Genomic DNA, 142,296 nt, shown 5'->3' with positions numbered 1-142,296 from the left:
GAGAAAAGTTAAAAAAAAAAAAAAAACAAAAAACCAAACAACTTAGGGAGAGGAAGGCTGCCGCATTTTCTAACAAACCGACCCCAGACCTTCCAGGTTCTGCTGCTTGCAGAGGGTGAGTATAAAAGAAAACACAAACCCGAACTCGTGCTACTCGAATCTTATCAGCGCTTCAGCTGAAGGCACGGAATGCTCGTTCGGGCTGCCGGGGCCAGAAGTGGGGGTGGCACCGTGTCCCGTGTCCCCTGTCCCCGCGGCAGATCCCCCGCTCGCCGTGCCCCGCTCCGCTCGGCGCTCCCACCGCGAACGGGCTCAGCGCTGCGCAGCGGGGAAACCGCACCGGGGCCGCGGCGGGGCTCCCGTGCTCTGTTCGGGAAGGGGAACCCGCTCCGGCTCGGTAGCGGCGAAGCCCCGGTTTGCAGCATCTCTCGGGTCTGCCCGCCTCCCTCCCGGCTTCCCTGCACCGGGGCCGGGCAGTGTCCGGGGCTGTTCTGCCCCCGTGTGCAGAAAGCGAGAGCCCCTTCCCCGCCGCAGCAGGCCGGGGCAGAGACACGGCGCCGTGAGCCCCCTCCGCTGCTAATTCCCTTCCCGAATCCCCTACCCCGGCGAGCGGCTGCGGGACCGGCCCGGGAGCGGCTCCGCCGGCTCCTTCTGTCCCGCCTTGTCCGGCTTTGTCCGTCCGCTGCCCGGCCCCGGGAGCGGCTCCGCCGGCTCCTTCTGTCCCGCCTTGTCCGGGTTTGTCCGTCCGCTGCCCGGCCCCGGGAGCGGCGGCGGGCGGGGCGCGGCCTCTCCCGGGGGCACCGGCGGACCGGGCCGCTCCCCGGGGCCGTGCCGGGCTTCCCGCTCCTTCTCCCGAAAGGGCTCTCGGCGCTCCTCTGCTCTCTGCCCGTCCCCGTTATTGCATCGCCCTCGCTGCGGCTTTTCTGTGGGTGCCGATAAGCCCTCGGCTCTCCGCTTAACCGCAGCTACAGCGTTCAGCTGTCAGGGGCGTGTTCCTGCGTTTTCAGGTAGTTGTTTCATGTCCCAAAAAGGGCTTAATTAAGAGAGGGGAGAGGGGAGAGCCCGACAGCCCCTGCCTGCCCTTGTGTCAAGCGTTGAAGTAGCCGCACACGGGGCTGCGCGCTCACCTTTGCTGCTCGGCCCGACCGCCGCTCCCAGCGCTGGGCTGAGCTTCTGCCCTGGTGTTCATCCGAAATCCCCCTTGATGGAGCTGTCAAAAAAAAAAAAACCCCAAACAAGACCCTCGGATGTCAAATGTCCTTTGCGAGCGAGCGAGCGAGCCCTGCCAAGGAGCTGCGCGCCCGGCTCAGGAGCGAGAAGGGAGGAATGTGCCATTTGGCGGAGGTGATGACACACGCGGCCGTGCTGCTACACCTGCACCGGCCCTGGCCGCGGAAATGCCTGCGAGGGGGAGCGCCGGGAGCAGCCTGGGTGGGCGGCAGAGAGGAGCTCCCCCGGCCCTGGGGAGCCCGGCAGCCCCGGCCCCGACGGCGGGCACAGCTGGCTCCGGCTGCTGCGTCGCCCTGAGCGGAGCGAGCCGCCGGGAGCTGCCCGGCGAGGGGAACCCTGGAGAGGGTCTCTCCTGCGGGCCTCATCCCTTCGCCGGTTCGTTTGTGGGAGTTAGGAGAGAACACGGGGTCGGCGTGAGCTGCTCCGCGCCTGGGTGCGGAAATAGACGGGCCTCCCTTCTGGGACCGAAATCACACTGCCCGGGTTTTGGGCCATACGTTCTCCCGCCGACGGGAGATAAAGAATTGGTTATATGGCTCTAGGCGAAGATGCAGAAACGTGTTCTAACTGAGACATATAGAAATACATAATTATATATATCTATATACATATATATGCATGTATATAAATCTAATAGTTCTTCGAAGAGCTAATTTATATCTCGGTTAAAATAGGTTTCTACATCTTCGACTGCCTTTACCCGCGATTAGTCTGTCCCGGGTAGGGGAGAAGTGGCCGTGGCCGGGCAGAGGAACAAGAAATCCGCTCATGGGCCACCGAAGCCCTGGGCGCCCCGACGGGAGAGGCCGGTTGTCCCGGGCACGGACGTTCGGGAGCTGCCACCCCCCCCGCCCCGGGCTCACGTTTGGTTACGAAAATTGATGTCGCACTTAAAATCATCGGGACGGGGCACATCGTGAGAGGCGGTTCGCGTGCAAGGAAGGCAGGAGCGAGTCTGAGGGCCGTGAGCTGCCTGCGGGCAGAGCTGCGGGCTCCGAGCTGAGCGTGCAGCTGCTGCCAGGGCCGCTTTGGGCAGCGCGAGTTTTGTTTGAGCACGGGCGGAGAGGCCGGGTCCGGCGGAGCCGCGCCGGCAGCGCCGCGGGGCCGAGCGAGGCCGCGGCCGGCGAGCGCCGGTGGTGCCGGCCCCGCGGAGCCCGGCCCGGCTCTTGCGGCTGCCGGCCGTGCCTTGTGTGCTGGAAAGGCTCGGGAACCGAACGGGGTCCGCCCCGCTCCCGGGACAGGACTGCAGAGCCCGTTAGGAACCAGTGTGAAATGCCCGCTGCTGTGCCCCGGGGCGCTGGTTTGTCACAGCGCGACATCTCTTGTGCTCGGGCCAGCTGACTCTGCCTGTCGGCTGCTCGGGGAGGCTCTGCCTGAAGGCAGGAAAGGGGAAGGAGAGGGGAATGTGGGTGCCACATACGCTACTTCAGGAACCGTGTGAAATAAGCCGAAGCCCTCCAGGGGAAGGAGCAGGAAAGCTGCCCAGTGTGTCATCCCCCGTCTCGCCACCCTGCCCCGGCCCTCGAGGCGCCTGTCAGCCCCGCAGCCGCGCTGGGGCTCTGCGTGTACTCTGCGGGGAGGGAGAAGGGGCGACCCGACACCTTTTGCTTTCTGCCTCCTGCAAATAAGAGCTGCAAGAATCGACTTGCAGGGAGCGGCAACAGCCTCCTTGCGCTCCCCGGGCGCGATCGGTTGGCGGGGCCCGCGGCCAAGACATATAAACGCGACCGCGTGTGCGGCTGGAAGTGTGACAAGCCGCCGTGGCAGGGCGAGCGCCGCGGGCACACCCCCTCGCACCCACCGCCTCCAGCGCGACCCCGCGGCGGGCGGGAGGGGAGCGCAGCGCCGCGGGCCCCGGCGGGCTCCGGGGTGGGCGGCGGAGGCTCCCCCAGCGCCCCCCGGACGCCGCCCCCCGCCTCCCCCCGCCCCCGGCGGCTCCGCGCCGCTCCGCGGGGCCACGTCGGGCCGCGTGTGCGCGGGGCTGAGCGCGGCGCCGTGACTGCGGGGTGAACTCGGCCGTGCCCAGCGGCTCGGCGGCGATAGGGGAGCGGGCTCCTGACGAAAGCGGAACTCGGCCGGGCCCATACAAATCAGAAAAGAGCCCGGCCGCCGCGGCAGAGGGGAGCGGAGCCCGCGGGGGCAGGGACGCCGCCGCCGCCGCCGCCGCGCTGCACGGACCAGCGGCGCCGCGAGAGGCGCCTCCCGATCTCCGGCCGGGTCCCGGCTTCGACTTCGGCTTCGGCCCCGTCGCGGCGAGCGCGGAGCGGGACGGCCGCCGGCAGCGGGCTCCGTGCAGCGGGCAGCGCTCCGCACCGCTGGGCGCCCCGGGCGGCGGGCGCGGGGCACCATGATGAGCAACTACCCGGACGGCGAGGAGGACACGGTGGCGCTGCTGGCTCATGACACCGGCGGCAGCAAGGAGCCGGATCGGGGCAAGGAGGAGCTGAGCGCGGACAAGGGCCCCGAGAAGCCGGACCCCTCGCAGAAGCCCCCCTATTCCTACGTGGCCCTGATCGCCATGGCCATTCGGGAGAGCGCGGAGAAGAGGCTTACGCTGTCTGGGATCTACCAGTACATCATCAGCAAGTTCCCTTTCTACGAGAAGAACAAGAAAGGCTGGCAGAACAGCATCCGCCACAACCTCAGCCTCAACGAGTGCTTCATCAAGGTGCCCCGGGAGGGCGGCGGCGAGCGCAAGGGCAACTACTGGACCCTGGACCCCGCCTGCGAGGACATGTTCGAGAAGGGCAACTACCGCAGAAGACGAAGGATGAAACGGCCTTTCCGGCCGCCTCCGACCCACTTCCAGCCGGGCAAGACCCTCTTCAGCCCCGACAGCTACGGCTACCTGTCCCCGCCCAAGTACTTGCAGTCCACCTTCATGAACAACTCGTGGCCGCTGGCGCAGCCCCCCGCGCCCATGCCCTACACGTCCTGCCAGATGTCTGGTGGGAACGTCAGCCCCGTCAATGTGAAAGGACTCTCGGGCCCGGCGTCCTACAGCCCCTACTCGCGGGTGCAGAGCATGGCGCTGCCCAGCATGGTGAACTCCTACAACGGCGTGGGCCACCACCACCACCACCACCCGCACGCCCACCACCCCCAGCAGCTCAGCCCGGCCAGCCCCGCGCCGCCCTCGGCCCCGGCGGCAAACGGAGCCGGCCTCCAGTTTGCCTGCGCCCGCCAGCCCGCCGAGCTGTCCATGATGCACTGTTCTTACTGGGAGCACGACAGCAAACACAGCGCCCTGCACTCCCGCATAGACATCTAGGGAGGCTCCGGCCAGCGCCGTCACAGCAATGCACCGGCCCCGCTGCCCCTCTGCTACCCCGCCGCGTTCCCCCGCGCTCCGCGTCTCTCCTCCTGGTCTCTAGTCACGGACTTCCCTCTCTCTGTGCCCAAACTCTCGCGGTGGGGAAATAGCGGCTTTGCCCCGCGCGTAGTGTCAGTGTAGGAGCGTCCCTCCATGCGAAGAAAGCCGTGTAAGTGTGGGGGTTCCCCGCGGGGCTGCGCCGGGCAGCGGCGGCCGCGCGCCTCTCCGGGCGAGCGGGGATTCACCGGGAGTTTCTCTGCTCCGTGTTGTGTTTGTGAGTTGTTGGGTTCGGTGGTTTTTTTTTTCTTTTGATTTGGGTTTGTTTGCTTTGGTTTTGTTTTGTTTTGTTTTGTCGGGGTTTGTTGTTTTTTGGGGTTTTTTCTGGGAGGTGGGGGGAACGGGGGGAGCATCTAATTAAAAATTGGTTGTTCAGCCCTCAAAATTATGCTCCTTTGTAATTCGGCCGTAAATCTTTTCGGGCTCAGCCACGGGGAGAGTAGAACGGAGTTTGTAAATAGCGGAGGCATTTTCACGCGTGCGGTGCGGGGCTGGCGGGGCCTAGACACTATGGTGTGCCCGCGGTGCTCGTCCTCTTCTTCATCCCCTCTGTCTTCTTCCTCGCTCTGCAAAGCACTGCGCTTCTTCCGAGCTGTGGCTTTTCGTTAAAATAGTACTTAACGTGGGGACTGCTGTGACAGCAGATGTGCGATATTGCTGGTGAATAGAAACCAACAAACAAAACGCGCCAGGGTCACTCGTGAAACGTTTCGGCAGCGGCAAATATATTTTTTAAAGGAGACAATGTCCTCTGAGGTCTTAAAAGTAATTTTATACAGGTCTAAAAAAATATTTTGATGTTATTAAAAAAAAAAAAGAGAGACGCTTTCCTGTAAATTGGGATATTTTTTCCGTGTGCCTATTATTATTAATAATGAAAGTTTAAACTGTCTTCAGTTTTTTTGCCCCCAAACCTGGCCCAAAATGGATTTCCCGGTAGGTTCTGCTTTTGAATGCTTACTGTTTTTCTTAAAAGGTTTTGATCCTTCAATTTTACATAGATTAATGTGGACAAAAAATAGCGATTTTAAAGCAGGGGCCAGTTCATAGCGATTTTGTAAATGTTTGTGTAAACCGATAGATGCTGTGGCATAGTACCATTTTGGGACCAACTTTTCTAGAATGAACTAGCACTTTCATTGTACTTTCTAGCATTGTAAAGTCTCCAATAAAATGCCTTTCCTTCTTTCCATATCGTTTTATTTCACTCGCTCCTCCGCGCTCGGGATCGGGAAGCGGCAGCGGGGAGCGGGGCGGGCGCTGCGTGCCGGGGCCGCTCCGGGCGGCGGGCACCGCTCCGCGCACGGGGCTCGGCTGCGGGACCCATGCTGGGCGCTCCATCATCTCCGCCAGTCCCCGGGGCTGTCTCGGCGGCGGCCGACAAGGTGCGGGCAGCGTTGCGTTGGTTCCGCGGCGTGCGGCGCCTCCGCTCCGGGCCGCGGGCAGCCGCCGGCACCTCGCCCGTGTGCCCGGCCCGGGGCGGCGGAGGCCTCGGGCTTGTGCCCGGGGCTGTGCCGGACCCTGCTTCGCTTTCATTTCTTCCTCGCGTGCTCGGGGCCGTGGTCCTGGAAGGAAAAGAACGGTCCCGTGCCGCCCCAAGCCCGGCCCGGCCGCGCTGCGACGGGGCCCGAGCCCCATGCGGCAGCCGCAGGCGGGTCTCCCTTTCCTCGCCGGGCCCGTGGCTGTGGCGGCGGCCTGGGCCTCGCTTCTAACCCTGCCCGTCCCCGCAGGCAGGGCCCTTGCCGGGCCCGGGGCTCAGCACAGGATGGGGCCGGCGGGGAGGCCCCGCTCTGTGCGGGCCCGGCTGGCAGCGGGTCCCGGTCAGCCCCGGCCTGGCCAGGCCCGCGGTGCCGCGGCAGCAGCGGGGCTGCGCTGTTCGCCTCACGGGCCGCGCTGTTCGCCTCACGGCCCGCGCTGTTCGCCTCACGGCCCGCGCGGGCAGCTCGCTGCCCCGGCCAGCGCTGCCGGGGTGAACGCGGTAACAGGGCCGAGCGCTCCGCTCCGCAGCCAGGGGCCTGGCACTCGCCCTTGCCCGGCTGCCTGACGCTCTCCCTTGCTGCAGGGCCTGCAGCCATCTCGCAGAAGGCAGTGCGAGACGCGGGGACTGGCGGCTTCTCTGCCGCTCGGCGGGCACGGCCAGGGCAGAGGGGCTCTGAGGCACCCGCCCGGCCATCCCGGAGCCCTGCGGTGCCCCCTGGCCCCGCTCCCCAGGCGGGGAGGTCGCTGCGAGCGTTGATGCGGTCCGAGGGGCTCCGCTCCGGGCGGACAGAGAGGCACAAGGGCTGCGGAAAGCGGGGTCACGGCGAGAGGGCCGTGTGGTACCGGGCGGCAGGGACAGAGCCCGGCCTCCGCACGAACACCGCTGGAACGCGAGGCCCAAGGCCGAAACGGGGATGCCGGCGCACACGGGACGCGGCCGGGACTCACGCCTTTGCCAGCGCACCGGGGATCGCGGCTTTGCCCCGGAGGGCTCAGGGCCTTGCCTGCTTGTTCCTTACTAGATAGATACTCCCAATACCGCTACTTTCCTCAGGGGTATGTTGAGGCCAAAAGGGAAACCCTCGCCACCGGAGGTGGGCACGGGGCGAAGGGAGGGTGGGAGCGCCTCCCCGGACCCCCGCACAGGCCCACCGGCGCTCCCTGGGCTCCGTCCTGGGCTGTGCCGTCGTTCGGCCTGAGGCAAAGTATGAAGCACCGCTTGCACACCCCCGGGAACGGCTGGGGCTCGCCAGCTTTGAGTGAAGCGACACCTGACCGTGCCAGGTGCAGGGAGAGGAAGCGGCAGGCCGGGACCGAGCAGGGACGTGCGGCCCCTGGGGCTATTCCAGTTCCTGGAATAGGTGGTGTCCACCCAGGTCGTGCTGTGCTTGACCAGCGGCCGATTGAGCCCATAGAGAGAGGCAGGGAGCCGCGCGTTTGGGAGAGAAGCGGCCTGGCAGGGCCGTGCGGCCGCTCTCTTGCCAGGCCAGGGGCTTGTCCGTCTGCCGGGCTCCCTGTGCACAGCCGGGGCTCGGTTCTCCTTCGGCCCGGGCTCCCTATGCCCGGCCGGGGCTCTGCTCTCCTTCGGCCCGGGCTCCCTGTGCCCGGCCGGGGCTCTGCTCTCGTTCTCCCCGCGCCGCTCCCGGGCGGCAGTGGCCGTCGCGCCTGTAGGATGTTTTTACGATGGTTTTCTGTATTTTACAGGGACTGCATTGAATGTAAACTCGCAGAGAAACTGCGGGGAGAGCCCGGCCGCCGTGGCTGGCTGCGCTCGCCGGGCGCTGTCGGGCGGCGTCCCGAGGCAGGGCTGGTCCTGCCGGCAGCAGCCCGGCCTCTGCCGCTGCCGGGGACTGCCGAGCCTCCCGTGCGGTGCCGCCGGGCTGAGGAGGGGGTGCCCATCATCTCCCCGCGTGCTGGTGCTTGCCTCGGCAGCGGGCACGGCCCCTGGGGAGCCGCCGCGCTACCGAGCAGCCAGGCACGCAGGGACCGAGTGTCCCGGAGGAGCTGTGCCTCCCCGCGGGCCCGCTGCGCAACCCGGGTGATGTGCAGGGACCGAGTGTCCCGGAGGAGCTGTGCCTCCCCGCGGGCCCGCTCCGCAGCCCGGGTGATGTGCAGGGACCGAGTGTCCCGGAGGAGCTGTGCCTCCCCGCGGGCCCGCTCCGCAGCCCGGGTGATGTGCAGGGACCGAGTGTCCCGGAGGAGCTGTGCCTCCCCGCGGGCCCGCTCCGCAGCCCGGGTGATGTGCAGGGACCGAGTGTCCCGGAGGAGCTGTGCCTCCCCGCGGGCCCGCTCCGCAGCCCGGGTGATGTGCAGGACCGGGCCGCGCCCCGGACAGCGGCGCTTGGGACGGCAGGGGCTGAGCGGGAGCAGGAGCGGTGCAGGCCCCTCCGCAGCCAGCTCCGTGGGCACCAACACCGGCACAGGACCGAGGGGTGCCCGCGGTGGCTCAGCGCTCCCTCGCCCCGGGCCGTCACCTCCTCCCGCAGCTCCCACCTGCCCCAGCCCCGCGGGTCCCTCACAAAATCGAGCGGCCGAGCACCGCACTCTTGGCCAGCGCGGTCTTTGCGCGTTGTGTAAGGTCTTTCCCCGTTATATAAATGATGGCAGGAGGAATGCTCACGGAGAGGGACGCGCTCCCCGGGACAGCACCTTGGCTCGGAGCCTCCTCCGGGCCCGGGGCTGCTGCGGGGGCCAGAGCCAGGGAAGGGGGGCTCAGGGCTGCTGAGCCGCCGCTGCCCTTTCGGAGCGGCCCCGGCTTTATGCAACGCTGGCGAGAGATGAAAGCAGAAGAGCGAGGGGTGTTTTCTCCCTGCCCGGAGCGGACGTGGAAGCAGCCTGCCTCAGTCGGGGAAGGACAGAGTTTGATCCCCGAGGCTGAGCGGACACCCAGCGCCCTTCTGCTGCTGCAGCCCCCGGGGCAGTGCCAGCGCCGGGGGATGTTTTGCCACCGCAGCTTTCTCGTCCTCTCCGGTCCTTTGCGCAGGCCGCAAAGGTCCTTTTGAAGCCCTGGCCGGGCTCGGAGAGTGGCAGAGCTCCGGGAGCCGGGAGCGCTCCCCGGCGGCACGGCACGGCACGGCACGGCACGGCACGGCACGGCACGGCACGGCACGGCACGGCACGGCACGGCACGGCACGGCACGGCACGGCTGCCCTCTGCCTGCTGGCCGGAGGGAGAGCGGGGACAGCGGCCCGGCAGCGGGATGCTGAACGAGGGACCCGTGGGCTCTGTCCCGGCTCCTCCTGTCGTACCGGACCGCGACCGAGCAGGGGGCGGTGGCTGCGGGCAGGGCAGAGCAGGCTCCGTGAGGAGACACACACACAGCTCTTACCTTGCGCCCTCCCTCCCGCCCCGGCCGGAGCGGCTGTTTAGTACCGCCTGATTCCTGGTATTCTTGTCAGTGTTTTAAGTGGTGAAAAAGTCATTTCCAGTCCCATGGTCTGCGTTTCACCCTGAACTCATTGAAAAGAGAGTGCGGGGTCAGGACTGTTTATTATACAACCAATTAAAACAGGAAAATATGCACAGGCTTCATTCAGCGAGATCCGGCTATTGTTAAGCCGAAAACGATATTTTTGCTTCAAAAATAAAAAAGTACATTTGTTACTTAAAAAATCTCCGCTCTGCGTGTGTGACGGTCGGGAGCGCGGTGAGGTCCGGCGGCCCCGGCCCGGCCCGTGCGGCCGGAGGGCGGCTCGAAGGGGCGGGCGGGCACCGGGAACCCCCGTTCCCCGCCCGGCGGGGTCCGCTCCTGCCCGCTCACAGGAGGGGCCGGCCAGCCTCAAACACGGGGAATCAGCTCCGTGCAGGCGGGCACGGGCAGCCGGCGTGGTGCTTTGGTCAGCCCCAGACGGCGAAAAAATTATTACGAGTGCTAAAAAGCTCTCGTAGACGCTGTAGCGGGCTCGGGGAAGGCCGGCATAGCCAGGCTGCAGAGCCCAGTGTTGAGCCCCGGAGCGGTGCCGGCAGCCCTGGGCACACCGCGGCCGCAGGGACGGGCGCAGGGAGAAGGGGCTCAGACGGAGCTCCCGGCTCTGCGGTTCCCCTGAGGCTTCTCCATCCACCAGAAGCCCATGCCTGGGTCTGCGGAGCATCTCCGCCCTGGCAGGCTCTGCTCTGGGGCACTGTAACATCTGGCCCGCAGCTCAGGACAGGGCGAGGGTGGGCAGGGGGCTCCTCCCGGCCCCGCTCCTCCGGCCGGGGCCGCCGCGGCACCGCCGCCCGCCCCAGGTAGCCCCGGGGGATGTGCTCAGCAGCGGGCCTGGGAAGCGTTCACCAAAACAATCGCTCGGGCTGGCCTAATCCGATGAGTTTATTTTGGTCCTCGAGCTGTATTGAAAACATTCGCTCTGCTTCTTGTGGTTGTTTACAGTATGTCGGTCTCAACATCACAGCCGCCCTTCTGGAAAAGTCTTACAGGATTCAGGCAGAGGGAAACCAACACAGAAGTGACTCGGAAAGCATGATGGCAAATGATTAATCAAATCAGAGACAGGAAGGCGGAGGTAATCAATGAGTTTTTACTTAGAGTTTACTTGGATTAACATCTTTTTCCTTCTTCTTTCCGTGAGTTTAGAAACCACACGGGGTTTTATTGCCCAAACAAGCAGCTGCAGGATTTGGTGGGCTGGTGGGAATTCGTTCAGAATCAGCTGCATGTTTCCTGAAGAAGAATTCGGCTTTCGACAAAACCTCGTGCTTGTTCCCGCCCCAGGCACAGGGCACCAGGCAGGGCTGCGCCCCGCGGGACCTGTCCCGGAGAGAGGCGGGCGAGCACCGCAGATCAGCAGCGCATGGGCCGGGACAGAGAGCCCTGCTCTCCCTCAAGTCGCACAGTGAGCAAAAAGCCTGAGAAATCTCATCAGGTGCGATTTGAAAGTGAAACACCGGCTGTCCCTGCTCTGCCTTTGAGACAGGGTTTGCGAGCTGTGTAAGATCTTTTCCCGTTATAAAATGACGGCAGGAGGAGCGGCACCCTGCCCTGCCCTGCCCTGCCCTGCCCTGCCCTGCCCTGCCCTGCCCTGCCTTGCCGGAGGTGCCAAACTCGGTTTTCCCTGAGGGCACATGAGGGTGCGGGCACACGGGTGGCTCCTCACACCGGCGAAAGCTCCTGTCTTCCCAGCTGGTCCCTGCAAACCCGACGGTTTTGCTGGCAGATAAATTGTTCGCCTATTTTCGTTTAATTTCTTTCTCTTTCCAAAAGTAACTTCTCTCCCCCCCCACCCTACATGGATAACAAATTGGGAGCGATCACGAAATAACGGGACGGAATTTCACTTTTGTCGTTCACAGTGACCATTTTCGATGACGTGAGGCAGCACGGGGTGAATGCGGGCACGGAGCGGCCCTCGAGGGACAGGTCACTGACAACTGATGGGCATCGGGCGTTTGCCTGGGGCAGGGGAAGGAAAACCGCGGGGCTTCAATAAATGGGGCTGGGAGAGGAGAAAGTTCGTGGTTTGTGGGATGTCGGGGTAGCCTCCACTTCTTCGAGCAAGAAGTGCTGGCCAAGGTGCGGGTTTGGAGGCACGCTGCCGGCCCCGCCGCACACAGGAGTTACTGACCCGTTGTTTAAGATATGTCGCCCGTTTCCCCGTTTTCTGCCCAGCGATAACTGATTCTTTTCGTTACTATCGTTGTGTTCCTCGAAAACCCAAACAATCAATAAAGTGCAGGGCGAAGCTGGGCACAACACGAGGCGTAATGTTCTCCGTTATCAAAACGGGGAGGAAACAAAAAAGAGTCACAAAAAAGAGTCACTCGCTACTCTGATATCTCTGATATCTTTTTTTTTTTTTTCCAGGTGTGGCTTTTAACAAGATGTTCAGAGAAAAATTATATCAGGCACATGTTGACCTGCGCTTCCTCTGCTCCTGACTTTGGAGGCGATATCGCTTGGTGCTTATCAGCCACAACGTCTGAGGCATCTGGTACGTGGCTCCTGACTGCTCCCCGCGCTGGGGTACGAGGGGTTCTTGCGGCACGAAGGTTGCCCCCTGTAGAGTCCCGCATCCAACCCCGCATTCAGCCCCGCATCCAGCCCCCATCCAGCCCCGCATCCAACCTCTCATCCAGCCCCGCATCCAGGCCTGCATCCATCCCCGCATCCAGCCCCCATCCAGCCCCCATCCAGCCCCCATCCATCTCCGCATCCAACCCCGCATCCAACCCCTCATCCAGCCTCCATCCTGCCCTGCATCCAGCCCCGCATCCAGCCCCGCATCCAGCCTCCATCCAGCCCTGCATCCAGCCCCGCATCCAGCCCCCATCCAGCCCCCATCCATCTCCGCATCCAACCCCGCATCCAACCCCACATCCAGCCCCCATCCAGCCCCGCATCCATCCCCGCATCCAGCCCCGCATCCAGCCCCGCATCAAGCCCCCATCCAGCCCCCATCCAGCCCCCATCCAGCCCCCATCCATCTCCGCATCCAACCCCGCATCCAACCCTGCATCCATCCCCGCATCCAGCCCCGCATCCAGCCCCTATCCAGCCCCCATCCGGCCCCCATCCAGCCCCGCCGAGGAGCTGCTGGCAGCCGCAGCAGAGTCAGCAGCGGCCCCGGTAACGGCTCACAGAGCCCAAACAACGAAATGCCGAGAAATGTTCGCCGCCGCTGGCTGCCGGGCTACTAAAACTCCCCCTCAGGCCGGGAGGGTTTTGGGGGATGCAGGTTGCAGGAGCCCGAGGTTTGGGCGGCCGCAGTTCTGCCTTATGCGCTCTCCCCGAGGTTTTGGGGCCGTGCCCGCCGGCAGCGCGGAGCTGCTGCCAGCCCCTCCTGCCTTCAGAGCAGCCCCAGAGGGCAGCAGGGACCGGAACGGCCCCGGCATCCCCGCTCCTACCAGCGGGACAGGGACTCCCGAGGCGCTTCAGTCCCTGTCCCCGTGAGATCCTGCCGTGGATCTGATGTTCCCTGCCGGGCAGCCAGGGCAGAGGCAAGGGCAGGGGCAGGGACATGGGAAGGGGCGGCCTCTCTGTCCCCAGCCTTACAAATCGCTTTTCTGCTTCCTATGAAGCCTCCGAGATACAGGGACGTTGTCAGAAAAAAAAAAAAAAGAAAAAGAAAAGAAAAAAATCCCCCAAACCCCACAAACAAAAAGAAAAACAAACAAACAAACAAAAATAAAACCAACGAGGAGATGTTAAAAGTTAGCTGTATGGCTTTTTAAAATACCCATCAATGATGATATCTCCTGTAAGGCAGCCTCCTGCCCGGCCTGTTGTAGTTCCAGTCTCAGGGAACAGTCCTCTCAACCTAGTCTTTTCCCCAAATCAACGAGTTTGCTTTGGAAGTCTCTTGGCTCGCCTTGTCTGATAAACCACAGTTCAGTTCAGCTCGGAGCAGCCAGTGGTGTCTGGGAGAGTCACCAGTTGCCTTGGAACAGAAATGGGAACCACTTGTTTAAACATCTTAATGTCCTAAAATCTCTAAGAGCCATCACAGAAGGGTTTGGGTTTGTTGTTCCCTTCCCGAAGCGAGAAGGGAGCGAGGGGATTACAGGGAAGAATGTCTGCTCCGGCTGCTGCAAGCACCAGAAGATTTTGGTTTGCCTTTCCCCCCCTCCTCCCCATCAGTTTTTCCATTCCTTGAGGAAAATTTTTCAGTATCTGAATCAAAGCGCATGATTCCAACTTTTTTTTTTTTCCTGTTGTTTTGTTTTATCTCGGCCCTTTTTCATGTTTTCATTTAAAAAGTGACAGATTTGGTAGAACTCTCAAGTGTTTCCCATTAGACGCGGGGAGTTCACCAGTGCGCCTTTCTGATGTTGCACATGACACGTTTGGGGCTTTGAGGCAGGAGCACGCCCTGAGCATTGCGGCTGGTGCGGGGCAGGGCCGAGCCCGGCCCGGAGCTGTGGCTGTGACCGAGCCCCGGTCCGGAGCTGTGGCTGTGACCGAACCCCGGTCCGGAGCTGTGACCGAGGCCGGTCTGGAGCTGTGGTTGTGGCCGAGCCCGTCCCGGAGCTGTGGATGTGACCGAGCCCGGTTCGGAGCTGTGGCTGCGGCCGAGCCCGGTCCCGGCGCTGTGGCTGTGGCCGAGCCCGGTCCAGAGCTGTGGTTGTGACCGAGCCCCGGTCCGGAGCTGTGACCGAGGCCGGTCTGGAGCTGTGGCTGTGACCGAGCCCTGCCCGGTGCTGTGGCTGTGACCGAGCCCGGTCCCGGCGCTGTGACCGAACCCTCCCCGGTGCGGTGGCTGTGACCGAGCCCGTCCCGGCTCTGTGGCTGTGGCCGAGCCCGTCCCGGAGCTGTGGCTGTGACCGAGCCCTGCCCGGAGCTGTGACCGAGCCCTGCCCGGAGCTGTGGCTGTGGCCGAGCCCCGGTCCGGAGCTGTGACCGAGCCCTGTCCGGAGCTGTGGCTGTGACCGAGCCCTGCCCGGCGCTGTGGCTGTGACCGAGCCCGGTCCCGGCTCTGTGACTGTGACCGAGCCCTGCCCGGCGCTGCCCTCTGCCGGCCCCGCTCCGCCGGGAGCAGCTCCGTGTCCCCGTCCCGGGGCTCCGCGCGTCCCAGCGCCGCGGCCGAGCACGCCCAGCCCAGCCGGGGCCGGGAGGTGTTTCCCGGCCCGCGGGGCGTTCGTTCTCCGTGCGGTCTCGCAGCGCGGGGAATTCCTGCTCTAGAAACTCGCGGTTGCACATTTCTGCTTTCGCAGGCTCCTTTCCCCTCCCGGATTCTCCTTGGCTGCTGCTCGCCCTCTCTCGCTGTTCCCTCTCTCGCCCTCGTTCCTGACAGCAGGCTTTTACCATTGCTCTGGTGTTCCATGTTTTTAACCGCCGATCTCTCCTTGAAGGAAAATTTCCTTCATGTAACAAATCGTTCTGAGTTCTTGTGTTTTGGAGCGTGGCCCCGTACAAATTTTAATAAAGTGTTGTGGAAAGCAGCACTTGGTTAGCAGAACTAGAAGGTGTCAAGTGATCTTCATAGCCAAATTTTCCTGTAAATACATGCAGGATACAATTCTTTTTTGGCAACTGAGACTTTGCAAATACAGAAAATGTGTGTGTACACACTTACTGACGTTTTTGGTAGTAAACCTTCATTTTATATTACTGAGATCCAAAAAAGTCACTGTGTAGTCCATTGATCTTGAGCAAAGGGACATTTGTAATTGCAAAATGTGAAGTGAGAAAAAAAAGAACAGGGTATGGGCTAAGGAAATATCCCTTTCCATACATTACTCACATCTGTTAATGCACGGACACAGGATTGTTGCTAGCTTATAGCAGTGGTTTGTAAATCATGCAACAAAACCACCAAGTTCTGTAGTTCCCAGCATCACGAGTTTAAGGTGTTCACAATTTATCAGATCCTACATCAATTCTAAAATTCTTTATATGATCAGCTATTGCCCTTCATTTGAAAATGAACTATTTATAAAGTATTAAGAGAAGCAGGGTTTGCTGCAGGAGCTCAAGCGTGGTGGATGCTGGAGGATGTAAGGAGCAGTGAGCTGATGCTGCAGTTGGAAGGAAGCCTTGGATTCCCCGTGCTGCTGTGAGCTCCCCGGCTGGAGCTGGCAGCGGCCCTGCCCTGTTTCAGTTCTGCACGGGGCTGGGCAGGGATTGTGCGGGACTGCCAGGGGCTCCCCACGGCCCCGGGGCTGAGATGAACACTCCTGTCCTTGTGTCTCAGCAGCCAGGCACGGGAGGATGAGCTGTGACATCCCCTGCCAGCACAGGAACACGGACTGCAAGTGAATTCCCCTCTGGATTCATCAATCTCTGCCCAGCCTGGCCGTGGTGGAGCCACAGCCCCGCTCAGTGCTGCAGGGGCAATGTGCCAGCTCTGATGGTGGCAGGATGAGAGTTTGAGTGGTAAGGACTGAGCTGGGGCAGCTCTCCTCAGTGAGCAAACCTATCTGCCTTGATTTCCAGGGGCGTTTTTCTCAAATCTTTTCATTTCTGAGCTGACAAAGACTGAATTTTGGACTCACTGTGCACTCACAGCTTGAGCCAGTGCAGTGGGAAGATGAGGAGCTGGCTATTTCTGGGAGGAAGGTGCTCACCTTGCGTTGGGAATTCCAGGAGTGGGAAATTTTTTTTGTGGTTTATCTTTGCAGCTATGGTTATATTTGTTTACTGTTCAAGCAAGACTGAGGTGTTTCTGCAATACCACAGCACACGGAGCAGCCCCAGCTCCTGAGAGCCCCCAGACAAAATACTCCTGTGATGTTTGCAGACTGTTGCCATCCAGACTGAAGGGCGCCCTGCTCCCAGGAACTTGCCAGGGCTGATGCTGCCCCAGTGCAAACCAGTAGAGCAGAAATGAACCCAGTGCACCCTCATGGTGCTAGGATGGATTTCTATTGACATGGGCAGTTTACAGCACTTTTCCCTTTGTCCTGTGCCTCACATCACTGTAGCACAGAACACCTGTCATGATTTAACTTTTGTGCATTTTTCAGAGAACTGACTGAGATGGTCTGGTGGTCACTCAGTATTTTCTGGCTGGCAGTCAGAGATAAAACTCATGCACATAAAGAGCCCAGGTGCTGCAGGAGCAGGGTGGAAAAGGCAAACCCCTGAGCATGGCTGTGCTCTCAGGCTCCTTGAGGGAGGGTGCCTGTGGATCTGGCACCAGTGGATTTGACACAGTGTGAGAACTGTTTTCCTGTATCACTCACATTATAGCTGAAATGTGAAATGAGCTCCATGTGGCAGCAGCCAAAGGAAAGAAAAAGGGAAAGAAAAAAAAAAAAAAAAGGAAGCACTCTCCAAAAGTTTCAGTTATCCCTTGAAGCTATATTACAACATCTACTGCTCTAATTGAATCAGTGTGAGAACTTTTCCCCTCCATTTAGATCATTCCTAGTCTCTGTCCACTCTCCCCTGGAGATGCACACATTTGATACAAAGATGTACCAGGGACACCTACACCTAGGGTAGGATTTAATGTACAGTTTACTGAGTTAGATGCTAAGAAGGAAATGTCAATTCTCACATGCCTTTGCCAGAATCCATTATGATGTTCTCCCTCTTCTCTGCCCTTCTTTATAGACTCAGCACTCAGCAGGTGGGGCACAGGAGTTTTGGGTGAGTAAAGGCCACTGGGTGTGCTCTGAGGATGCAATAGGTGAATTGTTGGGATGAATCAGAAAAGCCTCAAAGCAGTGGTGGCACCTGTGACAGTGTTAGCGAGGCTGATGGTGATGAAGAGGCACCGTGGTCTCAAAGCCTCTCACCCTGCTAGCCCTGAGCAGGAGCTGCATGGGAGGGCTCCTTTTTCACCCCTGAAAGCACAGCCCAGTCACCACTGGGAGCTCTCATTTGTTACATTTAAAGAGCATTTTTAGCAGCGTGGAGAAAATCTCTGCATGTTTCAAAGTATCAATGCTGTTACATAACCCAAAATGACTTGACAGCTGAGAAAGCAAAAGCCCTGGGTACCCAAATCCAGGTCTGCTCCCTAAGTGTTCACATGTGCCAATCAATAGGTGAGCCACAGAAACATATGGCTCTTGTATCAAATACATGGAATCAACTTGAATTATGAAGACTTTGAAAAGGTCCTCAGTTTAAATGTACACGGCTCTCTGAAATGTCCAGCTAGGTTTAATGCAACAATTAAAACCAGATAGATTGTCAGGATTCATAGAGCAGGGGTAGAATTAATTCAGTATGAAAGAAATGAATGACTGGGAAGAAGACAGAAGAGCAGAAGCAGCAGGAAAAGAACAAGAACGAGTGCAGGGATGAAATGCTAATATGGGGGGAGTAGGGAGAGTGAGGAATGGAAGGGGGGAAGAAAGAAGAGGAATTAAAGATAAAGAAAAAAAATGAAGAGGGATATGAGACAGGAAAGAGAAGGAGAGCATCAAGAAAAAGAATGACACTTTATTGTGTAATCTGTCAGCTTTGACTTTAGAAAAACTAAGCCTGCAGCATAAAGGTTGCTACTTAGATACTGAAAGTGTGTGGGAGGGGTTTGGGATTTTTTTATGGTGTTATATATATGTATTTATATATATATGTGTGTGTGTCCATGTAATTATATACATAAAATGACACAGAAATCTCAGTCTTCCTGGGGATCCCCACCTCTTCCCCACACTATCAGTTTTCCCACCCTGCCACATGTCCAGCAGCAGTAATGCCCTTTTCCATGCCATGCTGTGAGCCAGGGCTTTCTGTTTCAGTTTGCTGTTTGTTTCTGTGCTGCCCTCCAAGAGCTGGAAATGGGGGTTCTGGCAGCACCTAACTTCAGGGCTGTCCCCTGGGTTGGTTGTAATTGCTGTTTCCCCCTGTTGATATTGTCATTTTGCATTGACTGATCTGAAATATATAAAATGTTTCATTGTTGAATTGGCTATTAATTGAATTAGTGATTGGTTTTGCCTTGTCTGTTCCTGTGCATTCAAGCTGCTGGTAAAATAGCACAGCTTTTCATGGTTTTTAGGGTTAAAAGAGTCATTGAGTGATATTTAAACTATTTGATGTTCTCCCCAAGGTATGAGGAAGGTCAGACTCCTTTAGCTTTCTTCCACACTCTGGAGAGTTTCCTCTTCTCCACAGGTATCCTCAGGTCCTCCCATGAGTGTTTTTACCCCTCATCCCTCCAGGGCTCCCCTTTTTGAGGAGTCCAAGGATTTTGTAGTTCAGTGATGGATACTTTATTTGCTGGTGCTGTTGGAAGTGGCATTTCAGCACTTTGTCAGTGACCTGTGTGCTTCATTCCCATGCCCTGTCACAGCTGGCACTGTTCACCTTTTCCAGGGTACAAGGTGTTCTAGCTCAGGCATGGATCACAGGTTCATTAACAGCACATGGTTAATCTGTAATTTTGCTAAAACCAAAAAGGCCTCTGGCCAATGCTGGACCAATTCTGGATGTTTTTTCTTCTGTTTTGTATAAAAAATCTGAGCTAAATTTTGCTATTCTCCCTTATCATTCCCCTGCTTCATTTCTCGTAATTCTAATAATCCTGTTCTGAAGACAAGAAACAGAAACATGGATGTTTAACACTTAACAATGTCTTATTGTCTTACTGCTTTTGGAAAAGGGAATGGAAGAGGAAAAACCTCACATAGGGCTATAAACAAAACAGAAGGAAGTGAGTTCACTGTCCACGGGAAAGCACAGCTCTCCTGTGAAGGAGATTTTTGTTTCAGTCCAGGGGAAATGCACCACTGGTCTGGTACTGAGCAGTTCTTTTCAGCAATGCTGAAAAGAACTTGTCAGGAAACCCCACAAATGTGGACCTTGGGAGTGTTTCTGGAGAAAATAAGGCCTCTGGAGTCTGAGGCAGAATCAGAGCTGCATTGGAGAACTGGGGATGAAATAGTTAAAAGCTCCTTAAAAATTCCACAAATTTAGTGACCTTTGTAAGAACAGCAAAACTCCAGATTACTGAACGTCTGAAGTTTGAAAAAGCACAGATATAACTGAGCACCCTCCTTTTATTCCCTCCCTCCAGAAGATGGCAAAAGTTAGCTGGGCTTAGCACAGGCAGAGGGAGGGAAATGTTGCAGGGCTGTGTGCCCCAGCTCCAGCTCAGCAGTGACATCTCCATGGAGATCACAGCCAGAAATGCAGCTGTGAGAAGGTTAAATTTTACACACCAAGTGTGGAGACACAAATTGCAGTGTTTGTTAGTGCCCATGGTATGACAGAGCTTCTGCTGAAGGAAAATCCCTTCAGATTCACTCCTTAAGTACCAAAGGGATTAGTTCCCACTAATACAGCAGATATTTTGGCTAGGACACTGTGGAGAATTTGCATTTACATAGGAACTGTGACTGAAAAAAAAGGAAAGAATATATAACAAGTGTTTTGAAAGAAACATCAGATTAAATACAGATTTGGCAATTAGGTAACACAATTTGGCAACTAGGATTTGTTTCTTTCCATCTCAGCAAGATACTCTAGAAAAAGGAAAGAAATATTACTTACAAAATCAAAAGAGGCACAAAATAAGCTTTTATTTCTCCTGCAGTTAGTTTTGTTCCTATATTTATAATTTCAATATTAGGAAAATATGAGTGTATTTGGGTAAAGTAATACACTGAAGTCAGGAGGCTTCCTGCCAGCAGAAAAGGAGAACTGGGGACTGCTTGTTTAAAGGATGCTCCTGAGGTGGCTCAGTTTAACCTGATGCTTCTCCCTTAGTGAAGTTCTAATTTGATTCCAAGCAAATTTGTCCTCCCAACTCTTTGGCCTCAGGGTTTGACAGCTGCTGTAGCTGCTGGATCGATGCTCAGAGAGAATTTGTGCCCATGGCCTCGGGAGGGAAGGGAGCAATGGCCAGTTTGGAGGATGTTTGACAGAAGGCAGCACACCAGCCAGCTGTGCTAACAATTCCTCTCCTAAATTCTCCCTGAGAGGAGGCAGGCTGTGTCCCCAACTCACAGAAAGCTCCAACTCTCTTCTTGGAAGGACCAGAGGTGGGGAAGGACATGGAGCTCTCACCTGTGCTTCCTTCACAGGGAGCTTTGGGTGTGGACAAGATGCTCCCATTTGAACACACATTTTCTCCTTTGGACAGTGTTCAACAGCCCAGCTTGATCCATAGGAAAGTAGTGGTTGTGTCTTCTGTTAAGGGAAAATGTTCATGTCACAGTTCATTTCTACAAGGTCATATCCTTATTTTTCAATCTGACTGGGAAATTTAAATGAAGTGATTCCCTGGCCCTCTGCTCCCTGTGAAAATGCAAATATATCAGAACAAAACCTTGATTTTTATTTATTTTTTTCAGTTTGAAGTCTCTTAATATGTCAAAATATTCAGTTTCCTATCCAGAAGCAGGGTAAAATCATGTTATCTCAACATTTTTGGCTGAGCTGAGTTTTCTGGGTAAATTCAAATGTGCAGAAGGAATATTGCCAACTGTCTGTTTTTAGCAGCATGAGAAACAATACCAACCACGGAGAAGAGACTGTGTCACTCCCAATGGAATGACTCAGCGATGCTCCTGTCAGGAGCCGGCTCTGATGGGGCAGGAGAGCCCCGCAGTGTTGGGCTGTGAGCTCCATCCCTGGGCTGTGAGCTCCATCTCTGGGCTGTGAGCTCCATCTCTGGGCTGTGAGCCCCATCTATGGGGTGTGAGCTCCATCCCCGGCCTGTGAGCTCCATCCCCGGGCTGTGAGCTCCATCCCCGGGCTGTGAGCTCCATCTCCGGGCTGTGAGCTCCATCCATGGGGTGTGAGCTCCATCCCCGGCCTGTGAGCTCCATCCCTGGGCTGTGAGCTCCATCCCCGGGCTGTGAGCTCCATCTCCGGGCTGTGAGCTCCATCCCCGGCCTGTGAGCTCCATCCCTGGGCTGTGAGCTCCATCCCCGGGCTGTGAGCTCCATCTCCGGGCTGTGAGCTCCATCCCCGGGCTGTGAGCTCCATCTCCGGGCTGTGAGCTCCATCCATGGGGTGTGAGCTCCATCCCTGGGCTGTGAGCTCCATCCCTGGGCTGTGAGCTCCATCCCCGGGGTGGCTGTGAGCTCCATCCCCGGGCTGTGTGTGAGCTCCATCCCCGGGGTTGGTGTGAGCTCCATCCCCGGGCTGTGTGTGAGCTCCATCCCCGGGCTGTGTGTGAGCTCCATCCCCGGGGTTGGTGTGAGCTCCATCCCCGGGCTGTGAGCTCCATTCCCGGGCTGTGTGTGAGCTCCATCCCCGGGCTGTGAGCTCCATCCCCAGGGTGTGAGCTCCATCCCCAGGATGTGAGCTCTGTCCCCGGCCTGTGAGCTCCATCCCCGGGCTGTGAGCTCCATCCCCGGGGTTGATGTGAGCCCCATCCCTGGGCTGTGAGCTTCATCTCCGGGCTGTGAGCCCCATCCCCGGGCTGTGTGTGAGCTCCATCCCCGGGCTGTGTGTGAGCTCCATCCCCGGGTATGAGCTCCACCCCTGGGGGGTGAGCTCCATCTCTGGGCTGTGAGCTCCATCCCCGGGCTGTGAGCTCCATCTCCGGGCTGTGAGCTCCATCCCCGGGCTGTGTGTGAGCTCCATCCCCGGGCCGTGAGCTCCATCCCCGGGCCGTGAGCTCCATCCCCGGGGTTGGTGTGAGCTCCATCCCCGGGGTTGGTGTGAGCTCCATCCCCGGGCCGTGAGCTCCATCCCCGGGGTTGGTGTGAGCTCCATCCCCGGGGTTGGTGTGAGCTCCATCCCCGGGGTTGGTGTGAGCTCCATCCCCGGGCTGTGTGTGAGCTCCATCCCCGGGCTGGATGTGAGCTCCATCCCTGGGCTGTGAGCTCCATCCCCGGGCTGTGAGCTCCATCCCCGGGGTGGCCGTGAGCTCCATCCCGGCTGCGTCAGCGCTGCTGGCCCTGCCTGTGCAGCAGAGGAAGCAGGCACACAATAGCTACAGCGGTAGGAAGCTTTCCAGCCTCCCCCCGGCTTCCTCCCCCAGCAGGGGCATTACCTGCCTGCCCACCCCTCTCTGCTGGGGTCACCTTCCTGTCATCCCCCCGCTCCCGCAGCTCCCCCTGGGACAGAGCGAGCCCTGCTCCAAGCCCCGCAGCAGCGGGGCCGTTCCCTTGTGCTCTGCTGCAAGCTCTGAAGGAGCTGCTGCAGCGCTAATGGCTCTGCTGCTGCCAGATGAAAGGAGGGCAGTACTCAGATCTAATAAATCAACAGATGTTAAAGCGATTTCTGCCTTCTCTCTTACAGTGCACATCAACAGGAACGTGCTAAAGTGCTTTTTTGTACCGTTTAGCATCTGACATTTCAGCACATCTTGTGAGTGTGCATTAGGAGAATGGAATGTTACTATATTTGTACTTGCAGATTTGGAATGAGAAGAAAATCTGGAGAGATGCAATGTGCACATGGGATGTTTTCCAGAGGGGTTGAGGCTGAGAAAACCCAGCACAGTGAAGCTTGAGCTGTCTTGAGACTTCAGGCTGCAAATGCACAGAGTCAGAGTTTTGAAATGGAACTGAAAACAGGAGAAACTTGTAGCTGCTTCTCCAAACCCTGCTTGATTGTGGGATCCCAGATGCCATTGTAAAGTACTGAAACAGCGTGTTTGATCTTTGCAGTTACTCTGAAATATCTTGTTCCTTCCTTGCCTCCTCAGCTGTGGGTGATGTCCCTCTGGCTGGTGCCTTCAGAAGGGCTATTTTTAGGAAAACCAGGAGGCTTTTACTGCTGACACCTGGCAGGGCTCTGAGACAGCCACTGCACATCAGCACAATCTCTCCCCTTGCTCTTTCAGCAGTTTGCTCTTGGATCCCTCCTTGCCCATGCAGTGAGGTCCCTGGAGCCCCTCAAGCCTTCAGGCAGTGCAGGTGTGTGTCTGTGTGTCAGGGCCTGAGGGCACCAAGAGGCTCCAACCAGCCCAAACAGCCTCCCCTGGGCCCTCCAGCCACCTCTGTCCATGGCCCAGGAGCCTCTTTCTGCTCACCTGGAGCCCTCAGTGCAGACCTGAGCTCCAGGACAGCTCCAGCCATGCTCAAGCTGTGCCCCAGACTGACACTGGGGCTGCCCTGTCACTGTGGGTCTGCCTGGGACACCTGGAGGGCACTGGCCGGAGCAGGGAGGAACCAGGAGCCTCAACTGCATTTTGACATGGAAGGTGGGTCCTGGGAGATGGGCCCAACGCTTAACTCACCCCAAGAGAAATTGAGCTCTGTCCAGAGGTGGAGACACCTCCACAAAAGGTGTAGAAGTGCCTTCCTTGTAGATTTGTGCCCTAAAAAGCAGAGACAAAATTGCAGAGGCAAAACTGGTGAAATCCTTCTTTCCCTCCTCTCCTGTATTTCTCCTCAATTGACTTGTTTGGATGCTACCTTTCCTTTCTAGGTTCATTTCTCTTCTCCTGCCCAGGCTCTGCTTTGTCTTTTTTAAGCTAACATCAGTGTTCAGGTGTCCTTTGCCCGCTCAGCCACTGTGCTGTGCTGGCAGGGCTGTTTCCAGCCTTTGCAGTTAGCAGGGTTCTGAGGCTGAACTGCTCTTCTCCTTCCACAGGGCCCTTCCACTTTTGAATCGGTGAAGCTAAAACGAGCACCTTAAATAAGCCCACAGCTTCCAGGGGTTTTCCACTGCAATTCAGCCACTTCTCAGGCCAAGGTACAGGAGGATGTGTCCCCTCCTGAGGTCCACTCCCATCCCAATGCCCCTGTCCCTGAGACACAGAGACAAACTGGGACAATGCTGCCCAGGGGCTGTAGCCAGTCCGGTCTCCCCACGTGAGCGTTGGCTTTAAGGCAGCGGGAAGAACGGAGCCCCGCGTCCCCAGCGCGGTGTGACCGAGCCCGGCGCACTGTGTCCGAGCTGTCCTCGGCCCGGTGTGAGTGAACTGTCCCCACCCCGGTGTGCCCGAGCTGTCCCCACCGGTGTGACTGAACTGTCCCCACCCCGGTGTGCCCGAGCTGTCCCCACCGGTGTGACTGAACTGTCCCCACCCCGGTGTGCCCGAGCTGTCCCATCCTGGTGTGACTGAACTGTCCCCACCCCGGTGTGCCCGAGCTGTCCCATCCTGGTGTGACTGAGCTGTCCCCATCCCGGTGTTTCCGAGCTGTCCCATCCCGATGTGCCCGAGCTGTCCCATCCCGGTGTGACTGAGCTGTCCCCATCCCGGTGTTTCCGAGCTGTCCCATCCTGGTGTGACTGAACTGTCCCATCCCGATGTGTCCGAGCTGTCCCATCCCGGTGTTTCCGAGCTGTCCCATCCCGGTGTGCCCGAGCTGTCCCATCCCGTGTGCCCGAGCTGTCCCATCCCGGTGTGACTGAACTGTCCCCATCCCGGTGTACCCGAGCCCATCCCGGTGTTTCCGAGCTGTCCCATCCCGTGTGCCCGAGCCGGCAGTCCCGGCCGCCGCCGCCAGGTGTCGCCGCGGGGCAGGAGGGGGGTCCCTGCAGGCGGTGCCGGCGCTGGGCCGGGACCGGGGCCGGGGCCGGGGCCGGGGCCGGGGCCGGGGCCGGGGCCGGGGCCGGGGCCGGGGCCGGAGAGGCCCGGGGGAGCCCCGAGGGGCCCGGGGGAGCCCCGAGGAGCTCGGAGATGCTCCGAGGAGCCCGGTCCAAGCGCACGGGCTGCACCGTGTGCCGGCCCGATGCCTCCGTGGCCGTCCCTCCCCGCCGCAGCCGGTGGAGCGGTGGCTTTGGCGGCACGGAAATCACAAACGGCGTGGTCGGGATTTGGGTCCCAGCAGATCTGTGTTTGTCAAGTGTCGGCTCTGCAGGGGCCCCGACTCTGCTGGAGCGGCTGAGCGACAAAAACACCGCGAATCCGAACACTCGGTGAGCTCGGCAGGTGGGAGGAAACCTCAGCAATAATGTACAGGGGTGCGGTCAGTGGGCACTGCAGGTGCGCGGTCACTGGGCATTGCCTGTGCACGCCCACTGTCACTGTCACTGTCACCTGTGCACGCCCACTGTCACTGTCACCTGTGCACACCCACTGTCACTGTCACCTGTGCACACCCACTGCAGGTGTGTGGTCACTGTGTTATTTATTACCTGTGCACTCCCACTGTCACTGTGCACACCCACTGTCACTGTCACCTGTGCATGGCCACTGTCACCTGCGCACACCCACTGTCACTGTCACCTGTGCACGCCCACTGTCACTGTCACCTGTGCACTCCCACTGTCACCTGTGCACACCCACTGTCACTGTCACCATTACCTGTGCACACTCACTGCGGGTGTATGGTCACTGTGTTATTTATTACCTGTGCACACCCACTGTCACTGTCACCATTACCTGTGCACACCCACTGCAGGTGTGTGGTCACTGTGTTATTTATTACCTGTGCACTCCCACTGTCACCTGTGCACGCCCACTGTCACCTGTGCACACTCACTGTCACTGTTACCATTACCTGTGCACACTCACTGCAGGTGTGTGGTCACTGTGTCACCTGTGCACACTCACTGTGGGTGTATGGTCACTGTGTTATTTATTACCTGTGCACACCCACTGTCACTGTCACCATTACCTGTGCACACTCACTGCAGGTGTGTGGTCACTGTGTTATTTATTACCTGTGCACTCCCACTGCCAAGGCTGCAGGTCAAGTCCCGAGGGTGCTGTTGCCAGCTGCAGTGGAGCTGAACTTTCAGCTCCATCTCTTGTTGAGGAGAAATCAAGTGTTAGAGGGCAGCCCTGGAGAATTGCTGCCCCTGAGTGTATCATTCCCACGGCTGATGTCCTTAGGGTTGCTGGCACATTCTCCACGGGGACTTAAAAAGGATCACTTACAAATACCCAATTGAATGTTCACTGCCCTTGCCCTGGGTGGAATCGGGCCAGCTAATAAATACATGTACAATCCTTTTTGGAGGAGTCTCAGCTTAACTGAAATCTTGTGGGAATGAGTTCCATAGGTTAATTATGTGCTGTGTAGAAAAGAATTTTATAATTTAGAATCTTGCCTTTCAAATTGCATTGAAGTCATGTTGTTCTTGTGTTTTTAAAAGAGGGTAACCAGTCAGCCCAGAGCTGCCAGCAGGACTTGTACAATAGCTGTTAGTGCCCAAACGTGTGAAGCGTAAACAGGACTTGGGTTACTGCCTACTCTTGTTAATGTCCAGAATTTCTCTGGACTCACTTTAAATTTTGCTGTGAAAAGGTATTACTTTTCTTCAGATTTGTGTTTTCTACCCTTTCCATTTCCTTCTATAGCCCTGTATTCAAACATCAGGACAGGAAAGAGCCAAGCTGCTATCTCCTGTATTGAATGCTTCTACCAAGTCTTCTTTGACTCACTAGTTCTTCTTCTGGGAAACCCCAGGTCTTTCAGCCATCATCTGAAATTCCCCAGGCCCTGTGTCATCAGGATGTTGAGAAGGTGAAGAAGGAGGCAGCTTCAGGGCTGGTGTTTCACTCTGAAGCAGGCAGGGCTGTAATCTCCCTCTCTTAGCACTGCTCACGATATTTTTCCACAAGCTAAGGAGTAGCTGTTATAATAACAACATAATTACAGCTGTACAGTGCTCACATACCTGAGGTTCCTACAAAGATTTTTTTGTTTCTCTCTCCTGTACCTCAAGCATCCAGGCTCCCTGCTGCCTTCATTGGCCACACTCATTCCCATGACAGCTCTCCAAAGCTGCTTGCAGTCATACCCAGGTAGACTTTGTACCAGCACCATTAGCTGTGAGCAGCAGTGTCTGACAACAGCAGTGCCTTAGTGCTTTACTGAAGTACAATTATCTCTTAAAATGCCCAGACTGGGCTGGCCTTTATTTTATCCCTGTAATTGAAATTTGGCTTCAAGTGTTTCTAACTACAGCCAGTAAATAGAGGCAAACCCCAATCCCTCAGCAGTACTTCATTCACCCATTGTCCAGCAATGTCTCCAGTGATTTATTTGATGAGTGTTGCTTGGCTGTGGAGGAGATGGAGTGAGCAGTGGGGTGACAGGAGCACTGATGAAAGGGCAGGTTCAACTAGGAAGCAGCTAAAAAATTTGCAGAGTGCATGGGAGAGGAGTGTATGTTGGAGATTGGAACATACATTTCTCAAAGGACTAGAAGGGGATGGCAAAACATGTATTTTTAAATAAGCTAGCATCCAGATTTTGTTACCCTTATTTAGGGTTATCCCAACAGGCCAACTCTCAGATTTTATTGAAGTTTGCCCTTGTATTGCCTAGATTTTCTTCCTCTTTGGATTTTGTCCAGGCAAAGTAGGGAGCAGCTATCAGTGAGTTTCCAGTAGTGCTCTGAGTAGAGGGAATGGCCAGGACATATAAAAATAAGATAGCATTACTCATTTTAAGAAGTGGCAAAATCTGGCCTGTAGATATCACTGCTATTTTCCCACTTATCCAGAGTATTGGTCATGTGCCAGCAGAAAAAGCTGCCAACTAAAACGCTTTAAGAAAGGAAACACTGTTGGAAGCCTGGCAGTAAATGTTTTCCTTCCCCTGAAATATGTGCTGAACATATATAAAGAAAGAAGAATCAGGGGTGTCTAGTGAGGTTTAACATTCTGTAATCATATGGATGAATTTGTTAACATTTTCACACTTTCTTCTTTAATAGATGAATATTGTAACCAATGGGTTTTAGTTAGAAACACTACTTAAACACTGAAAATGAGAGTCAGTGCAATGCAGCTGGATAAATCCATTAAAAAAGCAGTAATATAGAATTAAAATGCCAACACCATGAATTCTTTGTCGGTTTAAAATTCCTTTGCTGTTCTGCCACTTCCTTTGTTCCTCTACGCTGCTGTTTTTCCTTGTAGCTGAAAACATCAGATGACCACGAGGGCTGACTGTGCAGCGGTGCTGCCTCCCAGGACGTGTGGCTGTAGCCTCTAAGCCCAGTGTTCCAGCAGCCAGGATCCACGTGGCTGATTGTTTTGCAGACACAGTGGTGGCGTATTTCTGCATTTCTGAACTTGTTTTTCAGGCTCGGTGGCCGCCCAGCACCGTGGAGCTCAGTGCTGCTGAACGACAGAAATGAAGCATTTGTCAGGCAGCAGCAGTGCGTCAGGGCAACACGGAACTCGCAAGACTAAAGTTTACACGAGGCAACAACAAAATCTACTGTGCCATTCTGTGAGGCAACAAAGGTAATTTGTTATGCAACATAATGAGGACTTGTGTGTGATAGGCAGCAGTGGCTCTTGGTTACAGGGCACTGACATCAACAAGCACATGCAGAGCTCACATATAGGAGAATTGCTGTACATAGCACAGAATTCACAGGCTTGGTTGTTATTACAGGGGGGGTTTTCATCTTAAAATTTGCAGAATAAACAAACACGTTGAGACTGGTCCTGCAGTCTTTATGTTATGGGTAGGACCTTCCTCATTTCCTTTTGGGTTGGTCTGTGTCTCAGACTTGACCGTCAGCCTGGGGGCCACGAGGGCAGGGTCACAAGTGTCACCCATTTCATGTGGCTGTGACACATTTGGCAAGCCTGCCAGCCCACACAATGACAGGGGAAGGGCGAGGGCAGCGGAAGAAGTTAGACATGGTCACAATGCTGCTTGCTGCTGCCCAGAAGTCTGTGATGTGTGATCCCACATGCCCCAGTGCTGCCGTCCCCACATGCACTCCAGAAGGCAGTCATCCCTCCTGGTGGGAGCAGGGGTCCTGCACCTGCTCTGCACACTAACTGCAGTGTGCAGTCTGTGCACAGAGCTGGGAATGGAGCCCTGGCCTGGAGAGCAGCAGGGCTCATCTGCTTTGCCATGTCACCTCTCAAAGCAAATCTACCTGCTGCTGTGATGGGGCCTCTTGCTCATGATGACTTAGGCTGCTCTCTGCCTCCAGAGCTGCAGCTAGCCCCAAAGATCCTGTTTGCTGACATTCCAGTACTGTCTCACAACTGCTTGTGTAACTCACTGTTGGGAATGTGTTCTCCTGGCCCACGCTGAATGTTTCCCTTGTCATCCAGCTGAGAGAGTCTGCAAGCAATCTCTTCCTGAGAGCTGCAAGGGAGAGAGTGGGCTCGAGCTTCACTGATGAATTAATGCAGGAGAAATAAGGAATCAAGACTGTGCCATATGGCCTGCAGAGCTGAAATTGTGTTGGTAACCTTTGTCCTGGAAGTCTGTGGGGCTGGTTCTGTTTCTTCACTGTACCTGTAACTGTACCTTGCTCATGACACTTTGCAATAGTCATAGTTAAACAAACAGTGTAGTTCCACATGTGCTGTGTTAATCTGGAGTAAATGCTTGCTTTTTTCCTCAAAACCTGGTTGGCCAGACCACATCAGGGGAAGCTGCTCCTGCAGGAAAGTCAAAGACCCCCATTGCCTGGCATGCTGTGCCTGAAGCATCATTTCCAGTGGCAGGATGTTGTAGTTCTTCTGCCTGTGCCAGTGACTCAACAAGGGCCTGATGTTTGTTTAGTCCTGCTCAAACAGGAGCCCAGCTTCCTAGCACAGTTGCAGCAGCAGTACAAATAAGGGTAAGCCACTGAATTAACACTACCTTGGCCAAGTTACTTCACCTCTCAGTGGCTTGGGGTGTACAGGATGATCAGCACTGTGAACTTGCTCTCTGATGCTCCTGGGTTTAACCAAACACACTGAAACAGGTGAAGAAAAGCAGTGAAACAAGCACCGCTCTAGTGCTTTATGGTGTAATATTGGACATGACACTCAGGTCAAGGTATTCAAAGTAGGATGAGACTGAGAAAAATATTGCTTTTGGTGCTGGAGAGGGACCTGTAGTGTGCCAGGTGCCTGCCATTCAACAGTGGCCTCCTCACATTAAGAGGCAAATGGGTTTGTCTGGCCCTGTTCTCTAATGCCTTTTTTTTCACAGCCTCTTGAACAATAGGGATCTAGTCCTGACTGAAATATTTTAGAAGCCACTGTGACAGAAATACTTCATGATGATACTGGTTATTTTAATTTAAGACATGCTGATTTAATTACCAACCAAAGTAATTAAATTAAGTCTAACCAAATTAATATTGCATCATAAGAAGCACTAAGATTCCATACTGTGAGGATAAGAAGCAAACCAACCAACCCTTTCATGCAGAAGATGCTATCTGGCATTTGCATAGATATTGTGTATGTAATTAAAGCCATCCTTAACGTGTAATGCTCTTATTGCAGCCCTTGCTATTTTGTAGCAGTTGATAGATCTTATAATGAACGAGTATAAAAATATCCCAGGGACTCTAGAAAGCATTGCAGTGACTTTGCAGACAACGATGCTCTTAAAGTAAACTCCACAAGCATCCTTGCTTTTTCCCAGGGAAACACCATTTTAGCATCCACCAGGATGAATGCCATGGTGCCTCAAGGAAGCGCTGACCCGGCAGAGCGAGGGCCCGCAGGTGAGCCCCGGCTGGCGCTGTGTGCAGCCAGGGCAGAGAGTGCAGAGAGCGCAGAGAGCGCTCCGCAGAGCCGCGGCTGGGCCGCGGGCCCCGGCCAGGGGAGCGGCAGCTCCGGACAGCCCCGGGCAGGGGAGCGGCAGCTCCGGACAGCCCCGGGCAGGGGAGCGGCAGCTCCGGACAGCCCCGGGCAGGGGAACGGCAGCTCTGGACAGCCCCGGGCCCCGGGCAGGGGAGCGGCAGCTCTGGACAGCCCCGGCCAGGGGAGCGGGAGCTCCGGACAGCCCCGGGCCCCGGGCAGGGGAGCGGCAGCTCCGGACAGCCCCGGTGCGGGCCGTGAGGAGGGGAGCCGGCCCCGGTGCCGGCAGTGAGGAGGGGATCCAGCCCCGGTGCCGGCCGAGGGGAGGGGAGCCAGCCCCGGTGCGGGCCGTGAGGAGGGGAGCCAGCCCCGATGCGGGCCGTGAGGATGGGAGCCGGCCCCGGTGCGAGCAGTGCGGAGGGGAGCCAGCCCCGATGCGGGCCGTGAAGAGGGGAGCCGGCCCCGGTGCGGGCCGAGGGGAGAGGAGCCGGCCCCGGTGCGGGCCGTGAGGATGGGAGCCGGCCCCGGTGCGAGCAGTGAGGAGGGGAGCCAGCCCAGGTGCGCGGCCCCCGGCTGAGGGGAGAGGGGCCAGCCCCGGTGCGGGCCGAGGGGAGAGGAGCCAGCCCCGGTGAGCGGCTCCCGTGGGGTTCGCGCTCGGCTGCACGGCGGAATTGTGCAGCGGCAGCGATCCCGTGGCAGACGTGCCCCGGGCTTGTCTTTCCGCCCGAGTGCACTTATTTGCAAATGTCCTCTGCTCCCTCCTCTGCAGCGCTGCTTTCGGGAGCGTTCCAAGGTCAAGGCTGCTGGCAGCGAGCGCTGTGAGCGCGGTGGTGCCGCTCAGGGCCGAGCCCGTGGTATGGTACAGGGTGGTTAATTCCGTACACCTGTGCAGTACCGGGTACACGGCAATGTTCTCCCCACAGCTCGCTGCTCCTGCCTAGCAGCAGCACGGTTCATGTGACTTTGGCTGAGCCCTGCTGCCTGTCCCCAGCATCAGGCACAGCAAGGTGAGGAACAGCTCAGTAACGTTCAGCTGAATGAAGGATCACACACGGACTTGCGCTGTTGCCATCAGCAGATTGCCAAAATGAGAATGAGTGCAACTATTCAAAAACAGAGTTAAGAGGGATTCTCACCTGTAAGCATTTGGACTGAGAACTGGTATGGTAGCAAATAGATGTGTGCAGTTGTGTGTTTTAGGCCTGTACTTGTGTTTTCAAGGTGCTGTGTAAGGGTCAAATTCATCTGGGTTGGGATGGTGGAATTTGCCCTTTGGAACAAAGCCCGCTGCCTCATTTCTCCCTGTGTGGATGGGGTTATATTGCAAATGGTGTGTCTGTATTGCTTCAAAAGTCAGTGTTGTGCCAAACTGCACCTATAGAAAAGCCTTTTCAAAAGTCAGGAATTTTGACCATCACAGGATTAAGAGAAGCGAAAATTAATAGATATTCCTTTATCCTGCTTGCAGCAGATGCTGCAACAGGTGACTGTCAGAAACAGCATGGGTGTGGCTGTCCGGGACTGACAGGTGACCAAACAACTGTTGTTGACCAAATGGGTAGTTTTTATATTGCAATCTAAAGCCAGGTTCACAGTGGGTGTGTTTGAGGTATTTGTCAAGTGTTAGGGCTTGATAACTGCTGTGAGTAAGATGAAACTTTGATTAACCACTTGGAAAGTCATAACAGGTCGAGTATCTAATGAAAAATGAAAGAATGAAATTAGTGGGAACAGGAGAGTTCCCAGCGGGGCAAGGAGAGGCTCCCTGAGAGCAGGGGCAGCTCATGTGCTCTCTTCTCACAGCTGCTCGTGTCTTCTTCTCTCCTCCGAGACTGCGGCTTGGCTTTGCTTTCACTCTGTTTGTTGTCGGTACAGGCTGATTTGAATATTCCGAGCAAAAACAGTTACAGTCTCAGGATCTGCCCCCAGGAGAGTTTCAGCTGTGTTTTCAGAAGTGGTCATGCAAGCAGCTCTCTCCTGGTAGTTAGTTACCTCCTAGCCCAGCCTTTCTTATTTCTGAGCTACAGAGCACGAAATACTCAGAAATCTGCTGCATTCACACCACGCAGAGCTCACTCACTGGAAGAGAGCTTTCTTGTGTGGCTCCAGATCTTTAAAGTTATGTTAAGAAAAGAAAATGTCAACTGTAAAATACTCAATACACCCCTGGTTTCGGTCCATACAAAAAAAAGCAAAGAATTTAAATTAATAATATATAATTAAATATAATTTTTGCCCTGATGGTTGCACAAAAAATTAGAAATTAGATTCAGCTGTAATGTAATAGCGTAGGCAGAAATTAACTGATAATTTATAAGGAAAAAAATCATACTTTAAAAGTTATTTTCATTATTTAAATGCTAAGTGTTGCCAATATGACTTTAATGACTAAATTCAAGATGGTGATACTGTTTTCTCCTCCAAATAATGTTATAGCAATATGTGAAATATCTTTAATACTGTTAGTTCATTAGAATTGGGCAAGCATAGACAAGCAGAAAATGCAGAACAGCATGAAACCAATTCCTTGTGGACTTCACAGGACCATCAGGACATTCTCACTGCTTATCAGAAAATATGTAAATAGCTCCTGGCTCCCTTGCTTGCTCAGATAGGGAGGCAAGATCTTTTCCATAAGCCTTCTTCCAGGAAACTCACCCTTCTCAAGGTGTGTGTTGAGAAATGATAGTAAAAAGAAAAAGCAAGAAGGATAAAAGGCAACACTAGATAAGGACAAGAATACAAAGGGATCCTGGGAAGCAGAGAGGGAGGGGCTGGGTAGTCAGGATCTGAAGAATGCTGAATACACTGATAAGGTGAGATGAAACCTTGGCCAGGAGTCTGTAAGTTAGGCTGGGCAGACAAGCTGTCTGCAGGCTGAAAAATCCAGCTATGCCAGTGGACATACCAACAGGATTCCTTCATGGCAAGGGCAAGAAAGTGAGCAAGTGGGATTTGGCTCTGCAGTAGCTTGGTACCTATTTGTACCCTTTCAGGTGATGCTGAGGTGCCACAGCTGCGTTCAGTGCATGGGGAACAGCCTTACTGGGACAGCATCATCTGTACAGGGGTGGCTGGAGGAGGGTGGAAAAACGAAAGTGTTGGCCATGCTCTGTGGGAGGAAATTGGAAATTTGGATTAAGGAACTATCTCAGGAACACTCAGTGAAGAATTAGAGCCAGCAGTGCCTTGCTGCTCGTTGTTCTCTGAAATTTGACACATGGGCTCCCTTGACATAGATGGTCATACCAGAATGTCCAAAGGAAGCAGAGTCCTCTCAAAGCAGGGTTTCACCTACACATGCCACAAAAGCTACTGATAAAGTGCTGGCAAAAGTCAGTCATGGAGAACTGTGCTTCCAAAGCTGTAAATTCTGATGCAGATATAAACTCAAAAGCACCCACAGCCACTGAGAATTACTGGTGCAAAACACTTCCCAAGGTCCTGACTGTTTTTCCTAGTTGTTCCTTCTCAGTGCTTGGGTTTTCATCACATCTGCCATTGATCCATACGGGTGTTAGGAGAGGTGCCTGGAGGATGCCTCAATTCAGATTATTGAACCACTACTTCTAGATACATACTGTACCTTCTGTGTTGAAAAAAACCAGCTGAACATATCCCTTCTCCTTGAGGAAGCAGTTGTTAAGAAGTCACAAGTACATTGGGAAAAGAAGCCAACACTGTGTTTTGGCATGGGTAAGTTCACTCATCCCACATGGGCAGTGGGAAAGGAGCTGGCAGTGGTGGGAGGGCAGGGGCCATGCAGAGAGCACCACAAGTGGGCAAGGGAAGGGGCTGTCTTCCTGTGGTGTGGGTTTGTGCCAGGTAAAATTGGGGCTGAACTCTGACTTCCCAGTTCCTGTGACTCCAGATGGAAGCTGTGTGCACAGAGTGCCCCAAGCTCTCCTCCACAGGTGAGGGTGAGGTTGCAACATGCAACATGATGTAACTGGTGGGCACAGATGCTTGCCCAAGGGGAGGGAACCAGCACCCTGCAAGAAATGAAAAGGAACTGCTGCAACCTGGGCTTTGTTCTGTGTCACTGGGAGGGACAGCTCTGCTCCTTCCACAGGACAGGGGCAGGGAAGAGATCTGGCACTGAGGATCCCCAAAGCACATTCATGTGCAAAGAGAGGAGCCTAGAAAAGGGAATTCCAGGTGGAGGGCACTTCAGGTTCCTTTGTTCTGTGACATTGGTTTTTCTGCCCTGCTCAGAACCTTATTTGTGGCTAGCACAGCTGTAGGAGAGGGTCTGGAGTTGCTACTGTTCATTGCAAGTTATTGCCCATACCATGCATTAAAAGAATGTCAGGCTTCAAAAATGTAATGTTGCCATGCTTTTAGCATATATTCCAACTTTGCAGGTTTGAAAATTCTTGTTAAACCTTTCTTGCAAGTACTAAAATTTACAAAAGATCATTAACTCAAGTTTCTTTGGTGCTGAACACTTGCTTGCTGCTTATGGCAGACAATAAAACAGGAATGCAATCAGCTTGCCCTGTGGGATGTTCCAGGTCTCCTACTAGGGCATTTTTTGGATTCAGGCTTTTCTTAGAGACCGCGCTTGTCTTTGGTTCAGCAGTGGAAGCCACTCCTCCTGTAGGGTCTGCTTGCTGTCCTCCTTTTAGCTTTTATATGCCCCATGTGTGCTGGCAGATGCCCTGGCTCTCCCCCCGGATCCGAGCTGCAGAGCTCTGTGCTTCACCCCCTGACACATGGCCAGGTGTGATGACTGGGTTTGCACATCTGTCACCTCTGCACCTGAATTTACAGGTTTTGATTTGTCAGAATGTCATCTTCCAAGCAGTGCCCTGAACCTGGGGAAGGCTGGCACAAGGTGCTGCTGAAGTGAGGAGGAGAGTGAAGGCCTTTTTCAGCTGGAGGTCAGCCAGGCATCTGTGTGGGCAGCTGGTTTCTGCTGTGGACTGGAGCTGGGCTGGGCAGGGCAGAGCATCCCCGGTGACGCAGGGTGTGCCTGTGGGATGCCCGTGTCAGCCTGCAGGGCTCCCACAGCAGTTTCTGTGGCAGGTGTGGTGTTTGTGAGGAAGGCAGGCCCCGTGGGTGGCTGGCTGGCTGGCTGCAGGCCATGCTGGGAGCTGCCTGAGGAGGAGGAGGAGGAGAGGGGTGGAAGGAAGCAGTGGCCTCGGCTGGCAGTGGCAGAGCCGGGCCCTGCATCCCCCACATCCCCCACGTTACCTGCTGCTTTCCCTCCGAGAAAACCGAGGCTGGCGTGAAAGAAACCAGCGGATTTTACTGCAGTAATCACCTTTCCCCAGAGAAGGAGATAAAGGAACAGCTGGGTAACATTTGGCATGACTCAGTATTTCACTACCAAGTGCAAAGTCATGGCTGAAAAGATTATGCTTGTAAACTGAGGGGGCTGCCTGCTCCTCTGCCCGGGCCAAAAGCACAGCGTGGCTCCGGGGCACTGCCAGGCTGTGTGTGGCGGTGCCAGTGGTGGTGGCAGTGGCCGGTGGACAGCGGTGCCCCGGGAAATGCCCGTGCCCGGGGTGAGGAGCAGCTGTGCGGGCGGCAGCGGCAGAGGAGCGGGCCGTGCGAGCCGCCCTGCCCCGGGCCGGCCGTGCCGAGCCCCGCGGGGTCGCTGAGGGCGGCTCGGGGCCGGGCCGGGCCGTGCCGAGCCCCGCGGGGTGGCTGAGGGCGGCTCGGGGCCGGGCCGCGGCACGGCGGGAGGAAGAGGCGGTGGCCCTGGGGCGGGGCGGGCCGTGCCGGCGGTGCCGGGGACACGCTGTCGGTGCGAGGCTGCGGGAGGCACGGCCCCGGTAGGAGCGCGGCTCGCGTTGTTGCTTTGCTGCTTTTGTGACCTCCCCCGACCCCTGGCCAGGAGCGGGAGCCACGGCAGAGCGCTCCCGGCCCTTCCCCGGGCCCGGCACCGCCCGCAGCCCCCGGCGCTCCTGCCCGCTGCCCGCTGCCGGGGCCGGACTCGGGCGCGTCCCCTCGCTGTCGCTGCTGGCGCTTCCCGTGCTGTGACAATCCCCCCAGTCCCAGGTGAATCCCCACTCCCTAGGGTGCTTCTGGGGTCTCTTTCCCTTTTCAGGATGAGGAGATGAGAAGAGGGGTTAGGATTGAGGGAGATCAGATGCTAGTGCATCAAAAAGAAACCAGGAAAAAAAAATTAAAAAAAAAAAAAGCAGAAGAAAGAAGAAAAAACGAAATCAAACCCAGCAAGGAGATGTAACTACAGTGGCTAATTTACCAGAAAGCAAAGGGAACAGGGCCTCCCGCTGGGAAACTTTCAAACCTCAGCGAGGTCTGGCAGCTGCAGGGAGCGGGGAAGTGTGGCTGGCAGCGTGTCTGAGGCTCACACCTCCTGCCGCCAGCATGTGTCAGACCTGTTAAAGGCAAGAATTCACCAATTAAACAACATTTCATCTTTTTGTCCTGAAATGTTTTCCATGTGTGCTGTCCTAAAGAGTAACCTCAAATTTTTTTAATGATGTAAAGCGTCGATGTTGTCTGTCTTCCTCAGCAAGGTGCTTTCCTTAGCTGTGATTCATCACCCTGTTTTTCTGTTCCAATTAAGCTGCTCACTTAGAGCACTGAGACAATCAGCGTCTCATCCTGTGAGCTGGGCTCAGCGTTATCAGTGACTTTGTTCTTCGGGGTGGGTTCTTGGTAGACCGGAGGTGTTTTCAGTTTCAGGCTTTTGTATTTTACTGGCAATTGTGACACGAGGGAGGTCAGTGATCTGGTAAAGCTCGAGCAGACCGGGAGGGGTCTGATAAGAGTGGAGCCTTGATTGCAAATGCTTGTGTGCTCTTGGGTTGCTTCTGGGAGCCCTCGCATCCCCTCAGAGAGCTCAGGCAGCTGCCGAGGCACCAGGATTTGCTCTTAGGGCTGTCCATTGCCCTCGGATCAGAGTCTATGTTAAAGGCTTACATGCAGAGTTCCTGTAAGAGTTTTTGTACATTAAACATGAGGGTCAGCGAGTTAATCTTTGACGTTTTCAGAGCATTCCCTGGGAGCCCAGTCCCTCTGGGCAATGAGTGGCCAGATACTGGAGCTGAGATGCTGAGGAGGGGAAGAATCCCCTTGCCATTCCCAGGCATGGAAGGAGTCTGGCTGGCAGTGATGGGTATGGCTGCTGTTGCTGGAGCCTCCAGTGTCCTGCTCACTCCACTTTTATGAGTGGCACTTCAGGAGTGCCCAGAAATGGTGAGGAACAGACATGATCACCAAATACATTATTTTGCAGAAGAATTTAAAGTGAAACACATTGCTTTTGTCAAAGTTTGCAATAGACTTTCTAAAATTGTGAATACTTTTTGATTGACAGCTTTGACTCAGCTGCAGCCTGGCTTCCCTGGCCAGGCTGCATCTCCTCAGTGGTGTCATCACCTCCTCTCTGAATGATCTCACACCTTGTGGGAGGTGTGCTCTGGCAACTGAACCACAGCTCCGGTGAGGCACCACTTCAAAAACAAAGTTTTGTTGAAAACAAAAACATAGTAGGTCTTGGTGTTTTTAGAAATTAAATACTACACAGAGTGAGGGCCTTTAATGGGAAGGCCCTTTTTCCCCCCCCCCAAGGACAAACACAGCATTTTCAATAGAAAAACATCATGAAGAGAGTTTTTTGACTAGCCCTGAGCAGCAGTTCCTAAGGTCCAGTATTAATGGAGAGATGAGGAATGAAGGCAGTCAGTCTTGTCCATTTCTTGCCTTGACAGCATCCATCAGTGAAGCACTGACTGCTATGTTATCCTCATGGGGCACTCCCTTCCCTAGGAGTGGGTGGATGTGTAAATCTTTCTGCTTTGCCCCAAAAGTCTGCATGCTGCAGGTGCATACTGCAGTCCTTGCACGCCTCAGTGCATTGGTGCTGGTTGCACAGCAGTTGCCCAGTTCCTAGGCTAACAGAGCAGTGAGCAGCCAGGCTTATTTCTCACACTTCTGAGGCCTGTGTCAGAGTATTTTGGCTGTGGAAATTCTGCAGGGATGCTGTGTGCTGCACCAAGTGCTGTTTCCAAGGAAAAATGCCATGAGTGGGTTCTAAACTTGATAACCATGGGTGTCTTGTTCTATATAGCAGATTTTATTTCTTCCTTGTGTAGTGGTTGTCTAACTTGGCAATGAATTTTAGCCAAATATTTCTGGCTTGCCCTTCAGGAATCACATTAAAGTCTGTCAAACAGTGTGGCTGGGAACCTTCCTGTGCAGCATCTGGGTATGAGCAGTGCTGGAAACAGGATCCTGGCAGAAACGAACGAATCCTTGTCTCTGAACCATTGTGGTTTCTCTAATGAGATCAGTTTGCCACCTGCATCTCTCTGGGCTGTGACTATTTTAGAGATTTTGTAAGCGTATAAACAACCTTCCTCCCTTCCATCTTTTGCTTTATTCTCCATTTCCTTCTCTTCCTCTCCACCCTCTCTCACGGTGCTGTGTCCTCGCAGACGTTCCTTGTTGCTGCTTTGAGGTGAGCATTGTTTCACAGCTGTGAAAGAGCTTGCACGTGGGACAAAGAGCCCTGAGGATTTCACAGCAGCCCTGAGCAGCACAATCAGCCAGGCTTTGGCAGCACCCTGGTTCTCACCTCTGACTCCTGAGCGTTGCTGGTGGCTCAGCAGAGCTCAGCTGTGGAGCCCTGGGTGTAACATCAGATCTGCCTCTCCAGGTCGTGAGCACAGTGGACTTCATTGAGGAGCTGTGAACAGTGAGGCTGAAATTCCCTGCTGAGGCTGTGATCCAGGAGCTCACAGGTAATGCTGAACTGGTAGATTTCTCATTAACTTTCCATGGAAGTTGCTCAGATATAAGGAGTTTATGTTGAAGGCCTAAATATTTGGGATTATGCTTTGTATTTATTGTCAACAGTCAAAACAACATTGGCACTGAAACTTCTGTGGGAAGGTTGTGAGCTATTAATTATTTTCAGTCTACCTGGCATAACATGAAGGATTATTAACATAACCAGTCTTACAGGTGATGATAAATTCAACAAGCATTACTTCTACTTTTTTAAGAGGTTGGTTTTCATTCTCATTAATCTTTCACATAGATGTCTTATTCTAGCTGACATGAATTCCTTTTAGAGCTGACCTAAACCTTGTAATTTGCCAGGAAGTTAAGATATTTATTTAAAATCATTTCCTCTCTTAATTTAGCAACCAGGGTTTTCCTTTTATCTTGTAGAAAGCAAAACATCATGACATTATCTCACTTCTGCAGTTACCTAACGTTAAATTCTGTGTTTTACCAATCCATCTTAAGGGGAAGAACACGCCTGTTAAATCTTTGTCTTCTTCAATTAAGCACTTCACTAGTAGGCCAGGAGGAAAATAGTTTTCAGTTGTTCCTATACATTTACCTTCAATATTGAGTGTAGCAGCCTGAAGCACAGAGCCAGCCTGGGGATGGCTGTGGGGCTGCTGGAGGGCACATGCACATTTTGGAGCAGCTCCTGTGCAGGTTGCTCAGAGCTCTGAGTGGCACTGCCAGTGCACGTGGCAGCCCTGAATTGTGAGCCCCTGAGCTTCTGTGGCTCTGCCTGATGCCTGCTCTGGAGAATGTGTGTTCTTGCTGGAACATGGCATCCAGGCTGAAATGAAAGCCCAGCTGAGTGACCTTGCTCGTTTTTCTGCCTCCTCTGCATGTATTCAGGGCATTTCCAAGCATGGCCTGCTTTGCTGTGCAGTACAAAACCATATGGACTCCACCAGTGTCCTGTGGGCTCAATGGCCTGTCAAAATGGGGCAATGAAATACAAACTCCTGAGAAAGTAACCTGTTATATTGACTGAAATGCATGGGTGAGAAAAGTTAGCCTTCTAATAGTCTAAATAGAGAGAACTTGTGTATATGTATGTGTGTGTGTGTAGGAAAGCAAAAAAATGTCATGCTCTCCTAGTGTTATTTTTATTAATAGTAAGTATATTTATCTTTTCCCCCAGTGAGCAAGTGTTGAGTGTGTACTTGTAGTTCAAGTAAATTAATCTGGTTTTGCTGGTTACCCACTTGGTCTGGCACATCAGAGAGTGAGGGTCACTTCCTATGGCTGTTGTACACTGAGAGCACTGCTCCTCTGGTGAAAACACACCTTGCAGTACCCCACCCTGACAGCTCTTTTATCACTGCCTTGCTGGACTTCCCCTAGTCTAAACAAAGCTTGGGTGCTACTGTTTGTCTTAGTTGGTTTTGTTTGAGACACAATGTTTTTTTAGTTTCTCTGAAATCTGTCTTGTGATACAGATGGCTCTGTGGTGCTTGATGCCATCCAGTCACAGCATCACAGGATGGCCTGGGATGGAAGGGACCTCACAGAACCTTAGAGATCACCTAGTTCTGACTCCCCAGCCATGGGCAGGGACAACTTCCACTAAACCAGGTTGTTCAAAAAATTAAAAAAAAAAAAACCAAAACAAAAAAAACTGTCATGAAAAATACTGTTAATTCTAAGCTGAACTTAAGCACAGCCCTGGTGCTCAGAGCAGAGTGCAGGGCATACCCTACAAGCACCTGTGTTATCTTCACCTGTCTCCAAGTCTTTTGGCTTCAATTAGACAGACAGAAATGTGTAGCAATGTAAATAATTGCTTATATCCCTCTTTTCTACATGCCTCCACAATTATAATGCTGTAAGTATCAAAAAGAAATGGCTATTTATTGTCTTGACTTTTAAATCAAGTAACATTTCAATGGCAAAGAAATGTCTATGCTGGCATTCATCTTCTGTGATGTGGTCCAGTGAGTAAGAGTGTAAACTGTATTTAAACATAGCAATTACAGAGAACAAAGGGATGGCTGAGGGAAGCTGGACTTGTCCATGCACATTACAGGGCTCTTTCAGAAGGCAGCAGAGTGTCCTCTCGACTTTGGTTCCTGAAATACAGATTTGGATGAGTTTCCTTTGCCATAATGCTCAGCTCTCAGTGAAGGCTGCTTCCTCAGAAGGGCTCCAACCATCCTTAACGCTGCAGGGAATTTTCTTAGGAATGACCTAGTGACTTCCTAAATTCCCCTCTCAGTTTTTTCACTTGCATTCTTCTTTTCAGCTTTTCAGCTGCCTGTTTTACTTGCTCTGGTTTTGGTGGGTGAGCTGGGAGCACGGAAATCCCATTTTTCATTCCCCAGCTGCACAGCCAGTGTGTTACCAGCCAGTTCCACCTGTGCTGGCAGGGATTTCCTGTTTTAGAAGATGAATTAGGGTTGAGAAATTCTGAGTTCCTCTAAAAGAAACGATTTTCCTTTCCTGTATAGAAGGGAGATTGCAGTCTTCTGAGGCTGTTAACTTGTTTAGACCCACTGATGGAGCAATTGGTACCACTTAGAGATACTGGCTGGTTCCAATTCTGTTCTGTGACATCAGTGTAAATCAAAGCAGCTGCTGTTGCTCTCTTTACCTCTTTCAGGGGTGGTTGTTCTTGCAGGAAGAGTTTTTTGTCCAGCCAGAAGTTTGTCTCTTGCTCTCTGTTCTCTCTGAGTCAAAAGGCACAATCTCTATTTTACTATATCTCCAGAAATGATTGCCATTGTTGACTTCAAAACCTTAATCCTGGAAGCAGAACTGGTTTCTAGCATACCTTCCCCGTTTGGATGGCCCTAAGGATTCATGTGCAAACACTTTTCACTTGTTTTCTGCCTTTTTTTTCCTCTTTTTTTTTTTTTTTTCCTTTTTTCTTTCCCCCTGTCGAGGTGGTCAAATGGCCACCACTTCTGCCTCACCCACTTAGCTTATCCTGGTCTAGTTCCAAAGCCAGAGGGTGAGGAAATGGCCTTTTTCCTTGGGAATTTTGCTTTGCCAGTTTTTTTTTTTGTCACATACCACATTAAATTGCTTGTTTCTTACCTTGCTGTGAAGTGTATTTGAACATCCCTTGTTAAGGAGGGCTGGAGTCTGGCTTCATACTCACTTTGCTTCTCTGGGGGAGGCAAGATGGGACATTCACAGCTGGCAATTCCCACATTTCCAGAGTGTCAGATCTTGGGGTGCTCTTCTCTGAGTGCAGCACAAGTGAGCGCAGAGTCACAGAGCAGGATGTGCAGAGAGGGGTGACAAGGGACAAGGAGGGACAAGGGGAGGAAGAGGAATAAAGGGGGACAGTGTGTCATCCAAAATGAATAGGAGAGCATGGGGAAACAGGAAGGAGTTCATGAGGGCCGTTGAGGTTTCTGATCTTGTTTCTAATTTAGGCACAAGCTATAAAAACCTATGTATTCATATATTTCTCATATGACTGGCTTTGAAGGCTAGTAAGATTCTCCATGAATAAAACTCTTTGTTCCTCTCTCTGACCTGTCACACTTAATCTTTTCAAACAGTTACAATTTAGCAGCAACTGTAAGAAGATATTTGAACTGGTCTCCTGATTCCAACAGAGCAGTCAGAGGTTAATGAGAGCTGGAGAAATAAACAATTTGGGCTCCTTGTGCCACGATGCAGAACCTACTGGAGATGGCAGGGCAGCAGAACGAGGGGTTGGCCCAACACATTTTCAACAGAGCCCATCAAACCCAGATGTGGCACTGTTGCCTTGAGACTACTGTGGATTTGAGACAAAGAAAGAAAGCAATTCTTAATAAACACTTGGGAAATGCTATTCAAGAGATTTCATTTTTCTCCCCCTTCTGTTTTACGTCAAGGTGCAATTTTGGCCACAAACCAGACTTCTGTGGGTTTTTTCCACTGTGTACTTCATCTCATGCAGTTTTAAGGAATTAGACTAAAATATGTCAGCTTAGCTAGAGAACATTTTTTTTTAAATTTGATGTAACAAAAATAATTTGATAATGATTTCAAAATTCTTGCTGACAAAAACTGGAAAAACAATTTGACAAATGACAGGCCTCTGCTAAATACCTTTACAAAGGTCACACTCAGCCAGTTTGGTGAAAAAATGTGGAAAGAAATGGAGTAGCTATTTTCAAATTTAGATAGTTCTTCAATAAAATAGAAATTAAGGTAGTTCTTTAATAAATTTCCCTTTAATATCATTAACTGGACATCAGGAAAAAAAAGGCAAAAAGATGACTTGGAAACCTTGGAAAATCGTATTTAACTAGATAGACCATAAACAGATGGGATGAATTGGCAAAGGGCAAAATGTACAGAAGCTGACATATGCTGGGGGCAGACTGGCTTGGAAAGAACGTTGGACTCAGCAGGATTTCTGTGTGGGTAAGGTTACAGGTGGGGCTGTGTGGGAGCAGCCACTGCAGAGCCAGAGTGCCAAACACAGTGTCATTTTCTGGGCATTAAAAAGGCAGGTTGCTAATTAAGACACTCAGTGTCTGTCAGGAAACCTGCATGAGGCAAGCACAGTCACTGGGAGCTGGCAATAAACCTGCCATGCATTATTGGTTCCTCTGGCTCTGCACTGAAGGCACTCCAGACAGCAGTTTCATGTTGGGACTCAGGTGTTTATTATTCCTTATCAGTCAAACAGTCTCACTACTCTGAGTTCAGCAGCTTTTCATTAGAAGGCACAAAATGGCCAACAATCTCTTGGTACAAGGTCTCCTAAGACTAAACTGTCCAGTTAAGAACTGACACCTGGATTATTTTCCCTTTTAACCCAAGAACTGATTCCACAGAGCTGCAATGCAGACTTTTCTGCCCAATTACAAAACATCACCCAAACCCATGAAGAAGGAAGAAGAAGGTAAAGAAGAACAACTTGCCTCCACCCTAAAACCTCCATCTTGCTTCATCTTTATTTCTGTGTTCTAAGACCCCAAACTCTAAGTTTTCCACCCTGTGATATTACACACTTCTAACCAACTACACACTCATAACCCCAGTGCTATCAATCAGTTTTGGAAGCCTTCACAGCCTCAGGTCAAATGCAGTGTTCTCTTGTGGGTCTGTGCCTTTCAGCACAGAAAGTTGAAAATTCTCAGCAGCCAGGATTCCAACAATGCAGAAACCTGCCAATGCAGTGATGCCAATGCAGTGATGCCACGCAGTGATGGCAATACAATGCTGCCATGCACTGATGCCAATGCACTGATGCCAATGCAATGATGCCATGCAGTGATGCCATGCAGTGACGCCCATACAATGATGCCATGCAGTGATGCCATACTGTGATGCCATACTGTGATGCCATACAGTGATGCCATGCAATGATGCCCATGCAGTGATGCCAATGCAATGATGCCATGCAGTGATGCCAATGCAGTGATGCCATACAGTGATGCCATGCAATGATGCCCATGCAGTGATGCCAATGCAATGATGCCATGCAGTGATGCCAATGCAGTGATGCCATACAGTGATGCCATGCAATGATGCCCATGCAGTGATGCCAATGCAATGATGCCATGCAGTGATGCCAATGCAGTGATGCCAATGCAATGATGCCATGCAGTGATGCCATGCAGTGACGCCCATACAATGATGCCATACTGTGATGCCATACAGTGATGCCATGCAATGATGCCCATGCAGTGATGCCAATGCAATGATGCCATGCAGTGATGCCAATGCAGTGATGCCATACAGTGATGCCATGCAATGATGCCCATGCAGTGATGCCAATGCAATGATGCCATGCAGTGATGCCAATGCAGTGATGCCATACAGTGATGCCATGCAATGATGCCCATGCAGTGATGCCAATGCAATGATGCCATGCAGTGATGCCAATGCAGTGATGCCATGCAATGATGCCATGCAGTGATGCCATGCAGTGATGCCAATGCACTGATGCCAATGCAGTGATGCCATGCAGTGATGCCATGCAATGATGCCATGCAGTGATGCCAATGCAGTGATGCCAATGCACTGATGCCAATGCAGTGATGCCATGCAGTGATGCCATGCAATGATGCCCATGCAGTGATGCCAATGCAGTGATGCCATGCAGTGATGCCAATGCAGTGATGCCATACAGTGATGGCAATGCAATGATGGCAATGCAGTGATGCCAATGCAGTGATGCCAATGCAGTGATGCCATGCAGTGATGCCAATGCAGTGATGCCAATGCAGTGATGCCATGCAGTGTCCATTGTAGCCCTGGCCTGCAGCAGCCCCTGGTGTGTTTGGGTGCCAGAACTGGTGAAGGCAGAGCCTGTCCCTGATGTGCAGAGCAGCTGTTGGCCATGGAGTGACACTCCAGTGTCACCTGGAGCAGCAGCATCAGCCCCAAATGCAGGGACAGAGCCTGTTTTGGGCAAGGCCAGAGAGCAGCAGAGGTGCCCAGCTGGGCTTTCTGCAGGCAGTGCCACAGGTGCATAGGCAGGTGTGTTGGAGAGGTAAGAGTGAGTCAGTCAGCCCAGAAGGATTTCTTGAAAAGTCTTTGCCCCAGACAAGGTGTGCAGCATGGGACAGGGGCTTGTTCTCTTAAGCGAGCTGGAGAAGCCCTGCCAGGTAGATCAGAGCAGGGTGTGGAAAACCCAGTGCTCAGAGTGCCACATGCTGCAAGGGACAGCCCCGGCAGGAGCTGTCACCGGCTGCAGGGAGGAACACAAAGCTGCCTTTGTTGTGTTCCCTGCATTATCATTCTAATTCAGCGTTTACACAGTGCAACAGCCCCACTTCTACCAGATCCTAATTAGGGTCTGTTCACATTTTTTCATCTTTTGAAGGAGGTTATCACCTGATCTTTAGCAACTTGAAATAATCAGTTTTTTAATAGAGTTCATATGGCCAAGCCACTGTGGAACTGCATGACTGTTCCCCCAGCTGTTGTTGTGGGGGAAGGAGAGAAAACAGCAAAACAAAACCATGCTGTTTTTCAAGGCATATTTTATGGATAATTTAGCTGAGCATCATCAGTTCTTAGGTCTGAAAATTATTAAGCCAAAAAGTGCAATGGCATGTTCTTTGATAGCAAACCTGACATGCTGTAACAGGACTTTGTTTTTCATATCTGAGTGTATTTCTTTTTAACATATATCTGTGATAATGGCAGCTTAAGATGTGACTAAGATTAAAAGAGGTGAAGTATGCATCTCTCTAATACTTTATTGAGACTTTTTCTCTGAGGAATATTTAGCAATAAAGTCAAGATTTAAAGGTTAAATAAACATCTTTAAGTTAAATTATCAAAGGAAAAGACTAATGTTTAACAATAGTGTTTTAAGAGGTTATTTTAGATCTATTATATGAAGGAATTCGCATGGGATGGTTTGGAAGTTTACAGGTGCTATTTCATTAATTGTGACTTCTTTCACTGGGATGTAGAAATTTCTTTTCTTGAATTGTGACTGCTCCAGGTATTTGCTCTGTGGTTAATGGTGCTTGAGAGCAAAGGTGCTTGAGAGCTGATACTTGATGCTTTTTTTTTGCTGTTTTGAAACACCTGTAGTCCTCACCATAACTGAAAATTGTACTTGACCAAAGGAATTCTAAATGTAGTTTAATGGCACGGTAAGGATGTCCTTGAAGTTTCAGTTCCAATGATTGAGTGTTGGTGTCCATTGTGTGGGGGCACGAGGAAGGCTAGGAAGGATTTGTGTGGGCTCACATCAGAGCTCAGCTTTAGCAGCTCTGTGCAGGGTGAGGTCTGGGTGGATCCCTGAGCTGGCACAGGTTTGCCAAAGCTCTCTGCTCCGAGCTCTGTGGGTGAGCACACAGCAATAAGGATGCAGAGCTCTGTAAACATTTCCACATGCCAAATGTGTACAGGCTGCCATCACCATCCAGTCTTGGCCCTCCTGCTGGATGGGTGTGCTCCCAGCTCCTGGTGGCATGTGGGATACCTGCAGAGAGGGCTGGGAGCTGCTGCTGCTGCCAGACACTGCTCCATGGGGTGTGACAGCAGCACATTTCTTGCTGATCTGAGAGCAAGCTGCTGTGAAGTTGCAGGAGGGTGGGTTATACACATCTGTATTGTGTGCAATGGGCACACCCAGGAGCCCCCTCAGGAAAGCCCTCCTGGCTCTGTGTGTCCTGCTTTATCCCACATGCTGCTGCTCTGGGGGCTGTGGCAGGTCCTGCTTGTTCCCCTGTCCCTGTGGAGAGGGATCCAGGCAGGAGCTGGGCAGCACAATTCTGCTTTGGGTGGGTAGAGGGGAAAAAGGACAGTGCAAAAGCATTTCCTTTGCTGTCATCACATTCCTCTCTATGGAGTGATTTACAGAATAAACAGACTCTACAACCTGATGTAGTTAGGAACCATGGCAGAGGTTTCTTAAGTAAAAGGTTAAAATTCAACACATAATTCTACAAGGTAAAATTTAAATGCTTAATTCATTGCTAACTCAAGTGAACTCCAAAAATCTCTATTTCATCTGCACCAGGAATTTTTACCTGAGCTTCAGTGCCCTCAGTGCCCTGGATGAAAAATAAACAGCTTTTCAGGTGAACTTCTCAGGTCTTGAGAAGTCTAGACTTTCTGAATATCTTTCTGAGTGTTCACTTAGCCCTAACATTTTTAGAAGTCTGGAAATCAGTTATTTTATTAGTCTTTCATCAAAAAAAAGGTTATTTCACAGCATAAGGAAGAATTAAGGCTGCAGTGAGTTACCCTTTCCTAGGAAAGCAGCCGTGGCTGGCCAAAGCTTTCTCCAAAGGTGTTTGTGGAGGGTTTGGTCTTTCCAAAAGTTCTTCTGTGGGGGAACTAAATGCAGCAGGGAGTAGCATTTGGGAACCCTTCATCAAATCACTCCTTACTGAACGCTGGCATTCCTGTGATGGCTGTAATGCAGTCATTACCCATCTCCTGAGCAATCTTCTGAGCAGGACAGGCTCCTTCTTGGCATGGGGTTTGCTTTCTGCCTGTCCTGATTAGCCCAGACAAAACCCTCAGCCTGTATGAGTTCCTGAGAAGTGCCCAGCAGTTGCTGTGTAGCTGTGAGCTGATTTTGCCATGGTGGGTGTAATTTCAGTTCCCATGCTCTCTGTGGTCTCTGTGTTGATGGTGCAGTTGTCAGACAGAGCTGGGAGCTGAGATGTTGCCATTACTCCTCTCCCAGATGTGGGATAACAGGCACAAAAGGCTGTGCTGTAAGCAGGGACAGAGGAGGCTTGGAGGAGGTTGTTCACTGGCATTTCCCTTTCCATCTATTGCCCAGACAGGAGCATATTTCTTACCAATTGCAGTGGCTTGGATCTAAGCAGTGTTTAGTGCTGCTGATGGCACATCCTCAGCTGGGCTGCAAGTTCAATTGCCACAAAAACACTTATGGAAAGGAAACAACCCAACTCAATCCACAGCTCTCAGCCCTGTGCAGTTAACAGGCATCAAATGAAATCATTTATACTTGGAAAAACTTATAGAAAATGCATGAGGTTGCCTTCTTACTTAACAGCTCTGCTCAAACTTATTGCCCAGGCATTTTTCAGAGTGGAATTTGGTGTTGTTCCCTGGGAGTTCCTTGGATACTTGACCCTAGGTCAGTCTCTCCTACAGAAAACCTCATAAAAGTACAAATGCCAGTGGAAAATCCCAGAAATTTCCTTGGGCAGTTCTCCCTTGGGACTAATGATTCTCAGTCTCATGGAGGTGATTCAAGAGCCATCTTCATCCCAGTGATGTGATTAACCATGGCCTCTTTTGGTCAGTTGGCTCAGAACTGCCTTTGCCCCTGTTGAGGAGTGTCCCAGCCAGTAAAGCAGAAGGAATTATTGGCATATGCTGTACAAGCAGTGGGCATGCCTACTAAATTCTAAGGAGATTTCCTCTACCAGATTGGAAAGAGCTGTGGCTCCCCTTGGGAAAAGATGTGAGAACACATATTCTCAAATTTGGAGTGGAGAACACTGTTGGGCAATGATGGGAAGACAAGGCTCCTATAAAACATCCTTGGTGGGAGAGAAAACCCCCAGCTTGCTTCCTTTGGAATTTGTCATGTGTTCCTGAGAGGATTCCCAGAAGTGCAGTTCTCCTGGGACACCAGCCTTCCCCAGAGCTGGCTGTGGGGCCAGTAGAGGCTCTCAGGGAAGGCCATCTCTCAGAGAGCTGAGTTTGCAAGAGGTTTAAAATCTGCCCTGGAGATGGGGCAAGAGGAAGATTACCAACCAATGTTTGGTGGGAAGTGCCTCATTAATAATGAGCTTTAGGTGCAGAAGAACTGAGGAAGATGTTTTTCCATTATCACAGGGGGGAAGCAATACCAGTTAAGGCAAGGCTTGCAGCAGAAACATTTACTGGAAGTGTTTACATGTTACTTAATACCTTGACATGCATTATTCAACTTGTGTAATATCAGCTGGGGTGGAGCAGGGAGGAATGGCTTTGGCAGGAGAATTTGTTTGCTCCCCATGGAATATTTTCCTGGTCATAGCTACCTTCTTTGGCAATGAGATACATTCCAGGAACAGAAAAAGTGTTCTTGAGCCACATTTTTATGAGCTGCTGGAATGTGCTTTCCTCTTGTGAAGGTGACCTAACCTTGCCCAGATGGCTGCTCCTTCTCTGAGCACTGCCACCCTGTCAGTGTTTCTCCAGAGCAGAGCAGAACTGCTGCAAAAGCCCCCCTGAGCCCTCTGCAGGCAGGGGAGGGGGCACTGAAATGGATGCACTTCTCCTCTTGGAAACAAGCCCCATGTTCCCTCGAAGGGGGAGGCAGCAAGGGCACTCTCCTGAGCCAGCCACTTAGGCTGGGCTCTCCTGGCAGGCCTAAAGGACTTGGTGAGCTGCAGCCAAGTGAGCTGTGCCTTTCTGCTGGGGACGAGGCAGGGAGAGTTCTGCCCACATGAGCAGGGCTGCAGTCACACAGTGAAGGAGAGGAGAAGGAGAAATGGACTGGGGAGCGTGAAGTTCAGCAGGCATCTCTGCTGCCCTCATCCACACAGACAGCAATTTCATGATTCACCTGCTGGCTGATTTTGTTTTGCTGACAAAGCTGTGATAAACAAAGACTTGGCATCATTTGCATAGTTGTTTAATCTGAAGGCGTGGGAGTCGTAGAAATGAAACTTTTGCCTTGTTGTGATAGATTGCCAGGCAGAGGGGTGAAACACACAGTTTTTGATTTGGTTAATCAGTACCTGGAAACTCCGTAAAAGGTGACTCAGCACAAAGCCTGGAGTTTCCAAAATAGCAAGGCAGGCTTAATTTATAGTTTTGAAACACATAACAATATACTTGTACTCTTACATTGCAACAATTTTTTTTTTTTTTGTGATTGCATCTTGCCAGATTTAGTAATTTTAACTTTTAAAGACTAAAAATTAGGATTATGCATCGGTAGCTCAAAGAAACTGTCTAAAATATAATTCCTAGAAATAAACATGAGTCTTCCTGATTCAGGATGACTGGATGGTCTAGCAATGAAAGGCTAGAAAAAAGGAATTCAAAAAATGTACTGGCATTTTAGGAGCATTCCAGGAATCTCTCCTGCACTGGTTGTGCAGTGCCCGTAAATAACTCTGCTCTGAAATGTGCTTTTCTCCAAGGATGGCACTCATGGCTCTGTATTATCAGAAGTTTAGTAAAACTGTGAGATGAAATTATTTCTGTCTGCTGCAGCAGGGAACTGAACATTCTTACTTCTCAGCAATTTCAGTGTGTGCTTGTGACTCTGTTTGCACTGATTTAGTGTAGGACAGTTTTATAGAAAAATAAACATTGAAATTAGTTGTACATGAATTTGTATTAGACTTGAAACATTGTTAATAAGACATCTGTAAATGCCTTTTGAAAGCCTATCTGCTATATATATATGTATTTTTGGTAGTCCTTTTAAAACTAGAAACTCATCAGTAGTATTAAAATTACAACACAGTCACCAGAGGGAAGAAGTTAGATTCTAAGATTTTAGATAGAGATTCAAAATAATAGTCCATTTGTAGGTAGAACTGGTATTTTTGAGGAATGATGATGCATGTAGTATTTGTCATTTTTCTAGTGCTTATGGAATTTTTTAATTTCACAACAACTTTTTCAGTTTGCCCTGCTATGTAGGTATAGTGGTGATAAGCAATGAAATTATTGTTTTGATCACGTTTTCCATGGGCTAGTGAAATGTTAATGCAGTACCTGTGTCTTATGGTAGCAGCAATAGATCACATTTGCTTTTATCTCTTTGTTTGGTTTGCACATCATGTGTAACTCATGCAAGGTGGCTTGGAGCAAGTCTTTCCTGGTTTGCAAAGTTACATGGCCAAATTCTGAGGTGGTGCCCACTGTGCCCTTCAGGTCAGTAGATGTGTTTGACCCAGAGGATAACTACATCAGTGTCCTTGGAGGGACAAAGACTCTGTTTGCTCTCTTGTGGCAGTTCTGGCAAAACAAAGTCTTGCTAACTGTGACTTACACCATTGTGGCTGGACAATGATGTCCTCGAAGAAAACTTGACAAAACATGAGTTGAAAGTCTCCTCAAGGTGAAATGCTGAAATTGTACAGTATTTCATATCCACAGTCATTAAAAGGTGTGACAGCCTCAATAGTGTTCCTGATCATTGCTGGTTTTCACAGTTGTCCCATCTGCTCTCTTATCAGAATTGCCTTAACAAGAAGGCCAGCTAGAAAATAAATATGCAAAGAGGCTGAGAGAGGGAGATGGATTTCCTGTAATGAATCTCTTTCTAGTCTTTGCCTCTGGCTGAGAATAGTAATATGCTATTAACCCAAGAGATGTAAAACATGCTGTGCTGTGCTTGGAAGGGTGTCAGAAACTCCTCCTGTAAGGATGAGAAGATATTTTATTGCTATTCCAATTGTTGGTTAGCCTAATCATAGGAAGCATTTCAGAAAAAGGGAACTCCTTGTGAAGGCTGATGTTTGATTTTGGTAATTAGCAGATTGCAAAGAGGGGCTGGTAACACAGATGTGTTGAGGCAGGAGGAGCAGCTGTTACACTTGAACTGCTGTCTCACACATTACAACCTGCTGGACATCGAAGCCTATTTTTAGTAAAAGAATAAATAAGCTGGCTGTGCCCTACTTTTAGTCAAAATGTGTCATGGGATCTTTGTATTTGATTAGAAAAGTTGGCAGAAATAACACAGGGGAACTCGGTGCCTCGTCTAAAAACTGACATTTCTAACAATCCAGTTATGTTAATAAAATGTTAATATTGGTTATGAGTTCAGGCCCACAAAGTAGGCAGAGGAAATAGCTGGTGGGAGACTTGTCTGTGTGGGCTGTGAGGTTACATGTGGACAGAAGTCCTGCTCTAGTAGGCATTGGCCTTTTGGATGAAAGAATTTGTTTTGTATTGATGGAACTATTTTTACAAAGTCTGTGTTAGGAAACTGGAAAAATGAAAGACTATGTAGAGTTATTTGTGTATAAAGGGAGAATGTAGCAGCAAAGTCAGCTGGCCACTTCAGGATGCTGTTGATTGTTGTAAAGGCCTTACTCTGTCTAATTCTGAGTAGTTTTTTTAATCTTTACTTGCTGGTACAGATGGAGGTCCACATACCTCATGAAAAAGCTGTCTTGTAAAGTGTGACCATACCCAGAGACCAGAACAGATGCAGAAAAAGATACATTGGCTATGGTATGGAATTAGTGACAATAAGTATTTTCAGTCAGTTTGTCTATGGATTAGTGCTATTAAAAATTTGCTGCTTTACTACAATGGAATTTGCATAAAGTGATCCAAATGCCACCATTTCAAAGTGGCTGCCTAGGAGCTCCTGGAGGTTTCTGTGGGGTTTCTGTGCCTTGGAAGCAGTAGGACCAAGTGCCTTCTGGCTGTGGGGTTCAGCTCCCAGCCCTTCCTGCACAGCTGCAGCCTCAGGGCAGAGGGACTCTGCAGTTCCCCAGCCAGGAGCCAGCTTTGGGGAGCTCTGTGGGATCACCAGCACAGCCAGTGCTCCAGGAGAGCCTTGCTGGGGGTCAGACCTGCTGCTGCTCTCCAGCTCACACAGCTTGTCTGAGCAGGGAAAAGCAGAGAGAGCTGAGCCCAGCAGTTCACAGCAGGGCTGTGGCTGCCCTGCTGGGTGCATCAGCTGACTGCTGGTGGTTCTGGTGTGGCACAGCAGCCTGGCACCTCAGGGAGGTTGAGGAAGAGGCCCTGTATTTAAAGTGGCTCCATGGCATTTGAGCTAAGCTTAAAATTTTAAAATGAGAGGCCTCAGACATGGAATTCAGCAGGGGGAACAGAACATGGAAGGGCCAGGATGGTGCCTGGGCTGCTGCAGGTGGATCTGAGGGGCTGCTGCAGCTGGCAGAGGGGTTTGCCTCTCTGCTTCCTCTATGCTTTAGGTTCTCAGAGAACCCTTCTGCTGAATTTTACTTGTGTTCAGTAACTTGGTTTAGCAAAGCACTATTAAAAGCTCCTTGTTGTGGCTGTAGACTGGTGTTTCATTAGTCAAAGCCAGCATCCCTTTTGTCTGACACGTGGTTTGCAGTCTGGTACTGCTTGGGCTGGCTGCTGGAGCTGCTGCTGGTGCTGCTGCTGCTGGTGCTGCTGCTGCTGCCGCTCCTGCTGCTGCTGCTGCTCCTGCTGCTGCTGGTGCTCCTGGTGCTGCTGCTGCTGGTGCTCCTGGTGCTGCTCCTGCTGCTGCTGCTGCTGCTGCTCCTGCTGCCCCCCTGCACCAGGACAGCTAATACACCAAGGGCAGCTTTCACAGACACCCAGGCTAGAGCTGCATGGGCACAGGGACCACAGCCCTGCCCGAGCACCTCTGGGGGAGCATCTTGCTCACAGCCCTGAGGTGCTGTGTCCTGCCCACAGCCCTGAGGTGCTGTGTCCTGTTCATGGCCCTGAGGTGCTGTGTCCTGCCCACAGCCCTGAGGTGCTGTGTCCTGCTCATGGCCCTGAGGTGCTGTGTCCTGTTCATAGCCCTGAGGTGCTGTGTCCTGTTCATAGCCCTGAGGTGCTGTGTCCTGTTCACAGCCCTGAGGTGCTGTGTCCTGCCCACAGCCCTGAGGTGCTGTGTCCTGTTCATAGCCCTGAGGTGCTGTGTCCTGTTCATAGCCCTGAGGTGCTGTGTCCTGAGGTGCTGTGTCCTGTCCACAGCCCTGAGGTGCTGTGTCCTGCTCATGGCCCTGAGGTGCTGTGTCCTGTTCATGGCCCTGAGATGCTGTGTCCTGTTCATGGCCCTGAGGTGCTGTGTCCTGCTCACAGCCCTGAGGTGCTGTGTCCTGCCCAGAGACCTGAGGTGCTGCGTCCTGTTCACAGCCCTGAGGTGCTGTGTCCTGTTCATGGCCCTGAGGTGCTGTGTCCTGCTCATGGCCCTGAGGTGCTGTGCCCTGTTCATAGCCCTGAGGTGCTGTGTCCTGTTCATGGCCCTGAGGTGCTGTGTCCTGCCCACAGCCCTGAGGTGCTGTGCCCTGTTCATAGCCCTGAGGTGCTGTGTCCTGTTCATGGCCCTGAGGTGCTGTGTCCTGTTCATGGCCCTGAGGTGCTGTCCCCTGTTCATGGCCCTGAGGTGCTGTGTCCTGCTCACGGCCCTGAGGTGCTGTGTCCTGAGGTGCTGTGTCCTGCTCACAGCCCTGAGGTGCTGTGTCCTGTTCATGGCCCTGAGGTGCTGTGTCCTGTTCATGGCCCTGAGGTGCTGTGTCCTGCTCACGGCCCTGAGGTGCTGTGTCCTGTTCATGGCCCTGAGGTGCTGTGTCCTGCCCACAGCATCGAGGTGGCGTGTCACACCATGTCCCTCACCATGCCATTAGCACTTCTCCATGCACCCCCAGAGGTCCTGGTGGCAGTGGCCAGCTTGGGTTTCACAGGCTGGGCTGTCTAACAGCTGCAGAGATGGGGGAAGTCCAGGAGACCAATTTTCATTTATCAGCTGAGCTGGTACAGGACCATTCTACTCATACACCTTATCCTCTCTGTCAGATTGTTTATGTGTGTTGCAGCACTTTAACCTAGGGCATGAAATCATGTATTGGGAATCTCTTAGCATTTTCCCTACAGGAGATTAAATATAGGCTTTGACAGTTAAACCTGATTCTTGAGATTTATTGTACTAAACACATGGTTTGAAATAGTCACAGCCAGTATTATTCACTTGTTTATTAACACTTAAATTTCAGTGATTAATGACTCTACCGTCTAAATGGTACCAGCCTGCTACTTTAGGGAATAGGGGACATGTTTTTTCTATTCTAGATGAAGAAGGGCCTTCAAAAGGGAGATTAAAGTTTTGTTAACAGACAAGCTATTTTTTGAATGTTACAAAGCAAACTGGCTTTCCTCTAGTGACTGCTGAGGAGAGTGACATGTTATTTGTCATACACAAGATGTTCTAAAGCCTTTTGTTTGGACAGCAGTAGGCAGCAAGCTGGCAAAGGGATGACCATGCAGTGCAGTGGCCATTATTCTCTTTACTATTGCTCACAGTTTTGAATATAACTTTTTTATTTTTAAGAAAAGAATTACTGATGAGAGATTCTCGTGTCATTCTGTATTCACCAGAAAACATTCCTGTGCTTTAACTGCCCAAAGCTCATTTGGTTTGTAGATGTTGCCATTGTATCACAATGTCAGACAGTAGCAAGTTGCTATAAGTGTTTAAATTTTCTAATGAATTCTTTCTAAGCATCTCCTGCCCAGTATTTTGCTGTGTTCTGGATCATTGTCCTTTAGATTTATTTAATTTTTTTTTTCAGAATGGCCTTTTCTGCTTCAGGCCCAACATCCTTAACATGGCATTTCCACTTGCCTTTTTTATGTCTGGGTCTGCTGCCACAGTTCTGTGATGTTTGCAAATACAGAGACAACTTAGTTCCTTTCTGATCACTGCAGTGTCACAGGATTGAAAGAGTGTAAGCCCAAAAAACTGAAAATGACACATTTTCAAGCAACCAAGAATGTGCCCTAGGTGTACAGCTGTTTCACATGCAAAGACATGACTCAGATCCAGCCTTTTCAGACAAAGCCCTTTCATTATACTGAGAACACATGTAACAATACCCTGGGGGGCAGAATAATAGAACATTTGTTGTTTTGTAAAGGGGGGTGGGAAGGCAATCTAAAGATAAGGAAATTGAAAATTAAAATGATATTCGAAGTCTGGTGGATTTTTTTTTTGCATGCCACACAGGATATAAAAATGTTTCTTTAAGATGTTTCAAGGCAAGTTCCTTATCCGTGTGGCACACACTGTCTGTAACAGCTCCGTGTGTGACAAGAGCATGAATATCATGCAAGCTGATCAACTAGAATCTGAACTATCTTAATAACTACTGGCTGAGATCTCTTTATTCCCCCTGCTAAATACTGATATTGTATTTGGAGGCATAAAAAATGGAAAGGAAATTTGAAATCGGGGATTACAACCCTGGAGAAAAACTCAGTGTGGTCAGGTATCACTGAAGTCTATTCACAGAAATTGTCTATACAAGACAGTTTTAAAGTGCCTGGGGCTTTATGTGTGATAGACACTTCAAGGCATCATTAGTCAATTGAAAAAAATGGCAGTAAACAGTAGAGTAAAGAGATTTCTAAGGCTCTGGATTGTAGCCCTCTGCTCAGTCCATAAGTCATTCACATCATGGCTTATGCTTTGCAGAGACTGCTCTGGATCCTGTAGAACAACCACCTAATGTTGCAAGATCCAGAGTAAATAGCTCTTTTTAAAGAAACCTTATCAAGCCTTTCCAGTCACAAACCCATTTGTCATCACTGAGGCCAACTACTGAGCCAAGGTTTCAGTGTCTAAGCCAAGACTATCTGGAATATTTAATGTCAAAACCACAAGCATCAGAATGATTTGAAAAACTGCAGATCTGGGACTTTTTACACTACTGGATTTCATTAATACCTTATTTCTTCAGAAATATATTTCAATTGCAATGTAAACTTTAAGCAGAAGAAACAAGTGGCTCAACATGCTGAACTAAACTTTGTTATGTAGAACACGATCCATTTGTATGAGTGGCACATTTGCCTGATAAACCAGTTTCATTTGAACTCTACTTTTTTCTTTTCCAGGAAGAAGGGAAGTCAAGGGAAGTTACTACACTCTGTGGCGTGCAGTAGCAGCACGATGTTCAGGAGCAATGCCTGTGGTACTGAGCAGATTAAGGAACTGGTTAAAAGCAGGAAGGGGAGCTGTTAATTGACACAGGACAGACAGGCTGTGAAGCAACTGACACACGGTAGGCAAGATTTCTCATTAACTTCTGCCCTTCCACTGAGATTTGCCTAGAGGTAGCATTGCATGATCACCATTCATGCAAAAATCCCATTTGCTGAAGTAATAGGGGAGATCATTGTCCTTCCCAGAGATTTCCAGTTAATAGATGTTGTGGTTGGGTGGTTTGTAAAAAACAACAAAAACATTTCCTAGATGTGTTCTAATCCAAATTTAATGGATTTTTAGTGCCTTGAGAATCGGCAAGTGAAGTTGAGGAAGTAAATCCATCTATCCATTTTCAAAACTGGAATAACTGGAAAAATGAACAGACTAAAATAGACAAGCTTAATGATACAGCATGATTATTAGCATAGGGATGTTAAAATATGCATAATATGAGCATACTCTTTGTGGACAAGGATGTGCTACGCCTCGCCCTGCGTTCATTGAAGGCGGCAGGAATGTTGCTGCTGATTTCAGTGGGTGGGGACGGGCCCGCTGCATGCAAAAGTTGTTTCATTACCGCTGTCATTCTACCTCGCCTTCCTTTGGTTGCTTCTTTCAAGCCTTAAGAAACCCCCTTTTCTAGGTACTAGTTCCCATGCAATATTCCTGAGCGCTCCGCACCAAGACTCTTGAAATGAGGACGGAGCGAGGAATTCATTGCCGCGGCAATAGGCTGCTATAACGAGCTGATTTCCAGAAGGCGCTTCGGGAAAGGTGCTCTAGGATGAGCCTCCCCAGCGTGCCCAGGGCGGCTGCCCCTGCTCGCATTCCGACCTGGGGGTGCTGCGAGCACCTGGGGGCTTCCGGGGCGCTGCGAGTGCGAGGAGCGCCGAGCCGAGCGGAGCTGCGCGTCCGTCCGCGGGCCGGGGAGCGCTCCCGGAGCGCCAGGGGCGGCTCGCCAGGGGCTCCGCGGCCCGGCGGGGCAAAGGCGGCCCCAGCCCGGCCGCCGCCAGCCCGCAGCGCCGGCCGGAGGCGCGGCCAGCTCCGGCCCTCGGGGGAAGGGAGCGGCCGCAGGGGCGGGACGCGCCGCGCCATTGGCCGCCAGCCGCGCTTCCAGAGCGAAAGCCCGGCCCGGGTTGGCGGCGGCGGCCCGAGGGCGAAGCCATCGCCTTGGTAACCCCGGCGGAGCGCAGCGCCGGGGCCGGTGGCGGCCGAGGGAGCGCTCCCCGCTGGCTCCAGCGCCGCCGCGCTGGCTGGGGCGGCGCGGACACGGCAGCGGCCGCTGCCCGGCCAGGTGGGTGTGCGGGGTGTGTGGAGCTGGCTGTGCCCGGCCAGGTGGGTGTGCGGGGCAAGCAGCTGGGCGTGCGGGGCGTGCGGGGCTGGCCGTGCCCGGGCAGGTGGGTGTGCGGGGCGTGCGGGGCTGGCCGTGCCCGGGCAGGTGGTGGGTGTGCGGGGCGTGCGGGGCTGCGCTCCGAGCACGACAGGACGGGGCGCACCGGCGGCACGGCTCGGTGGTGTCGGTGTGGCTGTGGCTGCGGCGGGGCTCCCTCGGCTGCCAGCCCGCTGCTGGCCGTGCCTCCCCGGCCGGGGCGCCGGGCTGCGTAGGAAGAGGGCTCCGCTCCGCTCCGCTCCGCTTGCGACACCGCGGTTGCTCAACTGCGCGGGCGGCTCCGCGCCCTCCCCGCGCGGGGGAAGGTTCCGGCGGGACGCGGCCGTTTGGCGGCGGAAAGGGGCCCGGGGCGGCCGGCAGGGCTGGGCTGGGCTGGGCTCGGCTCGGTGCGGCGGGCGGGCGCCTTTGTGCCCGACCGCGCCGGGAACGGCCCCGCAACAAGTGCCCGGGTCAGCCCTCCCGCTGCCCGGGGCTCCGCAGAGCCTGCTCGGTCCCTGGGCCCCCGCTCCCCCCGAGCGTTCGCCGGACAAGCTTCGCGCTCTGCCTGGAGGTTTTTTTTTTTTTTTTTTCCCAAGCTGAGAACTTTGGGTGATTGCTCTGTGAATTTTAAGTGGCGTTTCTATTAGTCGATACTCCCGGTTGTTTTCAGCTGGGTTTCTGAGCGTTGTTTTCCTTGGGAACCGCAGGAATTTGTATGGCAAAGCAGTATTTGGGAAATGTGTTTGCAGTCAGCTGCTCGCGCTGTGCAGGGCGGCGCACAGAGCGGTGGCTTTGGCACTGCTGTCATCGTGTGCTCTCCTAACAGACCAGGAGCGGCTTCTCTGCGAGGGGGGAATAAATCTTCATTAGTCCCAGAGAGTTCCTGAAAGAAAAACGGAAACCTCTCATGCCAGACTCGCTGGTTTGTCTGGCTGCAACACATGTGTGCTTAGACTCATGCTGGACACTTTCCAAGCTCCGGAAAACTGAGTTTTTCTTCTTGGGATGTACAGAGTTTTTGTTTGGTTTAGGTATGTGTTTTTTCCACCGAACTTTATGCACTTACAGTCTTTTCTTGTCACTGCATACACTGAAGTTTTGTTCATTTGGAATTGACAACTGTAGCCATAACTATAAATATTAGGTACTAAGTCCGTGCTGCCATTGTTCTGTTGATATTGAGCTTCATTCAGGCTTAGGAAGCTCCTGGAGCTGGAAACCTCAGCAATATGTAATTTATGTTCTCAGGATCATAGTTCAGGGTTTGAAGTGAGATGAATGTATGAAGGATGTTGGAGAAATTTGACTGGCCAGTGTTTTGCAGTATCAGCTAGAGACTCCCACAGCTGTGTGCCTTCAAAGATTAATTAAAAGGTGCAATAAAACTCTAGTACATGCTTGCTTTTAGGAAAATTGCATATAAAGGAATATTGAACATCCATATGCTTGGCAGAGGGCTGTGAAGTCTCAGGAATGCGTTAAGGTGCCTGGGAATCAATCACCAGCTCACCTGGAAACTGTGATCTGGAAGCTTCCCTTCGGACTGATGGTGGCTTCCAGGCTTTGGGAGTTTCATGGCAGCAAGCAGAGCTTCTCAGGAGAGCTGGGGTTCAGGAAAGGATTGCTGAACAAAAATTCTTTGCTAATTGCTTTACTGGCCTTTTAAAAAATAGCAGGGATATATTGGTCGCATCAGGAATGTTTTGATGTGTATTGCCCTGGAAACATGCTTTAGTGGGGTTTTTAACATTGATTAAATATTTTGGGGGTGTTTGATTATTTGGCTTTTGTGTGGTTTTTTGCCTTTAAATTAAAGAGACCTCCTCTATACATGGTCTTAAAATAGTTTAGTTGTTTGCCTATTTAAGTATCTATTTTTCTTGAGTAAAAATCACTTCCGTTCAGCCAGGTTTCACTTCCTTGGAATATCTGATGTCATGAATTCACTGGTTCTCCAATTGTCTATGGACTTTTGGCAGAACTTCAAATTCTAGTGTAGGAAAGCCTTCTTAAAAAAAAAAAAACCAACCATTCTTTGACCTTGTGATGTAGTGAAGAGAGAACATGTCCCGTTCCACTACTCTTTTCCCTTTAAAGTTTGTACATGTCTGTTATATGCTCTATTTTGCAAATAATTTAAACCCAAACTCCAGTTATACCCCTAGCTGTTAGGATGCTGTATAGAGGAGGAGGTAGCAGAGGAAGGAATGTTGTTATTTAGAAGTTGTGTGGAAGTGCAGGCTGATGCTTTGGCTGTTTACTTTGAAAGCTGCTGTTGTGTTTCAGTGACCAGGGCTCACAGTTTAAGTGCTTTTTCACAGATCTAAAGATACACATGGGAGTGTTGCCCTTGGTTCTCTAAAGGGTTGCCATCAGTTAACTTACTAAATAAAATGAATAAACTTAATAAATAAAATGAAAATAAATGTAGGGCTTGCTGGGCTGCAGAATGTGATGCTGTATTTATCCAAAGGATGCTTTTGGGTTTGCTGGACTTTCTGACTTTCCACTCTTGGGAGCATTTCCCCACTGGCAGTTTCGGTGGAAGCAGTCCAGGACAGAAAAATCTGAAATAAGCATAATTCACACAGTTGCATAGAAAAGCTTGCTTGTTTGTTTTGGTGGGGTTTTTGTTTGTTTGTTTGTTTGTTATTTTTTAGTGAATGTGTGTTTTCCTCAAACCAATACTCGGGCTAACACACACGGTGTTACACATTCCATCTCAAATCGTTTGCCTCAAGGTATGAAGACTTTGAATGGTGGAGGCCAGAAATTCATATTAATTCATTCAAATACTAATGCCTGAGTGCATGAAACACTTTGTTTTGTGGCAGTGCTGTTAGTCCTTCTAGTCACTCATGTGTGAAAGTTTCCATGTGTTTACTTTTGATAATTAAATCAGATTTGGGGCAAAGATCATCTCGTGTTAGAAATTTAACTTTTTTTTTTTTTAATTATTTTAGTAAGCAAGTAAGCAAGCAGTTTTGCTTTGGGTTGGTAAAGTGTGTATTTACAATCCAGAATGAACAGCAGGTAACCTTTGAAATAATCCACAACTGAGGGAACCTTCAAGGTGAAGGGAACCTGGATCTGGATAATGCCTGAAGCATCAGGTATTTTATTGGCAACATCGACCAATCTGTGTTAGTCTATCAAATTTACATGGGTAAATCCTTTTATCCCAGCCTTTGGTGGAAGGAAATTCAGGAATGTGGTTTCATTTCCATACATTAGGAGCTGCAGAGGAAGCCCTCATGTGCAAATGCCCGTGGATATGTAGGTACCAACATAATCGAATTTACATACTGCTTCAGAAGATTAAAGAAACAAAGGGTGACACCGAGGTGTCAAAACCAGCTTCCTTTGACAAGTGGGATTGGGCAGCTCTGCTTCCCCACGGATCATTGGTGTGTGGCCATTGTCACTGGGTTGATTCTGGCTTCTCTTCTGCAGCCCGAGGTTCATCCCAGCCGGCTCCAGGGCTGCCCACAGCTGAGCCTCCGGGCTGCCCTCACCTACCTTGGCTGATTCCCTGCTCTGGCTTTTGGCCGAGCCCTCCTCGGTTCACTGGAACGGGAGAAGGGCAGTGGTACCCATTTCTTACCTTTGGTGTCCTGACTTGGAATTGTGAATGAGCTGAACTGGGGAGTAACTGCGTGTCTCTGGAGCTACATCTAGGTCTACAGAAGTGTGTTTAGTATTTACTTTTAAAAGAGCATAAGAATTAGGGCTACTATAACTTCCTTCTGACACAAAATATGTAAATTTGCCACTCACAGCTTACTGTGGTTTTTATAAAGCTTGTTAAAGGTGCATTTTTCATAGAGTAGCATTGCATGCAATAGCAATATGCATTGCAATTTTTGCAATGATATTGAATTGTAAAGGGTGCTTTTCTGTTTCTAGACTATTTTGCTTTTGTTTGCAAAAGTGGTTACTCTGATTTTTTAGAAAAGCTTTGTCAATTCATCAAATACCTTTAAGGAACTCCATCAGAGGTATTGATGTCTAGTGTTATGGTTGTGTAGCTCAGCTTTATATGCTGCTGTAAAACTGAACTGTTTTACCTCCCACATTAGGTTGGTAAATAATCTTTTAGTACTTCACTACTGGCTGTATAAATACAATTTTTGTCCCTGTTTTCCAGAAACTGTGATGATTTGGAGTAAAGGCTGTGTTGGGGGTTTAGTTTTTGTGTTGGTATGTGATGTTATGTTTTGTCTTTGCATGAATTTACTTGTAAGGGACAGTGACAGCACTGTTACTCCTAATTTCTTTCTATGACACACAAGTAATCAGTGCCTTCTCATTGCTGTCTCCTTGGGTTCACTTTTAGGGGCTACTAAAGGCTTAGGTTGATTTGAAATTTCTTTTCACAGTGCTCTTCTGAGGCTTTTCCCCACCATATTTGTTATATGCAAAGCAGAAAGCAGAGGCATTAATTTGGAACTAAGGGACAGTTTTCAGTGATGTGTACCCCATTGCACTGCTTGCTCTCCCTTCAGGTCATTCCTATCCTCTCCTTGCCCCCAGGCACCATATATCCACTGGATTTTAAAAAATAAACCTCAGTGAGAGAATTCAGAGGTGAATTGGGGGATGTGAGTTTGGAGTTGGCCTCAGCTGTGGGCAGGAGCTGGTGTGGCTGGCAGAGGTAGATAAAGAGTTCTGTGGAAGTCATGTGGGGCTCTGTGGGGAGAGTTATCTGTTAATAAGAATTTGTAAAAATACTGCTGTGCCTTTAGTTTTATGTTAGTTTTATGGTGCAGTGTTGCTATGAGGTGTTTGCTAACTCTTGGTGTTTCTGGAAGTCCTTTGTGTGCAGGAAGGTATCAGGGCAAGGAAATAATTAAAAAATAAGCATAAGAAAAGCCAGTTGTTCATGGAAGGTGCCATGTGGACAATCACTGGTGGTCTGTACCATTACCCTGACGCTGCCAGAGGCTCAGAGTCCTCCTGTCAGGTGGTTTTGTGACAGATTTAGTGTGGAACACCTGTGCTAGTGTGCAGCTACAGAGTATCAGAAGCAGTTTAAAAATCAGGGTAGGTAGGTGGTTTGGAGAGCATTGGACAAAATCTCTAGAAAATAGAATAGCTGCTGGTATTTTTTAGTGCTTGAGGTTCTTATGGGAGCTAACTCTGGAGCAATTCCTTTTGTTATCTTTGGTAATTACAGTTCTTGAGAGATGCATTTTGATGTTGTTGCATCATTTTATTTTCTAAGAAGGAAAGGTAACTGTTATATTCACTTAACAATTGGATGTTTATGAGTGTAGCATGTTCACAACAGAAGAATATAAAGCCTAGATGATTTAAAAAACTGTTTACATTTGTGTCACTACAAGTAACAGCCAAAAAATGCTGCTTTTGAGTCCTGCAGAAGGATGGTTTTCAGTCAGTGGTGTCATTGCTGTTTAGTCCTCCAGAAGACTGCAGGTTGGTCTGTACTTTGCATGTACAAACCATTGGTACAGACACAGCTGCAGGGGAGAACCAGGTCACCAAAGGCCAGTGTTGCCAGCAGAAACTCAAAAAGCAAAGTACAAAGGTTACCTGGTAGAAAGAAGCACATAAAATGTTATTTGAAAATTGCACTGGGCACTGAATGCCCTTCCTGCTTGGCTTCATCTCTCAAATTCCTTTTCTGGTTTTGAAGAGTACTTTGGTCCTTTTTCCTGTACTTTTTTCCACTTCATCTACCTTTCAGTACACCCAAATTTTTTACTTTTTTTTTTTTAGTACAGTATGGCACTAAGTTTACTACTCTTGGGTTAGTCCTTCTCCCTAGATCTCCATTTTTTCCCTCCCAGCCCCCAAAGAATTTAAGTGTGTTAACCATACGTGACATATGTTATTTACTCTCTGCTGGTGTTGGGATATTTTTTGCATTTGGGGTTTTTTGTGGTTTGGTTTTGTTGGTTTTTTTTTTTTTTCCAGTTCCCTTTTTGACTTAAATAGGTGTTGCTGAGGAAGGCAAGGCCTTTGAGATTTTCACACCACCTGACACATTGTGTATTGGAGTTTGAAAATCCCACGGGGGTCTTGGGCTATTTGTATTTCTGACCTTTAGTGCTGAGCATCTTACTTTGTTTCTGATAGAGGGAAAGAATTTCTGAATTTACTGTTTGGCTGTCTGCATGCCCTGCTGAGGATGCAGTTCAAGACAGATGTTTAAGGAAGATTGTCCAAGTGCTAACCAGGGCTCCTCTGAACAAGGAAGGGTGAGTGCTTGGTGTACAGACAGCAGTGGCAGGGACAGTGCAGGTGTGAGTGCTGTCCCTATGGGCCCAGGCAGCCTCAGGATGGGAGCAGGCACAGCAGAGTGTTGGTCCTGCTCCTAATTCATGGAGATGGACAAGACTGAATCCCCAGAAACAAGTCCAAACCTAGAAGGAAATAAAGTTTGCAATGTAGAATCCTAAAATGATCTGGGTGGAAAGGTTAAAGATTGCACCTCACTGCCATGGCAGGGACACCTTGCACTATCCCAGGTTGCTCCAAGCCCATCCAGCCTGGCCTGGGACACTTCCAGGGGTGGGGCAGCCACAACTTGCTTTACAATTTTACACTAATGTAGTGTACAACAACCAGAAGGGAGCTTACAGCCAGGGGAGGGTCAGGCTTTACCCAAGCACCAAGTGACAGCATGAGAGGAAACTGCCTCAGCTGCACCAGGGGAGGTTCAGGTTGGATAGTAGGAAACCTTTCTTCACCAAAAGCATTACCTAGCATTGAAACTGCCAGAGAAGTGGTGCACTCACCTTCCCTGGATGTGTATAAAAGATGAGCAGATGGGGCACTCAGGGTGTGGTTTGGTGCTGGGCTTGGCAGCACTGGGTTAATGGTTAAACTTGCTCTTAAGGGTCTTTTCCAAGCTAAATGATTCCATGATTTTATCCTGTCCTATGCCAGGTTTAAGTGAAATTGAGGAATTGTGGATTGAGCCACAACAGCAGGAGGTGAGGAGCACTCGTGTGCTTCTGCTGAAGTTTATTTACTTGTGGTAATGACTGAGGTGTGTCTGTGTCTAAGCAGAGCTGCCTTATTTCCCTTTTCATGGGAGGAATCTGATGAATGCTGACCGGAAAGTGAGCAGCAGTTTCTGAACCCTCAGAGTGAAGCAAAACACCATTAGTCTGGCAGATTGTCAGCACCAAATGGTACATTAATTGTTGGCACAGGACTTGCTAGCAAAAAAAGAGACTTTCCTTTCTATTGTCAAAAAGAAAAATGAGGAGGGACTGATTATCTATGCTCAGTAGCTAACGTTGTTCTGCTTTTTAGTATCCATGTAAGACAGATACAATACTTTTGACAAATCCTTTTATATTTTATTAAAAATAAAAAAACCACTTTAGAATATACTGATAATCTGTATCTGGTTACATATCTAACTTATAACACAATAAAATTATTTAAAGCTTTTACAAGCTGTGTGCAAACAACTGCAAAATTGCCCATGTGTTTAGAGATAGAGATATCACTCTCCAGATGTGTAGAATACTGAGAGTCTTCATGCTAGGCCAGTTTTACTTCCCCAGCACTTCAGAGGGTCTTTTTTACATCTCCTACTAGTGGTAGTAATGTAGGGAGGTAATATTTTTTTAATATAAATGTTTATTTACACTTGAATTAGGTGACCTCTAGCTATGTTGAAAATTTTAGTAAGCTCAGAGTAATGACCTAACTCTATTTTTGTCTGAGTAATAGTAACAGCAGTGATGTTTTGTTTACTTAATTGTTGCTTTAACTATTAGGATGTGGTTATTAACTGTTGTGGTGTTGTTGTGAGGATCTCTAGGATGAGGTAAGAGATGAGAATTGACTCTTAAGTTCTTAGCAGGTTGATTTATTATATTATGATATTATATTAAATGATATACTAAAATTACACTAAAGAAAGAGAAAGGAGACATCAGAAGGTTAGAAAAGAGTGATAATAAAAAACTTGTGACAGGCCAGAGTCCCAACACAACTGGACTGGGATTGGTCATTAATTAAAAACAATTCACATGGAACTAATTAAAGGTGCACCTGTTGGTAAACAACTTCTAAACCACATTTCAAGCAATCAGATAATTTTTGTTACATTTTTTTTTCTGAGGTTTCTCAGGAGAAAATTCCTGGCAAAGGGATTTTTCATAAACCATGACAGTGACATTAGGATACCATTTTTTTTATACCCAGTGTCATTCTGCACAAATTAGAGTCCAGCTGACATAAATGCATAACAATTGTTTATTTGCATTCTGCAGTCTCTTTTGATAACTGGGAGCTTCTGTTTCCTCTGGGTGCTGTAAATAAATCTGGTGCGTGAAGAGTTGCAGTGAGAGGGAAGAGCAGAAAAGTTCTGCATAAAAAGGAAAAGCTGAGTGTTTAGTAGAGTTCTTCAATAAAAGCAGGTTTGGCAAGAATGTGAGGATGTAACTTAACAAGTTGGAAAGAATGTTATGACCATAATAAAGTTTTTTTGTCACAATTTCTTGTATGAGTAGTCAATGGTGATCTGCAGCAGCTGAATGCAGATATTGGGTGCTGTCCTAATTTCTGTCACTGCAGATATGCTGGGTTACAACTCACTTTCTGGTAAACCTGCTGGGCACCACAAAATGACAGAAGTCTTTATCTGTTTCTACATTTTGAATAAAGACCTTCTCTCTGTGTATTATTTCTCATACTCCATTTGGTTTAACTGAAAAGCTTCAGCATTAATTTACTTGGATGGGAAATACTGTGAGTAAAGCACTGGCTGGGGATTTGTAATAATTAGATTCTATTTCCAAGTGTGTCACAGGCTCTGTGTGAGTTCAGAGGCATTGGCTTATCCTGGTGTGTGTTTTTATCTGTGCAGCGAGGGTGAGGCAGTTTTCTTTCTTTGCGTGGTAAACTTGAATTCATGTCCTTGAACAAATACAATGGATGTGATGCTGAGGACAGGGCTTGGGGATGGGCCTGGCAGTGCTGGGACAAGTTGGACTCCATCACCTTAGAGGCCTTTTCCAGCCCTAATGAGTCTAAGTTTCTCTGCTGCTTTTAGGATAAATGCAAACACTTAATTGAAAAATACTTTGTAGCAGCTCTGCTAGTTGAAATCGATGACAAATAAGTTTTATGTGCTTTATAATAGGATGGGGAAAAGGTAAATGTGTTTTTAAATAGCCCCATTAAAAAAAAGATCCATTTAAGTGATCACATATAGTTGTTCCAGCTGATGCACAGGCTCGCTTTGGTGACTGTCAGTGAAAATGGTTTTGTCAAAAGAAAATCTCCTTTATCGTGCTTAAAAAAATAGAGGAGAAATTATTCTTAAAAAGTAGGTAGAGGCAGATTGTAGTGCAGCAGCTGAAGTATTTTTAAAGCATCATATCATAAGATTAAAAAGTTAGAGTCTTTAGTGTATTCTTGTCATGGGAATAGAAATTTGAATGATTAACCCCTTTCTATTTATAGCTGTTTTCTGAGTTATTTCGGTTCCATTTAACTTCTGGGTAAATTTCATGAGAAGGCAGAGCAATTCTTGCCTTAGTCTATCTCTGCAGCTCATCATTTTAGTGTCCTCAAGTTACTTTCTTTTTCATGTGAATTTCCCAAACCACGGCTGAATTTTCAGATTTATTTGTAGTTTGGTAACTCGTCAGCTTTTATTATGTACAAGTACAGGATTTATAGAGGCCTTCAGCATTTGGTGGCTCCTTTTGTCTTCCCATCACTACGTGCCAGTTTTTAAAATCCTGGTATATCACTGCTTAGGGGTGAATTCCTGGGGTTATTGCCTCAGGAGAATGAGAGCTGCAGCCTCTGTGTGCTGTACTGATAAAGCTTGAAAGAACCAGACAATATATACCAATTTTGTAAAAGTTTTCCACTCTCTTGATGCCCTAAGTTGCTTCTTCATTGCTGATTTAACTGGGACTTGTTGGCCAGGAAAGTAGCACGCTACTCTTCAGGTGGTTTTTAGCTCTATTTGTGCAGTGATCAAGCATTTCTACCTATGTAATGACAATTTTCTTGAAAAAGAGGCAGTGGCTAGACCCCCATACAGGAAGAGTTCTTCAAAATGGCAGTATCCCTGAAACCTTAGGCTCAAGCACCTACATTTTGGTGGTTAACAGACCAGTTAAGCTGAAAAAAGATTTGTTGGGGTGTAGTGGCAAAGGCAATGGTTTGTTGTTAAACTTTCTGTCATTCTGTGATGTACTTTTTTCTTGCAATGTACAGGTGAGAAGTAAAGTAGGATTTTAAAGGGGCTTTGTTTTCTTTCTCACTTATCTTGGGAGAAAATTTGAAAGGGGTTTAGGGAAATATTTTTTGAGCTTTTCTGCAGTCAAGTATGGTGCTGAGAAATTTCTATCTTGATCAAGCCATCATTGTTTGTGTGAAAACTGAAAAGCCTTTGCTTTCGGTTGCAAGAGTCACTTTTTGGGTGTCTGATTTTGTCATATTTTAATAATTGCTTTCCTAAATACAGATGCTGTCCTCCTGCTCCTGCAGGTTGGAGGTGAAGCAGGCTGGGGTGCAGAATGCAGTGAAGGAGCTCATGGTCATTTATCAGGCTTTGAGATGCCTGTTGGCAGACAGTGGTGTCAGTACTGGTGTCATGACCGAGTGACAGCAGGATAAATAAAATAATAATATCTAAAATATACGATGTACAATAATATCTAAAATATAGAATATAAAATAAACACAGCCCATAGTGTACCTGGATGGAGCCTCTGCTCCATCCTCCCCAGCCTGCATGTGGAAGTGCCAGAGGAGGAGGAGGAGGAGGTGCCATTGCTGGGGCAGTCACAGCCCAGCCCTGCTCAGCCTCTGCTCACAACATGCGAGGGAATTTCTCTCTGCAGGGCTCCTGGCACCCCAAAATGCTTCTGCTTCTCTCAGAAAGGAGCCTGTGAAACAGGTAGCTGGGACTGCAACCTTTCATTAATGAGGGAAGCCATAAAATGCCAGTAGTCTGAATTCCTGAGCTGAGCACTGCAGCTGAGGAAGATGGAAGGGTTTGGGTTGGTTGGTTTGTTCTCACATCAAATATTCTGTAATGTTAGGTGCTATGTCCAAAGGCAGTGTAAAAAATGTGAATACTACTCAAATCTGACTTTTGGATCCAGATTCACATTTAAACTGTTAGTTTGAGGACAGGAGGATTGTCTTTTGTATTTGTTTTTCTTTTGTGGTGTGTTTTTGGTTTTGGTGGGTTTAGGATTTTGTTTGTTTATTTTGTTTTGTTTTTGTTTTTGAAACCAAGCACTCCCTCGCTTCTAGCCTGGGATTAGTTCAGATTTTGAGTTCTTAAAACTCAAAAATCTGAACTAATCCCAGGCTATAGTATTATAGTATATAGTGTGTGTGTGTATATATATATATATATATATATATATATATACACATATATATAGTATATATTATAGTATTATAAATTATCATGCTGAAATTATGCTTCATATTTTAAATATTTTTTCTATGAGGCCTCACTGCCTGAAAGAGGAGGGAGTAGGGAGCAAGAGCAGATTAAAATGCACACTTTTATGATCTAAAAGAGCTAATAGATTTGCTTTTGAGTGTTGGATGTAGCTGGAGGTAAACTGCATTTATTAGATACTTTTATTTTTCCTTCTTCAGCACAGGAACTATTCTTAGTGATTTCTTCTAGTTTCAGGTGGAATTTACTGTAGGCATGTTGTTAGTGATGGAATGCTGTTATTATGTATTATGTGGTAATATTTGGAATCAAAGAGCAAGATGGACTGCAGCAGCATGTCTGTAAAATAAATTTGGTGTTTCTGTGTTGGTTCATAGTCCCTTGCAATCCCCACTTGGGAGTTTGTTTTAATCATAAAGAACAAAGCTTTTCAAGTGATACCTGGAGCAGGGTGGGCAGCACCTTCACAAAATGGCTCAGAATAATTAATAACTGACAAATTGTTCAGTCTTGCTTTTGAATTCTGTGTTCTCATTTCTATAAATTCAAATATGAGCACAACAAAAAGCAGAATTTGGGAACTAAATAGAAGTAAATTTGGGTAGTTTCACCATATTAGGCATTTCACAGAATGTAACTGGGAAGTGAAACGTGGGGACATGCAAATAGTGAAGAAAATAGACTACACAGATCACAAGAAACAGAAATCACAAGCAGTGCTACTAATTACATTTCAAGTAATTGTGGTGGGATCTTCACAGAAACAGGATGAGGACTCACTGCTGTATTTCTCTGTTGAAAGTGCAGGTAAATATTTATTCATGTAGTAACTTTTGGGTGGAACCAGGTGGTGTTTTTCAGTGTTTTTACGTCTGTGACACAGTGGTGAGTAGAAAATGCATCAGCAATAAGGGCCATGTTCAGGCGTTCCTGAATTCAGAGGAAGTGCTTTGTCAGTCCTTATGCACCTTGGCCTTTCAGAGTTTAGGGCAATCAGAGAGAAATAATGAGAAAGGACACCATAAACTTGAGAATGGCTGAAAAGATCTCATTAAACAAATATAAGGTTTCTTTATTAAAAGTAATGGTGCAGGGGTAATTTTGTTCGAGAGTAAGTCCTTGTGTTCTGCCCAGTAATTAACTCTAGATTCAGGAGCAGCTTAAAAAACAAAAGTATGGGATGTGATTGTGTTGTGAAAGAAGACCAAAGAAACAGGAATTGCTGTGCTGCTGGCAGTTAATGCCCCTGCCCTTGTCCCTGAGACTTCTGTCCTTAAATACTGCTTCAGATGTAATGAAATTCCATGCAGCATCAAATATTTTATTATTGCCTGCAGCCTGTTGTAGGATGTGGAAAGCTGAATTTGGGTGCCAGGGCTGCTGAGGGTGTGCAGGGATGGCAGCCAGGCTGGCTGGGGGGGTTCATTGACTCCTGCAAACACCTCTGTAGGTGTCACAAGGGCTTGTGCAGGATGCTGGCTTTGTCTGCACCTGCCTAAACTGCTGCTCAGTGGTTAGGCTGGCTCAGCTCAAGCCTTTGGGCCTCCCATTTCACGTGCAGGTGAGGATTTCTGGGAAGAGGAGCACTGCTCTGTGACCACAGCTTCCAGCTCTTCACTGCTCTCAGCCCATGGAGTGAACCAGAGGTGGAGAAGCTGCAGGGAGGTGGAGGTGGAAGTGATCTGTGGGCCCTGGGAGGAATTCCATCTTCACATGGATGAGTCTGTTCAGGGCTTTGTCCCAGCCCTGGGCTGCTGAGCCAGCTGGGGCATCACTTGTGCCCCGTGCTGCGGCGGAACTGGAAACCAGCTGGAAAGTGTTGCTCACTTGATTCTGTGTTTGTGGAGCACTAGAAAGCTGGAAAGTGTTGCTCACTTGATTCTGTGTTTGTGGAGCACTAGAAAGCTGGAAAGTGTTGCTCACTTGATTCTGTGTTTGTGGAGCAGTAGAAAGCTGGAAAGTGTTGCTCACTTGATTCTGTGTTTGTGGAGCAGTATAAAGCAGATCTAAGCATTTGTTTGTGAGTCATCTGAAATAACAAACACACTGCTGTTTTCACAGAACCGTCACAGCAGCCTTGAACTTTGTGCTTTTTGAAGCGTGGAGTAGCAGACAGAGCACATCCTCCAGCCCAGAGCCTCTCCTGGGAGCTTCTCTTCCCCTGCACTTGTCATTAGAAGTGATCAGCACTGGCAGCCAGCCCTGAGTGCTGAGGGCATCGCTGGGTCTCCCTCAGCACAGTCCTTGCCCATCTCCAGGTCAGCCCTCTGCCCTCAGGTCAGGGAATGTCTGCCTGTCTGGCACAGTGTGAGAGGAAAATTTGCTGTCTAGGAGCCTCTTTTTGTTAAGCTTCCCTAGCAGTGATGTGTTCCCCTTCTGCTTTGCCCAGAGGCATTTCTTTTGGAGGTGACAGAGCAGGAAAAAAACAAGTGAAACGTTCTGGGAAAATAAAAACGAATTATTTTTGTTTAGGTTTCTGTTTGTTGATCCTAAATAGTGCAGGTGATTCCTTCCTGTCTGGAACTATCTGTTCCTGCTGCTTTAATGGAAAGTCCTTCATTTTCCAGTGCCAGTAAGTGCCAACAGTCTTTTGCTCTTAAGTTTGACTTTATTGTAAGGAAAAAAGATTATTTTCCTCAAAACTCCAATCGGATTGAGTTCTAAGATAGAATTAGCAGGAGAGTTACTGGGTTATTCTTGAGCACCATCAGGCAGGATACATCACTGGGAGGGAGGGACACACCCTCCCAGATAAATTCAAATGCCTGTAACTGACACCCTGTTAAAGAATCACTGTGGTCAAAAGAAAGACTATGTTCAAAATCAAGGGGAAAACCTGCAAGATCGTTTTGATGTTGTCTTGCAGATCTAAACTGGAAGGGAACTCAGCAGCACGTGTAACCAAGTGAAAACATGATTCATTGTGAAGCGTATTAGTCTGTGCTTGTGTGAGTATAAATGAGTTTTAACCGAGCCTGTTGGGCACTGCAGGGGATTTCAGAGGTGAGCCAGGGCTCAGTGAGGCAGAGCTCTGGGAAGGGTGAGCAAGGCTCCCTCAGACTGTGAGTCACTGTGGTGGGAGACAGGGCTCCTGCCCTCAGTCACCCACTGCAGAAATGTAATTATGGTATCGACTTCTGGATGAAGGCATAACTGAATCTAGCCTTCAAATCATGTTTTTATCTGTTTAACTTAAAAGAATAATACTGGAAAATGCTAAGTGCTCTCTGCTTTGCCCAGCTTCAGGAATAAGAATGGACATAACCTGACTTACAATTCTGACATAGATATCTCTTTTGAACTCATTTGGTGCTCTGCAATTTCTGTCTCTGCCTTTTTTTTTTTTTTTTCTTTTTCTGTGTCTGTTCTTGTGCAGTGGGAACTTGTTGCTCTGTGCCTGTTCAGTTTTGGTTAAAAGATTTGGTACAAGATACGTGGGTTTCACATTTCAGAGAAGTCTGAGGCTTTTCAAAGGATATTACTGGTTTCTGACCAAACACCAACACCTGCAAAAGTAGAGCACAAAGAAGAATGCTGTCCTGTGTGTAGCAGTGTGCTGTCCACTGTCAGTTTTGTCTCTTGATGTCACTGCAGAAATAGGTGCCACCTTTTAGAGGTCAGAGCTGCTCTGTGCTGCTGAGGGGACTCTGGGCACAGCATTGCTGGGGCAGTGCTTGTGTTGAGCTCTGCTCCCTGGTCAGATGCCACACACCACTGTGTAACAGACATGAAATATTCCTTTCTGAGCTAGGATTCAACCTGCATTTTCAGCCTGGGCCCTCAGCTGTGCATAGTGTGCAGAAGCTGGAAGTTGCTGTCATTTAGGCACATGTGCACTGCTCAGTATTTTAGTTCCTGCACTTGAGTTGTGATAGCTTAGTTACTGGCACTGAATGCTCTTGAAGAATTTTGTGTCTGTTATTGTTGGAACTTCAGACTGAGTTGCTCTATATGTTTCAGTATTTTTTAAAGTTGAAGATACTTGGTGTATTTACTGATCCTTCACACTTTCTTGTCCCTGACTTGGTGAAATGGTGAGTTTCTTCATTGCCACAGCAGCTAATTCACTTTGATATTCACTTGTCCAGTCGTCAGCACTGCTGAGAGCATGAAATGCTCAAGGCAGCTTTGAGGGGACCAAAGCTGTGAACCAAAAGCTCTAAAATGCCCCAGATGTGTATCACTGTCCTAAACTTCTGCTAGTCTCTCCTCATGTCTGTTTAGTGTTTTCTTCCAGGGCAAGAGATTTAATCACAGAGAAGTACCCAAGAAACTGCTGTGTTTTGTCATTCAGCCCACTCAGAGTTCCTTATCCTGAAGTAAACCTGGAGCATCCTCTCTGACAAATGGATTTTTTGTGTTCTCTGGAAGAATTGACAGAGCAGCAGCCTGTCAGATGGGCCTAGAAATTGTTTTAGAGCAGAAGACAATAGGGCCACAATTAGCCCAGTAATTTCTATGTGACACCTTACATTGCTTATGAATTATTTTTTTCTCTCTTCTCTTTTTCCTTTTCTTTGTCTTTGTGAGTGGCCTATTCTCTTGGTTTGTAATTGTTTAACATTATGCCACACAGGAATTTTAGGAAAAAGTTTCCTGTAGCTCTTCTCCCTTTCTGTCCTTGTGATATAATTTTTTTTGGTAATACATTCATAAGTGTTTCTTTGGACATAGGGAGTGTCGGTGAAGAGCTCTAAAAAGTTTTTCTGTATTGTCACAGGCATTTTGATTGCCACCACACAGTGTTATGATTGCTGAATTGCCTCATAAGATTGTTAATGTTTTAGAAAAAACAAGTCGTGATTTACATAAAATCACTATCTGTGTAATGAGGGTGTGATTAAAGGATTCACGAAAATTATTATTTTGCCAAATGCAATTTCTCATGCAGAAGTTGCAACTGGAATGGAAAAGGATTTCTGTTGGGTCCCTGGTGGGTGCTGTCAGAAGAAGTTACATGGGTGTGGGCCCAGAGTGGTTCTGGGGTGTGTTTCTGGCTGGGGTCACACCCAGCAGACCCAGAAGAGAGCCTGTCTGTAGTGTCCAGCTGCCAGTTCTGTTTTTCCCATGTTCTCCAGAGAACTGCAGTGGGGAAAAGAGATGTCCTCAGAGATTGCAGTTTGTGAGGCAGTTCCTCCAAATCCTTCTGTCCTTAGGCAGTTCCCAAAGATGGTGCTGGCAGGTTTGTGATGTGGTTGGAGTCCTCAGCAGCTGCCCACAGGCAGTAAAAGGCCAGCAGGGTTTGTACCCTGTCTGCTGGGTGTAACCAGAAAATTCTCCATTCCTGGAGTGAAGGTGGGAAGTGTCCTGGCTGCCCATGTGTGATCTGCAGCCCTTGGGTACCACCTCTCTTAACCCCTGCTCTGCTGCTCTGCAGAACAGGAAGGGTTGGTTGGTTGGTTGGTGAGAAAAACAAGGCTGCACACTCTCATCCTCTAGTGAAGGGTTTGTTTCTCATGCTTGGATGTAGCAATGGGTGCTTTGTTTGTGTACTTTAGAAATGGTTTAAGGTCTCAAGAGCTGGCAGATCCCCCACAGTTGGTTGTAGAGGACCAGCCTGTTGTCAGTGTGATGTCTGAGCTGCAGAGATCCAAAGTGCTGTGAGAAAAGAGGGGAAACAGGACAGGGAGCTGTGACAGCAGCTATTCACAATGCAGTGGTTTGTTTAAGCTGTACCATTTATAGACCCTGGGTAATTTTTGGTCACCCACCATCTGATTGGTCATCATGTGTCTAGTTAGCCCTTGACCTCTAGAAGTTTGGAATATCCAGCTTTTGGTCAGTGTCCTGCTCCTGCCATGGGTATGGCTCAGTCACACACTGTGCCCCTTGTGTGAGGGGCCACAGGTCATGCAGGATTTCTTCCTTGGGTGGAAGTTCTGTTGTCATGCCTGTGAGCTATAGCAGGATGCATTTCACAGCCCCTCCTAAGATCCTGCCTGCTGGCCAGTAGCCTTTGATTAGGATTTTTCTGATTCCACGAGCACAAATATTGACATGGCTGTAAAACATGAATTCCAGGCTGGTGGTTCAGCCTTGGTTCTGTGAAATTCACACTGATGCTTTGTCCATGCAATTTCCAAATCACATATTATTGTCTTCATTTTTCTCTAGTCATTTTCTTTCTCTTGTGTGTGTTCTCTGCTGTAGGGTCCTAGGCGTTAATTATGAGAAGTTTTTGGACTAACTCATGCCTCTGTAAATAAATCAAATTACTCAGTGTGTGTGGACTGGCTTCTTGGACACCAGGTGAAAACCCATTTTGTGACAACACCTTTATGCACCAGAAGGTTGTGCATGGAGCAGTAACTTAACCTTTTTTAGACCTAAGTACATGAGGCAGTAAATATTTATCCCTCAAAGCCACTGAAGAGTTGGAGCTGCTTCAGGGGGCTCCACGTGCCAATTCCCAGAGGAATTCTGCTCTGTAGGATGAGGAGTGGCAGCCCTCCCTCCCTCCCTCCTGGTCACTGTGATGTTCTCACGAGCTCAGGGGGACCTGCCTGGTGTGGTTTAGAAGAAGAATTGTTTATGGGAAGTGCAGGGTAGTTGCATGTCTTGTGCTTTGTGGCTTGGCCTACAAACCTGGAGATAGCATCAGTGCAAGCTGCCAGCCCTGCTGGGTGCTCAGGGGATTGAATGGTTTTTGTTCTCTTCTCTTTCCTGAGAGCTCCATTTGCAGGCTACAGCTGAGAGGATAATGCCTTGGCTCTGTGGAGATGTTCTGCCCTCTACATCTGCAGGGTGTGGGTTGATGAGAGACCTTCTGAACCTGTCACAGGTTGAACTGTGACTAGGAATATGGGGGCACTTGTGTCATCAGCTCAGCTTCTCCATAGTAGAACTACAGGTGATATTAGACTCTTAAAAAAACCCAAACCCACCAAAATCCTCCCAAACAAACAAAAAACCTCTACCAAAATCACCTTACAGTCCAGAGGAAAAAGAGAAAATGTGCTTAGGATAAGAAGGCAACTCTGTCTCCTTTTTTTTTTGGCTTTACATGCAATGGAGATCTGCTAGTCTGGTTCAAATTAAGGGTACAAAAATTTGAAAATATTTCTAGCAGCTAAAAATGCTTTTGACTAATTCATGATCATAAGACTTATTAGAATAAATTGCATATTCAAATTATTACTTCCTTTTTTTTCCTTTCTGCTAGCAGGTTGTTTGTGGATTTGACATTAATTTAATTGTTAGATTAATCACAATTGTGCAGTAGGAATGTGGTGCTGTAGTATTTGAAGGCAGTAAAAAATAGTGTGATTATTTAGGTATTTCTGCACAGAAAGTTGGTGCAGCTTTTACACCAAATACAAATTGCTGATTTTCTCATTTGGTCAATAACATTATTGAAATTGTGTTTTACTTTTTTTAGATCACATTGAGGTCATCTCGTGGAATCTTCTGAAAAAACAAGAGTAATAGGAGAAAATGTTTAATAAAAGTATCTTCTCTACACAGTCAAACTGAAACAGGGAAGGTTCATTGGAGTAAGTATTACAGGACTGGGGTTTTCTGGGGTTGTTTTCTATTGGCTTTTGCTTGTAAAGTCAGCATGATTGTTAGGCTTTTATTGTATTTAACTTTGTTGTAGTTACATTAAAAATATAAATGGGTGACTCTACTCATTTCAGTTGATCAGCTGGTAATGGACTCATGGATTCTCACTGAACCATCTTCCCTCTTGGAAGTAGTTGTATCTTGTGAGATTGGGATGGGTTTCAGGTTTTTCTCTTGGCTGCTGTGTATGCTGCCTGTGGTTTTGAGCAGAGGGTTGTCTGGTATAGATGTCATTACATATAAGCCCCTATTTGCTGGAAAGAGTTAAAGCACTGCTTGTATTTTCCAGGGAATTTGAAAATACACTTGTTTTTTTTTGGCCTGTAACGATCCAGTCATGGCCCTTATGACTGACTTTATTTTTGTTGTGGGTATTATTTGTCCTGTATTGCAGTTCCATCATTCATCAAACTTGCTTAGGTTTTCAGTTTCTGAATATCAGAGACATCTTTCCTTCACTGTTTGTAGTTCACTTCCAGCTTTTGTGAATTCTGGGCTGACACATGTGTGTCTCATTTCTGATAAAAGGAGCTTCTCTACCTAATGCAGGTACTGTGGATGGCACTTTTTGCTACCAGATAAATAAACATTTGTATCCTGATACAGTGTAATTCTTAATTTCTGTATCCTTCATGTGCTTGAGATGGGAAATGTAATCATTTCTCTGCCACTTTGCATTGGATTGTCAGATGTTTAAACATATTCTCCTTAGAAACTGGGAAAAAGCTGTATTTGTCTGATGCATTTTAAATGCATATGTCTGATGTAAAATGTAATATGCAAAATGCATGTGTCTGATGCATTTTCCTCCTGCTGTGTGGTAGTGTGAATGGAACTCTGCAGGAGTCACTGGGAATAGTCCTGAATGCCTGGCTGGGAGTGAAAAAGATCTGGCCATTAGAACTGAGAAGGGTGAGAAGTCATTTTACTTTACAAGAAGTATATTTTAGCATTTTACTCTATTACCAAGAGGAAATGACTCCTCTTAGCTTCTTCTTTGAACACAGATGTGTAGGGGGTGTCATAATTTGGGTAGAACAATGTTTGTGGAACCTAATCAGACAAGAAAAGCTTTTCATCCTTGGTGTTTTGAACAAAGTGTCTTTAACTGACAGAATAACGTTTGGATTGATCCATTTCCTGCCTTAAAGAAAAAAATTCTATAAAATTTTCAATTTAAAGAAGTTGATGTGCATTAGTTCCCTTTCTCTAGGTACTTGAAAGAAATGCTACAATTTTAAGTCAGCACATTTAAATTTCATCAGTTCCTGATCTAGGCCAAATGTCAAGTGACTGGTAAATACTCATATGCAACATTCTTGTGGCACCTGACTCTGAATTCTGACCCCTGAAGTGTTCAGGAGCTGTGTTATGTGGAGTTATTTGTCTTTTACTGCCTTATTAGATTACACAGTAGAAATACAGGCACCTGTTCACAAGGTCCCAGTACAAACAATAAACCAACCTATTTGCCAACTGCACACTTAGTTTGACAAGTTAATTCTTGACTCTGGTAATCAAGTTACTAAAACAGATAAATAATAAAGTTGCAGCTGAGCTCCCCAAACAAATAAAATGAAGAATGTCCTCTTTAGTAATTTTAAATCATTGTTCTTAGGCTTATGCCAGACACAAAACTTGCTCAGGTGTTCAGTAGTCAGTAAACTTGTGTTTTTTCCCTCCCCCCCACCCTTTTTGGTTTTTTGGTGTTTTTTTTTTAAGAGACTCAGAGAATTCCATTGTTACAACTTAAAATTAATTCAGATTTTTCCTTTTTGGAGAAATGTTTTGCAACCCGTTTGTTTGTTTGTTTTTAGTTGGAGTTCATGTGCTTGTGTGTGTTTGGATCATCACAAGGTATTTTGCAATTGGACTTTTTAAATTCCAATTAGCATTAAAATAAAGTTCTCTCAGCATCTCTATTCACAGTTAAAAAGCCAGATGGAGTTCTTGTGAAGTCTTGGAAGCAGATGCTGACTCTCACAGCTGGGGAAAAGTAACCCCAGGAGCAGCCAGGCCCTGCTGAAGGGATGCTGGAGGCTCCAAGGGCTGCTGTATTTCTGGGACACTGAGCCTCCATCCATGGAGACTTGCAAAATTATGTGTGCAGACCCTAAGCAAGATGCTTTAACTTCAGTGCTGGAGCTGAGCTTGGAACCAGCTGACTCCCAGGGGTACCTTTCAGGCCAAATAATCTGTAATTCCTACTTAATCTGAAATATTTTTTGGTGCTTGTGATGAATGGCCAGGGCTACTTTTGGCTTTATTATCTTTATCTTCATGATAAAAAGGGTTTGTAGAATTGTGTTTTTTCTACCAAATGGCATTGTATTTCAACTTGTCTTTATAAGTAAGTTTTATGAAAAATATATATAAAATATATCTAAATATTTGCATTAGAGTTGAGTTGTTTGATTTCCTTCAGTGTTTGCTCAGTCCTTGACCAGTCCTGTCCATGTAACAAATGGCTGTGAGCAGCCACCTCTGAATCTGTGGTGGGGGCATTGAAACTGGTGTAGGAAGAAAAATAACTGCAAAAATCCAGATTATGTAAGAAACAGACCCCATCAGGAAGGATGCCTGGTCAGATGAAGCATGTAAAATCTATATTTTTTTCCATTAAAACTCATCTTTCTACTTTGTAGGATGCATGGCATCTCTGTATGAGACTTAAGCACAAGCTGCTTGTGTGTTTTGGGCTGTGTGCCCTCCTTGTAGGTGAAAATTTCACTCCTCCTTGATCCTCAACTGCTTTTTATTTCACTGGTTCACCTCCCTCTGTAGATACATGCAATCTGTCTGCTGGAGACTAAATCCCCTTTCCTAGAGGTTTTGATCAAAATCCCAGAAATAATTAAAAGGTGAATCTTTTAGTCCCTGTGTGACAAGGTGTCCATCCACTTAGAGGAAAACCTCAGTTTTTAACTTTTTTTACAGTAGAATGTTATCTAGATGTAACATCTTAATAACCAGCTCCTGGTGAGATTTGATGCTCTAGGTTCATTTGTACAATTCCAAAGGAGAGGAAATATGAACTATTTATATATTTATATGTCTTATAAGTGGAATGTTTCCTTTGTCTTTACAGTGGAATAAAAAATTATTTTGAGTGGTAGAACAGGCAAGGAAATCCCAGAGAGCAGAACTAATCCTGGTTTATTATTTCCTAGTTTTGTTTTTGGACTGTTAAGAAGTCAGGTACAATTCTTGTTGAGCAATGGAATGACAAGGCCTCTACAGTTGACTTAACAAAGAAGTTTTATTTACAGTGTACTTAGTACAATAAAGTAATAAAAGCTCAGATTATTAATGCATCTTTTCAGATTCCTGACAGACACTGCAGAGTAGTTTAATAATAGCTTGGGCTGTTAGAAAGCCAGGTCCTTAGGCTGTGGTTTTGCCTACAATTTGTAATGATCTTAAGAGCTGTCAAGTGGCCAGGCAGCCCCGAGGCTGCGAGGAGCTGTCACTGTGCCACTCCTGTGCCACTCCTGTGCCACTCCTGTGCCACTCCTGTGCCACTCCTCTTGCTTCTCCCTGCACCCTCACTGTGCTGGCACCAGCACTGGTGCTGCTTTAGAGGAACACCTGACTGCCTGGCCTCAAATCACATCTTTACTCTGCTTCAGCTCCTCCACTGTGCCACTCCTCTGCACTCCTCTGCACTCTTCTTGCTTCTCCCTGCACCCTCACTGTGCTGGCACCAGCACTGGTGCTGCTTTAGAGGAACACCTGACTGCCTGGCCTCAAATCACATCTTTACTCTGCTTCAGCTCCTCCTCCTCCTCTTTTCCCATTCAGTCTGACTGTCCAGTCCCCCTCCTGCCCCCTCCATTCACCTGTTTTGTTAAGCTTGGTTTTGTTTGTTTAAAATATCCAAGTGAGTGTGCCATCATTTCGATGTTTGGTCTATTCTTGGAACTCAACATAGCCTAACATGTCATGCTGGCCTCCTGATGCTGTCTGGTTTTTGCCTTTTTTTATTTTCTTTTTTTTTTCATGATTTTTTAACACGATCTCTCCATAACTGCCCCTGAAGGCCTTCAAATAAAGATCTACTCTTATGTTACCTCCTTACTAAAATTATTTCAAGTTTCATTTCCAGGCTGGGAAAAAGGCAGCACTCCCTCTAGTTCATGAAGGATCTCCAGTGCAGGGTCAAAAGGGCTGAGAACTCACCAGCTCTGATCTGTTCCCAAATCTTCAGTCCCTCCTTTCTGCACAGGAACAGCATCTGCAGATGCATTGCCCCTCGTGCCAGGGCCCACTCTGCCTGCTGCTGTTGAAGTTTTCTGAAATATCTAAGAGAGCTGGTTAGAAATGCCTCTAAAGGTGATTCTACCAGATGTTTTCTCACAGCCCGGTTGATATAAAATCCTGAATAACTGGCCTGGGCTTTTTTCTTTTGAGCTTTTCTCCTTTTTCTCTCCCTGACTCTGTGGGTGAAGGTGTCAAATGAACTGTTCCTCATATGACAGTGCTTTTCTGAGCTGCTGTTTTCTTCCATTCCTTTATACTCCTTCCTTCTCAACCATGCAGAACTGCATTCCAGCCAGCTGAAAGGGGATGTTTTCCCATAGTGTCCCAGCTTGTGTGTGATCTGGTCATTGGATGCTTCTAAAGACAGTTTCACACGGCAATATGGAAATGTGAAAGGAGTTTTTCTTCTCCCTGTAACTCAGTCCACTTGCACAATTCAAAAGGATGGCCTGAACCTGTTTCTATTTCCATGTGACTGTGCAGTGATCTCAGGGTAGAGCAGAGGATGCCTGTGAATTGGCTGTGAGAAGCTGCTGTGTTCCTGTTTGCTGTTCCAGAATAACCTCCTGCCTGGCCATTGGCAGAAGTCTGTCTGAAACTGGGACTGAAGTGTTATTCACTTGTTCAGTTCCTCATGGATATTCTTCAGAGGGTGCAGCAGATGTGTGTGCTTGCCTGAGTATAAAGTAACAGGAAGTAAGATTTTCCTTCTTGTGCCAGCCAAGTCCATAAGTTCCTCTGAGTCTGGAATACCATTTTAGTAGTGTTGTTCTCTATATGTAGACTTGTTTTCCAGGAAAAAAAATTCTGAAGACAGTCTTATTCACAGTTATAATTGAATATAGTTGAATATATATATATAATGAATATATGAGTGAATATATTCAATATATATATATTATATATATGAACATATATATGAACATATATAATGAATATATGAATATATGAATATATATATAATTGAATATATATTGAATATTCAATGACACAGTTGTCATTGAATTGTAGAATAACTTTTGTAAAAAGGGATGACTACAGGTAATCTAATCTAACCATCTGTTCAAATGAAGTTACTTAAATTAAATTTTAATTTGTAACCAGTTAACATCTTTGCATTTTTTTCATATCTCTGAGTCCTGTGTAAGTCAATTGCAAATTTAGGTGGTCAGCATTTCTTGAAAACTGGGCCATTTTTATTTAGAGGCATTAATATTTGAGTAGAAACTGCATTCATTGTTTAAAAGCCTTAATTTAACTCGGGGTTTAAAATCCTGACTTCAGGTTTTAAAACTTGGTGCATAATGTTATGGGAACACCAGAGGAATAACGCTACAGGAGATGAGCAGGCAAAATAATCAGGGACCTGGGATAAAAAAAAATCAAATGAAATTATCTTTGTTTGTGGAAAATTAGCTGTATTTCATGAGGAAAATGAGACAATCTAGGCTTGACGGCTGAGAGACCACTCTTGGTACCAGTGTGAGCACTGTGAGGGAAGGAGGCCTTTGAGAAAGGCCTTTTATGTTTTCCGTACATAGATATTTTTAGAAAACTAAATGGTGATATTTTTATTCTGATTTCTGGAGAAACCCTGACTAAATGGACATTTAATTTTCCATTCCATAGGGCCAGCTCATGTGGCAGTTGAACTAAACTGCTGGGAAATATTTATAGTACCACATGATCTTTAAAAATAACTTTCCAGTCTACTTTGTAGATGTCTTGAGTTCTTAAAATCTTTGCTATTGTAGGTAGATACCCGTGATATTTGTGGAGTGGAAATATCTCTGCTTTGCTGATTTAGGCATTTGTATTTATCATCAAGTTGCTTGTATTTTATTTTTAGATTTGGAAGCAGTTTGGCTGAAAATTCACCTGTGCAGCTGTAGAAGGCCAGAACCTTGAGTGGGTTCACTTGTAGGGCTAAATGAGAATTGCCATGGAGGGTCTGCAGGGTTTCCATGGTCTGCAGTGGCACACATGTGACTGTGTTCACAGGGGTCCAAGGATGACTCCATGTTTCAGAAGGCTGATTTATTATTTTATGATCTATATTATATTAAAACTATACTAAAAGAATAGAAGAAAGGATTTCATCAGAAAGCTGGCTAAGAATAGAAAAAGAAAGAATGATAACAAAGGCTTGTGTCTGGGACAGAGAGACTGAGCCAGCTGACTGTGATTGGCCATTAATTAGAAACAACCACATGGCCCAATCCCAGCTGCACCTGTTGCATTCCACAGCAGCAGATAACCATTGGTTACATTTTGTTCCTGAGGCCTCTCAGCTTCTCAGGAGGAAAAATCCTAAGGAAAGGATTTTCAGAAAATATCATGGCTACACTCACTCACTGCTGGAATAGGCAGTGCTTCTTTAAACCTTTAAACCAAACTCGCCTGCAGCTCGCTCTCTGCAGCTCCTGAAATGAAAGGAGGCTGTGCCCAGGCGGGCTCGGGCTCTTTCTCCAGGTGACAAATGACGTAGCCAGAGGTCACAGTCTCAAGTTGTGCCAAGGGAAATATTGGTTGGATGTTAGGGAAAAGTTTTTTACAGCAAGGGTGATAAAGGTGGAATGGCTGCCCAGGGAGGTGGCAGAGTCACCATCCATCCCTGGGTGTGTTTAACAAAGCCTGGATGTGGCACTGGGTGCCAGGGTTTAGTTGAGGTGTTGGGGCTGGGTTGGATTTGATGATCTGAAAGTCTCTTCCAGCCTGGTTATTCTGTGATTCCCGTTACCCCCGGTGTCACCCCGTGCCCGTTCCATGGGTGAGGGCCGCGCTCGCACGGCGCCCTGCTGCACGCCCAGCCTGCCGCGGCAGGGCGAGGCCGCTCGGGCCGTGCCTGTGCCCGCTGTTAGCACTGTGTGCCGGGCGTTAGCACTGTGTGCCGGGCGTTAGCGCTGTGTGCCGGGCGTTAGCGCTGTGTGCCCGGTGTTAGCACTGTGTGCCCGGTGTTAGCACTGTGTGTGCCCGGTGTTAGCACTGTGTTTGCCCGGCGTTAGCACTGTGTGTGCCCGGCGTTAGCGCTGTGTGCCCGGTGTTAGCGCTGTGTGTGCCCGGTGTTAGTGCTGTGTGCTCCGTGTTAACGCTGTGTGCCCGGCGTTAGCGCTGTGTGCCCGGCGTTAGCGCTGTGTGCCTGGCGTTAGCACTGTGTGCCCGGCGTTAACACTGTGTGCTCCGTGTTAGCGCTGTGTGCCCGATGTTAGCGCTGTGTGCCCGGCGTTAGCACTGTGTGCCCGGCGTTAACACTGTGTGCCCGGTGTTAAAATTGTGTGTGCCCGTGGCGGGACAGAGGGGACGGCAGGAACGGGCAAAGCTGAAAAGCGCTGCGGGCTCCCCTCAGGGAGAGCTGCCCTCGGGGTGGGGGGAACGGGAGCCATGAGGGGAGCGAATGGGACTGGAGCCATGAGGGGATGGAACAGGAGCGGTGAGGGGAGGGAACAGAACTAATGAGATGAAATGGGAGCGATGGGGGAGAGGGAACGGGAGCAATGAGGGAATGGAACTGATGAGGGGATGGGACAGGGCTGCTGAGGAGATGGAGTGGGACTGATGAGGGGAAGGATGGAACGGGACTGATGAGAGGATGGAACAGAGGTGATGAGGAGAGGGAATGGGAGTGATGAAGGGAGTGAAACAGGAGCATGGAACGAGGACATGAAACGGGAGTGATGGGGGCAGGGGATAGGAGCTGATGAGATGGAACAGGAGTGATGAGGGGATAGAGCAAGAGTCATGAAGCCATGGAGCTGGAGTGATGAGGGGATAGAACAGGAGTGATGAGGGGAGAGGGTCAAGCAGGTGCCCAAAGTGCCCCTGTCACAGCCTGTGGCAGTCCCAGGCAGCTCTCGGGCACTGCCCTGGGCTGCAGAACAGCTCCCAGGAATTTGGTACAGATTGAGGAACAGAAGAGAATGTAGTTCTACAGAGCTGTGAACTGCCCCTCATCTAATGTATATATTTGTCTTTAGTGTCTTCAGAAGAAATCAGACTTTTCAATCTTTCTTAAAAACTTTTTTCTAAAGGCCTTCTAAGTTTCATAGGACATAAGTCTTCCTGCATAGTGAGACTCCTTTTCCATCATTCTGCTAGGTTCTTTTCCCTTGTTTCTTCTCAAATATTTCATTTATAGCTTGCTCATCCTTTTATAGTACTAGATGTTTACATGGTTAGAAAAACGATTACAATGGTTGTGTTGTGTGAGTGCTCAGTGTTTCTCCTACTTAGACTACGTGATGTGCTGCTGCCATTTCCTAGAAAAAGACTGTGGTCAGATTGTCATCTCGTCTGTTCTGGACAGTGAGATACTGTTCAAACACTGTTCTTGTGTGTCTGCATGGGCTGGCCCTTTTCACTACTGCAAGACTTCTGGTTTTTTTTAGCCCCTTGACTGCCACATGACAGAGCAAGCAGTAGATAAAGAGCTGTATTGATCACAGTGATGATTGTCTTGGATGTGATGCTCAACAGTTGTAAGAACTTATTGCATAAAGCAAAAATGTGGATAAGCAGAGTGCCCTTAGTTGTTATCCAAAACAAGTTTGCTTCTGATACTCATCCTTTATGTCAATATTCATAGGTTTAATGAAAAAGAAGAACAAATCCAGCTTTATATTTAACTTGAAGAGCTGTAGATATTTATGTGCCCTTAAAATGCACCTGAGTTTCAAAGAGGTGGTGTAAAGGAAACTTACAGAAAGTTACTTTTCAATATATAAATGATCCTCCCCTCCAACTTTCTGCCATCTGTTTGGGATGATAGCACACTGATTTCATCCTGAGAGAACTGACCACATTTCAGGGCTGGGTGACATCATTTCAGATGGAAGATAGCTCTTCTAAAGACTTCCAAAGACTTGGTGCTCAGGAGAATAAATACTAGGAGAGATAACAGGGCATCAAAATTTTCCTCTGGCACTGCATTATATGGTGTTTATAATTACCACCTTCTTTGCAGCTTCTTTTACTTCTGTTTGATTAATATTCTTCTGGATTATAGTTCAAGATAAAACATTGAACATTACGTTGGATTTTATGTTGGTTTTCTTTTAACAACAGAAAAACATCTCAGAGGATGAGTGATAGGGGATTTGTGGTGAGTTCAGAAGTAAAGGATTTAATGACACAGTGTGAGTTTTCATAATTGCTGCATTCTTCAAAAAGTTGGTTTTAGAAGAACTTATCTGACTCAGATAAATGTTGAGTGTTGATGACAAAGTGGATTTGGTACTTTTTAATGTCTAAGTCTTTTGCTGATATGATAAATTATTTTCAAAGGAGAGTTCACTGCATTGTTATTCCATGTCTCATTTTTTGCAGTGCTCCAGACAGGCTCACTGTGAGCATGTTCTTGGGCAGCTCTTAATTTCAGGGTAACCTTACAAACTCCCTCCCATACTTGTCCTTTGTGTCTCCTTGGTCAGCACTCTTTGATATTTGCACCTTCTAGATTTAATTCCTGTACATGTGCAAGTTAACTACCCAGCACAGGTACAATTGATTTGATTCCTGTAGGTGTGCAAGTTAACTACCCAGCACAGGTACAATTGATTTAATCCTGTATGTGTGCAGGTTAACTACCCAGTACTGGTAAAATTGATTTAATTCCTGTAGGTGTGCAGGTTAACTACCCCAGCACAGGTACAATTGATTTAATCCTGTATGTGTGCAAGTTAACTACCCAGCACAGGTTAAATTGATTTAATTCCTGTACGTGTGCAAGTTAACTCCCCAGCACAGGTTAAATTGATTTAATTCCTGTATGTGTGCAGGTTAACTACCCCAGCACAGGTACAATTGATTTAATCCTGTATGTGTGCAAGTTAACTACCCAGGTACAATTGATTTAATCCTGTATGTGTCCAAGTTAACTCCCCAGCCCAGGTACAATTGATTTAATTCCTGTAGGTGTGCAAGTTAACTCCCCAGCCCAGGTACAATTGATTTAATCCTGTATGTGTCCAAGTTAACTCCCCAGCCCAGGTACAATTGATTTAATCCTGTACATGTGTCCAAGTTAACTCCCCAGCCCAGGTACAATTGATTTAATTCCTGTATGTGTGCAAGTTAACTCCCCAGCCCAGGTACAATTGATTTAATTCCTGTAGGTGTCCAAGTTAACTCCCCAGCACAGGTTCAATTGATTTAATCCTGTACATGTGTCCAAGTTAACTCCCCAGCCCAGGTACAATTGATTTAATTCCTGTATGTGTCCAAGTTAACTCCCCAGCACAGGTACAATTGATTTAATCCTGTACATGTGTCCAAGTTAACTACCCAGCACAGGTACAATTGATTTAATTCCTGTATGTGTGTCCAAGTTAACTCCCCAGCCCAGGTACAATTGATTTCTCCAGCTCTGCCTGCAGTGGTGGGAAGCCCTTGGAGCTGGGTGGTCCTGGGCTCCCAGCAATGTCCTGAAGGAGTCACGATGGATTTGAGTTTGGCACAGGATGGTCTTGCCTGCCTTCAGGAGAATGGGTGGGTGGTTTGGAAAGAGAGCACAGCCCCAGTGTGTAACCACAGCCTCTGAAATCCTGCTGAGCCTTTGGTGTGAAGAATTAGTCTGAAACTCCTGGGGATGTTCTGAATGTCTGGGTCTTGTTAACTGGTACAGTGCAATGTTCCACTGCTTCTGCTGGTGGCCAACACTTGCTGGAAGTGTTGTCTACTTATTTTTTTTTTTCCAAACTGGTTTTGTACCTGCTCTGTATAACCTGGACATATGATTTTAGTTCTGTTTTGGTTAGGGAGAAAACATGATGGGGCTGCAATTCACATGAAAATATCTGCAGCTTACTTTGTACAGTGTCTGTCCTTAAAAGTATTTTAGAAATCAGCCAAGAAGCAGCCTGCTTCTGGTAGCTCTTTTTTTTCTTTGTTTGTTTTTTTTCCATTTTCCTTTCCAAGTGGTCTTGTTGATTAAATGAGGAGATGTACTTTTGTTGGGAGGTGAGGGAAAAGCTGTAAGGTCTCCTGGATTCTGGAATGAGGCTGTTAGCACCAGAGCAAATTCTTTTGTCTGCCTAGAGATGGAAAGTCCTTTAAAAACCACAACAGCAACACCCAATTGAGTAATCCTGTTTTAGGGCTGCTTCTTTGTGTACATTAAATAAATGAGTGATAAATTTCCTTCTTCTGCAGATGTTCTACTCATCTGTATTCCATTTCTTTCCATTAGTATAAGCAGCTCTGGCAGAACTGCTGGTACATTAAAATACAAATTGATTAGGAGGGAGACACATTTGTGGGCACACACAAATATATGAATCTGAAATTTGCAGGTTAAAGCTTAGAGAAAATTTACACTTAGATGGGAAGGTTTGAATGCTGTCAGGACTACCTGTACCTTAGAAAGGCATTTTGTAGTGGGCTTGCTCCTGTGAAATTCCAAGTCATTGATTAGACACTTGAGGAGCCAAGGTTAAGTGCTGCTTTAATTACTTCCTTCTTTTGTGAGTGAGGTTGTTGTTACTGTGGCAGTGGGCAGGAATAGCTATGAGGTTAACAGCCTGAAATAGCTTTTTATTATTATTTGAATTGTTGGTTTTTTCCTTTAGCTGGAAGTTGTTTAAAATGTCTCTGCTGCTGGTACTCCCAATCCAGATGGCTTTTTGCCTTTGTTTCAGTTCCTAGATGTGATATTGAGAGTTAGTCACCACACATGGCCCAGCTGGGGCCGTGACTCATCCCCAGAGCTGCTGTGGGTTGGCAGTGCTGAGTTTCTCAGGATACAACCTGGTTCTGTCAGCCTGTGATGTCAGCTCTTGGGGCAGAAGGGGTGCTGCCTGCAAAGCACACTGACCTGCTTCCTTGAGGAAGGAAATGTTAAGTAAGTGCCTGCAGGCAAGAATAGCTCCTCAGCATGCCCAGATTGGTCAGATGGCTTCTCTTCCCTTTTTAGCTGAAAATGCAAATGGAATTGTAAAAGATTCTGGTGTCTGTGCTGGGAATCTGTAATTATAAACAAGTATCTTACAAGAACTTTATAACTCTCTGTTGTGGTGTTTGGGCTCCAGGATATGGAGCAGCATTTTTAAGTCATGTTTTTTTGAAGATTTTAAACTCTTGTTGATGCACTAAAGTGTTTTCCACAACTGCAACTGTGGAAAACATCTGAAAGAGGATGAAAATAGAAAAGATACACTGAATTAAAGCAGGAATGAACTATATACAAAATAACTACATAAACCAGGTTTTCTTGCTGCTGTACCTGTCCAAGTAACGCTTTGTAATGGAAATACCTCTTTATTTTACCCTCATGACCACAGAAAATAACTGCAAATGTGAGTATCCAAATATGAAAAATGTACAGTATGAGTATTTTTTACTGACTGCTAATTTCAGTTCCAACAGAATTGCAGCCAGCATTTTATGAGTGCCAGTAACTGGATGGAGGAAAACAAATAGTTTCCCATTAAATAGCAACTTGTGGAAAATATACTGATTGGTAATGAGGAATTAGACATTTTGTCTGGGTTTGTTTTTTAGGTAGATGTTGTTTTATTCCAATAACATAGTTTGTGCTGGGTGTAATGGGGGTGGGGTAATATTTTATTTCTTTCCTTTAGACAGCTTAGAGCTCACACACCATGCATGTCCAGTGATGAGTGGATGGATTTGTAAACTGTGGTAATTCAAATAAAATATCTTCATATCTGAGTTGTTATTTTTACCATACTACCACCTCGAATTACTTATGTTCAGTGTAGTGGATTTTTTTTGGATGAAAATGTGCACATAATGGTGGTAAAACTATTTTAGATAGCGATGATGGTAGAGGCCCCCTAATTATTGCTTCTATTGAGAAAAAAAATGTTTTTCCTTATGTCCTTATGCTTTCTGAAATTTAAAGGTGTTTTATTTGGCATTAATGAAAACTCTGCTATATTTTATCTAGTACAAGTGAAATGTGAAACGATCCATGCATGAATGTGGTTACAAGATGTGTTGGCAGCATGTGCTGGTCCTCACAGCTTTGCTAAGGCCAGGTGGAAAGGTGTTGGAATGATCTGGCTTTTGTTTTTCAGTGTATTTATGTGGCACTTAGAGGTGGGATGGAGTGTGTTGTCAAATACTGAGGCAGCTCTGAACTGGCAAGTTGATTTTGTGCTGCTGGCATCATCTGTTATCCATTGTGGGGAAGGGAAGGACTAATTGAGATGTTGGAAAGCTGTGAGTGGAGTTGAACATTCTGACATTTTCCATCCAACAAGAATTCAAAAGATGCAGGGGTAACTTGTCTGTTCAAGTGCTGGATTGTAGTGTTTTCCAATGCTCCCCATGCCTTTGGCAGCTGAGGAGCATTGTCTGGATGAGGAGGAAGGTAAATGATTCAGTGAGCCGTGGCTGAAGGGAAAACTCAGCTTTAGAGAGTGGTAATCACAAAAGAAGCCTTGGAATGCCAGAAAATCCAGTGGCAGCAATCACAGTAAATAGGAATGTGCTGAAATACAGAGGACAGGCAGCAGGAGGGCAGAGGAGTGAGCCACAGAGATCATGGGCAGGGTTTCCTCCTACCCTGCAGGGATGCACTTCCTCCATGGGTGGAGTTCAGTGGTCCTTCTCTGAGGGTGAGAACCAATTGAGATAAGTGTCTGCAGAGGAAAATGGCACTTTCTACTGCTGCAGTGTGTACTAGAGTCAAAGAAACTTTTCCTGCTATTAATGCAGACTTTCAGGTTGAATGTCACTGGCCACATTCATGGACAACTAAGAGGAAACTTGCAGAAAATAAAATAATGAAACTGATCATGAGTTTTCATATGAAATATTGCCACTCTTCATCCATGAAGTTTGTTTTGGTTGTGTTTTATGCAGGTAAAGTTTTAGAGAGAATTGAAATGAATTTCTAACTTTATTTCAGCTAACCTCTAATTAGTTTTTTCTCTTATTACTTAGTTTTAATGACATAAACATCTCAACAATAGTGCTTTTCCAGGCAAATACTTTTATTGTATTAAATAACATTAATGAGTAAAAATATGCTTATGTGTTTGCAATACTGGCATTTGAGACCTCAGAGTTGTAAGCTGAGCTGTACAAAGCAGGCTTATGTAAACCTTCCAAAGACTTTAAAATGTGTGTCTAATTATAGAAGGTTAAGTATACTGAATTTTAGGGTTTTTTTTCTCCCCTAAGGCCATGTGGTTATGATATTATTGAGATTCCATAATGCCTCCTGCCGTGACAGACAGCCTTGACATCTGGGCAGTGGATTCACAGATTGGTGCTGATGGCTCAATATCTGTGGACTTCCTGTTGCCCACTGGAATCTACATCAACCTGGATGTCCCTCGAGATGCCACCATCTCTCAGATTAAACAGGTAACACCAAATGGGCAGTTAGCTGAGGTTTGGAATGAGGGCTGGTTCTGATTTTGACCTGCCCTCTGGCAAATCAAGTCATGAAGTTTAGCAGGCATAGAAATGAGGTACTGAAGGCACGTGCCCAGCAGATTGACTGATCAAGAAGTGTGTCTGGGGGGTTAGCACTGGGTTTGGGCAGATGGCAAGGTTTGGAAAGTGGCTTCTTGCTGATAGTTGTACTTCAGCAGAGGTGATTCTCATAGCTCTATAGTAATACTGTACTGCTACTCTGAACCTTTTCCTAACACACTGACAGTCCATTGTTTGCTGAGCTAACATTGCCTTGGTTAGATTTTTAGTGCAGAAGTCACAGATTGGGCTCCTGCTTCTGTTGACTGGCACCAAAGAGAATTGCTTTAAAAACTGCATCTGCCTCTTCTTAAAGGTTTTGTACAAATTGGAGCATCACTTCAAACACGATGGAATGTCCAGACAAAGGGAAGGGGAGGATGTGAGGAAGTGACCACAGACACTAAAAAGCAATCTAGTGACCTTTGATCAGATAATGACCATGTGAGGACATTGCCTAATTCCTCAGTAACCTTTCCCAGTGAATGAATTACAACACAGACTAACCTACTCCTAATATATCAAATGATTTCAAGTGATAAAGATTTTGAAAACAAATGTGTAAGTGACAGCAATAAGGGATTGGAACTGAACTGTCTGGTTGCCTTGCTGCTTGTGGCACATGGAAACTTGACATGCCATGAATATATGCTGTTGATGTTTACCTGTTTCCCAAAGGAGAGGAATGCTGATGCCAACCCAGAGGTCTGTCCTGGAAATCACTCAGGATAGAGACTAGAACTGAGACAAAGTAAACATACAGTGATTTATAGGGGTAAAATTTAAACAAGTTATAAAACATATTTCTTTTCTATTTTTTGGGGAACATAAATGGAAATGAATGTTACCTTCAGTACTTTAAGATCTGTCCCTATTTTCTGGTTTTGGGGTTTTTTCATTAATTTCTTTGTTTTCATTGCAGCTATTATGGAAGCAGGCACATTCCTACCCACTCTTTCATCTCCTCATGGAGATTGACTCTTACATGTTCTCATGTGTGAATCAGACTGCAGTACATGAAGAATTAGAGGATGAAACACGGAGACTTTGTGATGTTAGACCCTTTCTTCCTGTCCTTAAACTAGTGACAAGGAACTGTGATCCAGGAGAAAAGTTGGATTCGAAAATAGGTGTCCTTATAGGCAAAGGTAATTCCATTTATTGTTTTGAGAAATGATGTTAAACTTTGTTGTGTATGAGGCTCTTAATTGGGCAGGTAGGAGTGGATTTAAAGAAAAAGCTGTTAAAAATTCAGTATTTCCCTTTGTCAAACAAGTACTGATATAATTGGAAAGAATTTAAATACTCAACATGAAGCACGTGCAAGTTATTTAAAGCTACTTTCTGTATTGCATTTCAGCATTGTATTACTACATCAATCAGGAACAAATTTTATTTTGTAGATGAGGAGAAAATAGATATTATTATTAAGTGAAGAACTGCATAATCCTTGAAAAATGTTATCATAAATAACCTACCAGAAAACTGGATACTCAGAAGGAACTAGAAATTATTATCATTTAATATATGTGGTGTCTGGTTAACAATGATTCTTGGTTTTGCTCTCAATTGTGACACTAATTTTCCCCAAACAATGAAATGCTATTTTTAAAGGTTTCACAGTAACTTATTCTTGATGTTATTTCAGAATTTTCAGCTTTTAAATCTACTCTGCATGGCTATACAATCAAGATTGACAGGGTCATATGAGGTCATACCTCTTGTTTTAAAACAATGAGCCATTGTTAGGTCTCTTACAAAGACTGCAGGTTTTGTTTAGATTTCAGCAGTACACTGTCTGCCTATTTGTTAGAGCTGACAATGGGAACAGTTGGTCAGTTTAACCATTCAGACAGATCCTGACAGATTCTGAGAGGTTCACATTCTGTGATTGAATATTTGGTTTATCAGAGCTGTGTGAGATCCTGCCTTAAGCAGCTCCTATTCTGTACCTTAGCAGGGAAAAAAAACCTGTTCCTGTCTGAGCTTCTAAACTTAGTGCTTTGTTCTCAGAAGGTGCTGGGTGCTTTGTGTGATTTGGACAATGTCCTTCAAAGTTCACAAATAAAGATAAAGACATTTGCAGGCTCTACATGCCCTGGAGTACCAAAAAGTCACAGCTTTCCATTGTACCATAGGAACATGGGATGGTTTGGGTTGAAAGGGACCTTTTAAAGGTCATCTCATTCCACCACCCTGCTGTGGGCAGGGACACATTGAACTGGACCAGGCTGCTCAGAGCCTGTCCAGTCTGACCTTGACTGTGTCCAGGATGGGGCACCCACCACCTCTCTGGGCAACTGGTGCCAGTGTCTCACTACCCTCCTTGTAAAAAATTTCATCTTTACATATAATCTAAACCTACCCTCTTTTAATTTAAGAACTCCCCAGAGCTTGGTTTTCTCCAGGCTCTCTCAGCCTGTCTCCATTGCAGAGGTGCTCCAGCCCTCTGAGCCTCTTTGTGGCCTCCTCTGGAGTCTCTCCAGCAGGTCCCTGTCCCCCTGTGCTGCAGGTGGGGTCTCACCAGAGCAGAAGAGAAGGGCAGAATCTCCTGCCCTGCCCACCTGCCTTCAGTGCTTGTGATGCAGCCCAAGACACCTTTGGCTTTCTGGGCTCTGAGTGCTCATGGCCAGCTCATGTCCAGCTCATGCACCAGCATCCCCAAATCCTTCTGGGTGGGGCTGCTCCCCATCTGCTCATCCCCCAGCCTGTGTTGATCCTGGGGTTGCTGTGACCCCGGTGCAGGACCTTGCATTTGGTCTTGTTGAAGCTCAGTGAGATTCCCATGTGCCCTCTTCTTGAGCTTGTCCAGGTTGCTGTGGCTGGCATCCCCTCCTTTGGGTGTGTCACCACAGCCCTCAGCTTGGTGTCACCTGCAGCTCTGCTGAGGGTGCCCTCAGTGCCTCTGTCCATGTCATTAATGAAGCTAGTTAATAACATTGGTGACCCTGAGGGACACTGCTTGTCACTCATGTCCACTGGGACTCTGAGCTGGTGGCTGTGACCCCCTGGGTGTGCCCATCTGACCAATTTCACACTCACTGAGCAGTCCCCCATCAAATTCATCTCTTTCCAGTTTAGAGATGAGGACAGTATGGGGCCCATGTCCAAGGCCTTACAGAAGTCCACATCCACAGCCATCCCCTTGTCCTGTGATATCACTCAGTCACAGAGGGCCACCAAATTGGTCAGGCAGGACTTGCCCTGTGTATTTGTTCTTTACATGTTTTGGAAAAGGAACTTTACTGGTCTTGGATTGGTAGAAATTTCAGTCATGTCATTTTGACTTGAGTAGAGGATTTTCTTTTTTGACTTTCAAACAAAATTTAAAAGGATGATGTCATCTTTCTGGGCAATTAAAAAACCCCTATAGCTTGAAAGCACTTCTGCTCTGTGGTCTTTATGATGCATTTACTGTGCTTTTTAAAATTTGCTCTTGTGAGGAGAGACTTAAAACTTTCAAACTACCTTGAATTCAGAGTAAGGTTGGATTTTCTGCTTCACAGTACCTAGGACATACATTGGTTTTTGTTTAAAATCAACACTCATGCCAGGTTGCATGGGAGTTGTGGAGCAACTTTGAAGAACACTGATGTACAGGACAATGTAGAACCCAGCTCAGCTTTGAGCATCCATTTTGGATGGGATGTCTGAAGGAAACCACCTGTGCCACCTTAACTTAAAGCTAGTAACAGTTTAAATGGGATGGGCAGTATTTTTACAGCTGTGTATCCTTTTGCTTCCTTGAATTCTTTCAGGTCTCCATGAGTTTGATGCCTTACAAGATCCTGAAGTGAATGACTTCCGAGCTAAAATGAGGAGAATCAGTGAGGAAAAGATTCAGTCACTTGTGGGTCTCTCCTGGATGGACTGGTTGAAGCACACTTACCCACCAGAGCAGGAGCCTGTTATCCCAGAGAGCTTCCAAGATAAGCTCTACAGTGGAAACCTTGTAGTGGCTGTTCATTTTGATAACTGCCAGGTAGGAATGGTTGTTCATGTTTGTTTCATTAGCTGTTCTTGGTCCAGGTCTGAATTGGCATGGATTGCTCAAGGATATAAATGAAATAGAGTACTTACATTGTGGTGGTTGCAAAGTCTTTCAGCAGGATCCTTGACTCTTGAAAGAAAGTGAGGATGTGAGCCCATGGTTGAGAATTGAACTTCTAATTACAGTTCAGCTTCTAGAGGCAAAATGTGCAATTGTATCTTCTGTATTACTTCACATTTGTTTAAATGTAAAACATAGTTCAAAGCTGTCAGGACTTGTTTTGCCAACTGTTCCTGTGTTGCTTCACTTACATTCAGTTTTAAGCTCAGTTCATCAGAGATTGCTGGTAATTGGTAGGCATCATATTCAACACACTTGTCTCTGTGTGTGCCTCACTGAACATCTTTGAGGTTGATCTGCTAATTAGATTGAGAAATAATTGAAAAAAAAATGAAAATAATAATAATTCAATAATTTTTTTCAATAATTTGAAAAAAAAATTAAAAAGAAGAATCAGTATTTCCTTTACTAGAAATGCATGTAGAAAGCCAAAACACTGAGGCTTAGCTTTTCATTAAGGCTAGCAAAACTATAGTTTATTTTTAAAATAAAAACCCCTTTAGCTTCTACCAGGAAAGCCTGAAATGTTTTAGCATGAGTTTTTATGATGTTACAGTTGCTCTGACTGTACTTCAATCCAGTATTCCCATTACCCTTTTTTGCACTCTGTTCCTTTGGATAACCATGAATGATCAGCATTGGAAACCTTAAAAATCTTACAGGTGTGTAAATGCATCAGGGTAGATTTGGTGTCCATTTTGACCCAGGTGCAAGAGGCTGATTTTCTAATGATTCAGATTATTTTAGTTACAAAGCTGAATTATTTCTAGCACTAACCTTTTAAACTTTAAAGGTTTAAAGTGGTACACACATCTGCCTCTGGAGACACTTAACGTAGAGGCAAAAGCTAAATTTGGTCACCAGTAACCCCAGCTGATGTTGGATACATAGGTGTTTTATGACAAAAGATTTTCCAGTCCTCTTCAGCTTAAGAGAGAATTTGTGTTGTCCAGGAGTGAGATTATCTTCAGCCCTTGATTAAATACTGCATCTATATGCCTATGCTGACAGGACAAAAGCAGTGCAAAAGTTCTTGCTGCTGCAGAATGTATTTGCCTGCCACTATAATAGCTTAGGCTGCTGACATTTCAAATGTTTCAAATGCTTCTGCTGCCAGCTCTGACCTTCAGAGCTATGAACAGTTCAAATCTGAGCTGCTTTTTAGAGCAGTAAACTTCCAGACTTTACTGCTTGCACTGAACACTGGAGTCATCCCAGGAGAGTAAGAGAGGAAGGTGTGGGCACTGTTCTGTCAATTCTTGCAGCTGCAAGATTGAGAGAAGGAAATATTGAAACAGTTTTTGTCTGGAAGGTGTGGGGGAGCTGTAAGGGCTTCCTGGTTGTCTCTGGAGCAGGAGAGACTGCTCCCCATCTCCAGGACATGTCTGTAAGATCATCTGGGGAGCAAGGCAGCTGTCAGAGAGCTTCCTGTGAAGAAAAAGTGTTACTCCCTGTCTGCCACTAGCAGTTATGGCAGGAGGAGAAAGCCTTCACATTGGGGCAGCTTTCTGAAAGGGGGAAGCTGGTGTGAACCAGGCAAAAACTGAGAAAACACAGAATTAATTTGCTGTGACTCTGCAGGGTTTGCTTGTTCCATTGGGGCAGCTTGGCTCCTTACCAGTCTATAGAAACAAAGCACAAGTCAAAAGAATCTAAGCAGACAACACCGAGAACACATTTGTCAATAACTGGGTTTAGGGTGCTCACATCTTCAGAATTGGGCATGTAAATAAAAAAAGAAAAAAACTTGAAAAACACAAAACAACAAAACCGCAGTACCTCCTGAATCAACCTTTGCAAATAAACCTGTATAAAGCATAATGTGGTAGATGAAGGGAGATGAAAGATTCCATAGAAGATCTTGTACTTTAGGAACTTGAAATTAATTTAAACCTCCTTTTTAATTTACAAAAGGGAGTACCTTCTTACCTTTATCTTTTTAGAACACATTAAAAGTAGAGATACTTTGGAAATAGGTTGATAGCCTCTAAGGGTTTTAATTAAAAACTTTCTTAAAAAAATGCAGTCTTTCCACGTTGTGTTCAGAATGCTGCAGGTATTGGCCACTACTCCTCTTTTCTGCTCTCCTCCCAGTCTGGTGGTGGTTTTCTACATAAATTACATTCACAGTTTCTTCTCCTTTCTTACTTGAAGCTTTTTCTTCTGAGTTCAGTGGTACTTAGAAAAAGGATAACTTGCTAGTGGCCAGAAAGATGAAAAATTAACCCCTCTAGTACTGCTAAATACTTGGAAATGCATCATGACTTATTGTCTCCCTCATTCAACATTCCAAAATACAACCTTCTAGATTAATACATTGCTCTAGCAGTCTTCAATTCACTGCTAAATCAAATAAAGGCCTGTGTTTTAAAAAGTACTTCTGACAATATAAAACTTTAGGAATTAACATCTTACAGCTTTTAGGGTGTTTGTGATTTTGATTGCCCTAAACATACAGACTCTAACTGTTAAAATAGTCTGGATTTAACAGTTATTATTTCTACCTGTTTTATTATGTGTGCTCCAATTTTAGCCTTGTTTGTCTGCCTAAGACAAGTTTGACCTTCATTATCCCTGCTTGTGTTTTGTTAGGATGTATTTAGTTTCCAGGTGTCTCCTAACATGAATCCCATCAAGCTGAACGAGCTGGCAATCCGAAAACGTTTGACTATCCATGGAAAAGAAGATGAGGAAGTTGATCCTGCTGATTATGTGCTGCAAGTTAGTGGAAGGCTGGAATATGTCTTTGGTGATCACCCATTAATTCAGTTCCAGGTACACAGAGTTTTTTGGAACTTGATGTAAGAACTCCCTGCTGCCTTGGCCAAAGGTGCTTCCTCCCATCCCTCCTATCCCATTACTGATCATCAACATCCTCCTCCTCGTGTCTGCAGCCCTCTGCAGTGGTAAAACATATGAGCAGCATTCCCTTTGTAGCTCTGGAATGTATTCTTTGTTTCTGTGGTTTGGAAGTTGCTGTAGGAATATTCTGCTGCCTGCTAAAATCTGCTTTCCCTGGGCTTCCAGTATATCCGCAACTGTGTGATGAGCAGGACCCTTCCCCAGCTGACCCTGGTGGAGTGCTGCACCATAAAGAAGATGTGTGAGCAGGAGATGATTGCCATAGAAGCTGCCATAAACCGAAAATCCTCCAGCCTTCCTCTTCCTCTGCCACCAAAAAAAAGAGCAACAACTGTGAGTTGGTGGGGAGAATGTCTGATACCCAAAGGGAGCAGTGACTCGTGGCACATAAATCACAGCGCCTGGGGTTTGTGCTGTGGCTGCTGTGCTCCAGTGGAGATCACCTGGGTCAACTCAGAGCCTCCTCTTGCTTGGCAGATTTACCTCAGAAACATAAATGTGGACAGGTCTTTGCTCTGTTACACACTCTGCAGTTATTCAGAATGAACAATAAATTTTGAATTGTCAGGATGTAGTACATGATGTGTGTTCTCACCCCCAGCTCTCTTCTAGCTGAGTCTTTACTTCGTCTCCTCTTGTAGGAGGAGCCAATGATGACCAATTTATCTTTGAAGATTTCAGATTTTTATTTTTAGCTGCACTTTTTTTCCTTTGTATTTGATATTTTTGCTTAAAATGCTTGGCTTACAAAATAGATCTCAATGTTACAGTAGTGAAGAGTGAACTTGTATCTTTGTTTCTCTTCTCAGAGTGTGTGGGATATTTCCAACCCTTTCAAGATTATTCTATTAAAGGGCAATAAACTAAACACAGAAGAAAATGCCAAAGTAAGTAACTGGGTCTGGTGTCAGAAGACATTCTGTTCATTGTTTTAATGATTTTAATGCTAAGTGAACTCAAAATCATACAGATTTCAGCATTTTTAATTATTCCCAATTGCATTGGTAGCATTGGTCAAAATCTGGCTTTATTGCTAAAATATTCCTTCATTGTCTGAAGCTGGATATGTGCATTGGAACATTGCAATCATTGTGGCAGTATGACATAAGTGTTCATTGGTATTTGATTTTTTTAAAACATGGTTTCTCTAAAGTGCTGACAGTGGTGTGAAATGAGCTCATTTTAAAGAGATTGTCATAAACACCTTGCACGAGTAAATTAAATATTAAATATTTTCAAGTGCAACATGGCATTTTAGTAGTCCTGAATATATCCTGTATGTCTAAACTTGGACTGTGTGCTTCTATGCAATCTGTCTTTTATTTTCTACACATGAGGAACACAAAGAAAGAAAGCTGGAGTATCATTTCCTGTAAAAATATACATGACTGGGCTACTGACTGCTCTACAGACCACAAGTTGTTAACACATGGGAATTTATTGCTCAACTACTTTAATGCCTTACAAAACACTTGCCTGTGAGGTAGAGCAACATTAAACTCTTTTATTTTGTTCAGAAATCAGTGAATTGTGTAGGCAATCCTGTAGACAAGGAAGATACCTAGTTAACCATTGATATTTTCTGTTCTCATGTTATGTTCAAGGTACTTGGTGCATTTTTTTCTTTCAAAACTGTTGTTACAACCTCCTTGGAAATTAGCAATCCTACATTTTGTTCAAGACCAAAAAGAAGTTCTACATTACAGATAAATGAGCCATAGTTACATTTTAATACCTGAGACACTGTGATTGTGGAAGTTGATGGCTACAAAACCAGATGTTTTCCTCTTTTTGTCATTATTTAGCTAGTTCCAGTATCTTCTTAACCCTCCTCTGTAGACCCTTAAGTTTTTAAAAGGAAAGATGAAAGAGCTGGTGGATTCTAGAAGGAACATAGCTGTCAGGAGTTTCTAGGGTGGGTTTTTTCATGCTTAGAAAAGTGACTTTTGGTTCATTTCAGTATGCTTTTAGGGGAAAAACAATCAAAGTGTTTTCTCAGCTTGAGAAGAAACAGGAAAAATGGGCAGTTCTTTCATGCTGGCACCTGTGGGTACCATCTAAATGTTATTTAGTATTTTGAATGCTTTTCAGTCTTGGAAAATTTCAAGTCCTGTGGGTAACCCAGGACAGGAATAAATGCAGTGACCCTGCAAACCTGTGCATGCTTCCCTGCCTTTGTCTACAGTGTTACACTCTCAATAGTGACAATTTTGTATTTGTTTTCCAGTGCTGATTCTAAGGCTGTTTAATTCACTGCCATTGTTCCTTTAGCCCCACTGTGCTGTGGATAAGCCAATATTCATCCATTTCTGCTGAACCCACCACCAAGGTTCACAAATGCAGTGTTTGTAGTGGGGAACAAAACATTTGTCAGCTGGGTAGCACTGCCCCAGTGTGAGCTGGGTTGGGGACATCCACCTAGGGCACAGGTGACCTCACCCAGCAGTCCAACACCCCATTTTCCAAATACATGACGTTGAAAATTGCTTTTCTTTTCTCTTGCTCTTTGGCCACCCCATCAGTATCCACCATCTCATTCAAAAAGGGGCATGTTGGAATGAAAAGAAAAAGATTGGGGTTCAAACCCTTACATTAACAGGATCAGAAGTCATAGAATTAAAGAGGTGAATTATTTTTTTACCCAAAGCCACTATCAAATTTAATATCTCTCTCTTTGCCTTGCAGTGCTCAGCAATAATATTGTAGCTTAAAGGGAATGTGGGGAGGGTTGATTCAGGAGCAGAGGGAACCTGAAACATCAGATTTCTTTTACATATTTAACATTGAGGATTTCTTTTTGGTGTTGAGCCAAAAGATTACATTTGTGGGTTTTTCTCTCTCTGTGTCTCTCTCTCACTGATATTTTGGAAGGCCACCTGAAAGAAGTTGGCACATTTCACTCTGCAGTTTTCTGGGTATTTATGTTACGGAACAGAAATGTAGAAATGAAACAGAAAAATGAAGAAAGACCAGAAAAACATCTTAGCATTGACATGTAATGAGTTTAATTTCAGTGCCAGTAACTCCAGCTTCTTTGTCTAGTTGTCCTTCTCCTTTCCTGATCCTTATTTTAATTGTTCAAGCTACCTGGTTTTGTTGGTTCCTGGGTACTAAAGGCAAAACAAACCCTGGAAATCTTGTGCATTGTTATTATTACTACAGGTGACTCCTGATGTTAGGGTCAGCAGTGTTCCCTCTGTACATTTTTAGAAATAGTTTATATAAAAAGTGAGTTTTTTCTTAAGCTGAAAAAAACCCCAAACATTTCTCATTTAGAAGCACAAATTGGTTCTACCTGGAGATTTTAATTTGTATTCAGAAAATCAGTCTTAACTTCTTCACTGTGCTTAGTTGTTTGTTTGATGGAATTAATATGTATGTATGTTCTGTATATTATTCTATGCAGAATTCTGTGGGTTCTGTGACAATCTTAAAATCTCTCATTTCTTTATGGCAGGTTCATGTTAGGGCTGGTCTTTTCCATGGCACAGAGCTCCTTTGTAAAACAATTGTGAGCACAGAAATATCTGGGAGAAGCGACCACGTTTGGAATGAAGTGCTGGAGTTTGAAATCAATGTCTGTGATCTGCCAAGGATGGCAAGGCTCTGCTTTGCTGTTTATGCTGTCATGGATAAGATGAAAACTAAGAAGTCCACCAAGGCAATGAATCCTTCCAAATACCAAACCATTAGGAAAGCAGGAAAAGTGGTAATTATCTCATTTGTTTTTCTTGAGTGACCTCCTAATTATATCAAAATGAGCATCCAGAAATCTTTCCTTGTCCTCACTTGGGCTCAAGAATGCAAAATGAAAAGATATTAAAAGCAGTGTATGTATTAAGAATTGCACATCTTGGTATGAAAACTTTTGATACTTCTCAGTGATTAATTTCTTTTTTGAAAGGTATTACCATTTGAAAAAAACTCCAAGCCATCCTCTCAATTTTATGTATTTGCAGTGTTTTCTGTATAGTAACATTTGCTGGCATCTTCATTTCCATATAACAATTCTTTCCTTTGGCAGCATTATCCTGTAGCCTGGGTAAACACCATGGTCTTTGATTATAAAGGACACTTGAGGAATGGAGAACTGGTACTGCACAGCTGGTCATCATTTCCTGGTAAACCTCAGCTTTTCAGATTTGGACTTTGGCTGTGGGAAAGAGTGGGTCCAGTAACAGAATATTTACTGTATGCATGTTCAGATCTCTTGTAATAATCTCTTTATACTTGTAATTTTTATGTGGATATATATGCAACATTTTAATCTCTTTCCTGAAAGTATTGTTTAGCAGGAAAGAGGAAGAGCAAGAAGTAGTGTTCTAAAAGTTTCATCTGTTATGGAAGGAAAACCACATAAAATAGATGCATGTTTATATCTGTATTTTAAAGTACATTTTAGGTTTCATTTGGTCTCTGTGTCTTGCATCCCAAATTGAATAGATCAATTATAATGTAAGTGGTAATATTTACATCAGCAAAAATTGTAAATTGGAATTTTGTCTTGTTCCCTGATATTGGGATCAGTTAGTGGGAGTGTGTGGAGCCTCATGTCCCTCTGATCCCATCCTGAGGATCGCTGTCCCAGCCTGCCTGGCCCAAAGCTCTGCTCTCCATTTGATCCAGAGCGTGTGTCCTGCTCTGCAGAAGCTGCAGATCTCCCTGGGATTTGTTTCAGCTCAGCTTCCCTGGACTGTTACGTTTCCTTAAGGAAATCAGTTTCTCATGGGGTGATAATCCAACATTGGGGAATGCAGGAGGTGGTTTATGTTGGAAATACAGAGCATTGCACTGAAAGTGCTGTGCAGCAGAACATGCTCTGTCCATTTTATAAGGAAGGGATTTCTTACTGCATGCTGGCCTGTTCTCTTTGTGTTTCAGATGAACTTGAAGAAATGTTGAATCCCATGGGAACCGTCCAGACCAACCCTTACACTGAAAATGCAACAGCTTTGCACATTAGATTTCAGGAATATTCAAAACAGCCCATTAATTACCCTCCCTTTGATAAGGTAAGGGATGACCTAAAGAGCAGTCATGAATGCTTATGTGGAAATAGCTGGTTTTTCTTTCCTTTCAACACTGCCTTTTCCAGTGAATTCCCCTTTTCCTGCCTTTTAGTCACTGTACTGCAGTTTGTTAAACTTGCACTGCATGAGTGGCAGTGCTTGACTTCAGGGTCTATTTTGAAGATGTACACTTTTAAAAGTGGTCTGTACATGGTCTTCTGAAGGTCAAAAGCAAATCAGTTTCCCATATGAATGGTTTTACAAAAAGCTAAATTTATCAGCTATTCTGGAAACCTTCAAACTGTTCTTGCCTGTGATCTATAAAGATCTGTTCTCTCTTGGTACAAATGTGGGTTAGGCACTCTTTGGGACACTGCCCTGTGAGCTCAAGTCCTTTAAAGGATAAATGGACTCTTAACACTGTGTGCAAAGGGATTTCTGAAGGTGTGCTCTTGGACTAAATCCACTGAAGTGGCTCTGCAGTTTTCTACAGATGAAGATAAGAATCTGTCTAGAAAGGAAGTGTATATTTGGAATACACATGGTTATTTCTGTAGTGTGAAGGATAGATGGAAAATCGTTTAGAAACTAGCAAAAAAGGCTAAGTCCTGGAAACAAGTAATGAAATAAGTCTTAAAACAGACTGCTAATTATACATTATAAAAGTCAGGCTTAACTCATGTACACATTAGTCTGAATTTTGGTTTGAGGAAGGTCAGTAACAACCTAGAGAAATTGCTTCTTTCTTTTTGGTGAATTTTGCACCTTCAGGAGGCGTGAATAAAAAGACTGAAATTACCAAGTTTTGTCATCTTGTTCAGAGGCAGATTTGGGATTTTAGGTTCATAAAAAAGAAATCAAATGACAAGATAGCATTTCTTTTGTTTCAGTTGGGGTTAATAGTGTTTCCCCTTCCTTGTCATCACAGTACTTTTTCTTTTCTTCAAACAGCATTGGAAATGCAGTAAGAGCTAAGCCAGTACTGACCAATTGCTGTTTATTTATGGCTGACCAGTTAATGCTTCATAGTGGACATATTTTATCCAGTTTTGGTATTGCTTTAAGTTTTTTACTCATTACACTTATGGGTATTTAATTTTTAAAGAAAAAAAAAAGAATGTACATATTAGACAGACTAAGTAAAAATGTGTCTCTTTAGTAATCACATATTTGTTCTGGCTCTGGTGTTTCTTTTCTTTGTCCCTGCAATACCAAGTTCTCAGGAAGTTAAAACCCTGGGCTGAATGCAGCCAATAGATTTTCCTGGGTGAGACAGAGTGTAGTGACATTAAGGTAGTGTCCAATGGTCTTGATCCCTTGTGACTTTCAGCTTCATTCAACTCAATCTCCTAAAGATTCTCTTGGTGAAGGTTCTGTTGAATGAGGAGTGATGTTGCAGCTGCTGGAGTTACATCAGCTGAGGATCTGTCTCTTACAATGCTCCAGCTGAGACTTGCTTGTTCTATGGCTGCTTCTCATTTTCCCAGTGTTGTTGCTGGTTTCTGCCAAGAAAACAAAGCATGAGATGCCAGATTTGTGTTTTGAGAAACATAATGTGCAAAAATAGATGAATCTTTTCAATCATCTCATCAACCTGCTCGCACAGCGAGCTGTGCCGTGCTGCTTGCACAGTGAGGAGCTTTTTGGGGGCTGAGGGAGCAAAAGAGCCTGGAGCAGGGATGAGAAACTTGTCTGAGACAAGAGCCATGTGTGGGGCTGGTCCATGGCCAGTGCTGCAGGCACATCATGGGGCTCGGGTTCACGCGAACAAAGCTGGACTTGCAAAGACTTTGAAAATTTATTTGCACACAGAGAAACTCTGCAAAGCAGGGGGAGGAGAGAATCAAACCTAGAATTAGGACACTGGGGTTTTGTTTATGCATGTTTTCACACACAGTATGTAAATAAGCTTTGTAGCCAAGTAGCAGATGTAATACATGATATTAATGAGAGTTTCATACAGAGAAAAGAAATAAAACAAGTTAGGATGCCTTTCTAGGGATTTTAGCTGCTGGGTATTTATGCTCTGATTATTGCAGTCTTCTGTTGTTTCTGGTGTTGTCTGAGTAAAGACAGCACAAGTCTTGATGGGCCTGTGACTCCCAGACCAGCTGGGGTGCTGTTGTATTCCTGAGTGACAGGAGAGGCAGAGCTCTCAGGGAAATGAGATGCTGGAGTTCCTTAGACTTTTTTCTTCATTGAGATTTTATTTCATGATTTGTTCCTTGAAGCAGCAGCATCTGACAGCTGTAGACAGACATACCTGGCCAGTTCAGCATTGTAACACCTGGCTTGGTTGCAGTAATGTGCAGAATGCACTTTGAAGAACTGCATTTACTTCTAGACTTAACTCTCCATTATGGGTTATTGCCTGAACTTCAAAAACCAAGTCAAATGTTCAAAAGGAACAAAAAAAGGAGAGGATATCCAAGATCTAGAGAAGTACATGGCCACACTGCCTGAGATCATATGGCAGTCTGAGAGCATGGTGAAAGGACTGGGCTTGTGGGTTCTTACTGGGATTGAGGGCTAGAAGCATGGATCCATGGGCATGGAAACAGTGCCCTTGGAAACTGCACAAGTAGAGGTGAGAAAGCAAAGGGTAAGTTAGAGTTGAGGAACTGATTTTCTGTGATGAAAAATAAGGAGAAAATGCAGAAACAGAAAGCAAGATGTCATCAGGAAGGCTGTTTAATTTAGCCCAGGAGTGATGAAAAAGGAAATAATGGAGGTCATCCTAAGCACTGCTGTTCCCTATGTCCCTAGTCCTGCAGGTGAGAAAGGGGACACTGCACTCAAGTCCATGTTATACCACTGGATATACAAAACTACCTAAAAGATAGCAACATTGCCTTAGCTGCTTCGTTTCTGTAATGCTTATTCTAGCAATGTGGTCACATTTGGGGTTAAATCTAATGTATTTAAAACCAATTTCTTGCAGATACTTGAAAAGGCAGCTGAGATTGCAAGAAACAGTGACAATGCTGCAATGGCGGTGAGCATCATCTAAAGACTATTTTAAAATTAATTTTCTGGGTTTATTTGGCTCTTATCTTCTGCATCAGTCTAGAAATAAATAAGTGAGCTGCTCAAATAGCAATTCTACTGGCTCTGTTTTCTTATATAATTCACTTTGATAAACTGCTTTAAAATTCAGATATATATCTGCTTTTCCCAATATATTTTGGACTTGTCTATATTTTGTCAAAAAGCTTTACATACTCTGGATTTGGAGGACAGCTAAGATTTACATTAGTGCTGAAAAACACTTTAGAACTAGAAGACCAAAATAAATGTATGTCTGCTTGGCAAATGTGTTTTCTTTTGATTGTTGCAAAAGTATTTTTTTATTGCTAGTGAGAAGGAATTATTGTATTTATCTAAATTTGCTCATTTGAAAAACAGAAGAAGAAAGTTTATGCATCCTAAACGAGAGTGCTCCGTGTTGGAGTTGGAAAACAGAAATATTGCCATCTAGCGTCCTTAACTCTAAAGTTGAGTTATTTTTTCAGAAAGTTCTGCACACTGCATTTGGAATCTGTTACTTACAGTGTCTACAGGAAGGAATCTGAAAGAAAGGCACAGTGGTCATTTCCCTGTGTTTCATGAGTTTTTATCTGATGTTCTTTCTGCTGTAGGGTTGCTGGTATTTGAGGTACCACACCAGGCTCTCACTGAATTTATCCCATTATACATGTCTCATTTCCTAGGGTCGAGGTGGTAAGAAGTTTTATGTTGTGCTAAAAGATATCATGGAAAGAGATCCTTTATCTCAGCTTTGTGAAAATGAAATGGATCTCATTTGGACTTTGCGCTATGACTGTCGTGAAAATTTCCCACAATCGTTGCCAAAACTGCTGCTCTCTTTAAAGTGGAACAAACTTGAAGATGTTGCTCAGGTAAGAGAAAAGACAGTGTTGGTGGGGATAAAAAGCTTCAATTAAATCATCAGAAAATAGGATTTCTTTCCCAAGTGTAGCCAGTTTGAAATGGTGCTGTTGTGCAAGCTGGAGCTCATTGTCAAACTTCTGCAGCCTGGACACGTAAAGAACTTACTCTCTCAAAAAAAGCTCCATAAACCAAAACCAAAATGCATTTCAGGGGTCCTCTGAATGACAAGAAAAGCACATTGGATATTTACACAGGCTGATGTTAAAACCTTGTGCTCAGATTTGATGCTGAAAGCAAGAATTTCTGAATTTCCCAGACTCATCCAGTGCAGCCCTATGCTCCAGCACTCCCCTGAGCTGGGCTGTGTCCAGCTGAGTTGGGAGCACCCCCACCAGTGGAGATTCCACAGGCTCTGGGTGAAAAAGTCCAGTGCTTGACCACCCTCACAGCAAGAATGTTTTTTGTAAGGCTGTTCTAAAAAAAATCTTTGTAAATCAAGATCTGAAATAAAAGTTCTTGTGAAAATTGTTAAGCTGCTCAAATACTATAAAATTCAGATCTCAGACTGGGTAATTAAAACTCACCAAGGCAGACAGATGGCTTTTCAAAGAGATATGAGACCCACCAGTGCTACAAAACACATCATTCCCATCCTGTCTCTTTGACCAAATAGTCTCTTTAGAATAACTTTTAAGGACATGAGGCTGGTGCTGTGATACAAGGTGCATTTTCAGTAAAATTGATTCATTTGTTTGCTGCACAGATGTGCAAGGTTATTTCATTACACTGTAAAGAAGTTGGTGTTGCTGACTTTTGCTGTATTTACTCAAATAGAATCCAACTCTTGGGGTACTTTTTGAGAATAGGTTGAACTTTAATATAGGAAAAATTATATGAGCTCATAGTAAGACCATCCCTGCTTGATAGACTGGTTTTAAAAATAATAAAGTAGCAGGTTTCTGGATTGGAATGGAAAGGTTTTAGTCAGATTGTGTACAGTGAAGTTTGAGCCAGACTATGAAGTCTGGCCCAAGTTAGCAAGCACTGATGTTGTTCTGGTCTTCCTGCCAGAATTCAGATGGAAATGATGCTCACCTTCTTGCAGACCACTACACTGAGATCTTCATGTCTTCCCCCAAGTCTCATTTTAAAAATTTTCAACTACCTTTTTTGACTTTTATAAACTTAGAGCTAAAAAGCATTTGCTGTGAAGGATTATGACTGATGGTAGAAAACTCTATTATTGCCCTTTAGTTTTCTTACCTTCACCTGCTACAAGCTATGTGTTTTTGGAAGAAAAGGCAGCCATTCCATGAAAATCCATCTTCTGTCTATCCATTATATGATTTTTGTGATTATCCAGTCAGGCTCTTAGTGTGCTCCAGCAGAGAGTTCATTTCTGCTACATCCTTCCTCCCAGCTAGATGTGTAAGTTTTGTGAACTTCTGAAAATAAATTAATTTCATCCCAGCTCCTTGTCTGTGCCATGAACACTACACTAACAAAATGGAGCACCCACACATTCCTTGCTCACTTGTGTTCTTTCATGTGCAAGAATCCCATTCCTTGGTAGTTCCATTACTTCTGAATTTATTGTTCATCATGCAAAGTTATCTGGAAATCAAAACTGTAGAAATACAAGCAGGCACTTGTTTGCACCTTAAAATATGTGAAGGAAAAAGCATTCTGAGTTGTGAGGCTTTAAAATATGGCCCTTAGTTTTGAAAACTTCCTTGGAATATGGATATTAGCCGACAGCTCAAAGTCCTTGACACTTGGAAACATTAAATATTATATTTGCATAAAACTTTTTATTTAAACAGATGGCTGAAAATATATTGTTGTCTTGTTGCTGTGTACTTTCTGGAAGGAATATAGTATTTATGTTTGCTTATCTACAGACAATAGTGCAGTTTATATCATAATATTGGTTTTGGCTGTGTGGAGAGTCTCTGAAAAATGAGATCTTACCTTAAACATGCTGAATATTTCCGTAATACATAGACATGTCAGTACTCCTAATGATTTACCTTTTCAGGTAAGGCAAGACAGCCTCATTCATTTTAGGAATTCCAAAATGATCAGGATTTATCATTTACTTCCCTTTAAAATTAAATACTTGCTATACTAGCTGGAGTTGTCTGCTACAATGTGCACACTGTTGTACCAAAAGTTGTTTTAATGCCCATTTTTAGATGTATTTCAGTAAGTCTTGACACTTCAAGAAAGAAGTTCAAGAAACCCCTAACACAATACAACAAAGTAACAAAACTCAAAGAAGCAATCAAACATCAGCTGTTTATAAGCAAATTGTCTAATAACTATATTCCTGTTTTTATTTAATGCAGCTTAAAAATAGTAAGGCTCTTTTAGAAGTGGACTCCCTTGTATTTGATAGTAATTATCTTTAATCTGTTAGTTCAGTGGTCCCTGAAGTTATGTTCAGTGGATTCAAGCAGCTTTCCTGAATTATTTACCATTATTTACCAAGCCCTCGTTGGATTTGCAGGATTTTAGCAGAATGGTTGCACTGCAGGAATTGCTCATACTGCTGCCTTAACCTCCCTGCTCAGCAGAGTAGCAGAGTGGCAAAACTTGTTATGAGAATTCTCAGGCAGTATTTATTCTCAAAGCAAAATTAAAACAAAAAAAAAAAAAATTTTTTAAAAATCCACTTGCTTTCAGTGAAGTGACACCATCATTAATGAGAAGTAGAGAAAGGATAACTGAAGTACTGAAAATAATTGGAATAAAAATACTGGCCTGTGCTTAATTGTATTGTCTCATACAGTCTTCTTAGGGAAGAAATTGTGGTTATTTCTTTACAGAAGAAAATATTGATACACCAAGGCCAAATTCAAGTTTTCTCTGAAACATGCATTGTTCATTCTCATTGTAACCACCTGTGCAATGATTTCAGCAAAGGCAGGAGCTCTGTATTCTCAGATCTTGATCCCAGTAAATGCACATGCTGTGGACCATGACTTTCACTGCCTGATGTATGAGGCATGTGGGGCCACATGAGCTCATCTTTTCAGGCTATTTCAGTGTCTCCATTTCAGTCATTTACTATTAACAAAATAGCTCTATATTTTTGCTGGTTCTGCACCTGATTTACAGTAGATTGTAGAAATCCTGATAGTTTTTTTTTGGAGTCTGTGACTGTCTGACAAGCAGAGCTGCTGTTTGCATTTTCAGTGTCTGCCTTGTGTATTAAATATGTGCTCAGGGTTAGTATTGCCTGCAGAGTTTCAGTGCCAGTGCCTCTGCTATGGAAATGTTGGTGGCTGCAGTCAGGACTGGCATCACTGATCCTTGTGGGTCAGTAGATTTTTTAGTGTATTTTTGAGTATATTTTTCTGTGGGAATGTGACATCTATGTTTAAAACAGCTTTAGTTTTACTTTACATCATGTGTCCATACCTGTATTTGCCCATGGCTTAGCTGATCCTTTCCTTCACTTGTGGAGTTTCAGCACAGCCCTGGCTTTGTGATGTGATTCATGCCCATTTCTTGCCTTCTAAATGTCACAAAAGTGATGACTCAGTTCAGAATCTGCCCCCAAGGTGGATAAATGGTGTTATGAACATGCCTGTTAAATGTGGGCTGAGAATGTGAACTCGTGTTTGTCCTACTGGAACTGGAAGCAGGAGTTGATGGGTGACAGAGTAGAAATAAAGGTTTTTCACTGCTGTAAGTCATTATGAAATCAGGAGAAAAACAAGATCTTCTTAATGATTCAGCTTTTATAGGTTGCTATTGAAATACAAAATAACCTGTATTATCTAATTTGTAGGGAATGGTGTTATTATCATGACTTGTTCCTACAGAAAGAAACATCTTGTGCTGTTGATACACTGAATTTCTACTAATATGCATTTATATTAAAGTGCATTAAAGTGTTTATTTGTATGTATAGTGCACTGTTTCAGTGATACAACTCTATACATATTGCTCTTAGCAGGTAGCTGTGAGCTTCATAACAATGCAATAAAATCAGTTTATTTTGTGAGGCCTCTCAATGTGGTTCTTTTTGGTAGTCCAAAGTTATGCATCACTGTATTCTGTAATTTTTTTTTCAGCACATTATTGCATCAGTCTAGAGATTCTTTATTTGTTTTAATACTTAACCTGACTATTTTTTTCCAATTTAAGCTCATTAACATTAACAGTGAATGTTCAAAAAGGCTCCATCAGTTGAGGTTGTCAAATATTTTTAGTAAAGAAAGCTCTCTCTCAACAAAACCCTTTTTTTTAATCCTCAGTAGAAAACTTTCACTGTTAGCAAAATGGTTATATATTTGTGAGAGCACTTACAAAACCTCTTATTTTTATTGAATGGCTGTTTTTAAACCACACATATCAGGTGTTGCCTAATTTTCATTTACTGTGCATTGTGTCTACATGTGAAGAAATGGGTTTTTCAGACTAAAAATAATCTGTATCATTTTAAAGAGTAAGAAACATAATCAAAAGTGGGCCCAGTTACCCCAAATTATTTCTCTCCTTTTTACACCCCCCCATCCCATGGCAGCTGGTCACCATCTTCTGTTCATTTGAGTGCCTTTATGAGCAGTGTGCCCCACCTGTGTCCTTACCTGTCACCTTTCTTTTGGAACAGCTCCAGGCCCTCCTGCAGATCTGGCCCAAGCTGCTGCCCAGGGAGGCTTTGGAGCTGCTGGATTTCAACTACCCTGACCAGTATGTCAGGGAATATGCAGTGGGCTGTTTGAGGCAGATGAGGTAGGTGAGGCTTTCTGGGGTACCAAACTTCCTTCTTTTTGCTCACAGGACAAAAGAACCCCAAGATGGAAGAGCTGAATGCGCTGCTTGCCATGAATAGGTGGCCAAATAAAGCAGTCTGATTGCTGGGTAGGCTCACTGGTGGCTAAATAAAACCACCTTATTCTGACATCTTGTAGGAAATTCTGATTATTTTCCATGTTGCAAGAGAACACCAGTGCACCTTTGTCCCAGAGAGGACTGGGTGTTCATCCCTTTCTTGGGCAAGGGGAGTGAGAAACTCTGAGTTTTAATAACAAAGGGAGAATATTCCTGAGTCAAGTACTGTAACACCTGGCACCCAGCCACCTCCACTCTGCTGTACCATGTCATAGGAATGGGAGCTGCAGCATGCAAGAAATAATCAGAGAATTACTGATTTGGTTTTGATTTACAGAGTTCTTCATTCTCTGCAGTTCTTCCATTATTGCATTTCATTTGCTTTCCTCTGTAACCTAGGGCAGGACTTGTGTAACATTATCATTACTGCACATTTCCTGTCCTTGAATTCTGAATTCTCTGTGGTGAATAGTTTAGTGAGTAATTTCTAATGGTCAAGGATAGACATTTGGGGTAAAAAAAATAAAATTATTTTGACTTCTTTCAAATCCAAACAAGGAATTTGGCTGCTTAGAATTCTATCCTAAGAATGCATCTGGAATTACTTCCATCTGGAAGTTACACTAAGCTGTGTGATGGAAAAACTGGGAGACTCTCTTGGTATTGAACCAAATCCTGTAATTCTTTTGTTTGTCACACGCACCTGAATTTCTGAAATACCACTAATCTAGCTCCTCTCTTACTAACTGCTTTCATGTACCTCATTCTAGTGATGAAGAGCTCTCTCAGTATCTTCTCCAACTTGTGCAAGTCCTGAAGTATGAGCCTTTTCTGGACTGTGCACTCTCCAGGTTTCTTCTGGAAAGAGCACTCGGCAATCGCAGAATAGGACAGATGTTGTTCTGGCACCTGAGGTAGGAGATTTTCCTTTCATCTTTCTGAAACTGTTGAGCCTGATTGGGCTTTCAAATATGATTTCTTGAGGATTTTTCTCAATGAGCCATTATCATAATGCCCACAACTCCATTTATTTATTTTTGGCATCTATGGATCAGACCTCTCATTAAAAATAAATTAGAGTGGTCTGTAATCTACCCTTGGATGAAACTATTCCAAACTGCATTTAGCTCTGACTACCTGATGAGGTAGATTTGTAAATACCCCTAGTGTTTGTTTTGGCTGTGGGTGCAGTAAAAGCACAATATTTATACCTCACAGTTGGGAAAAATTATTATTGTTGCAAGCCTAATAGAAAGTAAAAGCTGTTCTGTGTATTCTTGCTACTTTTGATGAGCAGTTTCATAAATGGCAAAAACCTTTTAGAATGGACTGGAATAGGCTGGATAGGTTGATTCTGTCTTTAGAACACAATTAATCTTAGTATTTCTAGCTAAAAAGAGCAAGTGTTACATGAAATTGTTTTGGAGGATAATTGGCTCTGATACAAAGTTCAGTGGTTTGTTTCAAAGTGTTCTCCTTCAGGCAAATTGGGCTTTTCCCTTACAAAGGTTGGAGAATGTGTGGTTTAAAGTCAGCCCTTCAGTGACTTCTCAGAGCTGCTCTGAATAAAAGGGAGTCCTGAAGCAGATATTCAGTCACCACCTCTTGGCATGAGCCCTGCTGCCCCCAGAGCAGTCCTGGGCTGGAAACAAGGGTCCTGCATCCAAACTGGCCTGTCCTTGTTGTCTCCAGCACAGAGGCCTTCTAGCATCTCCTAGGAAATGTAGGGGGATAGAATACAAGTAAATAAAGGTAGTATAGAAAGTAATCTTACCCCCTAAGACAGTTGCAGCTGGGTTAATTATTAAAGATTAGGAGCAGGCCTGACTATAATAGGCCACAGCTATAGCTGATAATAAGAAGAGTGTTATAACAGAGTGGATTGGGTGGTTGAGAGGAACTGCAGTCAGTTGGTGGCTGTGAGAAGAAGAAAGAGTCAGTGCTTAGAGGAGCTGCCTACAAGGAACATCAAGGAGGTGTGAAACTCTAGCAATATGGAACCTTTGCAATGTAATGACAATAGAACCTTTGTGCTATAATGACAACAAGGAAACCTGGCTAGTTTCAGCTACATGACCATGAAGTGTTTTACTGTTTGATGTGCCCATGAGGTGTTTCACTGTTTGTTCTGGGGTTTGTGTTTGCTCTGGGTGTTTGAGTGGCTGGGAGGATGCAGTTGTGTGGGTGCTGTGCTCTGCTGAGCAGCTTTTCCCCCGCAGGTCGGAGGTTCACATCCCCGCCGTGTCGGTGCAGTTTGGGCTCATCCTGGAGGCTTACTGCAGGGGCAGCGTGGCTCACATGAAGGTGCTGGCTAAACAGGTAGGCACTGCCCTTCCCTTTCCTGTCATCCTGACCCAGCCAAGCCTGGAACTCCCATCCTCACTCCATTGCTCCTGGGGGAGGGTATTGGCTGCCTGACAAAGTTGGGCAGTGTGGAGGAGAAGGAGGCGTGAGTGAGACAGGGAATTAAAAGGGCTGAGTGATGGAGCAGCCTCCATGGCACAGAAGGCAGCCAGGGCTGTGGGGCCTCAGGGAGCTGGTTTTACAGTGCTCTAAGACCTGTGAGACACCTTCAGCACTGCCTGTGTATTCCTGGACACAAGAAACTCTGGATTAACTGAAGAAGAGCTTCTGTGCATTTCAAGTTTTTCTCCCTGTAAGGGTAGCTTGTTCTACATTTTACCTAGATTACTTCAGGACTACTTCCTGCAGCTTTTGCTTTTGTTAAAAGGTGTTGCAAATTACCCAAATACTCATTTCAGTGTTAATATAGGTCTTTCATTTACACACACACACACACACACACAAAAAGAGAGAACAAAGGAGAGATATGTTTACTTTTAAATACCCTAATAAGTAATAGAGGTTTGCTTTTGAAAGCACTAATAATTATATCACCAGATCATTAAGGGACACTCACAAATCATGTTTGAAGTCTCTAATGTGGTTTTAGTGAGTTAATTTAGATTGTGATCTTAAAAATATTTGAAAATTCATCTCTCTTTGGAGTGAAAGTATCTACAGTATCAGGCCTCAGAGATCCACACAGTGGATGAGTAACTGATGGTGGTGTTTGTCTGCATTGAAACTGCTTTGGGAGCATTTGGAACAGGGATGTTCTGTTGTGCTCTTTATTGCTGCAGCTCACAGGACATGGAAAAGACCATCTCTTCCATGTGTGCTCGTTAGCATTGTCAAAATCATAAAAAGAGTAGGTGGTGAAATGCTTTAAGCAATAGATGTAAGGTCAGTAAAGTTTTTGTGCACTTTACAGGAAGCAAATGTCAGTACAATCAAAGAAGGGGCAAAAAAATTCCCAACTGTGCAAACACGGAAGAAATTCAAAGTAGAAATACTTCAAAAAGTTCCTGTTTGTACAACACAGGTTCCATTTTGTTCCCTTGTCACTGATGTTTGTACAGCTCCTAGAATAGTGGAAAAGCAGGGCCCTTTTGGTTTTGACAGATGGCTGACCTGGCAGCTCTCCACTGCCCAGTTTTATAATCAAACTCCATACAATTTCCACAGCATCCTGCCTGGCAGGGTTCAGGCTGTGGGAGGGGTGAGTTTTGACTCAGCACCTTGTAAGTCAGCCTGAAGCTTCCTTGTATAGAAAAGAGCTTTCATAATTGTTACATTGCTGCTGTTTGTACAGAATCTGTGGATTGCTCAGCATCTTACTGGTGCAAGCACTGCTGATTGTTAGAAGAGCTATTTGGTCAAAAAGTTGCTTAGATGTAGAAGTTGGATTTGCTGTATGTGCTGTCTAGGTTTGTCAAAGGACTCTGCTCTGTCAGTGTTACACATTTACATCACCAATTTCCTTAGAGATTTTGGAACAGTAAAAAACTTTGCAACACAGAAGGGAAACAAGGAGTTTAGCCCACCTATATTATTGGAAATAATTGCCTTGACTTTTTACACACTTCTAAGGTAAAAACTTAGCTTAGTTGAGATGCTATGATTTTAAACACCTTAGCCAGTTAAAGCTTTTGTGTTCTGCCTGACTTCAGCAGGATTTTAATGACACACTTCTAAGACTTTGTTCTGTGAGAATTGTCTGCAAGTGGTCACAGGGCCATTCCTTGCTGGATTCAACTTAATGTGAACAACGAAGTATCTGCATCCACAGCTCATCTCCAGCAATGTCTGAGTTTGTTAGAGTATGAAATAATCAGTATTTCTGTTACTTCTGTATGTCTAGGGGGCACCTATGTTATGTGCTTTGTTGAAATAAGGAGCTAAAAATTGTACTTTGAAGAAGGAATTTGTGTTAATGTGTCACACATTAAAATGCCTCATTCATTTTTTTGGAAATGTTAAGTCATGCTTTTAAAAGTGACTCAAAGCTTAGGAGCTTTCATCTCATCAATGTCCCTCTCAGTCATGAAAATGGTATTTCTGAAGCATGGGCAACTTAATTTCCATCCATTATTTCTATTTTTAAAAAGTTGTAGAATTATTTAATACTTGGTTTTGTTGTGAAATGGGATTTCACATTATCTTACATCTCAAATCAAAGCAGTAACTCTTAATGATAAAATATCTCTTTCAGGTGGAAGCCCTCAATAAAATGAAGACTTTAAATAGTCTAATTAAGCTGAATGCCATGAAGCAAAGCAAAGCAAAAGGCAAAGATGCAATGCATACATGTTTGAAACAAAATGCTTACAGAGAAGCACTTTCTGACCTCCAGTCTCCTCTGAATCCTTCTGTGATACTCTCAGAGCTGCAGTAAGTAGAGAATGAGCACAATTTCGCCATAGCTTTGCATGGAAACAGCAGAGCAGGAACACATTTGTGTCTGAACTTCTCTGGCTGCATTGTTCAGCACATGCTGCCACAGGGAACTTATCCTGTACTGACAGAAGCTCTGCTGGGCATCTTCTGAGGTTAAGGCATCAGTTAAATTAGAAGAACTTTTGTGATCCACCATGAAATTTAATACTGTCTTAGTCAATGCATTACCATGGCTACACATATTTAAATGTAAGCCTAAAAGTGAATTTGACTGCATTCTTGACTTTTGTTTTTAACAATAAGCACAAAGGCCACTAAAACTTTCCACAGCACTTAAAGTCCAAAAATTCATGGGGAAGGATATAAAGAAAACTATTTTCTCTGAAAATGAGGGTGCTTGGTTTAAGAAGTAGAGATACATTCACCAGTCAGTATCAAATACATCCACATGTAACAAATGCATTCATAGCTTGGTGGGTGCACATGACAGCAGCAGAATGAAAGCAGACAGAGCATTTAGGTACTTCCAGACTGGAAGTCTTCCTGTTCTATTATGTTGTGAACCATATTTAGATCTTTTCAGGTGAATTATTCCTATTTGACTAAGACTTCTGTCATGTTTTCTTCCAGTGTTGAGAAGTGTAGATATATGGATTCTAAAATGAAGCCTCTCTGGATAGTGTACAACAACAAAATGTTTGGAGGAGATCTTGTAGGGATCATCTTCAAAAATGGTGACGGTAGGCAATGCTAGAAACTTTCATGTTTTCCTTTTCCTTTTCCACTGGCATGTTTGCACTTGAGTTATTTGTTTTTATTCTGTATTGCCATCATGTAAACATGGATTACTCCGACATCAGTAAACAAATTAAGCATCTTCTGACTGAGTTTCAAAGCATGGACACTGCCAGTCAGGATGTAATTATGATTAATACCACTTTAACCCTTAGGCTGAGTATTTTAGGTCCCTTTTTCTGAAGGGCTGTGGAGGAAGTGTGAGGAGCTGAAGCAGTGGTGTCCCCTCTCGTTGCAGATCTCCGGCAGGACATGCTGACGCTGCAGATTCTGCGCTTGATGGACGTTCTGTGGAAAGAGGCTGGCCTGGATCTCCGGTAAGGAGCTCCTGAGGGCTGCCTGCTTTGGGTGGAGGGGCTGCTTTGAGAAATAAAGCTTTCCTGCTTTTAGCACCTTCCCCACTGTCCTTTCTCTGCACATCTGTCAGGCTTTCCACAGGTTCCAGCTGTCATGGCCAAGGTGAGCAGGCTGTGTTAACTCTGCTCCTTCCTGCTGGGAGCAGAGCTCTCATTGCTGCTCACACCAGCACTTAGAGCCACTGGGACATCTGCAGCTCTGAAGTCGCTTTCTCTTGTTGCATTATTCCAGCCAGAAATGTCTTTGTATCTTCCAAAGTCTCTTGCAAAGTAGCTTTCTTGCTTATGTATCCTTGGTAGGGTAAATGTGATTTCTTTGAATGAATACTGGAGTATTCCTAAGAGCAACAGTATCAGTCATTGCTCAGTGTTATCACACAACCCTCTAGTACATGGGAAGCCTTTCCCCCCAAATTTATGAACCAGTTTTAGGTAACATAATTCACAAATTCTAATTGCACTTTAGGAAAGTAGTCCTAAGGAAGGTACTGGGTATCATATTATTAGAAACCATTTTTAGCCATAAATTAAATTTTGTATGCCTGTTTCAAGAGCTGTAATCCTCTCTGTTTAAGTTTTGTTTACAAGTCTTGAAGTACTTATATTTAAATATTGCCTGAAGTACTTAATTTAGATTCTTGGAACTGTTTTAAAATTTTCATGGTTCAAGTATAGTAGTGGGAACTACATAAGGCACATAACATCAGCATAGGTAAGTAAAATTATCAACTTGTTGCTTAGAATGCTGAAGGAAAGGTGGAAATGTGAATTACAAATTGTTTCTGGAAAGGTATAGTTGTGATGAGATGGTTGAGTGTGTGTGAAGTTGAACACTGACTTGAAGAACCCTTAGGTCATTTATGTCATTACAAATTGACTTTGGGGAGGCTGATCCAGCATTTGGGGGCAAGGACAGCCTCAGGCAGCTGTGGAATCCCAGATGAGGCATTCCTCAGTAGCTGCCTTCCCAGAAGCTGTTTGTGGTTCCAGCCTGGGCCACACACCATGCCTAGCAAACAGGAATAGTGATGAGAGTCATCAAATATGCTTTTCCTGACTAAGCCTTTTTTTTAAAAAAAACACAACAAAGGAAAACAAAAAAGTAGCTCTGATGTCCAAGATTTTTCTTAAAACTCTGCGAAGAAAAAAAAGTAGAAAGGGGAAGTTCCTAGTGAGAATTGAAGTTCTATATTTGGCCTCTTCAATTTGTTTGCTTAACTGGGAGCATCTTCCTTCCATTCATCCTGTCATAGTTACCATTATGAAATAAAATCCTGGGATTGAGGCAGGGTTACAGTTCAGTGTCTGTCAAAGAGATTAATCGGGCACTTGCCAAAAGAAGGCTCTGAAACGACCTTCCTTGAGAACAGAACTGGCCAAAACAGCACTCAGAACACCCAGAGCACGAGGGCACAGCCAGGTGAGGCTTTGGCATCTCTGTGTTTGTAGCCTGCATCTCTCTCAAGAAGAGACAACTCCAGAATCCATGAGCCAGCAGTGGTGGAGTGAGTTCTTTGCCATGTTTGTGAGTCAGGAGTCAGTGGTTAATTTTTGCTTGGGTGAGAAGCACGGTCTCAGCTGAAAAAGTAGTGTCAAAGAGCTGCTTTCCTGAAAAACACAGTGCAACATGGCCATACCAAAGAGTGCAGTTCTTGCTTGTTGCCCTGTATCATCCTTAGTTTCCCTGAAGTTGTTTCCATTTGTGGATGCACAATGGATTTTGCACTTTTCAACTTTTTTCCACTATGGAGAGTCTGGTAACTCCATCCAAGTAAAAGCAGGGCTTCACCCATGGCAGCAGTCAGAGCAGCTCTGGCTGCTGCCACTCCCAATCAGTGATGTTTTGCCACAAGCAGATTGTCCAGTTTCCATGAGGCATGGATCAAATGGCAGCCAGTGCACCACTGAGCTGGGGACAGGATCAGTTCCCCTCTAATTGCACTGCAGTCCACACTCAGTTCTCTAGCAGTGATGGAAAATGAAAGCTAAGCTCAATCTGTGTCTAAAACAGGCACTTTATTCCTGGTGGGATTTCTCAGCTCTAGAGAGAAATGCCAAATACATATTGACTTTGAGAGCTGAAGGAGGAGAAATGTTTGCTTGTTTGTTTAACTGCCAACTAATTTGTCTTGTGGGTGACAAACAGGGCAGGGGGTGTATCAGAGGGGATGTTTGTGAGCAGGAGGATGGCACCATGTGCTCCTGTAAGTCCTTCATCCTGGGCTCTCCCTGTGTGGGCACAGTGAGGAAAGCCTGGGGTGTAGGGTGGATCTGCTTCCCAGAACAGGAGCAGCACCGAGACAAACACTGACACTGAGAGGACTCTGCCTTTGTCAGTCTACCTCAAACATCATCCAAGTAGCAGAGAGACATGAACAAAGCAAAAAGTATATTTTTTAGTTAATCTAAGACAAACTTGTACCTGAACACTGAGCAGGAATTAGATGGCCTGTTATAAATACATGGCACAGCAGAGGAGCACAACATCTGTCTTCCCAAGGACATTGTGGGGTCTGTGGTGCTGCACCTCTCAGGAAAATCCTTGTGTTAGAAAGTGATTGGGCTGCTTTAGCTCTGTTATAGCATCAAAGTTGTGTTAGTGGAGAAACGAGTAAAGCAACAGCAACAGAAAATAATGAATTTGAGGAGTTTGATCTATGCCAAGTCGCCTTTGCTGTGGTAAATTGTCATAGAAGTATTTAATGTTTGGTTACTTTTTGACCAGATGCAGCACATTCTCCAAAACACTTTTTTGTTTCAGTGCCTGTATATAGTGGGCTCTCTTTTCTGTCTCCCTTACGTGTGTGAGATCTGAGGTTACATGGCTGTGTATGAGTGAAATCAGAGTTCACACACATACTGGAAAATATATTTGTTACAACTCTTTAACATGTCATCATTTTTAAACTATTGGACCTGAAGTTACAGAGATTGTGTTGATAAATCACACCAGTATTTTGTGTGTGTTTGGAAGGGCACTGGTTTGGTGAATTAAACACTTGAAATAAAGAACAGTTTTAAATGAGTGAAGAGAATTTTCTGTCCTACCCAGGATTTCAGTATTGATCTGTCCATGGCTTTAAAAAGCAGAGAGCATATCCTGCTGACAGATGCTGAAGTCAGAAAGACCAGGATGAGATGGAAAGGGCCCAGAGGATTTGTCCCTAACTTGACTCCTGTCAAACTGTCTCTCTGACAAGGATGTTTTTTCCTGCACTTGTAAGCACACAGCTCTCCAGGGGCTGCAGGCTTTCATCATTGCCTGCTTTTGAAGGGGAACTCGTTGGCCGCGTGCCCGGCTCAGCCCGAGCGCGCTGGGTTGCGCTGCCGTGGGAGGAGGCCAGGGTGCACTTTAACCTGGCCAGCTTTGGCTGTTGCCATTTGGGCCGTGCTGATAAGGATGGGCAGAGCTTCCCCGTGCCCAGGGGCAATCCCAGCCACCCTCCTGCTCCTGGAGAGCCCTGCTCTGGGGACAGGGCTGGGTCTGGGCAGGGCTCACAACACAAACGGGAAGAACGTTCCAAGCCTGCACTTCTGCTGTATTTTGGAGTTGAGTCCTCTTGAAATACTCTGCTGAATCTGGTTTTCAGTGCACTTTGTTGCCAGCAGGGAAGAATCCCAATCTATATCATTACTGTTTCTGATGCCTTAGGATTTTAGCTTTGATATTTTTCAGATCCTGTACTGCATTAGTGCACAACTCTGAACTTCATACAGAGTGTGAGTTACTGTCTTCACAGTTTGGTCAGACAAAACAATCCCTCTGAGCCTGAAGCTCAAGGACACTTTACTGTCTCAGGCCCTGAAAGTACAAACAAAAGTGAATTGAGAGGAGCAAACTGGGGGTAAATGACTTTAGTACCTGAAGCTGTAATTGGAGAATTAACCCCTGATGTGTAAATGGACCAAATTTATAATTGTCTGAAAAACTGGTGCCCATTGTCCAGCTTGGGTGTAGCCTCTGGGAGGCTGTGACTGCCCAAGGTGTGGCTGTTGAAGACCTTTAATAAACACCCACTTTATTCTCTAAATCTTGTCTGGCCTCTGTTCTAGGTAGCCCCTCCAAGGCATCACTGTTTGCACCACTTCAGTTGTGTTATCCCTTTGGTGGAGAACTGCTCAGTTCCCTGATAGCTATAAGGCAAAAACGTGTTTAATTTTGTAAGGAATTTTATTTATTTTTCTTCCATGGCTTGGGATACTAGGCTTGTCAGTTAAGAGACATGGTTATGCTTTGTAGCTATTAAATTTAATATCTTATATTAAACTTTATAAATATATATAGTTTTTTATATAAATACTAATGACAGTTTCATAAGCAGTGAAGCTTTATAAATAATATATATATGTATGTATGTCTGAAGGTGCATACATATATGTATGTATGTACCTTTAGACATCAATTTTCATTTGAAAATTGATCAAATTTTCACATCAGTTTTCATGTCCTGCAGTTGCTTTATACAGCTCTGTAAGTCAGTGAGTGCTGGTCTATACCTTGTGTGCTGCAGTGTAGATTTTTGTTGGTGTTCATTCTCTTACCCATGGACCATGACCACCATTGAGATCATATGCTTGGCCTGAGCTGCCTGGCACAAGAGCAGACACCTCAATTTGTGATGCATTGCCTTTGAAAAGTTTGCTGTAAGTTTACCTTGCTGAGCTCCCATCTCACGGGGTGTTGCCATTCTGTTCAGCTTTTTAAGCATCTGAAGGGAGGAAATGTATTGGGAAAAGACACACTTAGCTATTTATACACACCTCTCCTTGATTTTCATCTTGAACTGTGTCTCACTGTAATGCAGTGACATGGTAACAGGTATTTTCACTGGTCAGAGTGTGTGAATGCACAGGTGTGTTCTGAGATACCAAGCCAGTTAAGAGATGTATTCCTGTTTTCCATTGGGTTTCTGTGATTCAGTTTAGTATGAGCTGGGAAACATTATTTATGTTAATATTAAGAAGGATTTCTAGCATTTTCCTTTGAAGTAGGAAGATGGTGGAAAGGGATAAGATCCTCTTTTGCATTTCCAGCAATAATTTATGAATAATGAACTGGAGCAGGTCAGGGTCTGTCCGGGCAGGAATTCACAAATGCAAGCACAGGGCTCCCTCTGTGGCTCATCTTGGGAAGTTACAAGAAACTGGGTTCCAGTAAAAAGGAAAAATTAGGCTTTAAAAGTGTCTCTCTTCTTTGCATCTATATACAAAATAGGAAAAATGAACGTTTTAAATGTATTGCTGGTCTTCAACCTTTACAAACAATCCCTGTATATTGCCCCTTTAGAATTTACTGTTCACATGAGCATTCAGCCATCTCCAACATTGAATACATCAAAGCAGCATTTTGCTGGTTTAGGTTCTGACATGATTCTGTGTTTCCTTGCAGGATATTGCCCTATGGCTGTTTGGCAACTGGAGATCACTCTGGCCTCATTGAGGCTGTTTCTAGCTCAGAAACCATTGCTGACATTCAGTTAAACAGCAGCAACGTTGCTGCAGCTGCTGCCTTCAACAAGGACGCGCTCCTGAACTGGCTGAAGGAGTACAATTTAGGGTAATTTCTACACTTACTCTCTCAGCTATAGTATGAGCTACAAAATTCCTCTGAAATTTCTCTTTCAGTTTGAAGGAAGGGGTGGTTTCTTGCTAATTGTTTTTCTAGCATGTCAAATTCTGCCTGAGATTCATGCTACCCTTGGGCCTGGCACTTGCAGTATTTTGGCTGTGTGCTGTTGAGTAAGTTATATTAAATTTGGCAGCACAAACAAACCCAAGGAAACTACATGGGTCTCAAACCTTGATGTTGCCTTCCATACTGCTTGTTCTCCACAGTTACCTTTACAGTATTTTTTCCTCAAGTAATTCTGGTTTTGTAGCATCCTAATGGACTTCTAGTTTAAACAAGTAAAAATCTTTTTTGAGGCCAAAACATGACATGAATTCCATCAGTGTGCACTAATACAATTTTCTCTGTGGTTGCAGAGAGGACTTGGATCGAGCCATTGAAGAATTTACTCTGTCTTGTGCTGGCTACTGTGTAGCTACATATGTGCTGGGAATTGGTGACAGACACAGTGACAATATCATGGTCAGGAAAAATGGGCAGGTAAAAAAACCTTCTGTAGGCAGAATGCCTTTGGTGACCTTGGTGTGCAAGAGTTCTCTTGAGAACTTGTCATTCCTTTGGTGCCATGATGAAAGGAAAGGCACACATGGTTAGAACTGATGTCTGTGGTTCACTGAGGGTTGGAGAGAGCTTCAAGGAAAGGAAATGTGAGCTGGGGGAAGGACAGAGCACAGCCTGGTCCATCAGCAGTTCTGTATTTGAGAGAGGCTGTTCTGCAGAGCTTTTACACAACATCCAAGAGGCCTTATAGTGGTTTAGATTCATTGAATAAAAGTGGTTTTAGGGTATCTTGCAAAAGACCACCCTTAAAAATCCATGAACTGCATTTTGGAGCAGTGTGGTTTCCCTGAAGTGAGTCTGTGCAGCTCAGCCCTGCAGAAATGCTGAGTGTGGAACCCAGCACCAGCACAATGCTGTGCACTCAGAACCTGGGGGAGCTCCTAGACATCTGCTTTCTTAATTGTTACCCTGTAATGTAACTTGTCTGATTTAATTGAAATTACTCTTCTAGAAAATCAGCAAGGGTTATAAAATTGAGAGCTTTACAGATATTTACAGTATTCTTTTTAAGTTTGTACTTCCTGGAAGAAAGCTGCAATGCCCTTAACCTCAATTTTAACATGGGGAGCTGCCACAGGGTCCTTCAGATTAACTCAGCTCTGCTCCCTTTGCCTCTGCCCTTGTGTGGGAAGGCCTTGGATGTGATGATGTTGATCCTTGTGGGCTCATCCTTGGGCTCATTCTTGTCTGATGCTGCCACCAAGCTGTCTGTGGCAGCAGCAGCTTAAACCTGAGAGAATCTTTTGCTGCAGTGGTCACTCAGAAGTGTATGGATGTTATTACTGACTTTAAATCTTGAAGTGGTTTAGAACCAAATTCTCCCAAAGGGTTGAAACCATAGGTTTTGGAGAGTCATGTTAGGAGTTAACTGTTCTTGATACCTTAATCCTGTAGAGATATTAGAAAAGTAACACATTTCAGTGGAGAGATTATTTTTCACTTGTTTTTTTTTTGTTGTTTTGGTTTGGTTTTTTTTAGCTCTTTCACATAGATTTTGGGCATATTCTTGGAAACTTCAAGTCCAAGTTTGGAATTAAAAGGGAACGGGTACCTTTCATACTCACCTATGATTTCATTCATGTCATTCAACAAGGAAAAACAGGGAACACTGAAAAATTTGGTCGGTGAGTGTTATTTTGATCTATTTGTAATTGAGATAACTTCCAGCATACCAGAACTTACCTGGGGTTGGTTTCCTCATTTGCACTTGTGTGGAAGTGTGCCAAGATGCATTTACAGGGCTATCTACTGCTCTCCCTGAGCTGGAATGTCCACAGATGACTGCAGAACCAGAAGAGCAGGAGGTGGCAGATTCTGCTGGGCTCAGCTCTGCCTGCAGCAGCTCTGGGCTCCAGGCAGGGCTGCCAGGCTGCTGTTCAAGCACTGCCTTAGGAAGAGGCTCCCTCCTGCCCTTCCTGTCCATCAGGGCATGTTCATTGTGCTGGCCCTGCTTGGATGCTTGGCCATGAGGAGCCATGTGCTCCTGATCTACCAGCCCTGAAAGCTGGCTCAGTTTTGACCACGGAAGGAATTAGAAATGGCAGAGATTGGAGGGATTGCAATAGAGCTTTGGCTTTTCCATTGTAGCCCACCCTATAGGATCATCAGGGCATTTCACCTAACGAATTCTCAGGGAGGTGGGACCATGAGCTCTGGCACTTTTGTTCTTTCTGAAGAGCAGCTGGTGGTGTTTTGTACTGAGGGCTTGCTGGGGAGACATGGGATGTGTCTGTGTGTCCTGGTTCAGGGCAAATTTGGGAGAGACCCCCAAAGAGGCTCCTCTAGGAAAGCAGATTCATTTGGCCCCTCCTGCCAACTGGTCTGGGAGAAAATACCTCCTTGGAGAAAAGTGGAAAAACCCTGTTTATTAAACAATAAAACCTAAACAACATTAAACAATAAAACCTCTTGTTGCTCCAAAAGAGATGACAAACTGAGAAAGTCCCTCCCCAGGTCTCAGTTCAGCTCACTCAGTCTCTGGTCAGTCCCTCTGGTTCTGGAAATGTCACAGGCCAGGCCCAGCCCGGTGGCCACAGGTGGAGCTGCCTGTGCTCTGCTGGTGTTCAGTCCAGAGCAGGTTTGAACAGCTCCAAAGAAAAGGGAAAAACCCACAGTCCAGGGAACTTCTTTGCCTCAGCAAGCTACAACTAACTAAAGCAAAGGAGAGCTCTGTCCCGCTGTCTGTCCATCCACAGACAGCACAGTGCAGGAGCAGGAATGTGGAGGAGTGAGTGCAGTGTCTGAAAACAAACTGCTGCTTCTTCTCTCCCCCCTTCACTCTCTGGAGCAAGTTCTAAAGGTGCAAAACTTATTATTCAGCATAAACAGAGCAGACAACTGGGGATAAAAGCATCGTATAGTCAACCTAGGACACTGTGGGGATGCACAAACAGGTTCTGCAGGCATCTCTGTCTCTGTGCTGTGTCCCACAGTGTGTGTTTGTCAGACAGATCCCAGATACAGAGCTAGTGTGTGATCCCAGAGCCATTTGCAGTGTGTGACTGGCCTGTTGTGCTCCCTGCCCGTGCCCAGGTTCCGGCAGTACTGTGAGGAAGCCTACCTGATCCTGCGCAAGCACGGCAACCTATTTATTACCCTCTTTGCACTGATGCTGACTGCAGGGCTGCCAGAGCTCACCTCTGTCAAGGACATCCAGTATCTCAAGGTACAGTAAGAGCTACAGCTCAGCAGGACTCAGCATTTTTCCAGGATGTGATTTTTTGATTCCAAGATTAATACGTTTTCATTTCTGTGAAGATTTCCACACAGTCCTTGAAGTTTTCTTTTTCAGCTCTATAGGACAAGGTTTGTAGTCAGGCCTAGTGCTCAGAGAATGAGTTCAGGATCTGTGCATCTTAAATGGAGTCATCTCAGGGGTGTTTTACATCTTGGCTCATACACAGTCACAGACCTAGAAAGGTGAAAATGATTTGCTTCATTCTCTTTCAGTTTTATCTTGAAACCCAGGAAGATTTATTACTTAGACCAATTGATGTATTGCTCAATGAGTAGTAAGCAGAAAAAGTGTCAAAGGAGAACAAAACACACTGTGGCTTGTGTTGAAAGGTGAAGGAGCCTTTCACTGTGCATTTTAAGATTCCTAACAGTCCTTGTTTCCCTGTTGCCTTAGGACTCCCTGGCCTTAGGGAAGAGTGAGGAAGAAGCACTAAAACAGTTCAAGCAAAAGTTTGATGAAGCTCTGCGGGAAAGTTGGACTACTAAAGTGAACTGGATGGCTCACACTGTCAGAAAGGACTACAGGTCCTAGGAGATTCTCACATTTGCACTAAGCTGAAGGTTACCTTGATAAGTGTTTGTAAAGGGTTTCTGTGGTATGGACCAACAAAACTTCAGGAAGCACTGGGACAATGCTCTCAGGCACAGGGAGGTTCTTGGGGAGCCCCACACAGGGCCAGCAGTTGGACTCTGATCCTGATGGGTCCCTTCCAGCTCAGCACATTCTGTGATTCTATGAAATGATCCAAACCAAGAGAGGAAACGACAGTGAGAAGAAATGGACTGAAATAATTCCTGAGTCTTTTGCACTCTGCTTCTGAATGCTTGATTCCAAGACTGTCTCTACAGTTAGTGAACATCCTGGATAATCAGTTCCTGCTGACTTTGCACGCTGAGAGCTACTAGGCATTTTTAAAAAATTCTTTGGTACTTCATGGAGGTGTAAATATTTGTTTTTATACGTTAGGGTAATGTGCTCTAACATATCCTCAGGAGGTTTGAAGACCTCTGGCAGAACTGTTCTTCATTTAAAGTTAGGACTTGAAGAGTAATTTTTTTTTTTATATCCTAATCTGGCTAAAAATGAGTGTATTGTGTATATTTTTCATATGACCTCTGCCCTACTGGCACAGATGCATTAATTCTACTGTAAATAGCAACCATGGTATCACTGTACTGCAGGGAGCTGCTTCGTGTCTGTGTTGCTGCTGAAGGAAGGGTGGGGGAGACCTGACAGATGTGATGCAGCGTCCAGATGTTCAGGGTTGCACAGCTTTGTTCCTCTGACTTAACACACAAAAGAAGCCCTTCAGAAGGAGGAAGGTTAGGCCAATTCCAAACGTGCCTGAGAATCCCTCGTTGGTTACAGTCTCCCACTCAGCCTCTGGGGCTTTGCCTGCAGCTCCCAGAGAGGCACAGTTTGGTTTGGTTCCAGCAAGAAGCTCCTTCCAGCCTTACACTGCAATTCCTGTCTCAGATCAGTCCTTCCCTGTGAAATGTACTGACCTATGTGAGGGATGTTCTCATTAAATAAACAGCACAAAGTGATTTTTAAAGCATACATACCAAAAACCCCAACTGGTTGGAGAAGCAAGAGTTGATGGGGAAAGATCATTCCACAGAACACCAATGCAGTTGCTGATCTTCTCTCTCTATTTATTAAAAGCTTGCAGGAATGTTGCTTTACTGAGATATATATGTTGAAGATGGTTGCTGAAGAAACTGGATTTGTTTTAATTTATTTAGTGAGGTACCAGGCTTTTAGGTGCTTAAATGGAGAGCAAACTTGTTATGTGCAATAGGGGTCTGCTGGTTAAAAGATGTAACAAACTTTCCTGGACATCAGCAAGAGAGGTTTAACTACTGCCTGTTCTCCAAGGAACACTGGTAGCTCTTGATTCTTGTGGACATTTGAAAGAGATTAAACATATATATTTACTTTTTGACTAAACAGTTGTTCTGCATAGAAATGTTGGATGATGTATGAATTTAATTAAAGTAGGTTTTACTTTGTTGAGAGTGTTTTGCTTTTGTTGTTTTGGGGTTTCTGTGTTTATTTTAAAGGTTAAGAACTTACCTGGAGTCAGTTCTGTGTAGGGCATTGATTCTTTTCTCCTCACCCTAGGGGTTATCTCTCTGAAAAGACTTCTACTTCTAGAATATTCTAAAAGTAAAACTGTTACGTGGGTTGGTTTTGGGTTTAGGGCTGTTTTTTTTAATATACAGCATAGTAGCATTTCAAGTGTGCCATGTCCTTTTTTAAATTATTATTTCTACAGCAGATAGCAAGAAAGTTAAAAAGAAACAGCATTGCAGGTGACAGCAATGAAAAAAGTAATGGCATCTTCAGGTAATTCACAGCATGTGACTGTGCATAAGGAGCTGTTCCTGGACACATTCTGTTTTTCTGTGGGACAGAGCACTGGGACAGAGCCCTTGGACATCTCTGGGCTTGCTGAGGGAGACATCAGCTTTTCCAGGACTGTGAGGTGAAGTTGGCACTCCCTTGGCTGCCTGGGGCTGGTGTGGATGGGCTCTGGCAGGAGGGAGCACGGTGGCATCTCCATTTCCTTTGTTTCCTTAGTTCCAAGGGCAGCTGGGTTCCTGTCCCACCCCAGGCGTCCCGTGGGACTCGGGCAGGCGGCTCCAGGCTGTGCCTCAGGCTCCCTCTGCTCCCCTCTGTGCCTCAGGCTCCCTCTGCTCCCCTCTGTGCCTCAGGTTCTCCTCTCTGCTCCCCTCTGTGCCTCAGGCTCTCCCCTGCTCCCCTCTGTGCCTCAGGCTCCCTCTGCTCCCCTCTGTGCTCCCCTCTGTGCCTCAGGCTCCCTCTGCTCCCCTCTGCTCCCCTCTGCTCCCCTCTGCTCCCCTCTGCTCCCCTCTGTGCCTCAGGCTCCCTCTGCTCCCCTCTGTGCTCCCCTCTGTGCCTCAGGCTCCCTCTGCTCCCCTCTGCTCCCCTCTGCTCCCCTCTGTGCCTCAGACTCCCTGTGCTCCCCTCTGTGCCGCAGGCTCCCTCTACCCCCCTCTCTGCTCCCCTCTATGCCTCAGGCTCTCCCCTGCTCCCCTCTGTGCCTCAGGCTCCTCTCTGCTCCCCTCTGTGCCTCAGGCTCCCTGTGCTCCCCTCTGTGCCTCAGGCTCCTCTCTGTGCTCCCTCCTGCCTGCTCCCTCCTGTGCCTCAGGCTCTCCCCTGCTCACCTCTGCTCCCCTTTGCTCCCCTCTGCTCCCCTGCAGGTGAGAGCTGTGAGCTGCAGGTGCACGAATACTTCCCTGCCTCCAGCACCGCGGGGCACTGCACTGAGTCCAGAGGGGATTTTGGATGCGACTTTAATGCAGGTTATAAAAGTACTTGAGATGGTGAGACAATCCCATCGCCTCTGTTCCTTGAGGAGTGTTTAGAGGTGATTAGGAAATTCTGCTTCTGCTCAGTGTTTGTGTTGGTTAATAGCCCTTCAATGGCTGTGTCGTGTTTGCTTGTCTTTACCTTCTCTATGTTTACTCTTGGCAATTAATTAACAAGGATGGGAAAAGAAAGTTAGAGCCGAGTTAAATGGTCTATTTTTCTGTTTGGCAGCAAAGACAATGAAGCGTTTTCCTCCTGTGAATTGATCTTCAAATAGCTGAGAAGAGATCCCATCCCACGGCAATGCTTCCCAGGCTGACCTCTCCGGGCTGAACCTGGCAGGAGGCAGCATTTAACCAGGTCACCAAGGCTGATTTTGTGATAGCTTCATGGTAAGTTTTGAGCAGAGTCCTGGTGTGTGAATTGTATTAGTAAAAAGATCACCACTTCCCCTGGTTTTCATCATACTTGCTACAGCCTGTGGCATACAGACTTTCATTCAGAAAACAAATAAAGAAATGAACTGCTTTGTGAAAAGTCAAAGGAGACTTTAACTTTGACACTGTTTGACATCCAAGAGAAGACTGGATTTTGGCACATCAGTCCATTGATTGTTTCTGTACTTTCTTCACAATATCCAGCTCCAATACTAAATTGGTAAGTTAATTTGGGCTGATTTGGAACATATTGTTTTAGATCAGTTTCTGAATTCACGAGACATCAAATGGTTAGATTATAATAAGAGAATTTAAAGAGTTTGTGTTGAATCTTCAGTTCACATGGTCTCATGTTAAATGCCTTTCTTTGTATATGTCCACTGGAAAAATGAGTTTTCCTTCTCAAGGCCTTTATTGTATCTGGCAGAGGGGAAAGCTGCCTGGGCTGCTTTAAAAACCACAGCTGAAATTGGGTATATGCAGTGTGTAAATGATCTTTATTTGTTCTGGTTTATTACTGATTGCATGATTACTTGATGGGTTTGCTTTCTACCTTGAATCTTTTTATTTTGTGACAGACGGTGACAACTGCTGCTTTCACACTCCTGCTTGTCCTGTCTTGGATTTCCAGGGAAGGAGCTCCCATGGATTTGCCCCTCAGCTGTGGAGCTGCTTCCTTTCCCTCTCGTGCTTGTATTGGTTGTTTTGGCAGTGGGGTGTTGGTTGTCAGTCACTCACATTCCAGCAAATGCCTTGGACAGAGCCCATTCCTGTATTTCACAGAAAAGAGTCCAATATTCCTCTTTAATCTCCCAGAGCTATTGAAATCAGATAATTAAATAGTAGAGGCTCTTAATAATTGGTATGTCAGGCTATATTGTAGCTTTATTCTGTAGGATGGTTTCAAGCCTACATCTTTTAAATGTGTAATCAGTATTTCTATTATTATTCTTTCACAATATAGTGTATTAGTGTAATTATGTGTCTGAGCCAGCTTTAAAATCTAAGCCTGAAATCCTCTACCAAGATGTAATAATTTTTAAAAATGACTTGTCTGGCATGAGAGTCCAAGAGCTGAGGGGGCAGAGCTGTTCTGGTGCACAAGTGTCAGTAGGTGCTGCCATGTGAGGGCTCAGTGCCCTGCTGCTGCTGGGCCTCACTGTTTGCACGGGGCTTTGGGGATTTTGGAGACAAAAGGGGCTGGCTGTGGTGTGGCTGATGAGATTAAAGCCAGGCTAAACTCAAGGTGTGGTTCTATTGGCTGACCTCAATGGACACACATTAACCTGGGTGTGGGAGGAGCAAACAGCACCAAGCAGATCTCTGCAGCAGGTGTTGGTAGCCAGTGCAGGCAAGGAGCAGTAATTCACCAGCTGCTGAGAAATCAAGGACAAAACTGTTGGTGCTGCCTCAGTGCATGACAGAAATGTTGTAGTTACTCTCCCCAGGCATGCCTGCATGCCTGATGGAGGAGAGGAAGGGGCTCCTGCCAGGAGCATTGCTCACCCTGATGTTGGCAGCTGTCCTTCAGCCAGCCCAGCCCAGCAGCATCCATGGGGACAGGAGAGAGCTGAGCTCTGTTTGCACACTGCTGCTCCTGCTCAGGTGCCTTTCCAGCCTCATGACCCACATGAGGAGCTGCTTGTGTCCTTCAGCAAGCCACACAGGAAATCTTCCCAGGCAGATGCTGAGAGAACTTCCCTTGTTCTGTCCCCTCTGGAACGCTTGGATGAAGGCTCAATTGTGACCTATTTGAACTGATTTCACTGCATGGCACTGAAGGATTTAAAATAATGCTGTTGTGATGAGCTAGTCCTTCATCCTTTCAGTCTGTCACCTTGCTCTTCCTCAGGTGATTGTCTGGAGAAGTCTCCTCTGGATTGCTTGATTATGAGGAATGGGGTTGAATTTATATTTCCTAAAGCAATGGTATGGCTTACAAAGTAATGGTATGGTTTACTCTTGGGAGTTTAGGAATAGCAGTCCCAAAGTAATGTGAAAGGTTAATTCTGGTTTGCCAGGCCCTGGTTGGCTTTTGAAAATGACAATCAAGCACCGTGGAAATGTGGGTTTGGAAGGATTAAGGCCCCTGTAGCACAAGGGTGTTGTAAGATCTCATTTCTGGCTTTAGAAGTCTGCATTTGGGCAGGAAGTCTGGGCACTTGCTGGCAATGGGCAGAACCAGTGAAGTCTGGGCAGAAAGGAGGAGCCTGGCAGTGCTTCATTCCAGCCTGTGAGTCCTGCCTAAGGCTTTCTCCTACGTGGAATTCCTAATGGGCTCTGCCCTGGGAGCTTTCAGCAGCTCAGTCTGGTTTCTGAAATGATCTTTGTACTCTTGCATGAGTAGCATTGAGTGTCACACATTCCACAAGGGAGCTGAGCACTGTTCAAGGAACTCTGGAGCACAGAATGTTGTAAATGTGGCTCTGAACTCCTCCTGCTGAAACCCTTTTCCTGGGGGGCTGGAAACAAAACACAAGAATAGATGTCATAGCCCAGTCCAAGTATTCCCTAGGGATAGGAAAAAAATCTGGATTCCAGTCACCTTACCAGACATTCATTTGAACAGAAATGGAACAGCTCCAAAAGAGGAGTGGGAAAGACAGAAAGTCCTTTTCCCTATGGACTTTTTACTTTGGAATTTAGGAAAAGAAGAGATTAAATGAAGGTCCAAACACCCCAGCCTGTGTTCTTTTGCTTGGATAAATAAAAGAACCCTCAACATTAACGGCTGTGGGAGACTAAGTCTGTTTAGCCTGTTCCCTACCAAAGAGCAAGGAATTAATCCTGCACATAGATGTGTGCCCCTTGGCATGGGAGGAAAAGGTGCATGCTGCTAGACTGGGAACCTTCTGTTCCTGAGGCTACTTCCACCCCTCACCTCTGCTTGGGAATTCCACAGTGGTAAAGTCTTTGTACACCTGGAGCTTAATGCCACCCACCCCTGGCCCAGAGCCTTGGCCTGGTGTCTGCAGCTGTACTACACTGTTTGAAAAATTGCTTAAAAATACAGGTCAGGCTTTAAGAGCTCAAAGAAGGCTTAAATACTTGGTGAGTTGTGATTGTTGTTGATCCTTCCACGGCAAGGTGCAGGATCACAAGTGAGATACCGAGTTTGGAAATTCTAAGAGGGAATTGGGATGTGAGCTGCAATCCTTGTGGCCAGGACAGCTTTTAGAAGCCCCTTTCCCCATTAAAGTTGCTTCTCAGAGGTAGTTAATTTAGAAATAAAACTTTTAATATTCCAGACCACAAACAACACTGAAGCAAACAAAGGCATTGCAAGTGGCTCTGCATGTAATCGTCACACTCGAGTTTGCAGCCCAATGGGATAATCTTGGTTTCCTTGAGAGGAGAATGAAGGCTCTGGAGAATATTTGTGAAACAATTCCCTATCCTTAACAGCTGAGAAATGTTTAGGTTACAGCTCTGTTTACCGGGTTTGTGCTGGTTAAATGAGTGGTGGGTACAGACTGAACTGCAGGGCAGCTGCAGCTGCATGGAGCCATCATCCCGATGGATCCAGCCCTGGGTTTGGGGTGTGCTTAGGGCCCTCAGAGCCTCCATGCTAGGATCTGTCATCCTGATGGATCCAGCTTCAGGTTTGGGATGTGCTTAGGGCCCTCAGAGCCTCCATGCTAGGATCTGCCATCCTGATGGATCCAGCTCTGGGTTTGGGATGCTCTCAGAGCCCTCAGAGCCTCCATGCTAGGATCTGTCATCCCGATGGATCCAGCTCTGGGTTTGGGATGTGCTTAGGGCCCTCAGAGCCTCCATGCTAGGATCTGTCATCCTGATGGATCCAGCTTCAGGTTTGGGATGCTCTCAGAGCCCTCAGAGCCTCCATGCTGGGATCTGTTCATCCTGATGGATCCAGCCCTGGGTTTGGGATGTGCTTAGAGCCCTCAGAGCCTCCATGCTGGGATCTGTTCATCCTGATGGATCCAGCCCTGGGTTTGGGATGTGCTTAGGGCCCCCAGAGCTTCCATGCCAGGATCTGTCATCCTGATGGATCCAGCCCTGGGTTTGGGATGCTCTCAGAGCCCTCAGAGCCTCCATGCTGGGATCTGTCATCCCGATGGATCCAGCTCTGGGTTTGGGATGTGCTTAGGGCCCTCAGAGCCTCCATGCTGGGATCTGTCATCCCGATGGATCCAGCCCTGGGTTTGGGATGCTCTCAGGGCCCCCAGAGCTTCCATGGCAGGATCTGTCATCCTGATGGATCCAGCCCTGGGTTTGGGATGTGCTTAGGGCCCTCAGAGCCTCCATGCTGGGATCTGTCATCCCGATGGATCCAGCTCTGGGTTTGGGATGCTCTCAGGGCCCCCAGAGCTTCCATGCTGGGATCTGCCATCCTGATGGATCCAGCCCTGGGTTTGGGATGCTCTCGGGGCCCCCAGAGCCTCCATCCCGGCAAAGGGCTCAGTGTTACGAGTAGAACAGTTCCCATTTTTTAAAAAGGTTGCAGAGTTCACAGGTTGGGCCAATTGCTGCCAGGGTGGAGTTCTAACTGTTTGTTACTATAATCACCTGTCGTTTTTGTTAACTACCTGTTGTTGATAGTCGGCATGCAAATGACATCGGATCCAGAATGGAACGGGAGGGACCCCTCACCAAACCTAGCCAAAAACCCCTAAAACAACGAGCCAACACAAAATTGATGAATCAAAGTGTGACTAGACATGAGGAACAGAATCCAGTATCCGCCAAGACCTTTTTACCCCTCACACTAACCTCAAAAGATGTCGGCTAGACAGAGGAGCTCGAATGTTGACCCAAAATGCAAGGAATTTCCCGATGCTCTCGTGAGGATGGAGCCCCCATCTCTGCCTGCAAACCAGTGCCCAAAGCTGCGCTCCCTCATCCTCCTTCTCCGAGTCTCTCCTGGGAGCAGCGGCAGCGTGAGCACGGATCTGTTGGTCCTCCCCCCCCGAGCAGATCACTTTTAACAGAAGCATTAAAAAGGAGAAAGGTCTGCTGCCCGTGTCGGTGTCGCTCAGCAGGGCAGGGCAGCGCTGTCGTAGTGGTCCAGCAGGCTGTGAGCGATGAAGGCGCGCTGCGAGTGCAGGGTCCCGCAGGGCCGGCAGAGCAGGATCTCGCAGCTCGGGCACATCCTCCCGGAGCGCCGCGGGGCCCCGAGCTGCGGGCACGGCTCCTCCTGCGGCCGCCGGCTGCCCCTCCTGTGCCAGCACCTCCGCGCGTCCTCTGCCAGCGGGCTCCTTCCCTGCGGGCTGCGAGCGGCACACACACAGACACACACAGAGTGACAAACAGCCCCTGGATGCATTGGGGAGAAGGATTCGTGAGTGCATGAATCGTTAGATTTATCAGCCCTTCCAGAACCTGTGCCTGTGACACCCTACGAGTGGGTGCCGTGTGTGGCCACCTGGGAAAGCAGGGATGACAGTGAAAGGGAGAGTCTGGCTCTGGGCTGCAGTGGCAGTGACAAGCTGATAGTTTTAGAGCACAGAATTATTGAATGATTTTCATCATTTAAACAAAACCATAAGGGTGGCATCAGCTACGGGTAGGAGCTGATGCTTACCTGTACTCCTAACGGGGTAGGAGCTTCAATGTGCAACTCTTCTGTGCATGATTGTGGCATGAGCTGCGTGTGTTTGCATGAAAACAAACTCCACAGAGCTCTGTCCTACACATGCTGTCCACATCCTCCCCGTGCTGTCCTACACATCACAAAGGTTCTTGTCCCACTTGTGTGCACCAGCAATGCACCCCAATGTGGCCAGTAAAGCCAGCACTGGCCAGTATTGCACTGGCCTTGGCCAGAGGTGGAAGAGCTGAAAGGAAAGCTCTCCTGATCAAATTATACACCCTTCTGTTCTACCTACACAATCCCTGACAGAGCTCATGAATCAGTGCTGACTGCAGAGATGATCTGGCTTGGCTGCACCACTGTGAAAGCTCTGTAAGCTCTGATGGCTCAAATGCATTTAAAACCCATTGCCATGCAGTGTGTCTGTAGGAGTAGATCCAGTAAAGTCTGAAGGCTGACTCTCTCTCCATTAACATGAGAGTACCATGGGAGGTTACTATATTACTGTTCAATTTTTAATTTTTTTTTCTTTTAGCTCAAACTGAGCAAAATCCATATTTATCACTTACAAATAAGGATGAATGTTCAGAAAACAGGATGTTACTGTTTCAGTTGTATTTGTCTGCCTCCTGAATGCATTCTTCAGTGAAATTATGAACAACAGACAACATTTCACAGCAGTAATTCACTTCTTGGATGTTTGTCTATGTTTCTAGTCCAATTCCTCAGCAGAAAAATCCCAAAACCAAGCCCTTGGTATTAATTGTGCTGCAATTAGATCAGAGAGAAAAATCTGGCTCTCAGGTTCATTTCTTGCTAGTGTATTTTAATCTTCTGTGGAGCCTGCAACCAGCTGCTGTGGCTATCAAGGCTAATGCAGTTAGCTGAGTAATTGTGGGGACTTGCGTGCACTTCCTGCTAAGACGGTAATTTCAGGATAATTACCAAAGGCAGACTCTTGTTAGGAGATCTGTAGGGAAAACAACTCTTGGATGAGAAAAGACACTTTTTGGAAACCCCTCCTTGATCTTAGCATACACTCAGTATACTTCATGTCAAGGAAGAATAATACCAGGGAGAAAGAGCCAAGAAAAGAATTTCAAATCCTGTAAGAATGATTATAATAACTCAAAACTAATACATTCACAAAGCAGTAAGCTCTAAGTAATTTTTACCTTTGCTTACTTTGGTTAATAAAATGAATTGTTATTATTTGTTTGTCTTTTTGTTTAGTTTCCCTTTTTCTCCTTTTAACTGGAAAGAGTAAGTATAAAGGCACTATTACAGGAACACAGGCATTAATTATGAATTTTCAGAAATTTAGTATCATTAACTTTGTTGAACAGTTATTTTTGCTGCTGCCCATGCATTGACATTTTCCATTGCAACCCGGAGTTACTGCTCTGGTGCAACAACGTAATTTTTTTTATTTTCTTTTAAAGTTACTTCTGGAAACGGTGGGGTTGTCCCAGTGGCAGTGCTGGTGTGTCTACCTGGAGAAACAGAGATGCTGCCCCTGCTAATCTCTTGCTTGAGGCATAGGGAAATGGGTATTAGATAAACACACATACACACAAGACTTGGAGAAGTTAATTTCATCTCTAGTGCTGCCAGAGACTTAATAGTTTTTAGCTCAAGTTGTTCAAATAGCCTCTGTTTCCTTGTTTGTGAAACAGTTAATCCGATGGAGGTGACAAGGTGTCTGTGACTCGTCCAAAGCTGCTCTGGAAATGCTCACAAAATTTCTTGTTCGAAAATTTTGTGGAAAATGCAAAATATAATCTTGGGTGTACTTACAATTTATTTTTGGGAGACCCAGAGAAGAGGCTCAGTCGAGAAAATCTCTTCTTGAAGAGCCGCTCTCGCTTTTTCCGGCCGTGCTTCCCCTCTCCCGTGCTTTCTTCTGTCAGCTCCTTCTTTCCTCTGTGCCAGCTCATTTTATCTGTCATACCAGCAGCACCTGGAAGCAGAAGTCTGAGTCTGAAAACCTCAGCTTTGCTGGGCTGTACCTGGTGAAGTCTGGATCTGCTGCTCTACAGACCTGAGAGGGTGCCGGGCACGCAGGAGCTCAGTGGAGATCACTGAGCAGCTGCTCTCCATCAGATGAAGAAAATACCTGCACTGAAAAATCCTGCAGGCACAAAGTGACTCTGGATAGTCTTGCTCTATTCCAGATAATCATGGAAAGTAGGCTTGGACATTAAATAGAATGAATATTTCCCTCTGCATGCTCCTTTTCATGACTGAGGAGTTCCTTAAACCAGGAGCAGAGGCGGATGGTTGGACAGGAGCGAGGAGCAGGAGCCAGGGACACAGCTCTGTGCAGGGACCAGGAGCAGTGAAACAAATGTGAGATGGAACAAACACTGCTAGGCAAAAAACAGACCCCTGAGAAGATGAAGAACCAACTGGGGATTTCAGTTAAGGCTTGGAAATGGTTTCCTTTTTCTTTTGATAAAGCAGTTGATTAGCCCGCATTTCCGTGTTGCAATGCTTTGTCTCCAAGAATCATCCCTTTGGCCTCTCTGATCAAATTAGTGCCTCTGCTCCACATTTCATATTTGGTAATTGCATTAACTTTTGGTTGCTTGACTTGGAGGGTCATGCTCCCCCCCTCCTCTGTCTGTTGTCTTGTTCCTGCCTGCTACAAATATTTCCCACAAATCTTCTAAATCAAACCACACAAAGCTCGTACGCTTAAAAACAAAATTGGCAACCATTTTTAACTTTTCTTCTTTTACTCTTCTTCTCCTCCCTCCTCAGCCCCTCACAGACTTTTAATCAGAGTTCCCTGTGCCCACTTTTTACCACAGGGACACACACAGGCAGGAGGGACTGGGCCTCACTGTGCAAATGCTTGGCAGCATCACAGCTGCAAAGTTCTCAAATTTATCCATTAATACACATTAACAAGGAACTGTACATCCCTTGAAGGAGCACAGAGCATCACACCTTGCTACTCAGGCTTGGTAATGAGCCACCCAGGGTTTTAACAGAGCCCAGGTAAGCTGGACCTGGATCTTTCAGAGAAATGGCAGAAAAGACAATTTATGAGAGAAATTACAAATGCTTCACTGACCTGTAAAAGGAAATTATCACTACAGCACTAATTTGCTGTGAAGGAATGAATAGAAGTTGTGAGTGAAAGAAAATTACACACCCCACAAATTTGTCACAAATTAAAACCTCAACCCCACAGACTTGAGGTTTTAATTTGTGACAAAATAATCTGCAAATGCAAGACCCATTCTAGGCAAGCAGTGGTGCTGAGGTGAAGCTCTGCAGAACAGAGCAGCTGTGGCTAATGAAGGCAGCAGCTGGGCAGGTACCATCTGCCTTACTTCTGAGAGGTGAGCTGCAAGGGCTGGGACATTCCCTACCAATTCCACTTTTCCAAAAAGTCAAGAGAAGAAAACAAGCCATTTAAAATAAACATGTAGAACTTGGTGGCAAATGATTGAAGATACTTAGAACAGATATTTTCTTAATCCTTTCAGGCAATAGTTTCTGAAAAATTGTACTTTGCACGTGTATAGTGTTTCATTTCTCTTTTAAAGATGAATTTGTCTGACTTTGCTGAGTTTCCTGAAATGATTTAGGGGGAATTCCTTCTACATTTTGTTTAAGTGCATTGCCAGATCAGAAGATGTGAAAATGCAGCATTTGAATAATTGATTTATTTGCCTTGCTTTTCTTCTCTGCTTAAATCTTGTGAAACTTAATTACCATTGCTTTCTACAAACCAATTAACTGCTCTCACCTCTCTTATTTGGCACTAATGGTGTTTTGTTTTGTGAGCCAAAGTAACCAGTACCAGTGTTACTGTGGCTGGCCCTGAGATTTACTCTATTTTATGGGTGCTCCATAAACCTATAGACTACCTGATGACTCTTCTGAGTGGGGATCCTGCTTGCAGATCTAGGAGAAAATGTGTTTCCCTCAGGTGAAGATCAGGTAAGAGCAGGACAGAACATTGTTGGGAGCCTGGGTTCTATCTCCAGGCTGTCCCATGATAGAAGCAAGCTCTAGCACCTGCAGGACTCCAGATGCAGAATTGATTTCCACTGCTGATGGTTGTTGGTGGCTTTCATTCTGGAACATCCTCAGCAGTGCATTGGTGGCTCTGAAACTGCCCTCATAGGCAAAATTATGCTTCAGGACAAAATACAAATTCTGGATGGGGTAAAACCCCAACAGTTTGCAAAGCACACTGATGGTTTTCCATAGGTTCCATAGGTTCCAGGAGGAACAGGCTGAAGATGTAGGAAGTTATTTTCCAAAAGTGGAGCATTTCCATGGCCATCCCTCCAACTGCCCAGCCCTGATCCTGCTGTTGTTACCACACCAAACAGAATAAGAGGGAAAATCTCTGTGGCAGTGCAAACAGAGCAAAAGATGCCAGACAGGAAAGAAGGTCTGGAGAGAGGAAAGTACCTGAACAGCAGCTGGGGGACAATTTCTGATTCAGTTCTGTGACTTAAATGGAGTTGAAGCTGTTTGAACTCATTCTGGTGGTTGGTTTTGCCACCACAGGGTGTCTCTGCATCTCTTCTAACACCAGAGGCTGTGGTGGCCTTTAATGGCAGCCTGCAGGCTCCAGGGAACGTGGGGCTAAGGGAAATGTCCCCCAGGTCAGCTGGGATTTTCCTCAGGATCATGAGCCTTCTTGGACTGGAATGGTGATGCCTTCATTAGCTGGTAGGAAATTCTATTTTTAGCAGCTGCAGTG

The 142,296-nt window shown here is 46.5% G+C and overlaps 2 protein-coding genes across 3 annotated transcripts; both read left to right on the top strand.

The window, feature by feature from the left end:
* The first annotated feature begins 3,244 nt into the window (after positions 1-3,244).
* On the top strand, positions 3,245-5,792 carry FOXL2 (forkhead box L2). The gene has a single exon (XM_054639676.2). It carries the CDS (start codon positions 3,578-3,580, stop codon positions 4,499-4,501), a length of 924 nt encoding a protein of 307 aa, XP_054495651.1. The 5' UTR covers positions 3,245-3,577; the 3' UTR covers positions 4,502-5,792.
* A 30,748-nt stretch (positions 5,793-36,540) lies between these two features.
* On the top strand, positions 36,541-130,259 carry PIK3CB (phosphatidylinositol-4,5-bisphosphate 3-kinase catalytic subunit beta). Of its 2 annotated transcripts, XM_054639425.2 has the most exons (26): positions 36,541-36,606; positions 39,462-39,546; positions 57,566-57,732; positions 77,826-77,940; positions 92,414-92,599; positions 93,633-93,858; positions 96,469-96,692; positions 99,414-99,596; positions 99,849-100,016; positions 100,493-100,570; positions 103,141-103,392; positions 103,708-103,804; positions 104,565-104,695; positions 107,634-107,687; positions 108,403-108,591; positions 113,205-113,326; positions 114,196-114,339; positions 115,645-115,744; positions 117,981-118,159; positions 118,796-118,905; positions 119,199-119,277; positions 124,706-124,873; positions 125,302-125,425; positions 126,485-126,630; positions 128,039-128,171; positions 128,637-130,259. In XM_054639425.2, exons 5-26 carry the CDS (start codon positions 92,447-92,449, stop codon positions 128,772-128,774), a joined length of 3,198 nt encoding a protein of 1,065 aa, XP_054495400.1. In that variant the 5' UTR covers positions 36,541-36,606; positions 39,462-39,546; positions 57,566-57,732; positions 77,826-77,940; positions 92,414-92,446; the 3' UTR covers positions 128,775-130,259. The 2 variants fall into 2 exon arrangements, with proteins under 2 accessions (XP_054495400.1, XP_054495399.1); XM_054639424.2 differs by lacking the exons at positions 36,541-36,606; positions 39,462-39,546; positions 57,566-57,732 and adding an exon at positions 58,813-58,950.
* Positions 130,260-142,296: the final 12,037 nt, after the last annotated feature.

Source organism: Agelaius phoeniceus, chromosome 10 (genome assembly GCF_051311805.1).
Source record: "Agelaius phoeniceus isolate bAgePho1 chromosome 10, bAgePho1.hap1, whole genome shotgun sequence".
Lineage (NCBI taxonomy): Eukaryota > Metazoa > Chordata > Aves > Passeriformes > Icteridae > Agelaius > Agelaius phoeniceus.
The sequence above is the reverse complement of the archived record's forward strand: the minus strand, read 5'-3'. Positions and strand labels throughout refer to the sequence as shown.

What these genes read in the sequence shown, in the direction of transcription:
- FOXL2 (XM_054639676.2), top strand. Translation starts at nt 3,578, where the DNA reads ATGATGAGCAACTACCCGGACGGCGAGGAGGACACGGTGGCGCTGCTG.
- PIK3CB (XM_054639425.2), top strand. Translation starts at nt 92,447, where the DNA reads ATGCCTCCTGCCGTGACAGACAGCCTTGACATCTGGGCAGTGGATTCA. An exon ending in ATTACCCTCCCTTTGATAAG is followed by an intron (nt 104,696 to 107,633) that starts GTAAGGGATGAC and finishes AATTTCTTGCAG; the next exon opens with ATACTTGAAAAGGCAGCTGA. An exon ending in CTGAAGGAGTACAATTTAGG is followed by an intron (nt 124,874 to 125,301) that starts GTAATTTCTACA and finishes CTGTGGTTGCAG; the next exon opens with AGAGGACTTGGATCGAGCCA.